The sequence below is a fragment of the Meleagris gallopavo genome, chromosome 7, assembly GCF_905368555.1.
Source record: "Meleagris gallopavo chromosome 7, MGAL_WU_HG_1.1, whole genome shotgun sequence".
In the NCBI taxonomy this organism is placed as follows: Eukaryota; Metazoa; Chordata; class Aves; order Galliformes; family Phasianidae; genus Meleagris; species Meleagris gallopavo.
This window is the reverse complement of record NC_139410.1, coordinates 7,796,887-7,918,782: the sequence shown is the minus strand read 5'-3', so window position 1 is coordinate 7,918,782 and position 121,896 is coordinate 7,796,887. Positions and strand designations below refer to the sequence as shown.

The following is a 121,896-nucleotide window of genomic DNA, read 5'->3' as shown; positions in this document are numbered from 1 at the left end:
CAAGGAAAGCGTGCTGGGGGAGGGTAGGACAGGAATGTACAAGCACAGCATTTTCTGGAAAGTGGTATCTTGAAGTAAAGACCTGTTCTTGTAAAAATATCATGAGAAGGAGATTTGCAGGCTCATTGCACTGCCTTCCTCCAGCCAATGTGCTGTCCTTGCTGGTGGTGCCATGAGGCTGCTCCTGTCAGGTCCCTGTGCATTTTCTGGGCCAGAGGACTGCTGCATTCATCGGACAGCTCTCCCTCCCTACTATGTTTTTACAGCTTGCTGAGTCCTGCAGTGAGAGGACTGCTTGCATGACCTGAAGTCATTATGCCATCTTGGATGGGGGACCATGGAGACCTGCCACCTGACTAAAACCAAAGTTGACTACAGCGAAGTAATGAATAAATTCATCACCATCCATGCATCTGCAGAGAAATCCTTCAACCAGCTCTCTGTGATCTATTTGCAGCACTGGTTTCTGGAGCCTGTGATCATGGAACAACGTAAGTCCAGTTTGGGTTTCATCATCCAGCTTTGTTCACCTTCCCTCAGTAGCCACTTCTGCGTATTGCTGTTGACCCAAAGATGGCCTGTGAGGTATAGTAGTTTTACACAATAGGTTTTGGTGCTTGGTTTGAATGTTATTGCTGCCAGTGAAGATTTATCACAAGAGTACACAGCTGGGAGCACAGTCCTGTTGTGCTGGCTTCAGGCCAGGAATGTGGCATGCAACAACCCATGCTCCAAAGGAACCAGAAGAGAGGAGGAAGACAAGGGAATGAATGCAAGCCCTTTTCATATTGAATATTAGGAAGTCTTCTCCAAAAGTGTGGTCAGCACTGGAACGGGCTGCCCAGGGAGGTAGTGGAGTCACAGCCCCTGGAGGTGTTCAAGACACGTTTAGATGTTAAACTGAGGGACATGGTTTAGTGGGAAATATTTGTGATAGGTGATAAGTTGGGCTGGATGATCTTGGAGGTCTTCTCCAACCTTGGTGATTCCAGGATTCTATGATTCTATGTACAATGACAGTGTTAGTAGAGTTTGGGTCAGACACCGAAGTCATGGGCTCCTGTGTTCCCTCTTGAAACAAGATGTTCTGGGAGCTAAAGAAATGCCATAGGGAGCAGGGCACGGTCTCTCACCCCAGAGCAAAAGGCTCAGTACTCACACATACCAGAGTCACCTGTACTCACTCTCACAGAATCATAGATTTGCTTGAGTTGGAAGGGACCATTAAAGGCCATCTAGTTCAACTGCCCTGCAATGAATGGGGACACCTACAGCTGGGCCAGGTTGCTCAGAGCCCAGTCCAGCATACTTATGGTTGAGTCGAACCTGACTCAACAGCCACCAGAGAAAACATCAGTGTCCTTGCTCTGGTAACTCAAACTAACTGCTGGATATAGTTCTGTCTCATCAGCACTGCACCACAGCTGCAATAGCAAGGAAGGAAGCCAGGATTGGGCAGGAAAAAGGGAGGCAGAGCAAAGACTATCTCCAAGAGCCTGGAGGGGCTATGACCTGCAGACTGTGACTTCCAGCCAGCGTTTAACTGGATATGACCATGCCCTGTGAGTGTCAGCAGCTGTTTGTAGGGTTGTAGTGGTGACCTCTGGCCCATGCCTGTGCTCTGTGGATGCTGTTAGGTGTGACCAGACCAGGTGGGGGACATAGGGAGGTAGAGCTGGCCTCCCATAGCTCTTTAGTAACGCTTGCCCTGCTATGGCAATTAGGAAGGCTCATCTGGACCTTTGCAGGGGTTGTGATTTGAAAGAAACCTAAAGGGGTTTCTTTCCCCAGTTGTTACTACTGTGGTATCTAAGCTGAAAAGCCAGCACCACATCACTCTTCTCTAGAGAACAGGCTCGATGGCCCACATGGCTCCTCCTTCAGCACTGTACTGATGTTGTGGGTGATGGGGAAATCCTTATGTGAATGCTGTGATGCACTATGCACTGCAGTAACCTGAGCCTGGCCTGTCTGGAGGCCTACCCAAGCACCAGGCAGACACAGAGCTCCCCAGTGCTCTGATGTCCATGGTTCCCAGGAGAACACAAAAGAGGAAATCGGTTATGAAGCCAAGTGGGGCTGTGGTAGTGTTCAGGTGTGGAAAAGCACGTTGTAATGGCTCACTAATACCTCATTTCATCATTAATACCATCCGAAGGCCACAAGTGGGGCACCTGATTGGTCTGAGAGGAATGTACTCACATGCAGCATTGCTGAGCTGCACTCTAAGCTGTGGGCCAGCAGAGTGTATGTGGGGAGTCACGACCTGCTGCTTCCTTTCTTGTCTTCTGAAAACCAACACTTTGCCTTCTATTTTATCCCTTAGATTCTATGATTGGCTATTAGGCCTTAAACATGCCTTGCCCTTGCCCCTGGTCCCCATCTCTGTCTCAAGCCTGTAAGACTGTGGGGTTTCATAGGCTGAACAAATTCAGATATGTGGCCGAAAGCCTGGAGAAGAAACATGCTGTTAATCTGATGATCTGGCTTCAGCTTCTGATGCTGTCAACTGCTCGGAGACTTAAAAATGAGTGGATGAGAATGGAGCTGAGATGGGATAATAAATATCAGGCCAGTATCTGGCCTGGCCTTAGTTTCTCTCCTGTCACCCAGAGAGATGTTTTAGAGTTGATGGGAATCATTGCTAAGCAAACATCTCTGTGCGTGTGCCTATAGATACAACCATCACACGAACAAAAGGGAGGGAGCTCCCCGCCATTCAGGAGCTGTATGGACAGTCTAGGTCGTAACATGGGGTTTGTGGCTTTGTTTTCCCATTGGTAACCTTTTAGACCAGTCCTTGAAATTTCTGCTTATCCAGACTGTGTCAGAGCCTTTCAGCCTTCACAAGGACATGGTGGTTTTGTTTTATAACTCTGGGAGAAAGCAAGAAGGGAGACTGTAAGCCTCACCTCTGCCAGTCTTTGTGCCCATGGGAATCAGACATGCAAAAAAGAAGATTGTAGCACACTAGAAATGGGGTTGGACTGAAGAAGCCCCAGCTGTGCTCCCCATGCATCCTTGCACATTTCAGCCACTGAAGCAAGTCCCAATGCCTAATGTCCATGCACCTATCCAGATCACCCACAGCTTATTTCTTATGTATGACACAGAAGGAAACTACAAAGGGCTGACAAATGGAGCCTCGAGAGCCCCAGCCTCTCCACGTCGTCCCTTTGAAGTCACCCAGTCCTTGGTGGCTGCTATGCCAGCCCTTCTTGGGAACATCCTGAGCTCCTTCCTGATGGCCACACGAGCTCTGACCTTTCTCCCAGCACTGCACACAGATCTGGGGACAGTCTTGGTTGCCTGAGATTCTTCTCTCTCTTTTTTTTTTTTTCCCCTTGGAAGTTGGGTAGTTTCCAACATGAGTCACTGTCCGCCTCTTCTCCATAATTAGTGCACTGGGAGTTGCAAGTATGACTTTGGTGTAGTCTACAAGAATTAATCAAAGTGCATCTTACACATTTAAATGCAGTAAAACCATCATCCGGCCAAATCCCTCCTGACTGACACAGCCCCTAGCCCCCGTCCTCTCTCACTCTACTCTTTCCTCTTTTTTTCTTTCTTCTTTATCCTTCCCTTTTAGCACTGTTTCCCACAAATGCTTACAACCTCTTTTCCCTTAACTTTAGCAATGTCCTTCTCACAGCAGTTTGTTTTTTTGCAATTGTTGCAGCCCATTTCCTTGTGTCATGAACATCTCACTAAGGTCGGGCATTGGGAAGTTGGTGCTTGGGGCTTTGTTTGTTTGCTTCACAGGCTTTTGACACCTTAAATATGAGAACAATATTACCATTTGACAATAGGAATAAAAGCAAGTGACTCCCCTACCACTTCTTTCAAATCCTCATTAAAGGCTCTTCATTTCTAATTGATTTCAGGAGTGACCGAACTTTTTAGGGATCAAAAAAAAATGCTGTGATTTGGGATTTTTCCCCCTTCAGCCATCTTGTTGTATAATAGTCATATGGGTGGAAGAGCTCCATTGCTCTACTGATGTAAGCTTTGTGCGTGGTCAAGACCTCCAAAGCACTGGCAATGAGTGTTGATAGAGAAGTCCACTCCCCAGTCTGCTCACACTGGGCTCAGAAGTGGGATTCCCCATGTTTCATGTGGTCCATCCTTTAATCCAATCTTGCAGCCATGTTCTTGGGCTGGTCTTGGTGGGGGAGATGACACTGCACCCTGATGGCCTTTCCTAGCAGTGGAGAAAGTCATGAATAGATCTTAACCAACCACTCTTCTCTCCCTGCTCTCTACAGCTGGAGAGGTAAGGCAAAACGTTACTTACTATGTTGTCTGCTGTCTTGGGCTGGGACCTCACCGTGAAAAGGCAGAAAACTGCTAGTCAGAGGGAAGCCCCAGTCACCCACTCCTCATCTGTAAGAACTGCACTCCTTGGGTTAAGGCAATGACTATGTTAGAAATATGTCAAAACAGAATATGTGTTTTATTTCATGCCAAGAGTCGTGCTGCTCGGATAAAAGGCACTCTGCAAGAGGTTCACCATCAGGCTTTAGAACTACAGGTAGGAAAGCTGAGAGCTCATAGTGGGCTGGTTTCCATCCAGTACTTTCCTTGAAACTAAGAAATGTTTCTTTCCTGGAAGTGGGGTAGAGATTCCCATGTCCTTTAATACCCATCTATGCCATCGTTTGAATTCCTCCAAGGTGACTTGCAAGTTCTTAAAGACAAACATGAAACCTCCCTTTGCTAGGAGTGTGGGATTGTGTTGCATTCTCTCTCTTCATTTACCTACCTCTTTTTACAGTTCTCAAGATAAATATGAAAAAAATGTATGAGAAACAGCTGACTTGCTGGATCGTGAAATTTCAAAATGTTGAAATATTGATTTGGAGAGAACTGAAAAAGGAAATGGAAATTTCTGGCCAACCAAAGAGAAAAAAGGTATAACTTTTGGTCATGCATGATATGTAAGCCTCAAATTAAATACCTTGCTTGGACACCGAATGCTCTGTATTGTAAAATTAAAAAAAAAAAAATAGTAATGAAAATCCTTTCAGAGCTTTAATTTAGAAAGGCTTGAAGTTTGCTGACTTTATTCGCCAAATTTTGTTGTTAACACCAACCACTCAGCTAAAGCACTGCAAACTGCTTTTCTTTTAAATATCCATTTGAAAAATATCACCCAGCTCTACTGAATCTGGCTTTTTACGGCCTCCCCAAGCTCCAGCCAGCAATCCCAGAACAATTATCTTCTAGCTGCAATCTGGGAGCTCTACATCTGCAAGCCAAATTTCACCTGTAGGTGACTGTCAATAAAGCTGGGAACTGAATTTGAGAATCTAGGAGTTAATGAAGAGGAAGATTTTTTTGGCACCCATTTGGGAAAAAAAGTTCAGCACAGGCCCATAGCATGTACAGAGATGCAAGTGTACGCATAACTCCTATTTGGCACATGTTTGAAGTGCTTTCCTGAGTCGAGGCCTTCAATTTCAACCTCCTAAAAAGTTCTGGCAAACCTTGAAATGTGCTTAAAGATGAGAAATGAAAACACGTCGTCGTTGGCAATAACCTTTCAGTTTTGAGGGATGTTCATTTTATAGGTCAAAGACATATGGGAAAAATTCGTACATTTCCCAAATAACAGCGCATAGCGTAGGGAACAATTTAATATGAAACAGCAACATGGGGTTGGGTCGTTAATGAATCTTGGATGCAGTCATCTGCACACTGTGAAATCCGGCTGAAACGAAGCACCAGTTCAGGATGGATGCCACACACCCTGGTGTGCTCTGATCAACAGATAAGCTCCCACTTGCACCCACGGGCTGGTGGTCCAACTTGTGACCACCAGCACCGTGCAAACATGGGATATCCATGTGCTGGGGCTGAGTGCTGGCCACCTGCGTGACCCTCACATCATGTCCAAGGAGGCCCCCAGTGGCCAACTCTTCCTGGTCCAAGATCTAGAGCTCTTCCAGAACCATCCTGGCAGCGTCTGTGAGTGGGATGTCACACTGCTACAAGGGCTTTGCAAAGGCCTTGGCAGCACGAACTTGGGGAAAGCCAAAAACATGATAAGGGTGGACAGGCGTAGCGTGTGTGTGGGAGGTGCAAGGTTGGCACGGAGACATGGCTGCCTCCTCTGAGGAGAGGGAGGCTGAGCAGCACCTGGACAGGGCCTTAGCAGCCTTCCTCCCCCTCCCTGTGAGAACCAGGCTCATCCCCCTTCTCATCCAGGAAGGAGATGGGGCACGTTTCTCTTCATCACAGCGGATGGGGTTTTGGAAGGAGCCCATTGGAGTTCAGCACTCTATTCCAAAAGATAACAGGAACATCCCAGCCAGCGGGACTTGGCTTGGAATTTTGACTGTACAAAGGAAACCCCAGCCTCATGATTCGTTATCCCCTCGCTCGTCATTTGGCTCTGTTTCAGATTCAGCCTGTAAAAGGCAGAGGAAAGATTACATGAAGGAGCTTGATTGCACGTCCACTGCATCAGTTGACCCCAGAGTGGCAGGGCCCCATGGACCCTTTATTTTTATCCAGGCTCAGATTGCTTTTCAGTTTTGCAAGAGAGTTGGAGTCTGGGGACTGTGTGACTTCCAGGACAGGATGCAAGCTCAGAGCAAAGAACCCACCCTGTGCCATTAGCCAAAATCCACAGCTTGATTTTCCTTCAGGTTCACAAGTAAGTTTGTGCCATTATACCAGACAGTCCTGAAGATCCTGGAGGGGCTGATACATTCATCTGTGGATTCCAGCCCCATTTCCACATACGAAGGCTTGAGTTAAGCCACAGTGAGTATAACACACTCTGCTTCATTTTGGCTTCTGAGACTTCTGAGCATAGCAGAGATCTTAATCTCAACTGCTGTTGCTTTCATTAGAGCATCATATGGGAAAATTCCCTCTGAAGACCTGCTGTCAGCACCTGGAGATGTTGCAGGGTAGATAAGGTGCAGGTGACGTATGCTTTTGCTGTTATTATATTTATTCAACCTGCTGGAGGGAGCAGCATGGTCCCACTTAAGCCCATCAATATCATGAGGAGGGAAATAGGCTGAGATCCCGACTTGGACAATACCAAATTTGTTCTTTTCTGTCTCCTTCCTCCCACTTCTCACTGCAGCTGTATCCACACGATGGCACTAACCTGCAGGCACTATCCTCCATGGTGAGCTAGGCTGGGGAGATGAAGATGGGCTAGTCAGCAGAAAGTCTCCTCAACAGCCCTGAGCAGAACAAAGGCCAAGTGGGGTGGAAAAGCAGAGCCAGCTGAGCTGCGTATCACTCCCTCTGCTTCCACTGGTTGGTAGTTGCACACATTCATTCCTGGTCGAAGGGGAGCTACAAGTAACACCATTAGCAAATTCATCACATGTTGCAGTGGGCAAATATTCACATTGATTACATCTTACCAGGGCATAGTTAAAAATCTTGGGCTCCGCAGGAACTGCAGAACTGCTGAGCAGTCATCCACAGCAATATGCTCCCTGGCTGGGCTGATACAGAAAGATGTGTGCTCTTTGCTTGAAGCTATCAGGGGACTTCAGAGGATAATGACCCTATGGCTCAGAAATCACCCTCTGTTGATTTGTTTTAATGTGGCTGCTAGGAGCTGTGAGGAGAAGCAGCCTGGGCAGCAGGTTTTTCTTGGCCTGGAGTATATCTCCTTGGTTCTTCCAATGCTGCCAGGAGCAGCACAGCTCCATGTCCTGGCAAGAGCTGTGCCATGGGGATCCCTTCACCCCAGATCCAGCTTCGCTTGCAATAGGAAGGACACAGTTAGAACAGCAAGCACCGTAAAACGTCTCTGCTGGGATGTTTGAAAATATGCAGCAAGAGAGGCTGGTATCCTTGTAAAGCAGTAGGGTGGCTGAATGCTTTGGGAGACTCAAGTGCGTCCACAGGAGCACTTTTTTTCATAAAAGCCCCATTCCTCTCGTGGATGTGCCATTTCCCAAGGAGAAACTCTGCATGTTGGCACATGGGGGTTCGATTTGATCTGTGCTTTAGCTGGAGTTTGGGGATGACTGCAAGTAGAAAACCTGAAAGCCAGCTGCACATTCTGCTTTTCCCTTGTTTTCTCTTCAAAGTGAAGCAAGCACGATCATTTCTGACAGCAGCAGGTTTTGCTGGGGTTTGGTTTTGCACATTCCAGGCCCAAGGGTGTCAAGCAGGGGGATGATGCTATGGGAATATCGGTGGCAGAGCCATTAAAGCCAGGCAGCAGGACTGCTGATCAGGCAAGAGAGGTTACAAGGCTGGCCTGGGCCATGTGTCACATCTCTGCCACCTTCGTTCCTCCAGCAATGCTGACTGGTACTCTGTAAATGGAAGCATGGGGCAGGATGCTGAGAAATAGCCAGATCCCCAAATAGCTTGGGACATGGAGAAATAAGGATTTCCCCTTTGCTTTGGGGGGAGTCAAATATCCCTCTTGTTAAAGGCAATGTGAATGCAGAAAGTCCACTCAGGGGTACTAAATGAAAATTTATGAGCCGAGCTCTTTGAGGAGGAAGGTAGAGAGAGGCAATGGTTTTGTTTAGAAGTGAAACCACTGGCTTCAAGCCTGACCTTTGGCTCCTTCTGACCCCAATACTAATGAAGGAGAAAGGGCCTGGTCCTATAAACATGTCACAGCATGAGGTTCACTGGGGTGAGATCTGATTACAGCCCCGCAGAGCCATACCACAAGTAGCTGTTCCCATTATGTGATGTTGCACTGAGGCTGGATTCCCCAGTCTCTGCCTTGAGCATTACCCTGTGTGGGACAGAAACTCCTGCACTGCAAGCTGGAGGGTAGGGCAGGGACATATCTGCTGAGGATTTCACTCTTGGTGATCTCAGGTGTGAGGAGTGAGAGCTCTGCAGCTCTGGAGGACATTTTAGGGACTTCTTGCTTAGCCCATGAATGGCAGGAAAGAACAGTTTTTAATAGCATGTGATATCTTCTCAGTGCATGAGTGGGAAAGCATTGATCCTGTGGTGTTTGCAACAAAACTGCTGGCATTTGGATATTTTCTCTCTGAAAAATAAATAAAAACTCAGAAAAAAAGAAAAAAAAAAACACCAGGATTTAATTTTATTTTAATGTGAGGTTTAAAATCATAGTTTTGCAAAGGCATTGCTGAAGTCCCAATGTAAAAGAGCAATGAACTTAGTGTGAATGAAAGTCTAACCTGAAAACAGCACTCGATATACGGAAAATGGATCTGAGGCAAATGCCTATCCCTCTCCTCAATGATGCGTTCGTGTGCTGTCTATAAGAACAGGCATGTCTTTGCTTACCCTCCTTTCTACACTGCATGCTACCCCTGTTCTTCCTCTGCACCTCCTTCTTGCATAGTTCCTTTTCTTGTGGCTGAGGAAGGCAGTGCTCATCCAGCACTGATCAGATAGATATGGAGGAAAGGCTCAGCCCTCCTGGATCCTGGGGCTGCTGCCTCTTCCCTGTGAAGTGATGGATGGGCACCAGGCTGTGTTAGCCCAGGGGATCAGAGGCGGCTGTGGACAAAGGGCTGCTGATGAGACAAGGATGCCCCATTGCAATAGCAGGTCACCAAAGCACAAGACCAAACCCTGATGCAAGTGGGTCACGTTGGTTCTTTTGGCCACCACATGTCCCCAGCTGTGGTAGTGTGCCCAGCGCTGCACTGGGGCTGCACAATGGCCAGATGTGGCCGACCAGCAATGGGTTTAGATGGCTTGATGCAAACCCATCACTGCTGGGTAATGGGTTGTGGGGATACCTGTATGCGGGGACAGCAAGACAGGTGACTGCTCTCATGTCTTGCTCTCTAAACCCTTCATCACACATGTTGCCAATTTTTAGGTCATTTTCTAATAGTTGTGACTGTTAAGGTTGTATAGTTAAGGTTGTGACTGAAGAATGGCTGAGGTGGGCCATGACTCAGGCTTGTACCTGGATGCGGTGGGTGTGTGGCCAGCTCTATGAATGGGCTTTACAGCTCTCGTGAGAGCGTCACCAATGAGAAGAGTCGTACCTGTGGTGCTCCCTGCCCAGTGTTTTGGGTCCATCAGCCCACAAGGACTTGATGTCCTGACAGGCACTGCTGGGAGAGAGAGCGGGACACAGCCTCTGCTGAGAGCCCAGAGCAGGGAAGAACAGAAAGGAACACTCGGCCAGCTCCTCGTGCCAGCTGAGAAAGCAAAGGCCGTCAGAAGATGAGCAGCCAAGGTCATCATTATATATCTTGCGGCCATGTGCTAAGCAGGAATGGTTTTTCAAATAACTACCCGGACAACTCAAAAGACGTGATGAACTGCAAATGACCCACAAAGCCCATTGTTTGTACTAGCTGGTGAAAAAGCCACACTGAATGAGGCAGGGCTGTCAGACCATGTCTGAAAACAATGCTGCTTGAAGAGGTGGTGAGCAAAGGGGAGGAGGAGACCCTTGCACCCCATGACCTGCTGGGGTGTCTCAGGCAACAAGCTGAAAAGCAGAGCAAAGCCACAAAGTCCCCAGCCTCAAACTGCCTTCACGTGAGAGCAAGTTTGCACCGGTGCACCAAGCCTTCGAGCTCTGAGTGGGCATGCCAGCATCTCAGAGGCTCAACTGGAAGCACATGCTTCGGCCCCATTCATCACCCAGGCTGAAGTATGGGTGAGGGAGGCTAACCCTTCGGTAAGTGTCGGCCGTAGGAAATATGACTTATCTTAAAAAAATGAATCATGTTTCAGCAAATGCTTCCTGCAGAAATATTTTTCTCACAAGCTTTGTTTCGGGTTTTGGCAGATCTGGAGCTGCTGGCGTTAGCAAAAGCAGTCCCTCCCACCCACTGTTCCCTGATTTTGAATAGGAATTAAGGAATAAAGGCAGAAGGTACGTGGAAGGCTAAATGCATCACCACTTTTTCTCTCTGCAGCAGCAGGATATGCAGCTTAAAGGCAAATATCAAAGATCCCCAGGTAAAGTCAAGGGGAGTTGTATGCTTGGCTGTGCTGGGCACTCAGCTTGCAAATCTGCCTTTATGGCCTTGTAAAAATTCTTGTCAGGTGCTGATGTTTGTAGGAAATCAATTTCCAGCTCCCCTACTATCCTGAAAGCATTTTGGTAGGGGTGGCAGGGCAAATCTTCTGGTCTCATTTCATAAAAATGTGGTTTACATAAAAAAGAAAAGAAGAGAAGAGAAGAGAAGAGAAGAGAAGAGAAGAGAAGAGAAGAGAAGAGAAGAGAAGAGAAGAGAAGAGAAGAGAAGAGAAGAGAAGAGAAGAGAAGAGAAGAGAAGAGAAGAGAAGAGAAAAAAGAAAACTATTAAAGCTCTATATTTACTTGCACATAAATCGTTAGCGCTTCTTTCCTTCTGCAAAAGCTTTGACAATGTTCATGTCTGCCCGCAGGGAGAGAGCACAACTTACAAATGTCCTTTGGGACCACGGTTCAGGAGGGGAGGGAGGAAAAAGTCCCTCTTGGTTCTGGAGAACCTCAGACTTTTTCTTCTCAGTATCAGAGAATTTTTCATGGGAAGGCAATTTCATTGCCCTGCCTGGTAGGCTAACTCCACTCATTTTAAAATAGACCCATAGACCCACAAGGGAATAAGGACTTTAAAAGATCTATTTGCTCCCAGTCATTTTACACAATAACCCAAGCTGAAGTGAAAGATCTTTATTTAAATATGAATTAAGCTCCAACCTTACCCTTTACTGCGTTATTTTCCTTTGAGGTTTACTTTGATATTGTTTCAAAGTCTTGAAGCTAACAAAATGCTGGCCAATATTTAAAGTGACAGGAGAGTTCTGGAAAAAGATTTAGGAGGCAACTAAAGTCTCTCAGTGCAAGACTCTGCAACAAGACAGGAAATCATAAAAGGGCTCAGTGCACTTCACCATGCTCAAAACAAATTTTGAGACTACAAAGGCAAGTGGAATGGCATCGAAACCACAAAAAGCATCAAGATACAGCTGAAAACTCTACATCAGCTTGAATTATTGCATTAAAACATGGATGAAATGCTGATAGTGGGTGGTGCTTGCTTCTCATTGGGGTTTAGGAGAGCAGCTATAGTTACTGATTTGGGGTTTAGGAGAGCAGCTATAGTTACTAGTGGTGCTAGAAGTGGGAGAAAGTGTTAAAAGTCATCTCCAAAACCTCGTGATATTTAAGCACAATGTGAAGACAGCATGTCTATGTGATGAAGGTGAAGAAATGGGTTGTATGAGAGGGTCCTCTTCCGTGCTTGACCTCTCCTTTTGCCTTTCGTGGTTTCCAGCAGTCCATCTGATGCAGAAGCTTCTGGAAGGGTTTTTCTGCCTGAAGATGAAGAAGTTCCCCAAGGGAGGAGTTTCCTCCTCCAAATCATGAGTTATACCTCAATATGAGTTATACTGAATAGGGATTATGGAATCATAGAATCATGGAACCATAGAATGGCTTGGGTTGGAAGGGACTTTAAAGACGGCCCAGTATCAACCCTCCTATGGGCTGGTTGCCCCCCACCAGATCAGCCTGCCCAGGGCCCTGTGTAACCTGGCCTTGAAGATGGGATGACCAATTGTGATGCATTGCTCCCCATACCTGGCTGGGCTACGTTAGTGACAATGCTCTCCCATGGGGACACACCACTACCAGCATCATGGTGGCCTTTGCATTCCTATGTGGTCGATGAACTGCCAAAGGGACAACTGCCTATGGCACCTGGGGGTTGAAGAGTATCTTCTGAAGGTCAGATGTTTGGATGATGGAGATGAGCTGGGCAGGTCTCAAATCAATATTTGATTGCAGTGCGTGCGCACAGAGAGAGAATTGAAGGTCTTGAAGATTACTTCAGTTTTTCTCTTAATCAGGGATGCAGTGTGATTTCTCAGAGGTTAGAAAGTGAGTTTCTATGCCTGCAGAAGACACTGCCAAGTCCCAGTGGGAAGATAGCGAGTTCCTCCTTGGTGATATGCAATATTAGCTCCGGCAAAGTTCTACGGCACGTCACATTTCTTGTGATTTCTACATCCAAGTTTTATCTTCGTTTAACCCCAAAAAAGGCCCTGTCGCTGTGCTTCAACGCAGCCCTTCTTTTCTCTTGCAAAAGTGAACAGGAGCATATTTTTATCCTGATCTTACAGCTGGCTTTGTATGGATGCCTCTGAAACCTCATGGGCTCTCTCTTCTCCCAGTTCTGGTGTGTGTTGCTCTAGCTGATGTCTCTGCTAAGATGGTGCTAACCATCACAGACTGACTACCTCTTATAGCCATCATCTTTTAAGGGGAGTTGAATTCTCATCCCATAGATGGTGCCTGGGTGGTCCCAGCCAAGGGAGGACTCCCAAGTTTGCAAACTATCCCTGGGAAGAATTGCCAGCGCTTTTCTCTCCCTGGCTCCTCCTTGCTGTCAGCGGCTGCGTGAAAATGGGTGGGCAGGCCATGGAGAGGAGGGATCCCAAGGGGGAACTTTGAGCTTGGATTTGTTTTGAGTTTTTGTTGTTGTTGTTGTTCATTTGGCCTGGAGCTCTAACTGTTAAGTGGCTGTGAATGGCAGATGAAAACTTTTTCCCTTTTGCAAGTGGGAGCTTTGGCAACTCCTAGCTGATCTGGTACTGAGTTAAAGACCCCCACTCCTTGCATCAGGACCTCATGTGTGCCAAGATCAGTCAGGCCCTATAGGTTTGGAGGAGTCCCTGTTTCGAGTATCTGTTCTGTGTGGTTGAACCTGGTGCCTTAGGGGTTGTGGTTTCATTCCCTTTTGCACAGGAAAGTCTGTCCCTGCCCTCAGTCCCTCACAGAGCTGTGGGGTTTCATGGACAGATGGGATTGTGAAGGACAAATTCAGTCATGGTGTGCCCTATTGAAAAAGCTGCTACATATTCAAAATCAATCAAACAAACAAACAAAAAAAACAAACAACAAACAAACAAACAAAACTAAATAAGTCTTCATGTGCTGTACATGACAACACAGCTGCAGTTTTAGGATCTGGATTTTACCTTGTCTTTGGCTGCTTCCTAACAGCCCCATGGTGGGCTGCAGCTTGTAAAAGAGAAACTTGTCTTATCTGCAGTTGATTGAAACATGTGTCTGTTTATCCATCAATTCAAATGTCTCCTGTTGAAATGTGATATTCAGAGTTCACAGCTCTCAAATTAGCTTGACATCTTGGTGCTGAAACCTCTCATCTGAGCCTCACCGCACTGTTGTTTTTTTTGTCTGGCAAGAATCATAGAATCATTTATGTTGGGAAAGACCTCCTAGTTCATCTAGTTCAATTGTCCATCACCACCATGCCACCAAACCATGTCCCTAAGTGCCACGTCTCCAGGGGAGGTTGAGATTGGATATTAGGAGAAATTGTGAGAAGGAGTGGCAGTGCAGTAGGACAGGCTGCACAGGGACATGGTGGAGGAGTCACCACCATCCCTGGAGGTTTTCAAGAAATGTGGAGATGTGGCACTGAGGGATGTGGTCAGTGGGCATGGTGGGATGGGTTGGTGGTTGAACTAGATGATCTTAGAGATCTTTTCCAACCTTAATGATTCTGTGATTGTATGAGTCTATGATCTCCATGTTTCTTGAGCACCTCCAGATACATTGACTCTACCACTTCCCTGGGTACCGCATTCTAATGCTTCACCCCTCATTTGGACTTTAAATTTTTCCTGATATCCAATCTCAACCTCCCCTATTGCAAGTTAAGGCCATTACCTCTCATCCTATCACTAGTTACCTGGGAGAACAGATTTACATAACTACCTCTTTTTCTGCCTAAAAATAAAAGCATTGTATCCTAGTACTCTGAATTTATTTCTGGGCTGCACATTTACTTCTCCATGGTCGTTCAGCTGCAGAAACCTTGGTTAACTCCAGAATTCACTGAAGGAGGAACCAACTAATGCTTGTGAGCATTTATTGTCACTATTCACCTAGCATTGTCTGCTAGTGCACTTTACAGGGGTAAAGAGAGAGTGCAAATGCTTTTGTCTGCCATTACATGTCCTTGCATGCATGATGTTGGAGGACAAAATTCAGCAGCCCTGATCCTTGGTAAGCATTAAGGAAGGCACATGGCAACCACCGCGGCACTGCTGTGGTTGCGTACACCTCATCTGTGGCTTGGCAGTGTCTTAGGGACATGGTTAGTGGGCATGGTGGTGATGGGCTGACAGTTGGACTTGGAGATCTTAGAGGTCTTTTCTAATCTGAATGATTCTATGGTTCTGTAATTAGCAGATTTGACCTGCTAGCTCTCTGCTGGTCATGACTTGGGAAAGCAAAGCAGCACAACAGCTGACAAACTGAATGGGGCTGAAGCGAGATTTAGGTGTCTGTACTTTGATGGTGCCTCACCTTGTGGTGAAATAAGTTTGGCACAATTTGCAGCATCATTAAAGATTCACAAAAATGCAAAAACTAACACATACCCACAGGAAAAAATACTGCTTGCCATATGACATGCAGTGTCAGATGACATCTGTTAAATTCACCTAAACAGCACTTTTGGCTCTGCTGGGACAAAATACTCAGACTGAGATGTCACTTCAGCATGTATGCCCAAGAGTCTTATGGGGCTCTGGGAGACAGAAAAGGAAGGCTGATGAGCACCAGCAGAGCCCATTGGTGATCCCAGGGTGGAAGGTGAGGGGGGAGGAGGAGCAGAGCAGCAATCCCGGGTGACCACTGTTGTGGTGCAGCTGTGATATTTTACACATTATGAATCTCTTCTGGATACAATATGTAGTCCAAATGAATAGGAGTTCCAAGGCTGAGCAGCTGAACTACATCCCATCTATATAAAATTCAAAGAATCATGGAATAGCCTGGGTTGGAAAGGACCTCAGAGATCATCTAGTTCCAATCCCTGCCACAGGCAAGGTTACCAACCAGCAGATCATGCACTACATAAGGTTGGCCAGGGCTCCATCCAGCTTGGCCTTGAACACCTCCAGGGATGGAGCATCCACAATTCATCTATTGCCAAGAGTTCTGTGGAAAGGCTGAAAGTTTTATTTGAAAATGTGCAGTTTGCAATAAGCAGTGTGTCAAGGTGTGAGCCCCTCCCACAGTTCTTGCAGCTGCCGTGCTACAGGGGTTGCGGGATGCATGCTGTGCCCAGTGCCTGCTACCTGAGAAATGGACGTTAGCCGAACTGGTGAGTGCTGAAACACTGGTGGGGTGCAAGGAAGTGGCTCAGCTCCTCGGCTTCTGCTGGGAGCTGTGCAGTCAGAACATAAATCAAATACCCTCAGTAGCTGCATGACATCTTTATTTTTACTGGCAAGAGAAGCAGTATACACAGCGACATTGCAGTCTCTTAGCTCGTTAAAAATATCTCAATAAATAAAACAAATAAGCAACATATACACTGGAACAGAAAATGAAAAAAAAAAAAAAGTGGGGGGGTCAGGAGTGGTAGCAAGTCATGGAGCAATAAGGAAGAGGCAGTAGAGTGTGGAGGGCAGTCTGTAATCCAGGCTGTATTTAAAACAAATCATGCAGGGAGCTGGGGGACATTGTGGCCTTTTTAATTCCTTTTTTTTTTTTTTCTATTTTTTTCTTTTTTTTTTTCTTTTTCTGAGAGCCTTGGTCCAGTTTTGACATTACTGTACAAGAAATCAGGTTTTGAGCTTTAAAAAATAGACGCACACACAGAAAGAATACAGCTAAGGGGAAGTAAAATCCGAACCCAAAGATTTCTCATAAATGTGTTCCTGAATTAAAATTTTTTTCAGCAAATGAGAAAGAAAAAAAAAAAAAAAAAACTAAAACCAAACACCCAGACGGACACACACACAAAACCCAGCAACGATGAACAGATGAACAGTCAGGAATGTTGCTTCTCGCTTCTCTGTGATCAGTCACTTGGAGAGATGGTGCGAAGGTTCAGACCCATAGCTTTGGTGCTGGCTCCTGCTCAGTCTAAGTGCTCTGCAAGAGTTCAGAGTGAGGGAGGTCAAGAAGGGTCTTTTGGACCAATTTACTTGAGGTTGTTAAGGTTTCAGAAGCTACAAACTTGGATACATCCCAATTCCACTTCAGTCTCAGACACAGGACAGTCTAGAGAGAGAGGGGGGAAAAGAAGGGAAAATGAATACACTGAATACAGGATGTGAGATGCACATTGCTGCGTAAGTTCTTTTCCTTTGCAAATCAAAGAAGTGCTTCTGAAGAACCATAATCCAGGCCTGGTGCAGGTGGTGTAGGGCACATGGTTAATCTGGCAGCAGATCCAGTGCACCAGGAATAGCCCTCGTGGCCTCTCAGACAAGCAAAACAGAGAGCCTGAATGCACAGCACGAGTGCTGCTTCCAATTGTTGCTGCATTTAGCACTGTGCTCCCACCCGAGGCGTGCTTCAGCAATCCCACCCATGGTGTCTCTCAGCTCCTCCTGCAAAAACAGGCAGGCCGTGTTGGAAGCAAATGTGTTTTCTTTCCATCCTGGGGTAACACACTTATGTAAGAGCCAGAAACATCCACAGAAAGAAAGAAGTCAACATAAACCTAACTATTCCTTTGGCTTATGGTTATAATGCAGGAGTATGTAGTCTGCTAAACCCATAGGCAGGAGTAATGCTTCTATGGAAAACCCCCTATGCTTACAGCAGCTCCTCCATCCCCAAGGGCTGTGATGCTCAGCCCCTTATCCACATGGCTCCTACTGACCTTACACATTGTCACTGCTCCGCTCAGCTCTCAGAGATGTGGCAAGATGCAGCTGCATGTCACAGAGCCATACTGCCTTCAGGGCTGGCTGTGGTCTGCAGCAACCTGCTGCTGCTTGCTTGCAGGCTGGTGGGACAAAGCCTGTGCCCATGGGATGTCCCATCTAACCTGGGGGAGGGATGGCTTCTCACGCAAGCTGCTGGCGCTGCCTCCAGAAAGCTGCCTCAGCTCATATATCAAAAAGCAGATATAATTATTTCCTCATTGAGGAAAGCTTCCATTTAGCTTATTTCCTCTCCTTTCCTTCTCAAAATTATTAATTATCTAATTACAACCACATTCTGCAGCCGAGCTCAGGACTTGACAGGCTTCCCAGGACCACTTAGGAAAGCTGAACTGCTTGGGGTGTGTGAGCAGCAGTGGTTTGCATGTGTGCGTGTCCTGTGGATGGCAGACCAGCCCCTTCCTAATGCTCACACTGCTGCAGCCCCAGCTAGAGGGCACGTAGGGGCTCTGAAAGAGATATAAAACAAAGAGAGGAGAAGGACACCTTGTCTCCTTTGGCTCTGATTCACAGAATGGACATGGTCACATATTCCTGGACAGCCAATGCCAAAAGAACTCACAGCCCACGTATCTCTTGGGAGCAACCCTCCCATGCTGTTGTTTTGGGTTATTTTTTCTGCAATGTAAAGTTAGCAGATCAGACCAAGCAGCAGGCCATCTCTTATCTTCTGTACAGCATGATCTCCAACACTTGAGGTTTGTAGGAATGGGTCAAACAAGCTGTAGTGGCAATGCTAAGTCACAGCCTGAAGCAGTGACTGAGCACCTCGGAAGGCAGGGCCAACCCAGGGGAGCTCAGCTGCATGCAATGCACTTGAGTGACTAGAAGGGATGGAGCCAGGATCCACCCCTTCCCAGCCCTCATTTAACGGTTGGGAGTAGAGGTGAAGGCATCACTTGTTGGACATCACTGTGTACCTGAGGCCTTCCAAAAGTAAGCAGTTCTTTTTCCTTCATTTCTGTACCTGTGGCTGCTGTATTTGGGCTCATTCTCATTTGCTGTAGCCAGAGACTTTGCTATGCTGCTATTATCATCCCATTATAGCATTACACAAGTCAAGTGCTATCTGGTGTTGCAGTGGATCCAGCTGAAGGACGGGAGCACAGGCCATCTTGTTTTATTTTTAATCCTAGGACTAGTCCTAGAAAAAAAATAGCAGGCCATCTCATGTGGCAGTGCTATCATGGAACACTTTCACAAGAAAGTAACAAGTCAAATGCAGCCTATTCCTGTGTTCATTTTGCTGTCCCCCCCATCTTGTGTGTGAGTCTGTAATTTGGATTTGGGTTTGTATGTGTGAGTCCCTTTCTGAAGTCTTACATCTCACTAATGCTTCGTAGACCCCCATGATGGGAAACACAAGACCAGGTGATCAAGCAAGTTTGAAAGCATGGGAATGGTAACAGGAGGGGGTGGTCATCCACTTGCAGCATGAGGGACTTGCTTTGGTGGTGGGGTGAGTGGAAACATTCATGGCAGGCAGAGAAGCAATGAGATGAGTCATGTCTCCTCCCAGGCTGTGCCTTGTGCCTTTGTACCCATCAACTGGCTCTGGCCTCCCATAGCAGATTTCATAGGGATGGGACAGATTTTTTTTTTTCCTGGCGTGGCACTAAGATGATGGGGTAGGGGAGCTGGACCTTGCAGAGCTCAGTTTTAATCCCAGCTCACTCAGTTTGCCTATGTAATTGCTTTCTCTTCATGTGCCTTGGTTTCTTTGAATGGGAAACTGCTGTACATCCCCACTTCTCTTACACATGGTCATGTGGGTTAGAACTAACTAGTGCCCATAAAGCAGCTTGTGATCCTTCAGCTGAAGGGCATAACATTACACAACAGCATATGTGGTTACAGTGTCTGGTCTGAGATAGTACACAATGAAGCCCTCTGCTGAACATAACTTCCTAGAATTCTGTTTTCCCACAGCGTATAACACAAAATATAGCTGTTGTGCACTGCAGACCCAGTGCAGTTTTTGTTATGACACAGGCTGCCATTCTGTCAACTGAGGACTTGCTGCTTTTTTTTTTTTTTTTTTTTATTTCCTTTAACCCATTCCCTAGCTCAGGAATACAGGATGGAAACCACAGCAGCTGAGAACTGCAGACTTGATGTAAGGTAGCATGAACAGGGCCTTGGCTGGAGGAAATTTTTGCTACAGGTCCCTGAGGTGTTAAATTATAGAGCATTAGGGTTGGGTTTGATTACAAGGGATTGAAATCATTTCCATAACACAGCCAAGAATGCAATAGCAATAGGAAATCACTGGAAAAACTTTTAAGTATTTGTGTACATACATACATACGGATGATTTTTGAGCTGGTTTTAAAGTTGGAAATGCCCAAAGTGACTCTGCACCCAGGACCTGCCTTCTCTCCTTCCATGTGACTTTCAGCCAGCTAAAACTCCACTAGGAAGGTCCCAGCCCAGCCTGGGGCCATGTATGCCCTATCCCTTTCTTTGTGCTTCTAGCCATGCTGGGAGTGGGCAGTGAGGGGCAGATGAGAGGCATAAATAGTGGCATGGTGGAGGAAATGCCAGCTGCTTGTCCTGCACCACCTGGTACTGGTTTTGGCAGTCACTGAGAAGTTTATAGACTATTTCATTCCCCGTTCTTTTTCATCTCAAGAAAGTGAAAAGCAGTATGGGTCAAAGCTGAGACCTCAGCACTGTTTAGTGTGCTGGTGCAAGGCATAATGCCTGTGCCCCTGGGTGGGTGTTGCTGCCTCTGGAGGGGATGCAGCTCCTGGCTGAGCATCCTTGCTGCTGAATGGGGCTTGAATTGCAATTGTGGGTTTCTTACGAGTTATATCAGCAGGCACACATCTAACTGGCCCTGCATGCAGCTGCACAAGTCTTGACTAACCAGGTTACATGGCATGGTGTCCCAGCTGCAATACCTATTCAGTAGAGCCTCCACCGCTGTGTTTTTGCCTCCTTTGAAGTCTCCCTGCCCAGAGCGTGCCTGCACTTCAAGCATCCTCAGACGTTTATTTTTAATGGGATGTTAACTTGAAAGTTTGTTTTCTGATAGATTCTGGTGGTTTAGAGCAGGAAGTGATTTTTTTTTTCCTGCTAGGTGACTGGTGAGCAAGAGGGCTGCCTGCAGTCATGAGGTAGGGCATGAGGAAAGCATGCAGTGATGCTGGACACAAGTGACAAATGAAATCTGCAGTCTTCCTCCATAGAACACGTGCCAAGGAAGCAAATGTTGAACAAGCCCAAACAAACCCTGATGGAGTTCCCCATAATCTCAAAACTCATCCTCCCAACATGAAAGTTAATGAAAGAGATAAATACGGGGAAACCTACAACAAAAGCCTGTTCACCTGCCCAAGGAAAGGCTGCAGGGCGCCCTTCCCCATGGGAGATGTGTTCCTTCCTTTCTCCGCCTTCTGTTGGCAGTAAGATTTCATGGGATGAATGGGGAGTAAGAAATCCCCTTCTGGATTGCCTGGAGATAACATCTGAGCAAGACTGGGCAAGCATTTTAGACAGTGACCTCTCCAGTCATTGTTACCCAGGTGTGCATTTTCAGGGTTGGAGACTCTGTACATTCATAAAGAGAAGGGAAAATATGATGTAGCCAAATTATTCTGGAGAAGTTCTACCACTGGGTTCAAACGGTGCTTGGTTACAGCGCAAAAGGAGATGCTCTTGCAGATCAGCAAAATGTTTCCATCAGCACTAAATAGCAGCTGCCCTTAATAATTTTTCAAAACAAATAAATGTGGCTGGATGGGTTAATTGCATTATTTCATAGCCCCAGTTTGCCCACCTGCTACAGAAGCACTGTGTGCACATTGCCCCATAAGCACACTGGGGATGGGGAGAACAACAGCAAACAATGCAAATCGTGACATGGGATGCATGTGTCCATGCCTGTGCCTTTGGAGAGAAAAGGTCAGCATGAGCTGATTTGAATGTTTGAAATGCCAAAGCAGGCTGCTCCAGAAATCGGGCTGGAGGGGTAGACAGATCTCAATACCTTGACTTTCAGGCCGGAAAACCTAAATTTTTACTACTTTTAGCCATAAAAACAGGTATTAAAGCCTACATGGCAGCTTGAAGTGCAGAGGTCAGAGATACCCAGGAGGGTCCTGCTGGGGACACAGCAATCACCTAACCTAGCAGGGATTGCCATCAGCAAGTGCAGTGAGTAAGAGTGATCTCAAACACCCATCCTGACCCTTATCCTTGCTCATCCCTGGGCTTTGTGAACTATGGGCCACCACTTCTAGGGAATAATAGTTTCAAAAAAGCATACTGCAAACATCAGTGACATATGCATGGTCAGGTCTGTAAGCTTTGCCTTCCAGCCTCCTGTTTTTTATCTGTTCATATCTTTCTGAAGCTTGTGCTGATTGAACTGAAACTATTCCATGCCTGAAGGTGATTCTTCTTCTTCTTGTTTTTGTTGTCTGGAGACTAGTCCAGCTGTTTCACAGCAAAGGGAAAGTGGAAAATAGCCGTGCTCCAAAATGCTAAGAGCTTCCTTGTGAGTGCTGTGCTGGCGATGGGTGGGAGGCTGGCAGGCAGCATGCCAATTGCCCAGTGTATGGGAACTCCTGAATCCTGAACCTCTGATTGACCACCTGAGGCGAGCAATGAGTCAGCCCTGGGAGCACAGGTGAAGGCAATGGGGTGGAGCCTTGCTCCACCTCTTCTAGACTCCATTTATGTCATGGTTTTATATTTTTTTTTTGTTTTGGTTTGGTTCTCAGTATTCCGCATCAATACATCATGTAGTATACTGGGAGTTAAAGTGTTAATGCTCCAATTCCAGGCACCTATCCCCATACGTTACAGAAGTCATGGGATCTGACCCTTCCGGGTGGGGCGGTCTCTTACTGCCTGGCAGTGGGTGCTGGAGGGTGCTTTCCTGGCCGTTCCAAGCTTTTCAGGTTTGAATCGGTATCGGGAACTCTCCCTCTCTCTCTCTCTCCTGTTTTATTTGATTTATTAGTCTCAATTTCAATCAGATTGTATTATATTGTGTTATCTTGCATTCCGATATCATAATTAGTAAAATAAGTTTTCCTCCATAGATTGTTGCCGCTGTTTTTTTGTTTTCCTCCCTTCCTTCCCATTTTGTGGGCTGGGAAGGGGAGGGCAGGGGCCTACCGCCCCCTGTCACGGGTGTAGATTGATCTCGTTAACTCCGTGACAGATTTTGGTGGAGAATGCGGGCATAGTTCTATTTCTTAGCTTTTAGAACGAATCTCTCTCTCTGCTCTTAGAGAGCTTCGTTAGGGAGCATTATCAGTAGTTTAGGTTTCTGTGCTGGAAAACTTGACCTTGAAAGACTAGGCGTGCTGCCAGTGTTCTGGGATATTTGTAAACTTTGAGCACTGCTCAGTCTGGGTAGTGCCTTTTTCTTTTTTTTTCCCTTTTTCCTCCTTCTTCTTGTCAGTTTCAATTCATTAACCCCTGTTTTAATAGACACCAGCAATGAACCCACTTTTCATTGTGGGGGTGTTGAGTAAAGGCTTACAAACCGTCATGTTACTCTCAACCTATTGGCAAATTGTCAAGGCCATAATTACCTGTTGTGGAATTATGTTCATATATAACTACTTAAGGGCATTGACGGAGACACCTGCATGGTACCTGTATGCAATGTGGTATGGTCTGAATTTTGACATTCACATCCCAGATGGAATGGCTAATTTTACAAACAGCACAACGTTCAGACCAGTCTCCAGGCTTCCTTATCGGTTTGTCAGACGGTTTTCGAATTCTGAATTAATACTCATGGGCGCGCTATTGCTTTCCTGGATTGTGATTATATTCCTTTACAAAGGGAAGGAGTCTCCTCCAGAACCAGAGAGTGCTGACTGGCAGGGAATATGGAGAGGTTTAGGAAAGATCTTAAAAGCAAGGGGACCCGCAGTGTCATGGGATTTTACACTTGAACATCTGTGGGATCCTGAGAAACTAAGTCAGTATTTGAGTCAGGGACAGCGCGGCTTACATAACTCTAAGGAGGTACAACTTATTTGGGGTTTGGCTTGTGCTTACCGCGCCCTATATAATACTATTCTGGAGAGAGAGAGTTTCCGAGCTGAGGTTCAGGCCAAAGTGGAGAATCTCCAAGTCAAATCTGATCAGTTACAAGAGACACCAGTAACAATATCAGTTGCTCCTGTGGAAGGCAAGAAATGGAAACGAGTGTCCACGCGTCTAGAACGGAAAAAAGAAGAAGCGGAGGAGGAGGAGGAGGAAGATCCAGGCGAGGGGCCCTCCTCAGAACCACCACCATCGCGAAAAGCAAAAGGAAAAACTAAGAGACATGCAGAAGAGACTGATGATGAGGACATCCTTATTACTATTCGTCGGCCCCTGAAGATGACTGAAATCCAAGGTTCAAGAAAGGAGTTCACACGGGGCCCGAATGAAACTATTGTTTCCTGGTTGGTTCGTTGTTGGGACCGTGGGGCCAATAGCTTGTTTCTAGATGGTAATGAAGCTCGCCAACTAGGAGCCATTGCCAGAGACCCAGCTATTGACCGAGGAATTGGTCGATGTTTGGATGAGTCTGCCTCCCTTTGGGAACGAGTGTTAATAGCCGTGAAAGAAAGGTATCGCTTCAAAGACGGCTTGAAGCCTGTGATGAAAAGATGGGATACAGTTGAAAAGGGTATCCAGTACTTGAGGGAAATGGCTGTGGTGGAAATGCTGTTCGACCCTAACTTTGTTCCTAACCACCCACGACAAGAACGCGATCCTGAGAGAGTGAGGACGACGCCTGAGATATGGCAGAGACTCATAACAACAGCACCAGACAGATATGCCGGTACACTACTGTCAGCTAATGACAGATACCGGGAACAAGAGAGAATACCCTTAGTTTTTGAATTGATTCTTACGCTCCAAAACTACGAACAACAGCTACCCCCAACTCACGCTTCCATTGCTGCCATCTCACAAGTAACGAACCAACTGAATGAAATGCAGGAGCAAATATCTCAACTGATTAATCGTGACAAACCTGTGCCAGTATCAGAAGCGCCCAGTGAAGATCAGGATAATCAAAAGAGTCTACTGAAGGAGCTGATCAAACTAATGCGAATCCTAACTAACGACGATGAACCTCCCTACTCATGGGCACCATCAAAAATCTCAGCTATTAAAAGCAAACGCTTTCCGGCTCCAGTGAGGAACAATACATCGCGAATTGCCTTGTGGCGTTACCTACGTGACCATGGAGAAGACATGAGAAAATGGCACGACCAAGCTACTCCTGTACTACGAGCACGGGTGAAAGAATTACAAAGCAGATCAATCACCAGTGCAGTTGCTCCACTTATCACAGGTAATGAATAGAGAGGCCCTGCCTTCAGCCAGGGGGGGGAAAGGGATAATCGAGTATATTGGACTGTGTGGATTCGATGGCCTGGCACGTCAGAACCACTGAAATATAAGGCACTGGTGGATACTGGTGCACAGTGCACTCTGATGCCCTCGAGTCATGAAGGGACAGAATCAATCCATATTTCCGGGGTGACTGGAGGCTCTCAAGAATTGACTGTGTTGGAGGCTGAGATAAGCCTCACTGGTAAGGACTGGCAAAAACATCCTATTGTAACTGGCCCAGGGGCTCCATGTATACTAGGTATCGATTACCTCAGAAGGGGGCATTTCAAGGATCCTAAGGGGTATCGGTGGGCCTTTGGGATAGCTGCTGTGGACACAGACAACATTAAGCAGCTGTCTGTTTTACCTGGCCTATCAGAAGATCCGTCTGTTGTGGGGTTGCTGCAAGTAAAAGAGCAACAGGTACCGATTGCCACAAAAACGGTGCACAGACGGCAGTACCGCACCAATAGGGATTCCTTGCTCCCCATTCATAAGTTGATTCGTCAACTAGAGGATCAGGGAGTGATCAGCAAAACTCACTCACCCTTTAACAGCCCCATATGGCCAGTACGTAAAGCCAGTGGAGAATGGAGACTGACGGTGGACTACCGTGGCCTGAATGAAGTCACACCCCCACTGAGTGCTGCTGTGCCGGACATGTTAGAGCTCCAATATGAACTAGAGTCAAAGGCAGCCAAATGGTATGCCACCATTGACATTGCTAATGCCTTCTTTTCCATTCCTTTGGCCAAAGAATGTAGGCCACAGTTTGCTTTCACATGGAGGGGCGTTCAGTATACTTGGAACCGTTTGCCCCAGGGGTGGAAACACAGCCCAACCATTTGCCATGGGTTGATCCAAACTGTATTGGAACAAGGCAGTGCTCCTGAGCACCTGCAGTACATTGATGATATCGTTGTGTGGGGCGATACAGCAGAAGAAGTCTTCACGAAAGGAGAGCGAATAATCCAAATTCTTCTGTGTGCTGGTTTTGCTATTAAGCGGAGCAAAGTGAAAGGACCTGCTCAGGAGATTCAGTTCCTAGGTATAAAGTGGCAAGATGGCCGTCGTCACATCCCAACAGATGTGATTGACAAAATCAGTGCCATGTCTCCACCCACTAATAAGAAAGAGACACAATCGTTCCTGGGCGTAGTGGGTTTTTGGAGAATGCATGTTCCAAACTACAGCCTCATTGTAAGTCCCCTTTATCATGTGACGCGAATGAAGAATGAGTTTACGTGGGGCCCGGAGCAGCAGCAGGCTTTTGAACAGATTAAACAGGAAATAGCCCGTGCCGTGGCCCTAGGGCCAGTACGAATGGGACAGGGTATAAAGAACATCCTCTACACTGCTGCTGGAGAGAAAGGTCCCACTTGGAGTTTGTGGCAGAGAGCCTCAGGAGAGACCCGAGGCCGACCCCTGGGATTCTGGAGTCGAGCTTACAGGGGGTCAGAAGAGGGCTACACTCCAACTGAGAAGGAGATCTTAGCCGCGTATGAGGGGGTTCGGGCTGCTTCCGAAGTAATCGGTACTGAAACGCAGCTTCTTCTGGCACCTCGACTGCCAGTGCTGAACTGGATGTTTAAGGGAAAGGGTTCCTCCACCCATCATGCTACCGATGCCACTTGGAGTAAGTGGATTGCGCTGATTACGCAGCGAGCGCGGATGGGGAATCTCAACCGTCCAGGAATCCTAGAGGTGATCATGGACTGGCCTGAAGGCAAAAAGTTTGGAACATCACCAGGAGAAGAAGTAGCACGTGCAAAAGAGGCCCCACCATACAATGAACTACCAGAAAATGAAAAGAAATATGCTCTGTTCACAGATGGATCATGTCGTATTGTGGGAAAGCATCGCAGATGGAAAGCCGCTGTGTGGAGCCCCACACGACAAGTTGCAGAGGCCACTGAAGGAAAAGGAGAATCGAGCCAATTTGCAGAGGTAAAGGCTGTCCAGCTGGCCTTGGATGTTGCTGAACGGGAGAGGTGGCCAATGCTTTATCTTTACACTGACTCATGGATGGTGGCAAATGCTCTATGGGGATGGTTACAGCAGTGGGAGCAAAATAACTGGCAAAGAAAGAGTAAACCTATTTGGGCTGCTGAATTGTGGAAAGATATTGCCGCCCGAACAAAGAATATGGTTGTAAAGGTGCGCCATGTGGATGCTCATGTGCCCAAGAGTCGGGCTACAGAAGAACAGCAAAATAACCATCAGGTAGACCAAGCTGCCAGAATTGAGGTGGCCCAAATAGACCTGGACTGGCAGAACAAGGGTGAATTATTTTTAGCTCGATGGGCCCATGAGACCTCGGGTCACCAAGGGAGAGATGCGACACATAAATGGGCTAGAGACCGAGGGGTGGACTTAACTATGGACGCTATTGCACAGGTTATTCATGATTGTGAAACATGTGCCATAATCAAACAAGCCAAAAGGATGAAACCACACTGGGGGGAAGGGCGATGGCTAAAGTATAAATACGGAGAGGCATGGCAGGTTGATTATATCACCTTGCCACGATCTCGCAGTGGTAAATGTTATGTGCTTACTATGGTGGAGGCAACAACTGGGTGGCTTGAAACCTATGCAGTACCCCATGCTACCGCCCGAAATACCATATTAGGTCTTGAGAAACAAGTCCTGTGGCGACATGGTACCCCAGAAAGAATTGAGTCAGATAATGGGACTCATTTTAAAAATTCTCTTGTAAATACTTGGGCCAAAGATCATGGCATTGAGTGGATTTACCATATTCCCTACCATGCACCAGCCTCTGGTAAAATTGAACGATACAATGGGTTGTTAAAAACTATGCTGAAAGCAATGGGAGGCGGTACATTTAAACACTGGGAAAAGCATTTGGCAGAAGCCACCTGGTTAGTCAATACCAGAGGATCTATCAATCGTGATGGTCCTACCCAATCCAGCTCCCTACTTACTGTAGACGGAGATAAAGTCCCTGTTGTACATGTAAAGAACATGTTGGGAAAAGCAGTTTGGGTTCTTCCAGCTTCTGGAAAGGGCAACCCACTCCGTGGTACTGTTTTTGCCCAGGGACCTGGGACCACTTGGTGGGTAATGCAAAAAAACGGGGATGTTCAATGTGTACCACAAGGAAACTTGATGCTGGGGGAGTGCAGTCGATAATTCTATGTATATGTATATAGACGTGTGTGTAATGCATTTTAATCATTTTTTTCGCTTATATATGTATATAAATTAAGCATGATGTAGTGATGTAGAATAAGGGGTGGAATGTCATGGTTTTATATTTTTTTTTGTTTTGGTTTGGTTCTCAGTATTCCGCATCAATACATCATGTAGTATACTGGGAGTTAAAGTGTTAATGCTCCAATTCCAGGCACCTATCCCCATACGTTACAGAAGTCATGGGATCTGACCCTTCCGGGTGGGGCGGTCTCTTACTGCCTGGCAGTGGGTGCTGGAGGGTGCTTTCCTGGCCGTTCCAAGCTTTTCAGGTTTGAATCGGTATCGGGAACTCTCCCTCTCTCTCTCTCTCCTGTTTTATTTGATTTATTAGTCTCAATTTCAATCAGATTGTATTATATTGTGTTATCTTGCATTCCGATATCATAATTAGTAAAATAAGTTTTCCTCCATAGATTGTTGCCGCTGTTTTTTTGTTTTCCTCCCTTCCTTCCCATTTTGTGGGCTGGGAAGGGGAGGGCAGGGGCCTACCGCCCCCTGTCACGGGTGTAGATTGATCTCGTTAACTCCGTGACAATTTAAGAGCTGACTGCCACTAGGGAACGATCTCTTTTGGAGATTGCTCCTCTTGGAGACTTCTTAGTGAGCCTGGGAGAGGGATAAGCTTTGCATTCATTCTTCTTTAGCATGATAACCTGTTTAGCCTAACTTTCTTATATACTTCTTAATTATAACATCCATATATTCTTTGATTATAAACCCAGTTTGCAAAGCAGTGTCCCACCTGGAGGAAACACACAGTGTCACTGTCTTTGTGTGCCATATGAAGCAGACCTGAGGCAGAAGGAATGAGGATTTTTTTGGCTTAGATTTTATGGTATATTTGTTAAACTTGCAAGAGAGAGGTATTAGGGTGGAGGCAAGGTGCTGCCTGCCAGGAGCCTCGTGGCCAGCACACTGGAACATACACAGGCAAACCAAGTTATCTGATGCTCTTAGGATGAGGCAAAACACATAGCTGTCTCCTTGTTGCTATTGCTCCTGCAGATTCGGAAAGCTGGAAAGGAACAAAGGTGGGCTGCAAGCAGTGATTTACAGATGAAAACTTCTCTGATTTCCTGTTGTGTAGGGTGAAAGTAAGGGAGAAAAGCCTGTAAACAGCTCAAACTCTCAACGCAGGACTCATTTTCAAAGCAGGGGCTCTCTTCTAGCTTCCCTGATGCCAGCTCTACATCCTGCAGGTGGTGCCAGGCCTTTCTGAGCATTCCTCGCTGCCCACCACAGGCTGAACCTGCCCCGGGGGTGTGAGTGGGCTGCATAAATGCTCATGGTGGAACCTGTTAACTTAATGCTGTTAGCCTGATGCTGTCCTCCTTCATTCCAGGCAATTACTCCATAGTTGGTAGCCTATGGCCAGTGTTCAGAGCAGTCTAGGCCTCTTAACCCCTGTTACTCAGGGCCCATGCACCACTGAAGTGAGCCCTTCCCCTGTACACCTTGTGCACCATGGTCACTCCTAGGTGAAACAGAGGATTCCTAAGAACAGTTTTAATCACTGTTGACTGCTGAAGACCATATGCAACAGACATATGTCCTCTGGACTGGAAAGAGAGTGTTGGGGGGTTTTGGTTGTTCCCTACCTGGGTAAAGGGCAACCCCATACCATGAGATGCTGTTTTGATAGTGCTGACAGCTGGCTTAAGGGACATCAGAAGAATTTTCGAAGGCAATTATGAAAAGAATTTTCATCTGTGCAATTTCCGTGCTGACATTTCTACGTGTAACTTGGATGAAATAGGCTAAAACCAAAATCAAAACACACTGGATTTTTAAACTAAATTCTTCAGTTCTTGAGGTATCTTCATGAGTCTGTGTAGAGATTGGAAACCCATATCTGTACATATAGTGTCCATATTTATGCACAGTTTATATGCAAACTGGTATTGTTGTAGTAAAGTTTAAGGAAGAAAGGATCTACACAAACCTATGCCTCACATCATTAGATGTGTCTGTACCAAAGAGATATTCTCAAATCATCTTACGGAGCTGTCAGCAGCCTCTGGAGACAAAGTGGACAGTAGTTTATGTTTAAAACACTTTTTGTCATTTAGATGGTTCAAAAATGCAACCTTTCAGGAAAAATATCACAGCAGTGTCAAGACGTTTGTGAGCAGGCAATTGTGTGTTGTCCTTTGTGGGGAAAAACCAGCGTGTGCCAATCCCAGAGAAGGATCAAGAGTCTTATTTTGGGAGGCCAATTTGCCCATAGAATAATGTCCTCTTCTGCTCAACCACAGGGCTGCTGGGTGTGGAGAATGGGGCAACTGTTTGAGGTGGAAAAGCAATGTTTAGGCTGTGTCCTCAAGCATATCTACTTTACTGCCCACAGAGTTGTCCAGGAAACCATCCCAAAATGGTGTAATAGTCCTTGAGATGCCCCATTTGCAGTACAAGAGTTTGGGGCCCTCTTTCTGAGCACAGCCGGAGGCAAATAGCAGAATACAGGAACAAAGGGTAAACTAAGGTACAAAGGAATGGCACTTTTGAGCGGTTAGGTCATTAGACAGGCTGTTTCCCATCAGAAAAAGACTAAAAAATGGGGTTGGAGTATAAGTTCCCATCGCCCTGGTGGCTCTCTGCTCTCCAGAGAGCATGAGTCCTTGTAGATGCAGCGCTGTGGTGGCAAAAGTTGACCCTGAATGGACAGAGACCAATTGCATGGCCATCTCTAATGCAGTAAGCAAGTACAGCCCTCAGAGAAAAGGCACAAGGGCTGGCCTGCAAGACTTCAGAGGAGAGGAAGCAGTGGAGAAAGGAATTCAGATAATTGTGTACATGCAGTGAGGGGAGAAGGACAAAATCAGATCTAATGCTGCGGGTACGGACAGACTGAAACCAGATACCTTGGCTTGTGTTTTTCTGCCTTTGCTGGTATGAACTCTTATCAACCATCCGCTCTTGAAGTCTCCCAGATGAAGGAAAGCCACAATTATGTGCATCTTACAGCTGGGAAACCATTTAAAAACATATCCTTCGCAGTTGTTCATTCCTAAGCCGCAGGGCCCCCCTTGCTCTCTCCAAACGTATCCCCACCTCAAGAGCCTATCAATGTCTAGAGGAAAACCTCTAATCTAATTTACTCCAGACTTTCCAGACCTTGCAGGATTTGTCTGCCCATGGCTGGCCCAAGAGAAAATATCTTCCCTGTGTCCCGCAGCTCCCCGGTTTGGTATCAGGGGTGTGACTAACTGTTTGACAGGGAGGTGGAAAAAGCAAACATACGACCTGTCTGGAAGGAGATTTAATCCTTTCCATCCTCCTCTTCCCAAGCCTGCTTCTGTCTCACCAGCCCAGCTTGTCCATTATTAAGAAAAGCCAAAGCCTTGCTCACACGTCACTGTTCGTGGTGAAAGATCCTAAAGATGCAACACTGAAAAGCAAGCCCACAACCCTGGGTCCCCCAGCCCCCCTAAATAACCTTCATTAATTCTTTTTTTTTTTTTTTTTTTTTGTACTCTCCTGCAGAATGGCTCTTTTGTACCTGTGATTACCTACCTCAATAGGCATTATCTACACCAGGGCTTGTGGTCCCTGTAGAGCTGCCAGCACCGTAATTCCAGTTTTACAGTGCTGCAAAGTATTTGTCTCTGTTTGTCTTTCTGGTTTGAGAATAGTTTCAATTAAATGAAGAGGAAAAAAGAATTGAACAAAATACGGAAAATACTTTAATAGGTAACAAGATACCACTGGTTTGCACAGATCTAGTGAAGTTCATGCTGTAGTTTTTACTAGAACAAGCTGCATTTAATATTTGTATATTAATGTGTAAGCTATAGGTTTATCTATTAATGTGTCATTTGGCTGTCTTTTGAATGCCCCATAATTTACAGTTTTGGCGTCCATCATGCAGTTGTCCTTCTTGCACCCAGTTCTTACTTAAAGGCAGAAAGTGAGATTTCCTGTTCTTCTGTGTTCAGGTGCACTGCTGCTAGGCTGAGCTCTCTGGGGTAAAAGAAACATCTCCATCTCTCACAAACAAGCATAACACCTCTGCATACTCTGATCTCAAAGTTCCCTTAGCTCCTGTTAAGCTTCCATTTATCACTTAAGTACACTCTATCTTTACCACTTAAAATCACACAAATTCATGCATTCAACCACTTCCAGCAGAAAAATCTTTCCCTTTGGGGTCTCAGAGCACTTAGAGAAAGGCTCATCTTCAGCATTTTGGCCAGTGGCTGATTTTTTTAGCCCATATAAAACGCATTGCCTGGGACTGGCCTCTCAACAGGGAGGACAAGTGAGGGCTCTGCAATGAAGTGTTTTGCTGCTGGGGCTCTCAGGATTTCTGTGTTATGTCCTGCCTCTCTGCAGCAACCTCCTGGCAGTCTGTATGTTTGCTCCAAGGTGCTGCATCCCTCCGTTGCCAGAAAAAAAAAGAAGGAAAAATAAAAGCTTTAAACAGGAAAGAGTCCCCCAAAGGAACAGTTCTCCCAGCCCTGCACTCCTCCACAGTCCAAGCCTTGGCCTCTCCGGGGCAGTGGGGTACATTGCAGCTGGAGGAGGAGGTAGGTTTGTGGGAGCCCCTTGTTAAAATCTTGGCAGTACATCACTGAAAGCGCTGCTAGAAATTGCCAAAAGCCGGAAGCTGTTAATGAGCAGTTGGAGCAGGAAAAAGCAGAGCTGTTTCGAAATTTGAAAGGACCGTGTAAGCTCTGTCCTCAGCTCTGCCCAGCTGCCTCGTGGGTGGCTCTGAAGAGCGAGTGCTTGGGGACACCACCAGCATCTCCTGACTCACACAAGGACCCATGGTGCAAGGAGCAAGGGATAGCCAGGGGCCACCTCCAGCCCTCCTGAATGATGCTGCAGCAATGCCTGTGTCTGCACTGCTTCCCTGGCTTCTCTCTGCTCCCCTCCCTGTGGGCACTCAGAGACAAGCCTGGCTTTGCATCAGAAAGGTGTGGAATAGAGAGAGAAACAGGGAGAGGGAGAAGGCAGGAAATGAGATTTTCTTCTTGAGCAGCTCCACTAAAACAAATAGGGATGGGGAGGGGAGGTAGCGTAGATGCACACGTCCTTAAACAATGGCTTTGAAGCTGATGAAGCTTGTGCAGATGAGTGCAGTTTTTTTTTGCTCCTTCTGCCGTTTGAGCCTCTCTGATTCTCCAGCCTCGAGGCATCCCGTATCAATATGGGTTTCAACTGCCAGCCCATAAGCAGTTGTAGGAAGGCGTTCTGTTCTCCCTGCCTGAAACACACACCTACTGCATGCTTGGACCAGCCAGATCAGTGCTGAGGTGATGGAAATACACTGCACAGAAATCAGATAAGGAAGGTGAAGTGGTCAGGCATGAGCCATACGTTTCTATTGAGATTCTCACAGCAACAGACTCGTGCGATGCCTATCCCATCCAGCTTGCAAACTAGGGCTTAGTATGCTTTAGGACACAGCTGCATGACCTGTTGTTACAGTTTATTGACTCAGCTATGATGACTGACCACATATATGTGCTAAGCTGTCTGCAAAATAAAATATATCGTGTTCTGGTAGGCTGGTTGAGAATATCCAGGTGGAAAATACCAGTAGTTGCAATGTCCTTCCTTGCTTTTGGAAATATGTGGAGCTGTGGCTTGGGCTTCATGCAGCACGATATGCAACATGCTCTGACAGTGCTGGTGGTCAGAGTGAATGTCTCTGGTCCCTCTCTATACAACATGGGATGTAAAAACACCTGCCTCCATCCCATTTTGGAAAAGCAAAGAATATTGGACAAAGGGAAGCATTTTCTCCTCCCCTCTCCACTCCTGCCAAAATAACAGAAATTCTAGGAAAAACACCTACTCCAAGAATAAATATATACATCTGCAGCTTTATTATTCTTCCAAGGGAGCTCTTTCGGGGCTCAGCCAGCACCTTCCTTGCTCTCCTCCTCTTTTTTGTGTGCAGTATATATTCCGCTGCAGTCTGCAAACTTCCTCAGTGGCAGCATCTCCATGTTTTTTTGTGGCTCAGGGACACTGGAGCAAGCCTTGCAGTGTCCATAGGTAGGCAAGCACAAAGGGTACTGCTGGCTGCTTTTTATTCATCAGTGCAGCACAAAGGCCATGTAAGGGTACTTAACAACGCTGCCTCCTAAGAGTAAATCAGCAAGTAGATGACAGCAGTTATCCATTACAACTAACTCAACTAATTCCACTGGTGGCTTAATGCCAGTGGTATTAACAGTGAAAACCCCACTTTACAGGAATATCTCTGGTTCAAACTCCTTATTAAATATAAAAAATAGAAACTTGGGCCACCCACTAAAATGCAGCAAGAGTTTGCACAGAACCAATGGCATTTTGCATGCTCCTGTGAACAATCTGCAGGACAGGTAAGATTTCCTTATGAACTCGAGATGCTTTTTAATATTTGATATAGCTCCTGACAGATAGCAGCCGAAACACCTGTATGCCAGATGTGCACAGCTGTTCGTGTGCTGTTGCTGATCAATTTTCAGATTACATCACGTTCCAGATGCCTGACTTCAGAAACGCTTGTAAGGCAGAGCTGGAGTAAGCAAACTGCAAGCTTAGGCATTTCTTCTTCCTGATTGTGATGCCGTGCCTTCTCTGCACGCGATGCTGAGCCCTTTTTTGTCACCTTGACCTATGTGATATTGTCTCAGAGTGAATGAGGGGCACCTCCAGCCAGCCAGTTGGGAAGGGATTTAGCCGTGGGTAACATCTGTGCATAGGTAATGTGCTGGGAAGGTGTGCTACATATTGCTCACCCTGTGTTTCTACCACCTGAGACTAAAAAAACCCATCAATATCAGTCTCTGAAGAGGTTTATTTTGGTGTTTCTCCACACAAGGCACAGCTTCAGTGTCTCCCCGCACGTGTCTGTATGGGAATGTATGCATGTTGCTGTGAAAGTAAAGTCCTTTTGGTTTTCAGTGGATCCGTTCCTCATTAGGACAGCACTTTTTCCTGGAACACCAGGAAGCAAAACTGCCTGCCCTGAGGGAAACTTGGGGATGATTGCTGCAAAAAGATGTGCTTTCTTGAGTGTTTCTTTTCCTGCATTTGAAGTGGGGATTTGAAGTGCAGCAAAATCTCCCCTTTGCTGCCTGGAGCTGCATTCACAACTGGCGCTTCAGTCTGATGCCAGGACAGATTCACTGAAGCTGAGGGGATTTCATTCTCAGCTTTTATACTGAGGATCTTTACAGAGCATCGCAGAAAACCTGCAGTGAGAAGGAGCAGGATTTCTCCATTTCCTTGCCCAGCAAGCTCCCTGCCACCATACCTGGGTTTTATCAGAGCCAGGACTTACATCCCAGACCACATTCCCAAATATTTGCAGAGGAAAGCATGCTGCTCTGGCATCTCCTCCCTTGCATGAGGCAGTGTTTGAAGAATGTGCCCTCGCTCACCACACCCTGGTCCCTGAAGTCAGCAATCGCAGTTGCAGTGTTTCCCTCTGCAGCAGGTGCAGGTTTTTGATAACCACCCAGACTCTGAGTAACGGTGGTGATTCAGTGTGTGTGTGTTACTAATCTGCCAGGATTTTTGGATGGGATTGTACCAGGCCAGGTCTCCATCTGGGATTAATCAGCGCAGCTTCATTGAAGTCAAGGGGCCAAATTCTCACTTGGAATAAACCAGTTTAACTCCACTGCAGTCAATAAAGCCACTCTGATCTTTTTTATGGCAAGAATAGTCCAACTCTTTAAAATATGTGGGGTTACTGGGTGTTGCCCTCATGCAGAGGGAGTTGCACTTTATATACCAAACAATCCTGCTGTGGTAAAAAGTTCTTGACATCGAATGAGGCACTCCTGCAGTGATGCTAACCATGACAGGCAGCCATCAGGTCACGTGTAGGGTAGGGGTGAGCAAAGCTCACTGAATGCCACCATCAGCCTCAGGGTAGGAGCCCCACTGCAGAACAGATCCGCTGCACTCCCTTATGGACACCCCATAAATGGCTGTCCCCATGCTTGGGGAGTGATTGTCATGACTTTGAATGCATATCCTGGTAGGGCACAGCTTGCTTTGCACTCATGATTTGCTGGTGCTATTTCTTACTGCCTTCCGGGATCCAACAGCTACATTAACACGCTCGTAAGCCTGGCAAGAGCCCTCATCTGTTGTGCATAACTACTACATCAATTCTTACAGTATTTGCTGCATGTAGAACCCTTTCCATCACCTCTACAGTTGCTGTCAAAGCTTAAAACCAGCCCTCTAGATCTCATTCTTCAACCTTGTCCCCAGATGCCACTCTTCTTTCTCTCTACCTCACTCTCCTTTCTTCTACCTTTCCTCCTTGCCAACCTCTTAATGCTCACGTATCAGTGAGCTGGGAGTAAACACCGAAGGTGGTATATTCTGATTGCCATCTACCAGCTTTCTATGTTGCTGTTTCAAGTTTGCATAGAAAAGCTATCCTGCAGAAACTTTAAAGCTCTTTTTACAATTTTCCACCACACATCTAAACTTTCTGGCTTGGAGAAGAGAAATAAGAAGCCAATCGTTCACTTACTGCTTTTTAAGAAGGCGGTCAAACATTCTCACTCCAAGTTCAAACTTCTGGAAGAAGAAACATGCAGAGAGGAAACCTCTCTGCTTAAGAAGCAATTTGATTGTTAAAAAAAAAAAGAAAAAAGAAAAAAAAAAAAAGAAAGCCAGCTTGTCCTTAGCTTGCCTTCATTTAGTAAAGCATTCAATCACATGCCTGATTTCTAACCGAGTGCCTCTAGCCCCCATGACTTCAGCGGGATTTAGCACATGCACTGAGGATGTGTCATGTGCTTTGCTGAATCAGAGCAGCCTAACAAATGACTACCAAAAATTTGAATTGTACGTAACACGAACATAAAAGTCTATAAAAAGCCCTAGAAAATTGGTTTACATGATCTTTTCCAGTCTGTCATTGTGCAGAAGGCAGATGTACATTTCCTTGACTCTACTTGCCAGGGTTTTTGGATTTGGATAATTATATGAATGGGTTAAGTCAACATTTTCTACCAAATTGCTGTGTGGATGACTCAGCTCAACGCCAGCTGGCTGGTCTTGTTTAGGTTTGCCAGCTGCAAGCTGGACTTGTCTGAGCCTTTGAATCTGAACCCTGCTAGTTTCCTACTGAGCTAATAACCCATATTACAGTGGCACTGATGCAGTCTCCTTTCTGGGGGAGGGAGAGGAGCTCTCTGCATCTGTTCAAAAGAAAGGCTTTGTGCTTTGACTTTGGCAATGTTGTTCCTCTCTGCATTTCACAAGCTGCCCTAGGATATGCAGACTGTGAGTCCTAGGGCAGGCAGACCTGAGCTAAGCCTATTCTCCCTTAAATCAGGGACTTTCCCTGAAAATGCTGCTCACATGTTTCTCATCTGACTTGCCTATGTTTGCAACATGTGCTGAAAAGCTTTTCCACTCTATACAATCAAGTTTTACACACAGCTTGTGCTTTCAATGCAGGAAAATGTTTCCTTCAGCTTCTTACTTACAGATTGGTTTGTGAAGGGTGGGGGGAGGCTGCACATTCAATTCAGCAGCAGAAGTGAGAAATCAGATTGTATGCAGGGATGGTATGAGGAAATAATGGTCAATCTGTATATAGAGAAATGTTTAGGCATGCTCCTACACATCTGTGATACTGTAGATGTGGAGGAGCACAAGGTGTTTGTAGTAACTTCACTCCTCTGCACTTCTTGTGTTAAAGATGCTGTTGCAGCTATGGTGGAGTGCAGCCATAGGGATACCACAGAGGTCTGTGTGTTCAGCAGGACCCTTGGTATAACCATAAATAGAATGGGAAGGAGTTCAAAAGTTTCCCCTACCCATAATGTATGCTTCAGCTGGGAAGGATAAAGACGTTTACCCAGAGAAGCACGCCTGTCTGAGAAGTAGCATCTGAAGCCATAGCCAGCTTGAACTGCAGCTGGAAATCTTGCAGCAATGTGACGTGCTCCGTTTCCTGCAGGACTAGCAAGACGTATTTGGAAACCAGCACTTCAGAAATGAAAATGGTAACTCATTACTTGTGCCATATCTACTGACTGGGGAGGTGTCCTCAGATTAGGGGAGCTGTCAGGCCACACTCGTGTCCAGGAAGCACATGCATGCACCCTACAGGAAGCTTAACCTGACATCCCACACAAATTGGCTGAGCAAAGTGATCTCTGCCCTCTCTTTACTTATTTATATTTTTAGTTGACTGCATAATCTGGCCCTCTAGAAAGTCCCTTCAGGAGGTCACACAGCTGAAATAATAGCTAATGATTTTTAAAAAATGATTTGGGAGTTTTTAAATACCTTCTTCTTCCTTTTCTTCCCCCCTCCTCGGTCCCTCTTTAGCAAACGCTCCTGAGTCATTCCATTGGAGTGCTGGAAAAGCATCCTGATGGATGTGAAGGAAGATACTCCTCTTCACGTGTTTGCATGTTGCCCCCAAAATGCTTACTACTGAGATAAGAACACTAGCTGAAATGAGCACTATCACAGCAACCCCAGGCACTATACAGAATTGCTGTCTTTACTTTTCTTTCCAACAGTATATCTATCTCCCTGCTCCGACCACTTCACTTGTCTTCTTTGTTTCTGGCTGTGGGATGTGCTTAAGTCCAGGAAATAGGGCTGTCAGGTTTCTCCAGTACAAACCACTTCCATTTATTAAGCAAAGGAGTTGGCTTTATTGCTTTCACTGGAGCTGTGCCTGGTTACATGAGCTAGATGGTGACTGTAGCAACTGGTGGTCTGTATCTGTCTGGGGAAAATGCATGCACTCAGCTATGGGGACTCCCTGAGTGACCAGGGGATCACCTCTGATACAATCAGCACAATTCTACTTCTAGGAGACCAGAGTGGGGTTGAGGCCCAGGTAAGCTGTCTTGTTGGCTGAGGATCCCTTCTAGGCACGAGAGAGCCAAGGGAGAAGCTTGTGGGCTGCCTTTCTAGGAAAGGGAGCTATGATCTGGCCTAGGCACCAGAGGATTGCTTGCTCACTGCAGTAAAGGTGGTAGATGAAGCAGCTTTGCTGTTCTGGTCTATGGCATCTCCATGTACTAGGTTCCACTCTCTAGGACAGGAGTAATAATGCTGCCCTGCCCATGTGGAGCAAAGGTTTGTGTTCACGCAGCAAAGCATTCCAGTATTTGTACAATCACAGAATGGCCTGGGTTGAAAAGGACCACAATGCTCATCTAGTTTCAACCCCCTGCTGTGTGCAGGTTCACCAGCCACCAGACCAGGCTGTCCAGAGCCACATCCAGCCTGGCCTTGAATGCCTGCAGGGATGGGGCATCCACAACCTCCTTGGGCAAGGAGCCTCCTACTACAGGGAGCTATTCTGGTGGGAAGTCTTTGGTTACAGGTGCAGGGAAGTGGTGGTTGATGTCTGTGGAGATGGCCTGAGGATGCTGCAGTAACAGGACATACACAGGGTCTGCTCTGCACCAGCTTGTGACTTTTCCTGGACTTCCAGTTGCACACCTAAGAACATGCAAATGTTGCTTAATCCCTCTTCATCTTGGTCTTGCACATTACAGCTTAAAGAAGGTTTTCAAAGTTATTGAAAAAGCTATGAAATATCAAGAATCTCAGGCGTGGACATAGGGTGGTATTTTCTAAAGGGCTGAGGAAATTCAGTGCTCTTCAAACAAAAAACATCAACTCTAAAGGGTCCCTACACTTCTTAACCTCACCTTCCAGTTCTAGTCTGTCCAACACAGAGTGTGTTACTTTCCTAATAACAGGCCAGAGGAAAGTGATAGTGACAGTCTGAAGGCCGAGTTCTATTGGGTGCTCTGGTGCAGAGTGGGCACCTGCACACAGTGAGGATGAAATAATTTTTTCATGCTCCAGCTTGTGTTTGGCCATGTTAGTCCTTTCCTTTGCTGACAAGACACTACAGCCTATGTAGCGAGGCAGCAATCTGCTCTGGGAGCAGTCTCTTCATGTTAGCTTGCTGTCTGCTCAGTCTCAGCCTCCCTCTGTGACACAGCCCAGTCCAAGCTGCTCTTTTTTCCTCTCAGCTCATTCTTGGTCCCCAGGGTCCTCTGCTTCCTCTGCTCATGGCCTCCCAGGCTCCTCCTGCCCTGCTGCTCCCTTGGCTCTCCTTGCTCCATCACTTGCTGTGGCCAAGATAAGAGCAGAGGAGATGAGAGCAGAGGAGATGAGCCCCATTCTCATTTCATGTTCCCCCAGCTTTGCTTCATGTTGTTCCTTTACCCAGTTTTGGGCTCTTCGCTGGTGCTTAGGTTCAATACCAGCAACAGATATGTGAGCACACAGGCTCCAGCAGCTCTCTGTAACCTCACTGATTGCACTTCCTAATGATCTTCCCTCCCAAAAGCAGCATGAAATCCTCCCCCTTTTGTGGTGGTTCCCACCTCAGAGGAAGCTGACAACAGCTCACTGGAACTAATGCCCTGGGAATGGCTCCCATCCCACCACCACTGTCACCTGCTCTGGTTACCTGCAAAAAGGTGAAGGTCTTTCCTGAGATCTCATTGCATTTTTCAAGAAGGGCTGCAGCAAGAAAGAGAATCCCACAAGTTTTATGTCTTCTTGTTGCAGACAAATACCAGTGTCTGAGGATCTACATCAAAAGGTAGAAAAGGAAAAAGATAGGGAAGGGAGGGTACAGAAATGCATCTCTGAAAATGCCCACAGTTTAGGAACACTCCTGGCTCAATAACATCTGGTATGCAACCTACTTTCCTTACTGCACCAGAAACCTCTCTTGCTGTTACATCAAACCTTAGCTTTTCCTTATTGGCATTTTCTTGAAGTTCTCTGCTGACCAAAATGGTCCTTTTTGAATGCATCTCCATTTCCACACAATCTTAGGTGATTTGCAAACCACAGCACAGCATCCTCTGACTTACAACACATCTCAATATTTAAGGAAAGTCTGATTTATGCTTATGATAAATGCTTGCTCATCAGTTTTCATTTAGATCACCGCAACTGTTGGGACTATAAAGCCCTCTTAGTTCCCCTGGTGACTCTGCATGGTTTTGCAGCAATTCTGATTTAACTGAGTCCTCGGGATGGCTCTGGCCCAAATGAACTCCTCAATATCTTTGTGTAGAATTCTCCTGATGGTACCCTGAGATCAGCAGATGCTGGCCTTTCTCTTAACTCCCACTCAGTGCCTCAAATCCCAGGGAATGCTCTCCTTCCGCTGATACACCCTGTGCTTTGAAGGCAGAAATAGAGACATTCAGCAAGATTGCAGGGGTTTGCATGGTTCAGCTGTCTTCAGTATTTTTGCAAGGCTTCCCATAGCTGAGGTAAGGGCACCACAATGCACGCATGGCCCTCTGCAGAGCTTCATCAACACCAGTGCAGACACATCCTGCATGCACAGTAAGACCTCTGCTCTGCCTGCCGTGCAGCTAATTCTCTGGTAGGTCGGTCAGCCTGCATGCTACGCCTGTTTGCAATTATGCAGCAAGCTTTTTTCTTGAATTACACACCTCAGACATGTTTTACATTCAACCTAGGCTTCCAGACCCCCGGAAAGAAACAACTAAACTGCCAGTGGGCAGATAATTTGAGACTGCACTGGATGTCCAGGCAGCTTCAGGTGCGAACTGCTCTCCCCTACAGAGTGGGTGCCCTTGCCTCTTGGACTGAAGTTTTATGACTGTCTTCAGCAGAAGCATAGTTTGGACTGTATTTCCTTTTCTTTTGTTCCCTGTTGTGCCCTAAACTCCAAGCCCAGCAGTCTCCTTACGCTCATTTGGGACATGGCTGCTTGTGTCCGCTGCTCTCTGCGGCCTGGAACCATTCCCAGGGAGCAGCACAGCCTTCATGCATTGTGTTCTTCATTATCACTCATTCAGGTCGCTTTCTTTTTGCTACTAACCCCACCAAAGATTGCTGCTATTCTGACTCTGGTGAGGGTATTTTTGTTCTTGTTTATTTGTTTGGCTGGCCAGAATGCAAAAGGTTAAACATTTTGGAGAACTTTGTTCTGTATTTACTGCTGAGGTAGGTTTCTAAATCAACAGTAGGTCCTTATTGGAGTGACTCACAGCACTGCTTAACCTCTTTACTTCCGTTTTGTCCCTTTCTAAATCTGAAGACACATCTGCAATTTAGATCTCTGAGCAAGGAGCTGTGAAATGCATACAAATTGCTGTAGATAGGCTTCTCAAAACGGCCTCAGTGCAGAGCCATTTTCCATTTGGCAGCAGTTGGATCCCCCTGGGAAAAAGCACCAAAAAATACAAGGGAGTGGATGGATAATCCATGCCGAGAGGAGGACGGGCTGCTGGGGGCATGGGGCGGGCAGCAGTGCTGAACCCAGGGCTTGGCTCCAATGGAACCAGAGTGTTGCTTTGTGCAGGTCCCTTCCCTCCCTACACACTGCATGCAGAGCTCCGGTCTTGTAGGGGGGGTTAACAAGGCTGGCAGGCAACAGAGGCACTAAAAGCATTGGCATTGCTTTGCAGAGGGGGAAATGCAGGCATCAAGCATTAACAAAAATTACACAGGCAAATTGTATCTGAACCAAGAGTAGGTTCGACTTTTACTCTTGATGACCAGAGCCCAACCACCTTGTGGCACTTGGGGCACAGATGTGCACAGCTCACATCAAAAGCTGCATCACAAAATGGGCTATAGCCAGAGCAGATGGGTGAGAGGGCTCCTTCACCTACTTGCATCTCTGTAATCCACTGTCAAGTGGGACATCCCCTCTACCTGCAGCTGAGCATAGGATTACAGGGAGCTGCAAGGCTCCAGAGGAGTTTTCCTGGTGTTCAGACCACAGATTGCAACATCTAGCATGCTACAGATTTTTACTTGCACAGCAGGGCCAGTCCAGAGCGATCTTTCAAAATATTGGTTATTTATTGATGCGGATGTCTGTAATAAAGAACTGAAATAAACTCATAGTTGTTTTGTCTGGAGCTGGTCTTAAGTCTCCTATTGAGATGAGAGGATGGTGCAGACTTTATTGCATACATGGAAAAACATACCAGTGCTATGGAAATAATGAGGTTTTTAACAACACCAACAGAAATGCAGATTTTCTATATAGGAAGAGTGCATTAAAGAGCCTGAGTGCTAGCTAGTTGGTACACAACAAAAATGTTACTTCCAAGAGTGTGAGCTACAGCATTTGCAGCACAGCTTGTCTGCGCCTGCTGCGCTGATCCACCAAATGCCTTTGAACAGAAGCTTCTATGAAGTGTCAGCAAACACTTCTCAGAGCATCCCCTTGCAAGGCAAAATGTTTCACCCTGAGTTGCATGGCTGAGAAAGCAGCAAACAGCTTCTGGTGCCATTTGGTACCGTGACCCTGAGCTAAACAACCTATAGGACTGCACTGATGCCTGCTGCAGAGTGTCCTCATTGCTTTGCACAGTGAGGATGCCTCTGGTTTGCTCTCTGTTAGGTGTGCCCTTGGAATGCAATCTGTGGCCCACCTTGCTCTTTCATGCAGTGCATCCTGCCCTCTAGTGCCAGCAGATGCTGAGCCAGCAAGGGACCGGGGGCTGCGCTGTTCACCTGTGCTATCACACACCTTTCTGAGCCTGAGAAGCTGCTGCCTATGCAGCAGGTAGCTGGTTGGTTTCTTTGTGCATCACCGAATTTGTGTAACCAATTGGGCACCCTGTGTCCCTCTTCCCGTTCCCAACACAGCAGGGAGGATGCTTGGCATGGCACGGTGTGGGTAGGGCTGTGGGCACAGATTCTGGAGATGTTTTCAAGGAAAATGGGTTTTTAATGGCACACAAAAGCACACGTAGCAGGCTCCTGTGAAAGGCAGCTTTGGAAGCCAGGATGTTGTTTGACCATGACCTAAAAATCTTAAACGCCACATTGTGAATGTATAGAGCAGGGATACCTTGAAATAGGTCTCTTGGTTTTGCCCTGAAGGAAGAACAACTTTCTGTTTCTGTTTGAAAAGAAATCTGAGAGTGCTCCATTACATTACAGTGTAGAGGTTTCACCCACAACGATGATCCGTATACTCTCCCAAGTCACCTTCCATCGCATTAACTTCAACACCCCGTCCAGGAAACACTTCAAGATTTGTAATGCATCAAAACCACCAGCTAAGAACCTGTGCTGAGGCACCTGCTCCCTACACAGAGCCATGCAGCACAGGGTGGAACCCTCTGGGTTTTCGCTCCATTTCCTGGGTTATTTTGAGCCATTAAGACGGCCTCCCCTGGTGAGGGAGCACTGCTGCAGCCATGTGGAGTTTTTGTGCACAAGCAGAAAGCAGAAAAAGTTTGGCATAAGCGTCTCTCCTCCTCCCCTGTCCCCATTGCCTTGGAGCAGACACTCACCCTCGGATGCTGGGTTTTGGGGGAAGGAAAAAAAGAGAAGAAAACAAAGCAGCACGCCTAAGAGGTCACCCATAGTTTTCCTCTGATGCACGGCGAGGCGCGAGTGCTCGCGTAGCTGTTAGGGTGGGTTTGTTTCTTTAAGGTGTCTCCCAAAGGGAGGATCAGTGCAATGCAATGTGGCAGCTATGGTAACTCCTCTTGGCTTTCAGCACAGCCCGAGCTGATCGCACAACTTGCTAGGGAAGAAGGTACAGCTGTCCAGGCCTTGGCAGTGATCCTTACCCTCTGCTCGCTGCCAAATATTGTTTTTCTTTCTTTCTTTTTTTTTTCCTTTCTTTTCTTTTGGTTAATTTTCTGTTTCCTAAAAAAATGGAAATCAGAGGGGCAGCTTCATCTGCCTCTCAGCCCCCTCTAATGTCTTCTGGACCCAGATGACTGCGGGAAGGGTTGTGTGGTGATGCTCTTGGGAAGGTCTCTGGGTGTCTCTTCAGTCTGAACCTGTGGTGTGGAGTGTCAGAAACAGCCAAAAAACCCTCATTCTGAAACATTTAACCATGTGTATAATTTTAAGACCATGCCCAAAATACATAACAGCTGATGGGCAAAGTGGTCAGTGTAACCTAAGAGTAATTCCAGGGGGCAGGCTCTCTAAAAAAGAGGAATTTTTTAAATTTAAAACAATACAAAACAGCCAAGTGTTGCTAAAGCTGCGTGTGAGAAGTCATATGGCAGCATCTAAACAAAAGATTAAGGTCAAACTGCGCTGGGAAGCAAACGGACCACAGCCGGCTCACACAAATGGGTGAAGTTATGGGGCTGGGAAACAGCACAGTGTGCACACATGTTAAATTATCACAAGAAATGTTGGTCTCTAGGTTGTGTTTAGCATTTCCAATGGGAACACTGGATAGGATCATCCTGAGAATCTTTTCTCTTGAGGCTCCAAACCGGCTGTTCCGAGCCACCTCTATGCTCCAAAACTTAGTGATGATCCTGTGTCTTCTCTATGGGGAAGGTGGTTGGAAAGCAAATGCTCAGCTGTGCTCCAGCAATGAATGTTTCAGATATAAACAGTGTAAAAGAGGTTATTTACTGCTGGTAGTATCAGGCACTTAATAGACAGCCCTTCTAGTGGTGAAGGATGAAAATCCTCTCACAAAACATCTGCTTGTTCAGCACAGAAAACCCCACCGAGTGGGATGAGCACAGAGATCGCAGGCTGGTGCCTGAAGCATCACACTCCCAATGACAGATAGCATAATGGACTCGGCAGAATGCTCCTGTTATCTATTGTGTCAAAATAGACATGAATGTATTGTATGAGTACTTTGTTTTTTGTTACGATGGTTGCACTCAGTCGGGAGCCATTGCAGAGGATGCCTGCTCTTCCCAAAGCATCTCCAAGCGCCTTGGCAAGAAGTGGCAATACTCTCTCGAGCTGGCCCTCTGCTTTTCAATAGCATTCCTACCATTTTCCAATCTTCAGTCTCCTATGCGTGTGCTTGTGGTTGATGCCGATCTCGCTGCCAGATTAATTTCATTAAGGAGCTAATCAGCATGGGAGAAAACAAGCCAGGTGCAGAAAATGGCCACGCTGGGCAGCAGGGATGCTGAGGAGCCCTGACCCACAGTGAGTCCTGCTTCCTGCACAACAACCTCCCCCCGCTCCCTCCAACCCCCCAAATTCTGAGCTTTATTTAAGCTTGAGCACCAAAGTGTGATTTTTAAGGCAGCCCACACAGCTTAAACCAAAGGTATAATCACATAAATTACTTCCTGTGGGTTTTTTTTGATGGCTGAATTCATCCCAGAACTAATTTGTATGTTCTAAAGCCCACACTTGGCGTGTCTGGTATCTCCTAAAGGAAATGGCAAAGCTGCTTCTTGCGGGTGACAGTTAACAAAGCAAAACTATCTTATTAGGAATTCAATTAAAGCTAACACAGGCTTACTGGATCTCTTCCAGCAAATATATATCATGCTGAACCAGCCGACATCTGTCTCTTTTTTCACCTCTTTTTCTGTTTTCCAAGCTGTGGTTAAAAGATGGAAAGGAAAAGAAGATGGGAGGAGAAGGAAAGGGGAGGGAGAAGAGGGACGGTCGTTCATTTCCAGCTCACCCTATGGCATTCTGCAAAGGGGTTGTTTTCTTTTCGATGTCTGATGGCTTTGCAAGCAGTGCGGGACACGGTCTGCCTCGCTGCTGCCTTCCTGAACAAAATGTGAGCGCATTCCAAGATGCCAAAGTGTAGAAGCCAAAAAGTAATCCCAAATTATGCGATGTGATGGCTGTAAACCTCTTTGAAACCCAGATTTAACAGTAGGACTTCAAGAGTTGTTGCTTGTTAATATTTCTATTAGGAGACTGTATAGGTGGTACTGCCTTCCTGCAGGGAAGGAGTCCCATTCACACCCTCCTGAGCACTCGCATTCACCTGGTGCTGCTCCCTATGATGTGACAGCTCAGGGTGACATATTGTGGAAAAAAATCACCGAGAGTTCCCTGTTTTAACCAGTCTCCATGCAATGAAAGCCCTGCTTTAGCACAAGAAGAAAGCTCATCTCAGAGAGCCAGCACTGCACCCACTGCTTACAGTGAAAATGTGACCCAGCAGTGACTGGGAGACTGGGCAGAGCCCAGCAAAGCCAGGGCTGTGTGAGGGAGGCAGTGGAATAAGAGTTTATCCAGGTTGGGTTAGCATGGAAGTGGTTACAGGGACGAGGATGGGGTAAGGGCTGCCATGCTGTGATTTATTGGCTGGCTGAGTTAATTTGTTGTTTGTGTACGATTAGTTGTTGCTGCTGAGTGGTCATCTTCTACAGCTACAAATCTAATTAAATGCCAGGGTGCCTAGGGTATTTTTTTTAATTTTTTTTTTTCCCCAGCAAATATTTCTACTGTTTTAATCCTCAAGAACTAATCATTAATTAGAATGATGGTGCTGGCATCCAGCTGGAAGATTTGATGGTTTTCCTCACTTCCAGATCTGCCGAAGAAGTAAACCATGAGTGCTGGTGCATAGAGCCCCTTGGAGTGACACTGAGATGTCTGATGGCATCACCCGCTGTGCACAGCAGCGAGGTTGCTTGGAGCCAGCTCAGAACCTGGCCCAGCGTGGTTTTCATGGCACAGAAAGGTTTGGATCAGCTTTCTCCCCCTAATCTTCTGCAAAGACTGGAAAAACAGTGCCCAAATTGTGTGCTCCCCCCGAGCGGCGGCAGTAATTTCCTGGCTGTGTGTAGAGCTTGCTCTGTGCTCTGCTTTGTGGTGGTGCTCCCCAACATGCTCCCCAACCAGGCTATTCCTACTGCTTCACAGCACGACATAAATGCGGGAGATTTCAGGCTCGGAGATGTACTGAATCACGTGGAAATGTTTCCCAGGCTGAAGCTATAAAAATAATTACATTGCTAGCAGGAAGAAGTGACAAGAAATGCCCCCGAAAGAGATTTAATCTGGGGCCACAGGATCTGTCTCATCGCTGCTGCGATCTGCAAGTCCAATGTATTACTGCTACCTCTAACTATGAAACAAGCCCAGCAAACACCAAAAGGGGAATGCAAAGCGAGGTATTCAGAAAGCATTGCAGTCCCTTCCCCTTTGTTTTAACGATGAAGCTCTGTCTGCTCTTAACATCAGAGATACTCTGCGCAAAAGTGAGGACAACTGATTTGGAGACAAATGAGGACCACTTAGCAGCAATGCGTGCCTTTGCTGCTTCCTCAGCGACTCTTCAAGGCACATCTCTCCTGATAAGACGGACAGCACCACACTGGTTCAAATGGATTAAATTAAAATATGCCTTTACTGCTCCTCGTAGCAATCCTTCAGTTTTAATCCAATGCATCACTCCGCTATGCCTATTTCTAACTCCTTATGATCAATAATTAGTTTATGTGGCTGGTTTGCAATTTGCGTGTCTGCTCAATGGAGGATTTTCCTCACATCCTCTCTTTCCTGGGGCTCTGAATTCGAGTGCTTTCTGGCTGACTGCTGTGTGTTTGCTGTTCGCTGCCCGACAGATTTATTCTTTCCCAAGAAATGACACGAACGTAAACAGAAGACCCAAAATGCATTTTGCTGAGCTTTTAAATGTACTGAGATAAAAAAAAAAAGACCCAGACCACTTTAAACCTATCAATGTAAATACCAAACTTTACAATCTTTCCCGTCAAGGAAATATATTTACATTTTCTAAGGATGCTTATAAAAAAAAATAGGGCTTTTGGGACAAAAAGGGCTTAGCTCCAGTGTCACAGCACCCCCAGCTAACTGTCCTGCTCTCATAAACCGTAGAATGAGCTTGTTCCCAAGGCCAGCAGAGATAACATCTGTTTGCTTCTTTAAGGACGAAACAAAATAGGATGCTTGCGTTTTATACATTTTATAAACAGCAGTGGAAATCTGCAAGAGCACCAGTACCAGGCATGTGCTATCCGTGGATTCTCCAAAGCAGACTGATGGCAAAGGAGCTGTGGCTGCAAGTGTCAGCCCAGGGATGGCAAAGTGCTCACAGGCTCTGAGGGGAAGGGAGGGCTGCTGCCAGGGTCCCCTTACCCACAAATGTGTGGGCTCTGCACTTAGCTGATGCTCCCCGACATCCGACTGGACATGATTTTTCCTACCATGTGGAATAACGGGAAAACCTACTTTCTTTTCTCCCTTTTTTTTTTTTTTTCTTTTCTTTTTTTTTCTTTTTTTTTGGTGGTTTATAGCACTGTAGGCTTTCCAAGGGCAAAGGAAAAGTTGGCTGCAAGGGAAGGGACACAGGTGCTGGCAGTGAGGAGGGGAGGTGGGAAGGAAGGCTCACCGAGTCCCAAGCTTTGAACATCTGCTGAAACATCCAACTGCCTATACAGTGATTGAAGCGCAGAGCTGCGCCTGCTTCTCTTGGAACTACCAGAGTGAGCTGCCTGTAATTAGGGCCAGCAAGCAGGAAAACCTCTCTGGTCCAGCAGTGAGCAGCAAGGACCCACTGGCACTGACAGCGGCCAGGTGGCATTATACCAGTTCCCAAGACTCTGATTTTCTAATAAAAAATCTCCTCTGATCTTTGCAGCTGGATGACCACCTCTTCCAGGACAGAGCCTTTCCTCTCCTACATCTCTCAAACCCATCGAGATGGAGGATGGCAGAATGGGGCTCACTAATGGATGCCACACTCTTCAGTCCCAGGAGAGGCTCCCAAACTCAGATAGCCATTTCTTACACTTTCTGCCATCCCCTGTTGTCCCTAAAAATACCTCTGCTCAGGACGGGCACATGCAACAGACTATGCCACGCCACCCGGCTTTCTGAAGCGTTTCTTGAGGATCTCATCAGGGCTTTTTATGCTGGCGGACATAATTTTTTGTCACCATAGAGGACAGAATTTGACACCGCACCGTGTTACACCAGGCCATTTGTCAACAATGTTTTCAACAGTTCAACCGCACGCGTGTGCACGCATACACAGACACAGGGAGGAAGGCTCACGGGGAGCTGGGGGGTTCGGGGTGGCCATGACCCACCCCCCCCCCCAAGCATCCAAGTGCTGAGCAAAATCAACTGCTCACCACCAAGATGGGAGTGGGGAAGGCATCGAGTGTGAATTGACCCCAAAGAAAGCAAAAATGCGGTGGGATTTGGGTTGACATCATAGGTTTTCACGCAGCCCAGAAATGTCTCTCCCCATTTCTTTTATCCAGGGACAATCTCTGAGCATCTGCATACAAAGCCTGCCTTGTCGGAGCGTTGTTAACAACATTTTCACTGACAAGGAGTCTGAAGTGGGGGTAGAAAAACTCCGGGTTTGCCACTAATGCATTGAACGATGGAGAGGAATGGATATATATTAGATAATAGGTTTAAAAAAAGCCATTGGCTAATGGCAGCACATCGTTTAGGAAACAACAGAATTAATGCATTGTTCCATCACAGCACTTTAGTATTCAGCCAATCTAAACTGCTGAAGAAATATGTGTTTGGGACATTTTACATCTGTTTTTGACAAGGAGCCTGGGTTTTGCGTATGTTTTGTTAATCTATTTGCTGAAGCCCTTTTAGCCAGATTAGGATGGGAAAAGACACTCAGTTTTACAAACAGAGAGCTTGCACTTCTTAAAAGTGACTCGGCTTAGGCTTCTCGCAGCTGAAATCGGGGCACAGCCATGCAAAAATAGCAACACTTGTAATAAAACCACGACAGCAGCATTACCTGCTTCAGCAAAGCCAAACAACAGGCAGGGCAAAATGTGCAATGGGCAGAGCAACTCATTTTCAGCCTGACATTTTGGAGGTCTCTATGTGAGCGAGGAGGAACTTTAATTACAGCCCCAAAACACAGGCTGCATTAGGGCGCGAGGGAAGCGCCTGCTTGAAGTGGTTTTTAAAATGGTTTCAACCCTTTTGCACCACCCGTAAGCCCTGCTTGAGCCCTTTTTCAAATAACATCCCATGGCTGCGTCAGGATTTTAAGTCAGCCACTGATCACCGCTAAAACAAAATGGGTTTGCCTTGAAAACCTTGTCCAGTGGGCTGGTGGGGTAAAGCTTTCCTCCCGTCTTCGAGGAGCTGCTCCTCCAAAGGGTGAAATTATTGTATTTCACATCACCACGTTGCAAGGGGTAAATTTCCCTTTGGAGCTGCTTGCATCCTGCAGAAGCAAGCAGCGTGTGCTGGGCAGAGGGGGATAGCAGCTCTGCTTCATGTACCGAGCCCTGGGCAGCGTCGGCCCCGCGCAGAGCGATTGACACAACGCAGAGCTGCTCGCCTTAATTAGCTTGGGATGAGAGCGTAATTAAGAGCTGTTTGGTTTTGCTTTACTTTCTGTTCATTCCTCCCCAGATATTACAAAGGCGACATAAAGAGGAAGCAGTTTTCTTGTCGTGGAAAACGATGAGGAAGAGTTTAGTTCCGAGAGTAAATCAGAAACTATGCTCCAGCCAACAAAAGCCCAACACCAACCTCTGTTTGACCGGCACTTTGAGGAAGGGAAACTGAACCAGATGAAAATTTCCCCAGGACTCCTCTATCTTTGTTTGCGTTTATTGAGGGAGGGGGAAGGGGCCCGGGGGCAGCCGACATCTGCAGCTCGTTTCTCTTAAGAAAAACCCAACCTGGGCTGCAGCGGGACGAACTCGTCGCCCAGCCGCAGCAGGGTCCTGCGGAACACCTTGTGCCTCCAACATGGGGAGGATGCAACCAACCCAGGGTGCCTGGGGCGCAGCCACCCTTGGTGTGCTGCAGCAGCTGGTTCGGATCCCCTTGTCAGCCTGTCTTCCAACTCTTCCCCAAAGCAGCCGCATTCCGGCAAACCTCATGCAGCGATGCTTCCCCCCTTCCTTGCCCCCCATCCTCACGGAGCAGCGAGACAACGGTTTTCCCAACAACAACTTGCCATGTATTTGATAGTTTGCCCGCACGGGACCTTCTCTTCTTAAATTCCCACAGGTTTGGCCCCTCCATCCTCACGTTCCCATCCCGGTGTCCCCTCGCCTGCTCGCCCCACGGTTCCTTACCCTTTGGCGGCTGTGCTGGCCTCGTTCCGGCGGTGGCTAGTGTGAGGCTGACATGGACCATGCACCCTCCATCCTCCAGACTGAGAAGGCATAACTCAGCCTCTCGTGAGCCACGTAACTACAGCTCGTCATCTTACTGTCCATCTCGTCGCTCTGTAGCACCTGGTAGAGGAAGTCTATATACCGTGCTGCAAGCTTGAGGGTCTGGATTTTACTGAGTTTGTCAGAGGGCAACGTGGGGATGATTTTCCTCAGGGCGGCAAAAGCTTCGTTGAGCGACTGAGTCCTCTGCCTCTCTCTGACATTGGCCAGGATCCTCTGGCTCTGCAGTTCTTCATAAGACTGGGAGCTGGGACTGGACTTTTTTCCCCTCTTCCCTGGGTTGGGGCTGCCATCTTCGCTGGACTTCTTACTGTATCTTCTCTTCCTGCCAAATCTCTTTGGCTGCCTTTCCAGCTCCTCTTCACTGGTCCCCAAGCTATCCACAGGGGAAACAGGAGAACTGGAGCTTTCTTCCATGCTTTCTGCAAGAAGGGGAGGGGAAGAGCCTTTCCCCCCCTCCTTATGTTATGTGAGTGTGTGTGTCTTAAATGTGCTTTAAATTCCTGAGACAGATCCTTTGGAAAAACAGGAGGATTTTTTTTTTTTTTTTTTTTTTTTTTTTTTTTTTTTTGCTGACCAAACGTTTTCCAGGTTGCTTGAAGGGCTCTTATTTCAAGGACGGAGTTGTGCAAAAAATTGAGGTCTTGGAGAGAGGAAGTTATTCTAACTTTTTGGAAACTTTAGCTGAGCTCAGTTGCTAAATAGTTGTCAGAAGTGAGGGAGGTGCGGGGCTCCCTTCTGATTGGCCAGCCAGGTCAGTGGGAGGAAAGCTTTTCCCCTGCTAAACTTTCACAGTTTTATGTTACACTTAACTAAAATCTTGGGAAAGCACCTCGAATAAAAGATAACTTGCGACCACCCCCACCCCTGCCCCGGGAGGTACTCACTGTGCCGCAGGGTTGGGGAGCACCCCACAAATATGGGGATTTGGGGAGGATCCCCTGTCCCACTGCACTGTGCTTTGTTCAAGTTCCTCTGCTCCCTTCCCTGTGTGCTCCCCAGGGTCCCACACAGAGCAAGGACCCCCAGTTTTGCTCCCTGTGCTGTGGGGACAACCTTTATGTGCCAACATATGGGGGGATCTGTCCGCATGCCCCATGGGTGACTCCAGAGGGACATTGGGAGGGGAGGGGGTTGGGTGCAATGCCTACACTTTGGGGGACTTGGAAAGACCATTCTGCACCATCCATGGATCATCGAGAAGCAGGCACTGGCTTGTGGAACACCCTGCAATCGCATGCCCTGGACAGGCAGCCGCCCGCCTGCCATGGCTCTCCCCACATTTCTCCCCATTCCTCTACTCATAGCCCTTTTTGGGAAGCGAGTGCTGCAGAAGCTCGGAGGACATCTTTTCCTACAGCCTACCCCACAGCTGAAATTGTGGCATCCAGGATATATACATCATGGCAGGGGGGGTCTGTCTTTCTGATGCATCGAACAGAAGATGATCTATTTTTTCTCTCCTGCACACCGGGGAAAATGTGGGAAAACTCCACTTGCTTCTGTGGAGGCACATTCAGATTTGGACCTCTGATTTCAGCTAAAGCCCAGATTGCAGGAACAGATGCATTCCTGAGCAGCAAAAATCGTGTGTTCGATACGGCACAGAAAAATAAAATAAATTCGGAAAAAAAAAAAAGAAGAGAAAAACAAAAGAAACTCGTAAAATGTAGATGTTGTATCAGAAGAATTAGTTTGGAGTAGATTTCTTTGCGGAGTTTTCCAGTAGGTATCAACACTCATTAATGGAAAAAATAATGTCTGGTTTGATTGGAAAGTGTTCTTTGGTCGGAGAAGGAATTTTGGCTTGCCTGGGGCTGACTCCACTACTGGTAGGTAATGTTTATAGTGGAAAGACTTCCCCAGGCAGCCCCTGGGGAGAGCCTGTGTTTGCTTTCAAAAGGAAAGGTTTTCAGGTGCAGCACAGAAGTCGGAAAGCAAGGCAGTTCAGCAAATAGATTTTTAATCCAATTTAAGACTCTGCTGGGTCAGGCAGGATGGTGCCTCCACTCACACCCTAAAGCCAGACTTTGAGAAGGGCTCGGTGCTTGTAGACGTGTCCAAGGGTTGGTCACCTCTCTGCAGTCGTGACCTGGAGGTCTGTGGGCAGACACAGCTCTCAGCTGAGTCAGGGCAAATGGCATTTGTTCTGGGAAAGCTGAGCAGCAGCCCCGTGTGTGAAATAAACTACAGTCGATACCGTGGTCCCAATAAGAACGTCCTGATGATAACTGTGCCTTGAAGGGCAAAGAACTGCTAGTAAGCGGTGCTCAGTTTGGAGGTATTTAGAAGTCTTCTGAGTGCTTGGGATCATTTCCAAATATTAAGAGTATCATCACACAATGAGCCAGGGAGATCGTCACCAAAGTATGGAGGGGCACCTCCGCCTTCCAACACAAAAAGCGGGGTTTTCTGAGCAAGTAGGTTCCTTACCAGTGAGTCTTAATTCCTCTGGGGACGGGAGACAGAAAGGTTTTGGGGCAGACTGCGGGGTTGCACCCCAAAATGCACACCTCGTAGCTTGCATCACCATTTCACTGTGGTGACAGCCAGCTCCTGGGAACCACACTTTGGGCTTCAGGCTGCAGTATTGCTCCTTCTGCTCTCATTTGTGCCCCTCCAGGCTGCTTCCAGTGCAGAGCGAGCAAAAGAGGCCCCATGCTCCTCCGCATCCTGCACGCCACGGCTGCATTAAATAAATACACAGCAGCCCCAGCCCCCTGCCTGGCTCCTGTGAACAACCCAAAGGACTGCTTGCATGAGAAAGCAAGGCAGGATTTCTCCCTAAGGGGGCAAAGCCTCTAAATGTGCAAAGCTTTTTAGTATCCAAAGGGCTTCACTAGGACAAATTAATGGTGAAATGGTGTTGTGTTGTAGTTATAGATCTACAAGCCTGGCTCCAGCTAGCATTACTCCAGAACTGCTGTGGATGTGTGTTTTCTTTATGGCTGTCCTGTAGCAGCACTTAGTGCCAGAGCTAGGAGTGGTGTTGACAACACAGCAAAGATCTTTCCTTGGAGCAGACCAAAGCCATGGTCTGCATGGTCACAGAGCTGGGGGAAGAGTGAGGAAGGAGGAATCTGAGGGACTTGTGGCAGAGTTCCATGGTATGAGGGTATCTCTGGGGGAAGAGGATGGTGGATGCTTCAACACTGAAGAAAAGAGTTACAGAATTAAAACTACGTTCTAAGAAGTAGACAGCTTTGGTGAAAGTTTAACACTTTGTTTAAACAGAGAGACATCCACTGTGATGCTGCTATAGCTGCACTAGCTTGCTCCTAAAGGAGATCTGTGAACAGACTGGGCTTTAGGAAAAGTGCTCATTCTCCATACAAAGGCTGTGGTCCAGGTTATCCCAACAGCAGGGCTTGGTCAGCAAATCACCCTTCATCCCCTCTGCACAGCAAAGAGAGTACCTGGATTTTCTTGCTGCTCCTACCTGCAAATTGGAAGCAGCATTGTATGGCCCCTGCTGCAGCCAGGCCTAGTTAAGCTGTTTTTTTTCTCTCTTCTTGGATGTGACTTAGAAATGGTGTAATTCCTTGATGCTTGTGCAGCAGCCAGTAAATGTGACCTGGGGCAGGCATCTTCCCCGTGCTGTCATTGCACAAGGGCAGCCATGTTTCATCTTGTACTTCTGCTTCTTGACTTAGTTTCCATATTGTTGTGCTGCAACACTGGCTAGGTACAGTGGATGGATGTTTCCCAAAGCACAAACACCGCAGTGACAAGTTTATAATCAAAAGCAAAGAAACGAGCGAACAGCAGAGATAAGAGGCAGGAGGTAAGGAGTGTGAGGCTTTAGGGATAAGGCTGTGGAGCAGAGCACAGTTTCAAAGTAATTGGATCCGCTAATGTTGGAGTTTTGTGCAGGAATGTACATCTGTTTCTGAACTGTTACCAGCTGATGTGCCCGTTCTTTCTTTCTTCTTTCTCAGATACAAAACCCCTAAGCAGCAGATCGGCATACAGGGGTGAAAGAGAGGCTGACCTGGGTCCAGAAAATAGAAGGAGATGGACATGCACATGTACCAAGGGGTTGTACATCTCCTAGTTTCCATCCCCTTATGAAGCCAGTAGCTCTGCCCAAGCTTTGGTCAAGCACATGGATCACAAGAGCCCCCCATCATGCTTCCTCAAGAGCGATGCTTCCAAAAGCATAACTTAGCTCTCACATTCCTCCTGCCACACTCCGAAGAACAACCAGCCCCAAATGCTGGGACAGATGTGCATTATCCATGGCTACCCAGCCCTGCATCTCCCAAATACTCGCCTTTTGTCTTTCTTTCTCTCAGATTATAAAGAGCTTGCTTTATTTGCTGTTCACAGTCCCAGGACAGACAGTCTGCAGTGTAATAATGATGCATGCAAATCATAAACAACTTTCAGAAAATGTGATGGCACTGTAATTCGTAGCTTTTCAATTTGGGGCCTGGTTTCTGCAAAGCACTACAGTGTGCTTTGGAAAAGAGGGTTGCATCTGAGTCAGCTCCTGTGGAACACAAGCAGGTGTGTACAGTTACATATATACTAAATTTCTGATCTGAATACCTTCTGAAATAAGAAAAGAGATATTCAGTGGATTCAACAGGCTTTGGGTGAGGGACTGACACACTGCACTGTCAGAGGGCAATTTCACAGCTCCTGGTAGTCCACGCTCCATTGTCAGTGGGATAGGGATAATTCAGACCAGATCCAGTTCTGCCTTGAACACTTGGTTCGTTGTCTCAAGTCTGATTGCCGTTTGCGGGCAAGATTAGAAATCTGCATAATTTCTTATGACAGTAGTGTTGCAAAGATAGTGTGTGTCCTGCTGTAGGAAGAAACCGAAACGCAGTGGCAATGCAATTGTGGATTCTATTTTTAATGACAGTGCAGAGCAAAAAAGAACCAGCATTTGGGTGAGTAAAAAGCAGTAGCTATCACAATTCCAAAAATAACATTTCTATTTTAGATCATTTACCCGAGGCTACCACTAATTGCAGATCAGAGCGGAACGTCTCTCTGGGAATCCACAGGGAAGACAGTTTTTTTTCCCTCTTTTTGGAAGGTGGAATATTAATTGTGGCTGCTGCAGCAATAACTGTAGCTTAAAACGTGGGCTAGGAAAAATGAAAATATTTTTTTTCATGAAGTGGAAAATCAAAGCACGTTAAGCATTTTGTTCACTTGGCCTTTTCTTCCCACATCTCCAGGCTCATTAAAACGGGGAGAAAGGACTTCCCACCAAAAGAGAATCCAAAACCAATCTGGCTGTTCCAACAGCATTCAGGCGCTGCTGAAGGGGTCAGGCTTTGTTCATTCTTTGGGTTGTAACACCCTCTTTGAGGCAGGTAAATTCATAAAAAGATCGATGTTGGCTTCTGGTATTATTGATATTGCTTGATGGCTTCTCTAGCTCCAGAACGTGGAGTCAGGGTTTGCTCCTGAGATGAAACTTGACTTGAGCAATTCAAAATGCAGGTTATTATCTGGGAAAAGTCTAGCCAGGCTGGTGCTAGTGTAGGGAGACTGACCCCATCTCCCTTTCCAGGCCATGGAGTGAGGGACTGTCCTCTGGACTACAAATGATGTCTGCAGAAGCTGACTGCATCAGGCCAGCCCTTTGCTGTCTTCTTTGATCTGTGAAATCCCAGAAACAGTGCAAGGAAGGCGCTGATCCCATAAAGAGGATTTAAGGCTTACTTTTTTAGCCATCTTCCACAGGCCTCACAGACCTCTCTGAACAGGTCAGCAGGTTTCACACATCCCAGTGTGAAAACCAAGTCCAAAGTATTATTGCTGGTACCCCTGAACTTCAGTATTTTTGAGGATTAACCACAGTCTTTGAAGGCTGCCTCATGGGGATGTGTGACATGCCTCCTTGTTGCTGAGAAATGCCTTTTAACTGCACAGTTGTGCCCCAAAAAACTACATGACATGCGGAAAGGCAGATCCAGAAGTAGCTTTGTTTGCCTGGATGTATCACTTTATAGATATGCACACAGCGAGGAGGGATTAATAGCCCTGAGCTTTAGCCAAACAAATTTTAACTGTTGAAGCTACCTCTAGAATTTAACCACCATCATCTAGCAGTTCAGATTTTGGGTAGAAGGGAAGCCAAAACAATGGACTTGGACACAGATAGATACTAGAAATCTCTGCCTGGAAGAGGTGAACCACTCCCAGGATGCTAGATGCATCTGCTGGTGGCCTTAGCACAGCCCCAGAAACAGCTGGGCTGGAGCCCACTAGGACTTGGGGAATTTTCAGAATTTAGAAAATTCCAATTTTGAGTGTAAGGGTGAAACAAGAGGAAACTTTTTAATATTTCTGAAGTGTAGAAAGCCAAATTTTTCTGAAGAGAATAGGGTCAGTGAAGCCATTTGTAGTCTCTTGGCCAGCTCTGAACTCTACCTTGGCTTTGCTAATATGTGAGCTTATAAGCCCTCAAGTCTTCCTCTGCCCAGATAAAAACAGGCAACATCTGTCCTCACTCCTCATCCCCCTACACTATAATTCTCCAATCATTTCTTCCAGGGTTTAAGCCATAATCGAGTTCGTGTATCACATTTCATGTGTCTTCTGGCTAAGGGAGACTGGACAGCTCATTAGCAGCAATCGCTGGTGGGTTGGATGGGTCACTGCTGAGTGGCAGGTCATTCATCACAGATCCCAATAGTGAAAAGTCCCACCTTCAAAGCATTCCCACTCCCAGTCAACATGGTAGTGGTATACTAGAGATGGGATTTTGGTTTCGTGTACCAGAAAGGAAGATTTCTACCCATTGGGTCTTTGCCATCACTGGACCAACTCAAGAAATTGGGCTGAACCTCCCATAAATATTCATCCACTTTAAAGAGAAACTTAGACCTTCTGCCTCAGTGGCTATAGAGATTGCTGTGAGCCAAAACACAGCTGTTCTTCCATGCTTTGATGGAAAAAACAAATGCCTAACTTCTTCCCTATCCTGGAAACTCTGCTCAAAAATCACAATCATTCTTCCTTTCTTATTCATCTCTTTCAACCACATTTTAATTTTTTATTTCATTCTCTCCCAACAGTATTTCTCCATGTTCTCTGTGCAGCTTTAGGTATTAGTGACATTCCCACAGTAGGAGGACAAAATACATGTTTATTACCTTCGGTCTGAAGAATATGAGCCTAACCCATAACCTCAGAAGAGCCACAGCTCACACTCTGAGGGGGTTGATGCTGTTGAACGTCTTCTGTGGTTTACTGTCTGGTAAGGATACTTCAATAACCAATTAAAAATTCAATTAAACTGGAACGAGCCTCTTTTTTTCCTTGCTTTTATATATTTAAATGGCCAAGAAGAGGGAAGGGGTTTTACCTTGGAAAACCCCGTGGATGACTGGTGAATTTCTCACCAACTAAATTAAATAAAAATGTGACAGCATTAGTCACAGAGGAAAAAAAAATGTTTGACTTTTAAAAAGAGCATTTCATGAAGCATTCCTTAGAAAGTACAATTTATTTTGGAAAACCAAGCACCCTGACTCTGACCCCCTTACATCTATGTGCTTCAGTCTAGTAACCTTGTGTCTCCATGCACTAACAAACAACAGCAGCTGAGCAGCAAGAGAATTGCTGTGTCCACGGTTGCATGTCCACAAATGGAATGGAGATAAAAAGCCACAGTCTTACTTTTAATCCTACAAGCCCGTTGGACTGCTGTATCCTGATGAAATTGCTTAGCTATCAGTTGATTTGTCTTCCCTTCAGTAATTCATTTACTGCTGAAAAGTTGAAATCTTCTACTGGGAAAAGAAACAAAAAGAAACATGTCTCAGTGAGTAACTATACTTAGAACATCAGACAGGACATTCAACCAAAACTGCTCATCTGAGGGGGAACATTATTTTTCGTAGACTGATTAAAACTTCTTTCTCTCTACTAACACCTGTTTGTCTCAAGCACCTGAATAAACTTTGAGGAGGAAAGAGAACTTTTTAAAAACTCAAGTGGACCTCAAAAGATCAGATTACACCTCTGGAATCCTCTGCATATCCATGGGAAACCAAGCTTGGCATTCCTATTGAGATCTGTTGAGAAAAAGCAGGAAAGCCCAATCATTTCTTTCAAAAACAATTAGATGACAAACTCCCAACCTAAACAAATAAAATCTCAGAAGGCTTGTAGAATTTAAAATAAGCAATCATAAAAATATATGAACTAGTAGCATTGGTTTGTTTTCTCAAGAGTTAACAACCTCTATCTGGGTAGACCATGTTGCCTGTTGGAGTATCCTGAATGACAGACCAAGTCCTATTGATCTAGATCAGGTTGTATATACTTGCTGTGTTGGGATCAGCAGGTGGAATGTGGTGCTCCAGTAGTACTCCAAGAAGTTGAATTCTGATTTTTCCATTGCAGCTGTGCATAACCTACCTTGAGCATCTCAGATGAGAAGGAACTTTGGGCAACGTTCCTTTTGGTGAAGCTGTGGTGCACTGCAGGGCTGGATGCACCACTACGCTCTAGAGGATTGGTCACGTTTCAGTCCCTGAGCATGAGAACAACATCCTCTATGGCTCTACAGTCAGCTTCAAGCATGTAAGGCATTATGTTGAAGTCAAGTAGGTGATGCATGTGCTCAGACTCACTCCAGGAGCAGCCCCTGTTTAGGTGACATGGGCAGCACTGCAGCCTTATGGATGTCATCTAACTTCCACGGTATCTAATCACAGAATCACAGAATTGTAGGGGTTGGAAGGGACTTCCAGAGATCATCGAGTCTACCCACCTGGAATACTTCAATTAAAAAAATAGCACTGCAAGGTAGCTCTCTTTGCCACAGGGAAGAGTTACACAGCCTGTTGTGAGTTGCAAAGTATTACATTTTCCTGCATTTTTCCTCAAGACTTCTTTTAACTTGCATTTAATTGTTGAAGGAGGAGAGCTATAAAATATACCTGTCTTCAGCCTGCACCTCCCCCAGCTTTTTCATTATCAATTGAGTATTGTGACTTTTTTTTTTCCCCCTGGCATCAATACTACTGTGATGTTTCATTTCCTTCTATTTTGCACTTTTGGCAAAGATAAAGTTTACTGTCGGTTCCACTATATTATCTATCAGGTGACCTGGAGTCTGATTCACAACTTGCAAAGTCAGCAGAAAATTTTATGTTGCTCTCAGCAGGCTTTACAGTGACCTTTAATAATTCTGGCTTCCCAAGGGAGCTGGAGTACGAATTCAGTAGGCATTTGTCGTATCTCAGTTTCCTAAAAGGCCAATAATATCTCGCAATATTTTTGTAGGCCTTTGATCCATCACTGTTGCCTGATTGTGCTTTGAAGACTTAATAGTCCCCCATATCCCGCACTTATTAAATTCAAATTCTCCAGTTGCACTTCCCTGGATGATACATAAAAACAACACATGGAGGAAATATAACTGGAAGATCCTTTCTATAAGATGGCTTACATTTCATTTGGGGAAGACATTGAAACCATTGCTTTTGCACTCGTGACAGAACCCATCTGTAGAATTTAGATATAGTGGAGTATATCTGAAAAAGCAATAATAGGCCAGGGAGTTGTGTGTTGGCATCAAAGCTTTAATTTTCAGCGTGCCGGTAGGCAGTCTTTCATTTAGAAAGAATTAGCAGTAGAGGGACCTAGCTGAGCTGCAGACGTTACCACTGGCTCCAAGAATAGATGGGTCTAGTGGGATTTTAGGGTAGTTTTATCATAACTGGGACATAGTTATTTCAGGGCTCTGATAAGAATTCCACTGACGACTCCCAGAATTGCTCAGTTGGCTAAGTGGAATGGATGAAGCTGTGAGATAAGTCATTTTGTTGAGGATGACAGAGAATAGAATGGGAGATGCAGCCAACTGGAGGTAGAGCCAATCTCAACCAAGCAGGAGGACAGCTGGCTAGTCAACTGCTGAAAGGATTGGGCAGTCCCTTGGAGAACCTCCAGTCTCCTAGGACCCTTTATCAGCAGGAGGTGAGGAGCTTCTTCAAGGGGTTTTGATCTGTGAGCCTGCTCTGGCTCTCCATTTGCTCTGGTTTTATGTCTTGACTTGGCACATATGGGTTGTGGATGCCATTACAGGGCTGCCCTTGAGGACTGCACCTGGGGACATGGCTACCAGGAAGGGATGAAATCACTCATTCAGACTGCTCAAGTGATTGTGAATTTGCTTAATGATTCTGCAAGGGTTTATTTTCCCCATCAGTCACCCCACAATGGCTCACTCTGTTTCTCCAGATCTTCTTGCTTGTCTTCTGTCTTCCTTCTGCAGTAGGGACAGCACAGATCCACAGTAAGACTGGGGAAATACTATTAGTCACACTTTATTTTTTGGCACCACACCAGGAGGCAGGTCAGACATTTATAATAAATTCCAGTGAAGTCACCTCATTTCCATACAAAGTCCCTTGCAAGCAAAAAGCTACACACAGACATGTGAACAGTCATCAGACCTCATGTCCACTAAACCATGTTCTCCTTCAGAAAGCTCTTCTCTCAGCCTAAGCCTGAAGAGAACCAAGAGCGTGGCTGCTCCAGAAATGAGACAGAAGAAGAGCACTGACCCTGGTTCAGCCTCACTTCAATAACAAGACCTGGGGAGCTAACAAAGAGACAGAATTGCCCCATCAACAGAAGCAGCACTTTTTCAACGTGTGGTGGAGTGGTGGGACACGTACCTTCTAGCTTATGAGGCAAAGATAGAGAAGTCAGCATTTTGCTACATGTTTTACAACCTGAGCTCAGTGATATTTTTAGTGGAATCTGATTTTTTGGATGATAGCATATGCAGCTGTTTTGATGAAAAATGATTAAGAGTGCAAAAAGGAAAAAAAAAGAAAGGTTGAAAATTAAATAACTTGTTTGCAGGGAAGTTAAGAACTATCCAAGGGAAGTTTTCACAAGCATGAGAAATTTGATTTGCGGGAAAGCAGGAGGCCACAGGCATCAGTGTTCACTGCTGTTATTGCAAAAGATGAATCCTCAGTCTGACCTCACAGATAGATGGAATAATTTTTAAAACCTCAAAGTGTGACTGCTTTTATATATATATATAGTCTTCTTTCTCTGTGCTTTTGTGGAGAGGATGGGATGAAATTTTGAAGTGAGATCTTTGTAGGGTGGGGTTTGCTACAATGAAGGTGCATAGAAACATAACACACAATGACCGTCTATTAGCCCTGAGGTCCTTCCCTAAATCCCTTGCTCACCAGATGAAGGCATTTAATGCAGGAACTTTCTCGAGGGATGTTGATGCCATAGTGGTCAATCCAACTGCATTTCTCCAAGCACATATGGGGTAAAACTCCCCATGAATGCAGTGGGAGCAATGTGAGTCCAGAGCAGACTGATTTAGAAATTCGCAAGCCAACATCTGTCAGGCACTCAACAGAGATGAATAACAAAGTCAGACTGGAGCAGACATATGACGAAATCCTTCCACGTGGAGGGAAGGAGAAGGGGGAGGGAGATGGCAATCCAACGTGTACTAATATTTTCATTATAATGTGAAGCGTATCAGTAACGCACACACGTGAAGCTATGGAAATGTGCAGAATATTGTCATGCCATATGTTTTAAATATCATTAAGTAGGCCAGTTTTGTCGTATATTTGATATTTTGGCTGTTGTCACTAGAAATGGACCCACTAATTCATATGGAATATGAATTGGCCCTAAACGCTGCCTAATCGCTGACCCAAAGAGAGTTTGCAAAATGCATTTCTAACCTGAGAAATGATAGGCTGAATCTTGTGCCGTGGGAGGAGGCCAGTTTGTCGGACACTTGACCCAGATACAAATCTCTTGGGTTACAAATAAAGAGACAGTTGGATAGCGGGGATCAAAACATGTCGCTGATAAGATTTGTTTAGCCTTATTTTGGTTTTGCTGGAAAATACATCTCAGACAAAAATTTAGATAGATTTTCACAAGTTCCAGTTTTCTGTGTTTTCCCATCAGTGTTTCAAAGCAAAGAGGAAGTAGTGAAATGCTGATACATTTTTTAGTTTGGTAATTGAAATAAAATTTATACTTTCTTTTAGTTTCCCAACAAAGGGAACGATGAAATTTGAAATGTGGAGGAGGTCTTCCTTCTTGTTTTTTTCTTTCTTACTTCGTAAAAGGGGGGAACCCTACCTGAATCCTCAGCCTTTTTCATAAGGAGCATCATCCCCACTTTCGAAATAGCTACATAAAAGCCTCCCAAGCTTAGAATAAAACAAGAGGAATAACAAATTATTTCAGACCTTTGCTTTACTCCTGTTTGGTTTTTGTTCAGAAGGGTCTGCCTGTCAGCAGAAGAGGGATGGAGCAGAGGGAATCAGCAAGAGGCTGTGGAGAGCACTCATGCATGACAGATCTTTTCCCCTCTCATCCCCACCTCTTGGAAATGAAATTGAATTTATGAAGAGTTTCAAATGAAAGCACCACACAAGGGTTTTTTGAGGGGGTGGGGAGATCTGCTCGCTGGTCTGGCCAGCCCCAGTTTTTCTTTGCAGAATGTGAGCTGAGACCTGAATATCTCACAGGACTCCTTCCTGTTCCCACATCTGTGCCAGCAATTGGACTCTGCAGGAAGATTTTGGTTAGCATGGGAAGGCGGGAGCCAGAGGGTGATGCAGCTCCCTGTCTCAAAGTGATCCCAAATCTGCAGCTCCAGAACACGCATCCGCATAGGAGTTGGCAGCTCCTATGACTCAGAAGGTGCTGTTTTTACAGACAATTTGCTGGCTACAAAGTCACTGTGAGAGTTTGCAAAACAGATATGTGAGAAGAGCTGCCTTTTCCCAAGAGAAGTCTGCTTGCTGAGAATCAGGCTATCACTAGTTTACTTTCAGATTTGCTCTTCTTTAGTGTCATCAGATCATTTCTGCAGTCTAAGACTCAAAGAAGCAAAGAGAGGAAGCTGGTGTGGTTTGCCCTCTATCCCCCCATACTCATGTCTAGATCCCTGCTTCTTTTTGTGTCACCAGCTTCTGTTCATGGGCACCATTGTAAGGTAGGATCATAAAGGCTAGAAAAGTCCTCTATAATCCCCAAGTCCAGCCCCAGCCCAACTCCACTATGCCCACTAACCATGTCACTTAGTGCCACATTCCCACAGTTCTTGAACACTTCCAGGGACAGTGACCCCACCATCTCCACGGGCAGCCTGTTAGAATGCCTCTTTCTGAGAAGAAATCTTTCCTAATATGCTGTTGTGCATACAGTGGGATTGAGGTCTGCAAAACATGTATCGCTCATGGTGGGACTTCACTCATCCTCATCTTTAGGCTCTGGATTGATCAGTTGGGCTGATCAATAATAAAATTCTCTGCCAGTCGTTTGTTTTGCCTGCTTATGTTTCACTTTAGAGGGAAGGGAGAGGTGCAGGAATTACCAAGAAACCAAAATTGGGGATACACAACAACCCTTCTGAGGGCAAAACCAAGGTTCAAAACCTGGGATTGGCCAAAGAACTTTGACATGATGAGAAGTCAGGCAGGCCTCCTGGGAGCCGTTAGTATTTTTCATTGCTTTAAGTAGACGTTTAAAGGCTTAAGGCCAACCATCGTGGTCTGATCACTTTGACCTCCTGTTTATGGTAAGCTCTCGCACTATAGCTCTTATATGTGTCTAGGGCTCACTGATGTTTACCTAATATTTTGCAGTTCCCATCTGTTTCTTCTACTTCTTTCAAACTTTACACATTTCCCTGTGCCATTTTTCATTTGATCCTTTAAACAATTCTCCTCTCATCCTCCAGCAAAAAGAAAGCAGGATAAAAGCCAAAATCACCATCTCTGAATTAGGTTCTACCCATCCCTTTTGCAGCAGGAAGAGAGGGAGAAGTGGTTGAGGAGTGTAGCATGTCTTGGTTCAGAGATTTTGAAAGATCCTGAGTCTGCAACTTCTTCTCATAGTCTGGTTACTCTTGGAAAAAGTACATTTTATTCCCCTTTCATGGACATCAGGTCTAGGGGGTACGTTTGCTTTATGAAGCTGCTTGTACAGGACTCCTGGCTGTCCAAGGGTCATGAGTTGTCCCATTACCACTGGGTGCCATGGTCAGGAATGGGGCCAGAACAGCCAGGTTGTTATCGTGGTGTTGCTTCAGTCTGTAGATCATCTGCCAACACTTCTTCACAAGGTGGTTTCAAGTTGACAAATCTGTGGTGATGGTTCAGTTGCATTTTGATGTCCCTGCGAGGTCCCTAGTGGATGCCGGCACTTCCATTGTGATGGAGATGTTCCATCCAGCTCCATTTCAAGTCACTGTACAGTCCATGACTGCATTTCAGGCCACTTACCAAATGTGACAAAAGCAATTCTGGCTCCTTTGCTGCACTGACTCATATGGACGAGGTTTTTAGGATATTAAGTCCCAGGAGTGGGGCCAAGAGAGTTCAGATGCTGCCTGCATCACAGTTGCTGTCTCTGTCCTTCTCCATGATGTGTTTACATATCAGCTGGAAATTTCCTAAATAAGTTGACTCGAACCATCAACAAATACCGTTCAGATAATGCACATTTCATGGTATTTTCCACTACTCTGCCTACAGGAGGATATAAAAACTTTTTTTGTTATAGTATAGCCTCCTTGGCAGCTTGTAACTCAGTGGGAAAGACTCTGGATTCCTGGAGGAGCTTACTGTGTCAGCAATTTTGAGTATTTCAGGGAGCATGAGGCCTCACTGGAGAGAAAGGAAAGCCCGAGCAAAACACTTATTTCCTTTAAGACAAACCAGTAATCAAATTAGATAAAAAATCACAGTGTGCTAGTAAAGGGTGCGAAAAGACGGTCTCTATCCACAGAACTGGTGGGATTCTATAGGAAATAGGAACTTTGCCAATTGCCTACTGAGCGTGTCTCTGTGTTGTATTTCATTTCAAAATGAAAGCTCAAGGAAGAGAAAGCTTCTCCCAAAACTTTTGTTAGTGTAGCAAGGTGAATGCAGCGGTAACATCCACCGCTGGCTGTGCACAGTGCAGGAGAGGATGTCCTTGTTGGGGACACTTTGGTCCGTGTGGTACAGCCATACTATGGTCTGTCTCCTCTCTGAGACAGGCCTAAAGTTATCCTCACCCAGGATTTCTTCCATCCCAAGGGCTTTCCATGCTTGGTTTTCCTGAAGAACCTTAATATTTTCAAGGGGGATTTTTCTTTGAAAGCAGGTGATCCAAGCAAAAGGTTTAAATGATTTAAAGGTTTAAACAGATTTTTTGCACTGACAAGTTTTTCTGAAAATGATCTGCTTTCCTTAGAAATTAGAGTTCATCTTCAGAAGTGTATCTAAGGGCTGGGAGGGAGGTCAATTTTTTAAAAAATTAAAATCATTGCAAACATAACTGCCACTGAAAATCTAATCCTAAAGTAACTATGGATTTTCCCCATTTTTTAAATAGTAAAACTATGCAGAACCTAATTCTCTGCTTTATATGTTTTGACCATCTCTGTAAAACACAGTACAGAGTTCATGTGCTCAGTCATGAAATGCATCACACGGCTTTGCTACTGATTATTCAACAGAATGGCTTAAATTTTGGTTCCTCATTGAAAAAAATATATATATCAACGACATTTCCACTTTCCTTCTCCCTCTCCATACTGCTTTGCACAGGAAAAGTGTCTTTTCAGACCAAGGCTTGGATGCTGTGCTCTTTTGCTCTCAGACATGTAGCATTTCTGCATAATGCTTGTAAGTAGGAAAGTGCCACATGGCTCCAGCTCTGATTATCAAGGTGAAAAGCAAAGCAACATCCACGTGGCCAGGTGGATGGCTCTGCTGAAGGAGCTGGCCTCAGGCAGAAATATCAGGGAGAGTTTGGGAAAACAACCTGAAATGGCTTTAAAATGTTGAAGCAGAATCTGGAGCTGAATTTAGGACGGAACTCCCAATTGCCTTTCCAGCCCCCTAATCTTAGAAATAATGTAAATCTAAACTTCTTTGGGAAAATGCACTTATGAGTTGCTGTTGTTGTTGTTTTAGCTAACATATTAAAAATGAAGGGAAAAAAATGTCTGAAATATTTATTTTCAAAAAAGGGCCTTCTTTCAACTACAAAAAGACAATTCAAAGCAGCGTTTCAAGCGGCTGTTTTTAATTAACTCACGTGATCAGCTGGTGGAAGAATTAAATTAGAGTTGCCTGATTTTATTATGGCTTCGTTTTATCCACAGACCTACGAAGGTAAGAGGCAAAACTTCTGCAAAGGGCCTGGCCCAGAGAATGGAAAAGCTCCCTCCACTCCCAGCGCCTTTCGATGGGGTTCATCGGTAATTCAAAAGCTGCCTCTAAATCTAACAGTTCAGTATCTTTAACCAAGTGTATTTTACTTGAATTTATTTTTAACCATGTGCTGCGGTGCAATGGGCTGCTTGGCGAAGAGGCTTTATAGACCCAACGTGTGCACTTTTTGGGGAAGATAATTACATGAGTTCAAAGTCTCGTCAGCCAATCGTATTTTGGTATTCATGCAAGCTGTTTCATAATGTCGTTTTGAACCCTGTTGGTGGCATAATTAAGATTTAATTAAATACAGGAATAGAAACATGTTGTTCATTTGACCATCTGTGAGTCAATGACTACAGCGGTTTTCTAAGGTTCTACGCTACATGCTGTTAGTGAGTGTTTCATATTATTTTCCATCTCCCCAAACATACTTGCACGTTTTCAGAGTCACTGAAGAGCCGGAGCAGATATTATAATCTGATGATCATCTCTTTCTGCTGTTCTCGGATATTGACAGTATCGGGCAAAGTTAAACCTTTCAAATGTAATATGAGCTGCTAAGAAATGCCAGGAAGAAATGATAGTTTAATCCAAAAACAAAAATGAAATGGAGGGGTGCATTCTGTTGCCTTCATTTTTGATAGAGGAGTGTACAAACCAGCAGCACCCAAGCTATAGTAACAGATAATAGGAATAATAAAAGCAATGATAATAATAATGCAGATTCAAGTATTTTTAATCTGAGTCTTCCTAGAGCACCCAGCACAAAGCAGCATTGTTCTCAGCTGCAGGATAGATATGCCAGAGATGTTCAAACTGCAGCAATAGTCAGGAGCCCAGGAGAACATCGGGGCTCCACAGCACCAGTTTCTACACAATCCCAAACTCAGAAGATGTTCAGCTGCTGTGCGAAATATTGTCTTTTGGGGGTTGACAAAAGCAATTTGCGAGCTGGTGTTGAAATATAAGTTAGATCTCACTGAAAAGAAAGGCTTTTTTTTTTTTTTTCCTAATTAAAAAAGAGCATTTTTGAAGAGTTTTTAGAAGATAAATGTTTTGATTTCAACAAGATACTATGAGACTAAATTTCAGTGTTCACTGTTGTGTTTTTAAATAGTGCAAAGTTCACCCCAAGCCAAAACTAAAACATTTTGTTTCAGATACAGTGAATGTCATGTTTGATCTGAACATATTTTCCCTACTGTTTTCTGGTTTAGAGGATAAAAGAAAAAAAATAAAAATGTTTGAATTAATTCAAACAACATTCATTCTTTCTGCAGTATTTTTTTTTCATAGGGGGAGAGAGATGGGAGGGTTGTCCACCAACCGCAAAATAAAGGCTTTAGAAAGCTTTCACTGAAGCACCTAGAAAAGCACAGGAGAGAGATTTGCCTTTGTTCCTGTTGATTTCCTATTTTGCATTCTACCACAGTAGGTTGTGTATTTTCCTTTCTCTCGGTATAGCTTTGAAAATCAGAATTTTCACAAGCATATTTTATTAACTATTTTAAAATATATATAAATTTAAACACTTTTTCGTTCTTGTTTTCACTTTCTCTTTTCATTTTTTGCTTCGAGGCACAGATGACAGTGACCAATCAGGTCAGAAACAAAGGGCACTTTCAAACATTTCTGAAAGAAGTTTCAGAAAGCGAATATGTTCCAGAAGGGGAGGAAATATGTGGATAAAAAGGTTGGTGGCTTATTTCAACCATAGCGGGAACGAATCCATGAGCTCTTGCAGTTGTGGTCCTGACGCAAGTACGCATCTGATTCAGTGCTTTACGGTGATATTCTTGCTAATGACTCTCTCCTGGGAGCATGTGAAGGACACGACTCCACTGTCTCCATGGTTTTCATGAATTTTCAGAGCTCAGAAATGATTATATATTGCCACATTCTTCCACCTGATCCCAACTACTTACTAAATGGATTAGAGGCAAGAATGATCCTAGTGCTTAGCAGTGGCCACTCTGGCTCCTGCCAGTGTGAACTGGGGACAGCAGCCTCACGATCCCAATTTCCAAACCAACCATGTGAATGCTGCTGTAATACATCCCAGCCATCTCTAGCTCTGCTGCCGTTCCTCCCTTCTTTATCATCGTGCATCTCACTTCTTGGATTGCTGCAGGCTCCCATTTGGCAGCAAGGAACGGCACCGCACAAGTGGGTGCTGCAGGACAGGGGCTATTGGCAGTTGTCTGCTTTTGAGATTCAAGGATGTTGCTGAAAGAAGGATCTCATGTCGCTTTCATTTTTATGTCCATCCCCTCTTTTAAAGACGTTTGGAAGTCCCCGCTAGTTTCGGTTCCACTCTGGGTGAGACCATGGGATTTTGCAGGTGTTCAGACAGCAAGAATTATAGAATGTTTTGCACTGGGCTGTTTCTGCTCATTTTGAGACCACTGGTTAAAATCTTGCTCACACTGCCATTCTCGGTGCTTCGAAAAATCCCACCTTTATTTCAACAAGTACTGGGTTTGCTAAAAAGGAGCAGGAAAAGCCCATTTTACAGCTGTGCTCTGCTGAGTAGTGCTGCATGCTTGCTTTGCAACTGACAGCTGGATGGCATGTTCCTGGCCCTCAGCACATCAGAGGTGCCAGCTCCTATTGAAAGCATTGCACTCAACAAAATGTCGGCAATTTGGGACCTGCCCCCGAGCAGGATTTCTGTGTCAGGGGATTGCTCCAATCAAAGCTGCTTTACACGCAATTAGGACTTATCCTGTGCAAAAAAAAAAAAAAAAAAAAGAAAAAGAGAAAAAAGAAAAAAAAGAGGATGTTCAGATCACTGTTGTGGATACCACCAGAAACAAGCAGAACTATGTGAAATGTAGAGCAAACCTGTGAACACCTGTGGTCATTTTCAAAGTCAGATATGTAAGCAGATCTATTGCTGTTGCACAGTGATATTTGTAATTTATTCCAAGTTATCGGCCTTTAATATTCAGAAGATATTTCTTTAAAGAAAAAAAAAAACACAAAAGAATATTTCTTCTCAAAGCAAATCATAACTATTTCTCATTGTTTGAGCATTCACAATGGAAGATCTACACAGCGTGTATTGCCATGACTGTGAAATAGAATTTCCTGCAGTAGGATTTGCTTTTGGACAGAGGTTGTAAAGTCACCTTTCTGTCTGTCAGAGCAGATGGGCTCCTGCAGCTCCTCGAGGCAACGTAAGGAATGATAAGAAAGGCAGAATGCACGGTTAAACTGTGCATTGCCTCCCAGACAATGTTGGAAATGGTTTATCAGTTCGAAAGATTTTTTTCTCTTTAAGAGGATGAAGTATTCCACGGGAAAAGGTGGTTGTTTTTTTCTTTTTTTTTTTTTTTTTTTCATCCGTTTTGGCTCCAAAATGAGGAATGTAGGAGCAGAAAATATCTTCTGTTACAGACTAAAGTAACCCCTGTTTTTATTCAACATTCTCAGCGTTCGGCTTCTGGAAACACGGGTATAACAAAGGAAAACACTGCATTAATTTTGGTTTTTAGTAAGGATAGCAGAGACCTGGCCACTGCTGGTGCTGCTATGCCCATGCCCAAGGATTTGGGCTCAGGAGAGCAACTTAGAGTAACTGAAACAGAGCACACAAAGCGCTTGCTGCAGAACTGGGATCGCCGTGCCTGAAGGACGGCTCTAATGCTTTCCAGGCTCAGGCACTCAGCGAGCTGCCGCTCTCCACCGAACATCTTTCTAACCTGCTTTGATTCCGGCAGCACTGGCAAGGTTGCTTCTAAAACATAGTTTGAGCAGAATATTTCCTTCCAATGTTTTTCCCCTTCTCACAGTTTTGAAATGGGAAGGACGGGTGTTTATTCGCAAAGCAGCGAAGAGTACTGTGGTGTTTCCCTGTTTCCTTTTTTTTTTTTTTTTTTTCCCTGTTTAGATGTTTGTGGCACAGATGTGAATTCAAATAATAATAATAACAGTGGCAAATGCTTCCAGTTCTGGTGGTGCTGTGTTTCCTGGAGGGACCTCTCCACGTTGCAACCTCCACATGCTGTTTGTTATCACGCCGTTTTCCTTCAAACTTCAGCATGCCGCATTCCATGGAATTTGCACAAAAAGTGTCTTTATTGTAAGCAAAATCTTGACAGCCAGGTATGTAACATCCTGCATCAATAACCGTGTTGGTGGAGCTGGCTTTTTCCTACCAGGGAAAACTGGAGGAGTTTTACAAAACATATCTGTGGAAGATCCTGACGGCTGTTTTACAGTGGAAGCAGGAAAAGAAGGAGAGTGTGTGTCAGAGAAGATGAGAGAATTCAATAGTTATTTGTTGTCTCTGCAATGGGACGAAGAATATATACCCATCCAGACAGACCTATATCCACATTCCTGCATTTATCTGCATTTCCTCTTGTGAGCACGAAGCTTCAACGTCTCCGTGGTCTATGAGCTTTGCATTAATGTGATAAGAGCGTTTCCTCTATCTAGGCATTCTTTACATTGAGCTTTGTGCATGAAATAAATGGTTATTTCAGAGGGGTATCTTGTGTCATGATAAAACTCATTTGCAAAGTACCTCAACCTGTTTTTCCAAACAGAACCAAATGCTCAGATGCTGAAAAAGCACAGCCACAGGAATCACTGCACTGCAGTGATCAGAGTACCTGGGACCTCAACCCTGATAAAAAAAATGGGTATTTCTTTATGACATTCTGCCTTGGAGAAAGCAGCAGTTAGATGATTCAAATATTATCCTTCATCTGATGTATAGCAAAATACTTTAAAGCACTGGATTATCTTCTAGGGAGAGATGCTATGAAAGTGCAAGCTGTTGCTGTTATACCTCTTTCTTAGAGGGGACAGGGAGAAGTCTTCTCCAATACAAGTATTTTTACACTAAAAATCATTTGTAATTCAAAAATAAAGAAATGCTCTCTAGCAGCACAACAAAACAGAACTCCTTCCAGCTTTCCCAGTAGAATACATATCCTTTTAACACAATTGAGTTAATCCTCATTTGTTTACCTTCTTGATTACTTTAACCAGCAAGGTATTGATTAAACACAGGAGTGCAGCTCACGCTAATTATCCGTAACCCCCCTGGAACCTGTTTCTTTTTAGTGAGGGAGGATTACAATAAACACACCTGTGCTATTTTACAAGCATCCATGTTGATATCCCCAGACCCAAAGCTCAGCCTTAGCTGACTCAGGACTCACATTGGTGTTACCCTTAACCCAGCAGGACCCGGTGGCTCTGCTGGTTTGTACTCAGTCAGGACCTGCTGCCTTATCTCCGAGCACACAAATCTTCCCATAGAAACTGATTTCTCCTTCTGCGTGCTGAGTTTAGGCTGATAGGTGCAGGATTTCAAAGCATACAAGCTAATGGTAATTTGGTGCAGCAGAATGGCTGGCGAGATACCATCTTGTACTCCTGCTGTTTAATTAAAAGCAGGTTTTTATTTGTCATACCTTTTAATTAAAGAGGAACAAGATATTCGCTCTTTTAAAGCATATGGTTGAGTTTATGAAATCTATATATTTTTTCTTCTTAGCTTGAGGTTCAAATGCACTGATTGTCTCTACCACAACTTTTATCAAAGGAAAGCTGAATCGCTTTCTTCTCTGCTTTCAAGGCAGAGAGAGCCAGGACCATGAAATCTCCTCCTGGACTCAAGCAGGAAAGCAGGAAAAAAGCCTTCCCTGCATTTGTGAGCTTCAGCTAGAAATAAGTAGCAAGGTAACAGAAATCCCAAAGAAAAGGGGAGGAAAAAAGGAGTCTGAATAAGCCAGGAATCATTTCCATCACTGTTTACTTGTGATCTTTGATTTATTTAAGCCATGAGAGAGAGTAGTTTAAAAAATACTTATTCTGCATTCATACGTTAGTGAAGAAGAAAAACAAAATTCCCTGAATACTTTTTCAATGCGGTTCTTTAGCTACTTTTTACTACTTTGAAAAGCTCAGTATTTCTATCAGTTAGGAGTCTGCTCTCACTCCTTAATATTTGTGCTAAACTCTCTCAGATGAGAGAGTACAGGATTCTTTAGATAACATTTGATTTTATGAACTCTTTCAGTAGACAAAAGCAATGCATTTTAACCTCAAAATAGCCACGGTTAAGGTTGCTATCCATTTCACCTGAACATTTCAAGAGAAAATTATTTTGATTGCATGCAAATCTTCCTCTGCTGTATTTAAGATACCTTGAGAGACTGTCATTTCTATTTTCTTTTTTTGTCAGCTAAACTTTGAAGTGCTTGCCAGCTCCTTCCACTGATTTAACTTCGCAGCTTTATGCAGCTGTGAACTTACTACTGATTTTAACATTATTAATTCAATTTAGCAGAAAGATACCAATCGCATATTACTTTCATTTTGTGAAGCAGTTCAGCTTCAGTGTTGGCTCAGGGTTGTGTGTTTTGCTGATGGTTTACCCCATCGAGAATAACTTGGCTATTGAAGAGCTGTGCTGGAATCAGTTCGTGGAGATGTAAGAGTCGGTAGAAGAGTTCGACATGGAGAAGGAAAACAATGTTATTAAAAGGTCTTGTTTGGGTTTTGTTTGGTTTGATGATTTTTTTCCCCCCTCTGGAAGTAGATCCGTCATTCTGCCAGGGCAGTGTGATATTTCTAAGCTTGAAATTTTTGTACTGTCATTACGCTGCAGAAATCCTAGCTGCAATGATAGAAGGAGAATTAGATGGTTCCTACTGGAAACTTGTTGATAACATGGAATGACTTTCATGGAAACTGTTAATTTAAGAGTGTTCTGTGCATTTCAGTAGCTGATGGGGAGATTTAGTAACTACCCAGTATAAAGGTGTCAATCCACCAAAATCCACCTTCTTTCTAAGGGTAGGCTCATCGTGCTGAAGCCAGTTTAGCTCAAGCACACATCATGTTAATTTAAGCATGCACTTCACCACTTCTCCTAGTCTGATGGAATGGAATTAAAGAGCAGGAGCCAGTCTGTGAAATCTGTGCAATGATTTCCACAAGCTGGGGAAGTCTACGTTGCTACACTTTATACTGCAAAGTCTTGTTGTGGTATCGCCCAAGAGTTGTAAATAAAGTGGTGATTTTGCTGGCTTGGTTTGCACCTCCACAGAAGGAGAAAAAGTGGGATAGGAGGAAATGAATGCACTGTGAGAAGTATCTCCTGTGATTTAGACAGCGTGAGGAGAGAGGTGCTCATAACAGGGAGTGAGCAGAGTGTTGTGTAAGGCAAAAACCTTGGGAACCACAGGGCTGAAATACAGGTATCCGAATAACGAGAGAATTTGATGTTTGTTGAAAACCAGGTCTCAGATTAGCTCACTGGCTAGGTCTACTGCTATAACATCCAATAATTGTGGCTACAGTTCATATAACTTTATTGTCCTCCAGAGAACTGTGTAAATGTTAGCTTGAGAAACCTCTCTTGCACGCTCAAGCAGGATGTGTGTGTGCATGCATGCCTGCACGCAGCTCAGTGCAGAGGCTATCAGGATCAGATTCCTCTCAGAGGAGCTTTGTGGCAATTTAGCAAATGTCCTTCTTTGAAAGTCCCAACTTCAGTCTCACTCTGTGACCTAGGAAATGGGTTTTTGATAAGCTTCATCTGTGAGTGTTGCTCGTTGCTGGAGGGGTGGGCGAGAGGAAAGCCTGCTGGGCACTGGAACGCTGGGAAAACACTTGTCATGAGGACGGGACCAGGCTCGTGGTCTCTTATGACCAGTGCTAATTGCTGACCTCTGTACCTGAAGCTTTTTATTTCCCACTTATCCGAGATAGGGAGGCATACACTCACACTTGTGTGCACTCCAAATAATTCAACCTGAGATTGCTGTTCCCATTCCTTTGCTCCATTGTGTACACCACAATGTCTGGGCTAAAATTTTCCATGTCTGCCCCAGGTTGATTATTTTTGGGAAGTGTTTTTGGGGATGTACAAGATCAGCAGATGCTCTGCCTGTAAGATTTGTGCCATGTCACCTCACCTCCCTGGGGGGCTGTACTACACCATGTTTCTGAATGCTTAGACACTGCAGCACTGAATAACATTTCAGGATCTTTCTGTATGCAAAAAAGGGCTTGGAAAGGGAACAGAAAGATGCACAAATATAACATCAGAAAGATAAACCACATGGGGTGTGGTTGAGTTGAGCAAGTGAAAATATAATCTGATTGCAGAAATAAATATCTATGCATACACTTGTCTATCTTCATTTTTCTGCTCGCTGAGCTGGAGAGACGGCGCTCACTGAAATTATCCTCTGCTTTTCCTGGAAACTCGAGATTTTAAGCCTCTGCCACGAGAGGGCAGTGTCTGCAGCTGATTTCCCTCTGCTCGAACATCTTCCAGGATGCAGGATTCGATTGCTATTGCAAAATTAAATCTGATTTTATTTCCCCGCGTGTGGCAAGAAGCTACCTTTGAGATTGGAATCATTTTGGCTCTGGTGTCTCTATTGGTGTCTCTAGAATCCAAGTTCTAATGTGCTTGGACTTAAGCAAATAGACTGGGAGTCATCTAAAATTAGACATGGTGATTGTAATTGCACTTTGTTCCCACAAAATGAGCTGTGGAGGCCTAGAAGACTCTTCCTGAAGATTAAGACATTCTCACAGCCCCTACAGCAATATTCTGGGTCCCTATGGATAGATTTATAGAAGATGCCTTGTTAGGAAGGGAGAGCAATGTGATGGTGACCAGCATCCCAAGTCTTTCTCCGTAGAAGTGACCTCAACCAGTTCATCTCCCAGTGGCAGTTTGAATTGGAAGAGGTCTTTAAAGAACATCTCTTGAACGTCTCTCATGCTATGGACAAGGACTTCCTTCACTGTCCATTCTGATTTTGACAGTTCCAATGAGGAGGCATCCATATATCTGGGCAACGCATTCCGGTGTCTCACCACCCTCATAGGGAAGAATTTCTTCCTTATATCCAATATAAATCTATCTCTTGCTGTTTAGAACTGTTGACTCTTGTCTTATTGCTACAGACAATCCTTTGGGTACTGTAAGGTGACAATGGGGTCTCCCCTAAGTCTTCTCCAAGCTAAACAAGCCCAGCTCCCTCAGCCTTTCTTCACAAGAGAGGCACACCGGTTTCCTGAGCAGCTTTGTGGCCCTTCTCTGGACCCATTCCAACAGCTCCATGTCTTTCTTGTGCTGGGGACTCCGGAGCTGAACACGGCACTGCAAGTGGGGTCTCACAAGAGTATAGTAGAGGGGGGAAATCACCTCCCTCAACCTGTTGGCCACTCTTTTTTTGATACAGTCCAGGATAGAATTGGCTTTCCGGCTGCAAGAACACATCACTAGTTCATGTCCAATTTCTCTTCCCCCAGAACTCCAAGTCCTTCTCTGTAGGACTGCTCTCAATCAATTCAACCCCCAGTCTGTATTGGTATTGGGTACTGCTCCAATGAAGGTATAAGAACTTGCACTTGGCCTTGTTGAATTTCATGTTGTATGGTAACTGTTGAGTCACAGCCAGAACCACTGACTGAGCACCTGGGGAAAGGACCCTGTCAGCCCTGAGAGCACAGGTGATGGCAATTCACCTGTGTGACTGGAATGGATGGGTCCTGGCTCTACCCTTCTTAAACCTCATTTAAGGGCTGACTGCCACCCAGAGAAGGATCTCTGGTTGGATATCCTTCCCTTGTGGAGTTTCTTTTGTGAGCCTCAGTCTTCAGAGAAGGGTGAGTGCTTTTCTTTTTTCTTTGTAGCACCTTTCTATTATACTTGTCTATTCCCTTGTCCACCTGATAATCCATCAAATTCACGTCTTAAATTTAGAGGTAAGAAAATACTGTGAAGGGCTATATCAAAGACCTTCTAGAACTCTAAGTAGATAAATATAGCAGCTCTTCCCTTGTTCATTTTTACAGTCATTCCTTGTGTAATAATGCTTCATTAGCCAAATGCAATTTGCTTTTGATGAAGTCTTGATAGCTGCCACCATGTCTGATGAAGACATGAATGTGATGAAGAGACAGTGATGTGAATAACATATCAGCTGTTGAACCAAGAAAGTGGTCCGTGGAATCAGGTAAGAAATGTGAACTGCTAGTACTAGGCCTGGCTGCCCAGGAAAAAAGGGCTTAAATTCTTTTCTCCTGGTTCCTCAAGCTGCTTCTCCTCAACAGCTGGTCTTACTTGGACTTAGATCCAAATGCAAGGACCTGAAAATCTTTATGAGGATAATGGAGGAATCACCAGCAGCTGTCATGTTGCATCAGCTCTGGCTGCCAAACCATCTGCAAATTTGTCTATGTTGTTAGTTAGCACTCTCAGGAGTAGGGATTTTCAGCACGAGTGGTACAGAAAAGCTTTATTATCCTTTATAACAGGGAGGTGGTGAAGAGAGCTCCTTTGTCAATTGCCTTGCACCTAAGGGACTACACAAATCCCCATATTAGAGGAAAAACAATGAGTTTATCTTACAAATGTGCTCAGCATCCAAGAAGGTATTGGAGTGAAGACACTGTGGTTGGTGTTTTGCTTAAGGCAGAGTTTAACACATCCATTCCCTGCAGTTCAGCCTCCTCCTAAACAAATCTAGCATGTTCTGTAATGTTGTTTGGATAGAGACAGTTACAGTCTAGAGTAACCTGCCTATCAGGACCATGTACTTCTTTATAACAGGTCTCTTGGTTATGAAACTTGTTGCTGCAAGTCTGTGCTGTAAAGAAAGAAAGGGGAAAAAAAACAAAAACAACCACAATTGTCCATTCACCTCTAGGTCAGTCCATTGAAGAAGTTGCCAGTGCCTTCTCAAAAGAATAGATCTTCCTTCAGAATGGAGAAGTAATTCTTTCCAGAGCTTCCAAGTTGATAAAGGAGAACAATATTGTATTGTTTCAGAAAGAATCACTCATTCAATTCGGGAGGAAGGAAAGTGTAACAAATTACTCACATTTTTCTTTCTAAGGACCTAGATGACCTGAAAAGACCAGGAAGGTGGAGCCTTATTCAACCTAGGGAGGTGATTGAGAGCTCTTTTGAAAGTCAATGCACTCCTTTGAGAAAAAGCTGATGGACTGAGGAGCCTCAGGTAGGCCTCCATCTTCATAAAGCTATCTTAAAATCTTGACCTACACGATGATCTATCCTGGTATGATTTTGTGTGTGTGTGTGTGTGTGTGTGTGCGTGCGCGAGAGATAAGATTTGTATCATTTATGGGAACACTGTAGTTGTTTATGGGAAGAAATTCCAGGGTCTAGAAGAAACTGAAAGGTAAAGAGTGAGTAGGAGAGGTGCTCCAGCCCTCTAATTTGCTTTTATTTGTTTTGGTTAAAGGGAAGTGACTTAAACAGTGATATATCAGAGACTATGATGCTTTCATCTGCTTAGCAATTGATTGTGTTCATATAGTTTAATAGGACTTCACCCAAGAACAGTCTTTTGACTGGTGTGTTATCAGTAACAACCTGTCAGAGTCCAGGAAGCTCAAAGTGGGTAGTGAGTAAACCAAATGTGGCAATGAAGCAATGGAATGATACAGGTGTCAAACCAGAGCATGTGTGAGAAGAAACAGCTTCATCAGCTCCAATGGGGGGCAATAAATGTATTGACTTCTACTTACTGGCTGAAGAGCAAAGGATTAGAGTTTGAACTCTCGAAGGGAACATTTTTATTTCTGGTTTTGTCTTCCACCCAAACCCCAATCTTTACATATCCTGTCTCAGGATTTACTGGCTCCATTTTTTTTCCTAGCTTAGAATCATCATCAAATTCCAGCAGCCTGTTCCTCAAAGCCATGCCCTGTGCAAGGTTTCCTTGACAGCAGCAGTGATAGGTGGGACTGCCTTTATAGTTAGGTGTTTCTCAGAGCTTGCCAGCATGCACACCACAGGCCAGCTGCACTCAAATGACTGGCAGCTCCCATAGGAACTCTGTGGTGTTGTTGATGGAACTGTGCTGCGTGAAACTCAGCAGATATTTCTGTCTTTCCTGACATTGTTGTTGGAGCATGGGGCATTGAGGTGAGAGTCTGCATGTCAAAGGAGGACTTCAGCTTTAGCTGACACCTAGAGCTAAAGCCTTCCTTAGCTGGCATCCTCACATTGAGGAAAATCCCTTTGTTACAGGACAGCTCTTTCTGCTTTTGTCAGTAGGATGCTTTTGGTACTAACGTCATCTCTAGGTTAGTTGTCCATCCACAGCAAGCAGATCACAAACCTGAGAAACTGCACAATGTTACCTTCACAGGAGTGTGATTGCTCGATGCTGCTGTACCTGCCCAGTCTGTTTCAGGAGGGTTTCCAGGCTGGAGACAAAGACAGAGAGATTTTCACTTGTATTCAAGTGACTGCAGCAAATGTATACCTCTTTTGTAGCATGGCATTATAACCTTGCATCCACCACAAACTTCTGAGTGGGGCGGTATTAAAAAACAGCCACTCAGTGATTTCAGTTTGATACTGCTGAAATGGGGGATAACTGGAAACTGAGATTTTGGATACTCAAATTAATCTTGGTGTGAAGGACCCTGCACAGTGGATGCATTCCCATCTGAAGACCATAATGCCATCAGCCACGACAACATTAGAGCAGTAGTTACTGCTCCCTACTGACTGTGATGTTTAACCTGGGAGGTCCTCAATAATCCTGTTTGAAAGCGTCTTAGATGGATGAGTAACAGGTCTCCATTACCATCAGTAAAGATCTTGGAGAAACATGCATTCTAATGAAGACTTAAAGAAAGCCTTGTTGATCTCTGGCCAAAGTCTGTGGCCCAGGACAGCCTGCTCTCATTGGACAGCTGTGGAAAGGTTTGTCTATCTTTGGGAGAAAGACATGTGCCTGTTTCTTTCTGCCCCTGCATGCTGCAGTGAGAGCGTGAGTCCTGGGTTACTGAATATGACTCCAAGAGAGTTATGGAGGTTTCTAAGCATTGAGCAGGTTGTTGTAGTCCTGAGAGAGAGCCTTCCTTAGCCTAGCCATGAAGGTGGTGATGTGATGACAGCTCCTGAGCACACTGCAGTGCTAAGAGGAGGGATACCCAGGTGAGAGGCTGGATGCTTTCATTTCTTTCAGGCTCCTGGAGATTCTTGACACAAGGGCCAAGCAATCACTGACCATTTAAACTATGACAGTTGTCAACTTCTGAGACTTTAATGTCCCAAGAGGATCAACATTGCTGGAGCAGGTGAGGAGGGAGGGTGTTGGAGCAGCTGGTGTGCAATGCTCCTTTACAATCAGACAGTCCCCCTGGGAAGAGATGGAGATGTTTTCCACCATCTAAGCTTCTTAAGAGTTAATTCACAGCTGCAATAGAATTCACACCCTAAAAAACTCCACTGTTTGAGATAAGGACTAAGACTGACTTTCCTCAGAGTAATGATCTGCTCTGGGTCCCATCACATTTACTTTCCTAGGAGAGAAACAGCCTTGTGCTTTAGTCTGCCTGACAAGCAACCATGAACAGTATTGTTAATCCCATGATTACTTTCCCCACTGGTCTTGTATGGGACCCCTCAAAAAACTTTCTCAGGCACTAATATCTGTATTTTTAAAAAATAATAATGTTCCCTAAATAAGTGAAAAAGTAAAGAAGGTCAAGAGCTTGAGAAGAAATTTCAATCTAAGTTTATTGAAATATATTGCCGCATCCGTGTAGTGGTTTTGCTCTGATGGACAGCTAAACTATACTGCTCTCTCAGCTCCCACCATGACAGAACTGGGGAGAAAATACAATGAAAGAGGGCTCAGTTGTTGAGATAAGTGCAGGAAAATCGCTCATCAATTACTATCAAGGGCAAAACAGACTCAGTGTTGGGAGATAAATGTAATTTATTGCCTATTGCTATCAGGTGAGAGCTAAAGGCAAACTAAAACATCTTCACACCATACACCTTCTCTTACTTTCTCCTTCTGAGTGGTACAGGAGAATGGGGCTGTAGGCAGCCCATAGTGATCCATCTCTGCCGCTCCTCCGTGGTCACTCTTTTCCCCTGCTCCACGTGGGTCCCTCCCATGGATGCCATCTTTCCCCAGCTGATCCTGTATGGGCCTCCCACAGGCTGCAGCTCTCCAAGTATGGCTCCAACACAGCTCCATACCTCGGGGCCATCCCTCAGACACTGCTCCAGCGCAGCTCCCAAGGGCACCAGTTCTTGCATGCCTCAGGCATCAGCTCCCAGGGCTGCTCCTGCAGGGGCTCCATAGCCTGCAGCCTCCGTCAAGCCACATCCACTGCTGCACCACGGGCTCCTCTACAGCTGCACAGGGAGATGGGCACCACCTGCAACACATGGGCTGCAAGGGAGACAGCATCCTCCACCCTGGGTCACAGAGAACTGCTGCTGCGTGCCTGAAACACCTCCTTCCCTTCTTCTGCACTGACCTTGTTGGCTGCAGAGTTGTTTTAGAGTTGTTTTTATTTCTGCTAATACGAAAACCTTTATTGTACCCACGGGCTGCAGAATGAGATGGCTCTTCTGTGTAAGCAACTCTTTAGTAATCATTTGCCAAGTGTGAGCATATTGTTTTGCCCCCCTCCGATCTGTTTCAGCAGGAAAGTGTGGGAAAACTTGGTGTTGGAAGTACTTAGCAGAGCCTTTCTAATTGTTCCTGGAGCAACATGAAGTAACTAGCACATCCCTAAGAAAATTCACAAACCAGAAGGAAGGAGTATTTTGTAGAAAACATCATAAGCTGGGTACTGTCTCTGCATGAACAGTCAGGATGAAATGTACAAGGAGAGTGAAGGAGGTGCATGTGCAACAACCGTTGTTTTTTTGTTTGTTTGTTTGTTTTTTTTTCAGATTTGTAGCCAAAGTTGTTCGGGTTTGGAACTCCAGAAGTTCTCATATAAGAAGGAAGGTATGGGAAGCTTGGCAAAGATAAACAGAAATGTCTGGAAATCGGGCCTTTTGTCTTCTGTGCACTGAATAACTGGCAACTTTTAGAGCTATTGCCCTGGGCATCTTAAGCCAAGCAATGGCTTACAATGAGAATTGCTTAGCTTATTCTTGTGGGCAGGGATATGTTCTCCCATGCACTTCAAATGTGATTTGGACATTATTCTCACTGAAAAGGACAGCAATTTCCAAGTGTTTATATTGATTGTGATTGTAATGGCACTGATTTTTAATGTTTTTTGTTGGCAGAGAGTGTTTTTCTTTCTTTTCATGTAAGAGCAGTCTATAAATGTGTGAGAAAGTAGAAGAAAGAAAGCAGAAGGTCCTAAACAGTAGTGAATTAACACCAAAAGAGTCTGGATGTTGGATATGCAGAAAGAAAGTGATCAGTAACCATTAGTAAAGCTGCAAGTGCCATGCTTTTGCTTGTGGTACTGAGAATTTAACAGCTGGTACCTAGCAGTCAGGTCATCAGGTTAGCAATATGTTGCCTTTAGAGATATTTCTTTTGGATATTTCTTAATCCCACTTCATCCAAGACAGGCGGGCTGTCAGATCTGCACCAAACAGAAGGAAGAAAGGAAAACAAAGTAAGCACACAGCACAGTACTTTAAAAACATTTACATTAGAGTTTAACGCATTCAGCCACTCCAGAAAATTGGCCTCGTTCATTTAAATGTTTCCAAGTGGAGCTCTTCAGGAATACTAGCTGACCTGAAGCCTGACAAGACTTGATACCTATGAGAGAAGTTGATTTTGTTTTAAATCAACTTACTTGTCTGTTAGAGGTGGAGGCAGCTGGAAAACAAAATAAAAAGTTCTCAACATTTGGGAGAGTTGTAATGAAGACTGAATTAACTTATATCGCTTTTCCTAATCAGGCTCTGTCCCTTTGACACTTCCCTGTGACGTTCTTTCACAATGATTTTTCTCTAATTATGTTGCACTTCTTGGAGGCTGATATGTTTCCAAGCCCATTTTCTAAATGTGACAAAATCCTAAGGAGCTTGAACTACGAAGGGCCGAAATTAGAAATGAGATCAATTATCTTACAGTGCAAAGTACCAAGAACTACTGAAAATCCACCTTGTCTCCTCCCTGCACTGGTTTAGAACCAAAAGTCATTTAAAGATCTGTTGCTTTCACTCTGATTCATGGGGCCTTGTTTTACTCGGGCGCTTAAGAAATTTATTGTCTTCAACATACAGTGGACAGGTGATGTATTCTGATGGAAGCAAGTACAAAACTATAACCTTGCAAGCTAAATAGAAAACAGAATATCAACTTTTCACTCTATATTCTTACGTAATTATTTATATTTTAATTGCAAACAGGTTTTCACTCCATTATACTTAAAATCAAATCTGAAAATAGAGTGCAAATTCTTGTGCAACCTAGTTCTTAATGTCAAACTGTAACATGTCTGAGAAACTGTATTTTAAGAAATTAGATTATGTTTACGCTCAAAGCCAGGTGTCTTAGTCAGGCAAAAGCTAAAGAAAACATTTAAAGAAACTGGACAAGGTCTTTAAATTGTCACGGTTGGCTGAAAGTTGGTGACAAGTGATATTCAAAAGCAATTTAGGATCATAGAATCACTCACGTTGGAAAAGAACATTATCATCAAGTCCAACCACAATCTGTCCATACTATCCTAATTCTAACAACCCTCTGCTAAATCGTGTTTGTGAGCACCACATCCAAACAGGTTTTTAAACACATTCAGGGATGGTGGCTCCCTGGAAGCCTATTCCAGTGCTTAACAACCCTTCCCTGTAAAGAAGTGTTTCCCGATATCCACCTCAACTTATCCTGGTACAACTTAAGACAATTTCCCCTCATCCTGTCACCAGTGAGAAGAGACCAACCCTGCTTTGCAGTAAGCATCTTTCAGATATTGGAAGAGAGCTATAAGGTCTCCCCTCAACCTCCTTTACCCCAGACTAAACAGCCTCAGTTCCTACTTCAATTTGGCAGATTCCCTCTCACTGGCAACCCAAAGGATTCAGCAATCTCTGAAAATAAAATCACTGTTTTGCTCACCGCTTGTATTCCAGGTTGCCTGGCAGTGGCTTTGCAAGCTGCTCTTCAGGCACTGCTCCACGTAGGACTTGGGTTCGCAGCCGGAGAGCAGGATCTCTCCAAGGAGAGCAATGTATGCGATGGCCAGACGGAGCGTGTCGATTTTGGAGAGCCGCTTCTCGTACGGGAAAGTGGGAACGTGACACCTGAGCTGATCGAAGGCCGAGTTGATGCTCAGCATCCTCTTCCTCTCACGGACATTGGCGGCCCGGCGGTGGGCGCTGCCGGAGCGCGGCGCGGAGGGGCCGGGCGGAGGGGAGCTGTCCACTTCAGCACCCCGCGTCCGCTCCGGAGCTCCGTCCAACAGGCTCGGTGGTGCTACCGGGCTAGTGGGGGCTGCGGGCGGGCACGCAGAGGAAGGCCAAGGATACAAGTGGTCTGCCGGGGAGGAATAGTCCAGAAGGAGGTTGTCCAGATGGAGCTCGTCATTGGGATCTTGGTCCCAGAAGAGAAATTCAGAAGTGGGGTCTTCCTGCTCAAAACTATAAAAAGATTCTTCCATTCTCTGATCCACCAGTCTGAATCAAGTTAGTGGAAATATTTCAGACTTCAAACTAACAGTTATTAGGAAAATGATGTTCCATTTTCATTTATGCCCCCTTAATACCTGTCCTGGTTGTGTCCTAGAGGAAGATTATTGCAAAAGTTCTCCAGTTACAAATCCAAGTGAGACTCATGATTTAAATACTTCTTGGCTCCTCAGCAGGGGAAGGATCCTATTATTCTACACTCAAAAGTAATTAGCACATGTGCTTCTCTTTTTATTAGCTATTCACTACAAAAGAATACGAATGAGTGTAACAAATGAGAACAATTTTTCTATTACCTTTCTGCTGGAATACCCATTGAAGCAATTACTGAGTTCATCCACAAGTTCAGTCTCTCTGCCTACTGTTTAGAGTGGGGTTCACACTGAGACTTTATTGTTATTGCTGTTGGTTTCAGTAAGCTGTAACTGGATGAGGAAACAAACTACAGTTCTTTATCTTTCTAGTTAAGTGTTAATAGCCCCTCATTCTCCTATAACTGGACAAACAAAACCCTATTATAATGCTGTCAGAAACATATGACTGTCCTTTTTGGCTGCAGAAGCCAGTTTGCATCTTCTGCACTTCTATTGGGAGGATGGTTGGGATAAAGATATGTGATTTACTGCTGTGTTAAAATGGAAAATAGTGGTACCTCACACAGAGTAAACCAACACCAATACATTTGCTGCATTTTCTGATTCATACATAATCAGAATTCATACATTCACACATCTTCTGGATGCTGTAGGTATTTTGTAGTTCTTCTCAGACCATGCTAAGCACTTGGAAATTGCAGCTACTGTAACAGTCACAAGTGTAATCCTAAAATGATTAACAGGTGGGTCACGTCTTCAGAAATGCTGGAAAGCAGGATGGTGGGAATTATCCAGTATGACAACTTGTGACTTTTCTCCCTGTGATAATTAACAAACGGGATCAAAGTTGTTAAGCACCACCAGATCTTTAAATCAAGCTTACAATGCAAGTGGACTATTCAGTCTCCTTGATTTCTGCAATACTTAAGTCGATATTTAAATTCCTTCAGAAGTAGCTTAAGTGATATCTTAAGAACTTTAATGGAAAAGAAACATATTTTAAGTTAGAGAAAGCCTAGGTGATTTCCCCGAAGCATGGCATTAAGCACTTCTATCAACACACTCTATCAAATGCTTGACTTTGTGCCAAGACTTATGTCCTTTTTCTTTGTGAGGGGTCAGTGTTAAATTAAGAACACAAGCCTTGTTAAGATACCTAAGAAATTTATTCAGCATTAATATAGCTAGTAAATTTATCAGCGGCAATTTCAAATCTGTTATATTTACCTCAGTAAACAATCTATTTTTGATTTTGTGAAAGTGTTTCAACAAAAGTATTTGAGAGGCCAGACTTTGATTCTGCTAAGTAACTACACACATCATCCTTTAGACATAAAATATAGTCTAAGTCTGGAGCGAAATCTAGACCTAGCCACACCTAGTTTCCTCTCTGAGAAGGAACTTAGAAAGCAAGGGGATCCTTTCTGAATCTTTTGACTCAATGTGAGGTCTTCCCCAACTAGCTGTGCTTAAGACTCATACCCCTAACATGACACTCTCAAACTCCATAGAGACAGACAGTGTCTACTATGAATCACAAGAGACAAAGCACTCACAGTGTCTGGGAGAAGTGAAAACAATGGCCACAGTTTCAGGTGACAGAATTGAGAGTTGAACTTGGGCCACTCAACACAGAGGTCATTCTACAACATTTTCTTTTAAACTGTGTAACCGTATTTTCCAGTGTTATGTGCAAGCAGTGATCTCAAAAGAAATGACTTACTACAGTTCCCCGTTCCCCATTCGTATCACTGGAACTACGTATCTGATCCCAGGAGTCCTTTGTATACACTACTAAGTAGATTTGGGTGCTGCTATGCAGAAGACAAGGAATGGAAAAGTCTTCTTTCTTCAGCTCATCACCTTTGTGCATTGCACCAACTCTACTCAAAATATCTCTGCAGAATTGCTGCTGTTGTTGACTTCTCGTAGGTGCTTTGCAGTTCCCAGATTTCAGATTCCCTTTTGAATACTTCTACTTTTCAACAGTCACTTTTTAATTGAGCACTTGGTAGTTCTCATTTGATCACCTGAGGCACAAATGTAAGACACTTGAAAATACTTAAATCAGCAAGAAAACAGCAGGTCTTCTCCTGAATAGGAATTTGGAGGAGATGGTTGTCCACTGGGAGCAATGGGTAGAAACAAGGATACTTGGCAAATAATATGGTTAGCTTTATGTGCTGGGTTCCTCTTTCTCATCAGATGCTTCTTCAGCACTTAATGTTCCCTTCCAGATCCATCAATGCTAATAGTGTTGCCTGGGGATATGTCTGGCTCTACAGATGGAAAGCAGATGTTCTTGCAAGCTTTCTTTTAGCATGTTCAGGGGAATTTGGCTTTCTTAGAAAGGCTCTGGACAAAGCAGAGGTGGGGGAAGGGAAATGGAAGAGGGAGAGAAAAATAAGAAAAGTTCTTCCCTTAGAAAGCCAACTGTAAAAGAGATCAGGCCTCAGAAGAGAAATAGAGGTTCCCATGCCTCACAAAAACAAACTTTACCACAACTTTAGACTTGCTGAACTCCTGATGTTTTTGACAGAGTTTGCCAGATGGGGACTAATTGGATCATTTTTGCACTTCTTATATCTGGAAGATATGGTAAAGGAGTCTCAAATAATGAACAAAGTGGCACCAAAGTTTCAGGGAGAATGCTGCTAGTTATGAAGTGTAAATTCAAGATCTGTTCAACAGTCTTTTCCCCCAAAGCATCCTTAGATGGAGGGGATCTAGAGACAAAATTTGGCTACTGGCCAATTTTATCAGTAGTGCCTAATGACAGCAAGTTCCATGAGTCAGTATATGTTATGTCTATGTTAGACAATGGAGCAATGACCACTTGGATTTTGATTTGAATTCTGAAGGTCTAGGTATCCATGTCACCCTGAATAATTTTCCCAATTCGTAGAATCATAGAGCCATAAAATCATAGAATCATAGAATAACTTAAGTTGGAAGAAACCATAAAGATCTTCTAGTTCCAATCCCCAGCTAAGAGCTGGTTACCCTCACAAGATCAGGCTGCCCAGGGCCCCATCCAGCCTGGCCATGAATGCCTCCACAACCTCTCTGGGCAATCTGTTCCAGTGCCTCACCACCCTCTGAGTAAAGAATTTATGTATAACAAATAATCTAATTTTCCCCTCTTTTAGTTTAAAGCCATTCTTCCTTGTACTATCACTATCAGACTGTGTAAAAAGTTGGTCTCCCTCATGTTTACAATCTCCCCTTATGTAATGGAAAGCCACAAGGAGATCTCTCCAGAGTCATCCTCAAGCTAAAAAAGACTAACTCCCTCCTTCATAGAAGAGGTGCTTCAGCCATCTGAGCGTATTTGTGGCCCTCCTTTGGACCTGCTCCAACAGCTCCATGCCTTTCTTGTGTGGGGACCCCCAGACTTGGATGCAGTACTCCAGATAGGACCTCAACAAGGGCAGAGTAGAGTGGGACAGTTACCTCCCTCACCCTGCTGGCCACCCCTCTTTTGAGGCAGCCCAGGATACTCTTGGCCTTCTGGCCTGCAAGAGTGTACTGCTGGCTCATGTTCAGCTTCTCATCCACTCATCCTTCAAGTCCTTGTAGGATATTCTCACTAAGACATTATCCCAGCCTGTACACATATCTGGGACTTCCTCGATACGAATGCAACACCTAGCATTTGGCCTTGTTGAACCTCATTAGGTTCTCACTGGTTCACTTTTCAAACCTGTCCAGGTTCCTCTGGCTGGCATTCCTTCCAGAGAAGGAATAGAAATTGTATCAACTGCACCACTCAGCTTAGTATCGTTGGCAAACTTGACGATGGTGCACTCTATCTCACTGTCTATATTGTTGATAAATATATTGAAAAGAACTTGTCCCAAGGCAGGCCACCAGGGGACACCAATCATAACAGGCTTCCACCTGGACTGACCGCAACTCTCTGTCTGTGACCATCCAATGAATTCTTTATCCAGTTAATAGTTTAGCATTCAAATCCATGTTTCTCCAATTTAGAGATAAGGATGTGGTGCAGGACCATGTCAAAGTCTCTGCACATTCCAATAGATGATATCTGTTGCCCTTCTTTTGTCCACCAATGTTGTTACTCCATCATAGAAGGCCACCAAGTTGGTCAGGCACAATCTGTCCTTGGTCAAGCTGTGCTGACTGTCTTAATTCCTCACCTTGCTTGTGCACTAACAGGAGGCTCTGCTCCATGATCTTCCCAGACACAGACATGAAGCTCATCAGCCCGTAGTTCCCCAGGTCTTTCTTTCTACCTTTTTGAAAATGGGAGTGATGTTTTCCTTTCTCCAAACACCAGGGACTTTGCCTGACAGGAATTACTTTTCAGTGAAAAGTGGATTGACAACCACGTCAGCCAGCTCCTTCACAACCCTGGGATGCATGTCATCCAGCCCCATAAACTTGTACACATTAAGTCACATGAAGCAGTCTTGGATATACTCGACTCTTATGAGAGGGATATTCATTCTGGGAGCTACTTTCTTACATTCTATTTGCCCTCTCCATCACTTAAACAAATCTATCCATGACAGATTCTTGAGCTGGAGTATAAGCCTGCTTTCAGAGAATATTCCTACTGAAGACATTGATAGTTTTCTGAGTTTGTTTGGGAATTTATTTATTCATTATTTATATTTACACTGTGTTTATCAGCAGGGCTGGGAATTGGATCCCAAATGAACAGAGAAAATTAAATGAAAGAGGCCAGAAATTTGGGTTAATGCATTATTCAAGTGAGAGAGTGCAGCTCTCAGTGGTATAACTTATTCAACAAAAATTAGTAATGATAATGCTCAACTACAGCTGCTCAGAGGGATTTGCAGATCTGAACTGACCTGGTAGTTGGTTGGTTGATCTCTCTGCATCAAAGAGGTGGACCATTGAGTTCCTATGCCTTCTTTTGAGCCATATGCTATGCCTGGTGTTCCTGAAGTACTGGACACATTGTGAAGTGCTGGAGGGTAAAAAAAAAGTGCAAGTATTATCATTTAACAATGGAATGTGCTTCTTTTTAACCTAAAAGGAGAACAACTGTAACAGTGTAATGAAAAGCAGAAGGAGGATTTCCAGAGCAAGAGAATTTCAAAGAAGTAATGTCTATTTCTGAGATGCTCAAATAATTGTGAAATGAAACTATCATAGCATACACAGGATGTTGATTTTCAGTGAAAAAAGGTAACAGGACCTTTATTATTCACAGGGTAGAAACATCAGATATCAGAGTTTGTGGGGAAAGGCACTGGTGAATGATTGTTCATATAACTTTGATTTATTTCTTTATTAACGTAAACTAGTCAAAATACTCTTTGCTTTCAAAGTCTTTGGTGTTTAAAAGTGATAGCAGTCACTTTAAACTTTCTGCAGGGTGTTTGCAAAGCTATGGAAAATTAATCCCAGTCTCCTTAGGAGAAGGAAGGTATTTTCTCTAATAAAAACAGTCACTCGTGGTTTCCCCTTTTTCACAGAGCATTTTATGAGTCAGGGGATGACCTCTGGACTCTTGCTGCTAAATAGTTCCTCATCCAAGTCTGGGGTTTGTGGCTGCTCGTTTAAGTGAATGGCTGTCTTTGGGACACAACACGTACATCAGCCTATTCATAATTGTACACTTTGGATCTCAAGGGAGGTGAAGTGCTCATGGAAACTTCAGAATGAAAGTTCCTGCCTTAGGAGGACTGCTTGTCCTGCATTGCACGGTGTCTTCCTCAGCCTCCTGAGAGGTAACACAGGAAAGTTAACATAAGACATCCTCCAGAGATTGCAGATAAATATCTGAGTGCCCATAAATATACATACCTCTGTAATCAGTGAGAAATACCTCTGGGGAGAGGAAGCATTTCAACTCATGTTATAGCTAGTGTAGTTATTAATGGCTTTCTTTAGATGGATCATAGCAAAAAATTGAGTGTCCCTCTCTTGTTCGTGACCAATTGCCTTAAAATCAATTTTTGTCAGTGAGTTCAGTTAGCATTCAAGCAGTCAGAATCTAAGAAAATCATTCTGCCTCTTTCTTCTTGAAGAAAACAGTTCATTCTCTTTGCAAGACCACTGTCAAGAAAGTTGTCTTCTGGATTATGCATGAACAGTTTTTAAAGAGGTGAGTTATCCATTCCTGGAAGCCTGACACCTTTTCTTCAGATGCATCCTGCATATCTGCCTTCTTTATGGTCTTTTTAAATAGAAAAAAAGAAGTCATTAGAAAAAGAAACATGCCCACAGATTCTGTCTCTGGTTAATTTATTAGTCTTCTAGCTTTTCCTAAGTAGAGAACTGATGAGGAGAAATACCATAGTCCAACAAAAGGCTAGGACAGAGAGGAGACTCATGCTCATGCATCTCTAGATTACACCTCTATCAGAAACTCTGTGATATTTCCCATTAATGTGTAAAATCTGTGGGACTTCGGAGCCTAAGGCCCTCACCAGACCAGTGAGCAGGGCCTGAAGTCCAGGCTGGATGGCTGAGTCCTGCTCCCAGCTCCCCCTAGCCCTGCTCCCGCCTGCTCACTGCACCTGCTTTGCAATCCTCTGCACTAGTTAATCGTGCAGGCCGCACCTCGTAAACCTGCCTGGAGACCCAGGGTTTGGAAACAGAGTTGCTGGGGCAGATTTACAGAGTGATGTCTGTTTGACTGACAGCTGTTGTTGCTTTATGGGAAGCCAGCACATGTTCACACTATAAGGTGGGAACAATTGCTTCGGAAAGCCTCCACGTGCGTGAGATGCTTCAGCTCTGCTCTCCAGCCAGGAGCTGTTTCTCCCTGGCTGTTACCAGCCATCTCAAACGTGTGGACACAGAGGGCAGAATGAATACACCCAGAACCTGCTCTTCTTGCAGAGCTATCACATAATGTTACCATAACACTGCAGTAGGGGAGAGAAGAGCCTTAGTTGCGTATTTACTTATCACCCAGGGGGTTGTTTTGTGTTGAGGAGGCGTCTCTATGAAATCAGGAGGGGGAAATCAGAAATGAAAAAACAAGATCAGTTTCCAAATGCACAGCCATGCCATGAAACAGGTCTGGAAGAGGAAATGGTCTTCCAGATCTGCGTGGGGACAAAGAGATGAGCATATGGGGACGACCAAAGGACTGTGGGCAGCCTGCTGTGCTGCTGGGCATGTGCACACACACAGATGTATTTAGACTCTCTGCTTTCTGTGAAAAGGACTTGAACCAAGCTCTGCTAGGATGAAGTAGAAGACACCAGCTGGCATCACTGGGGTTTCCTCAACTCCATCACAAATGCAAAGATTAAGTTCTAAAAAGCAGTTTTGGTACTGTGTGGATGGGCTGTTTGCTGAGCCTAGCTGATGAGGACACAGCTCTGCAGTCAGACTCCACAAGTGCGCCCTACCTGAGAGGCTAGCAGGCCACAACCAGGGTGTCTCTTTCAGGGATGCTCAGCTGATGGTGACTTCACTCTGTGTTTTGGTGTTTTCTCCTTTTTTCTACCAGAAGGTCATGGCTGGGAAAAATAGAAGAGCCAGCAGTGTAGGGAATAGTCATTCTGTTCGTGAAAGGCAAGTGTCTCATACCAATGAAGAGTGAGCTCGAGTCTTGGGAAGATTTGGATCAGATGAATCACCGTGTCAAAAATAAGTTTAATGTTTCCATCTCCAACACTTCCCTCCTTGCACTGAACCAGAGATGATTAACAGGGCACTATTTTCTGGGGCAGCTCTGCAGACCAGGAAGGTTATGATTCCTTGACTGTCTGCGAGAAAAAGGCAGTGGCAAAAAATGAGCATCAAAGTAAAAGATCTGAGAGCCATTCCCAGCAGCACAAACGTAGCCTCCCACTGTAAAAGCAGTGAAGTGTTCAGATCTGCTGTGTTGGCTGCCAGTTTTCTTGGGTAGGATCCCAAGTGTGAATTCCTGCTCTATGAATTAAGCATTAACAAGAAGTGAGTTTTCATAGGATTTAAGCCCAGAAGGGAATCATTATGATCCTCTATTCTGATTGCCATGATAGCACACTCCTTAAGTTGTTACCCAGCAACTTTGGCCTTAAGCCCAGTGAGATTTTCTTGTTGCAAAAGGATATTTTTACAAAGATATATCCAGTCTTGACTAAAAGTCTTCAAGACCACTAAATGATCTGCAAAGGCTGATAAGCCTTTACTGAAGGTTTGCATCTGATTTCCTAGCTGAAGACCTGACGATGTCTGCATTTACTGATGAGTACCATAGTCTGAAAAGTCAGATTTAAAAAATGATTTGGCACTGGGAACTAATCAGTGTGTCCTGTGGAGGTAGAGTACACCCTTCTCAATAGCTAAACCACCGGGAAGAACTAGACCACAGGCAGGACTTATGCCAGCAGCTAGGCTGCACAGCATCAGCTGTGAAATGGACCAGTAGAGACAAACCAACAAGCAAAGATCAGTGAGGCATATATCAAGCACTGCCCGTTGGCTAGGGACAGCATGGGAACCTGGATCACAAAGTCATCTTGCCTAATTGGAGCTGCCTACAAAGCAGATGTTGACACTGGAACTGAGTGAGACAGCTCCTGAGACCAATGCTGGCAGCAAATCAGAAGAGGGCATTGAGATGAATTGTTTTCCAGTAGCCTTATTTTTTTTTTTCACATACAAATGAGGGGATGAATGTCACTTGGAGTGACATAGAGCCTTTCTAGTAGCCTGAAACTCAGCATTCAGAGAAGTCTCTCAAGCACAGTTAGCCTTGCATCAAAATTTGAGTTGGTGGCAGCCTGAAGGAATTTATTCTCTGAGGAACTCTCTGGGGAGTTCTGCTGCTTCACAGTTCAGGGCAGCCAGCGAATTATGATGAAAGCAGTATATGCAAACTCTGTCAGCTAGAACTGTTTCACCAGCCACTAACATGAATAATAATGCATGGGAGATGTTACACAGCACTTAAAGCCCCAAAGGCTCTTCAGTTCATGCCACTCGTGGGCAAAGGTTGGCTCTACTTCTTATTTTAGCTGGGAAGGTGCATTTAACTGTGGCTATTGCAGAAAAGCAAAAGCATGTGGCTGTGGTGTCTTTGGGAGATAAGCTGTAAACCTGTGTAGCTGGTGAATGGGGTGCTGCAGCTCTCAGAAGGAGAGGTGGCACCATGTAGCTCCTCCAGAGAGCTTGTCTGTACGCAGTGTTGGCTGTATGACAAATACCAGAAGGTACTTGCTGGTCTGTGTCTTGTTGCTGTGGTGCTCTCTCTATAACACATCCTCCCAGAAAAAAAAAAAAAAAATGCCATTCATTTAAAATACTGAGCTCCCTTTTAAAAATGTGTTTTATATTGTGAGTGCAGGTCAAATAGCAGACAGTTTTGATTAATGAAACACTAAGATACTGCAAAAAAATCACATGCCTCAGTGGGAAAAGGTATAAAGGACAAACATGTAGTGTTATTCAACATTTTGAAGGGGGGTGGGGAATGAGCAGGAATGATCATACTTAAACAGAAAGCCAGAGCCAATGCTTGCACTTGCCAAGGCATCAGCCAAAAGGAAAACACAACTCTGATCGCAGTAAATTCATGTATGAGTCATGATGAGCCAAGAACAAGTTTGCTTTCTTTTCCCCCTCATTGAACGGATGATGATTAAAAGATAAATCATGCTTGGAGTCAAATCAAGTGATTGGATTAAAGTTTAGTTGAGTATTTAGAGACTGTTTGGGACATAATGGAAAGCTAATTGAAAACTTACATTTGTGAGACCCTTGAACTCTCCAGCTCTTAATAAAATACTACTGCAAAGTACACCAGGGTTTCCTGTGGGAGAGATTCCTCTCCACGAGTGCTTTTATTCCTCAGGTATGTGAAAAAATGGTGTTCATTTTCTCTGCAAGTTCACCAAAGAAAAGTATGTTCATGGTTGTAATTCAACTATTGCTCACGGTGCAGTAACTTCATCTATTCGGGTTACTGGAAACCAGTGAAGCAAGACAAAGAAAAGTTATTTCTTAAAAAAAAAAAAAAAAAAAAAAAAAAAAAAAAAAAAAAAAAAGAAATGAAGTTTTAAACACTTCATTCGTTTAACTAGTCCTTGCTCTTCTGAGCAGCTGGTATTCCAGCGTGACTGGCTGCCTGTACTGGACTGAAGTGACTCTGGGGTCTTAAAAACTATGTAAAAATTCCTTCTGGATGTGCTGTAGTAGGAAATGTCATGCTTTATTTGTACTAATAATATAATTGCGTTCTGGAATCACCCCCAGTTCCTAGGGAACATACCCAGCCTCCAGCTTCAAAGCACTGTCCTTCTTGGTGGAAATACCAGTGAAACCCACAATGAAAGAGAACAAACTTTCTCATGTCCACACAGACAAACATGCAGAAGTGAAAAAAATAGTGCTGGTTCTTCATTTGGCCATTTTTGTATAACTCCTAGCATTAAAGCAAAGCTGCAGAAACTCTAGTCAGATGCATTTGTCCCCTTGCACTTTCTGGCTCTTGTAGGTTATTTATCTGACTTTTTATGGTCTCAGAGGAGTGGAGGTCTTAGGTGTCAACAAAATATTTTGCAGCCAGAGCCTGTGTGCTGCAGGGCATTATCAGAGAGCAGTCAAGCTTTCATTACAGCCAGCCCTGTTTAAGCTCCAACCAGTGGAACTGAGAAGCCGTGTTATTAAACAAATATACTTGCAGGTCATGTCTGAACTCCCATCATCCAGGTTGGCTTTTAGGTGAAGGAATTATGGTCTGTATAACCCCAGGTCTGTATAACTCTGGGCTGTAGGCAGGCTGTTGAGTTTCGTGGCCCCACTGGCCCCAAAAATGGCTGATAGATGAGTCCTGAGAGGAGCACAGTAGGACTGTCTTCTCCATGTGAAAGCATATATATGATATATATTTCTCCAAATAGCTTAACCTTTAGGACAGCTTTTCTGCAAAACTATACATGAGCAGAGACCATAGGTGAAAAGTTTACGTATAGAAGCTTTGAGGGGAAATGGGAATAAGTTATGATTGTTTCAGTTGACGAATGTAAATTACCTTTCAGATAGGCTTTTCAGATCATCACAGCTAAACTTAACATGAACTTGGCCAGGTGGTTTAGTAGGTGTGATCCCAGTGTAATCAGCATGATGCTTCAAGGCATAACCCCTGCACCTGTCCAGCTGCATTAAAAGAGGTAAAAAGCAGTTCTTACCTGTGGCTGCCTCACTGAATTTTGACTCGATGGCTGAAGATTTAGTAACCATAGTCTAAAATAACCATGACTGAAATCACTCTGTGTTTGTATTCTTTAGATGGAGTAATGCACTGATGAACACAGGAATTAGTATTGGTCATAGGCATACAGCTCAGTCAGAAGCAGTGCAGCAGCACTAGAGAATTAAGTATATTGCACAAATGAAAATATTTTTAAAAATAAAATTAAAAACTCCCCAGATCCGAGAAATATATTTGGCTGTTTGTCTGCTGGACAGTGATGCTGTAGAGGATTCCAGGAAGCCATGCAACCCCTCTTTTTTCTCTAATGTGTGACAATGGCGCTTTCTCAGTCCTAACAGACTTGTCTTACCTGTTCTTAGAGGATGGCAGTGACTGCAGCTTCACTTAGTGTTTCCTGATCCTTTACTAGTAAAAAATGCTTCCTAATGTTCAACTCTATTTTTCCCTTGATTCCACTGATATCTGTTACCCCTGTCCCTATGTTCTGCCTCTTCATTTTTACCACGTCGTTTTACTTAATTGATGGCCAAAGCGTGGCTCCCTTCCACTTTTCCACATAGGTCAAACACATTTGACTTCCTTTCATTTTCCCAGGATACATTTCAGACAGAAGGTCATGTAGTCACAGCTGAGAAAGTTGATACCAAATCTAATCTCAGTTACTCCAATCTCTATATGAACTTGTTTGCATTTATCAAGGTATGTATGCGTGTTTCTACAGTATGTGGCTTTGTGCAGCTTGGCCATGCAGAGATCTGAGACTGACATGGAGGTGGTGAAAAGATACGTGGGGCTAATGGTTTGGGAACAATTCAAGTTACCAACCTGGGTAAAGATCTAGTCTGTTGAAGATTTTACCTCATTGCCTAACCGTTGCCTCCCATTTATTCCAAAGGAGCATTTACTGAATGCATTGTTCTTTAGTATCTACAAGTGTCTCCTATATGTCTAATTAGATGAAAACGCTCTAAGAGTCATAAAGCTAACCTTCTGCTTGTGTTAATTAATGTCATTTGCACGCATCAAAATGGGAAGTTCACTAAGTAGCACTGTTAAGTAATACGCCTACAAAAGCTTGCCTAGCATTTGCCTTTTCTTAACAGCTGTAGCTTATTCCTCATTAGAAAACATTATTATGACTTAAAATGATTAATGCATTCTGGGAATACTGAGTCAGCAGTCATAGACTATAGGACACTCCTTGAGAGATTAGAAGAAGACAGAGCAGGAAGATGAATATGTTTCTATTCATTGTTGTAGATTATGAGATGCTACATCTCAGTGCAGAAGAATGTGCACTGGACAAAGCGCTGGAGGTGGCATTGTTGCTCAAGGTCAGTTGTCTGCATGTGACCTCTCTGTGTGGAGTTGGCAAGAACGTTCTGGAGATGGAAAATGTTGGCTGATTTGAGGATGATGGGTTTTGCATATCATTGGGAAGAAGCGGGAAGGCTATGTTTTGCAATGTCTGCGATGACATCTATGTGAATAAACATCCTCTTATTTGAGGAACATGTGGTTTATGCTGATTTCTTGTCTGAATATGATTAGAAGGTACAACGTAAATATATATGAGATCACTTAGTTTGCACTTGACTGTCCTAGGAATCAGGGATGCTTTGTACCTATGTTAGCCAAGAGATGTGACAGACTTAATTAGAACTCATTGGAATCAATATTGCAACAGTCCAAGAAATGCAGTGCCTTTCTTGAAGTGTGAGAGGTTTTGGCTTTGCTGTGCTTGCTTCAGCCATGGACAGGTGTTCACTCCTCTGCCTACCCTGACTCATCTTGCTGCCAAAGATCTCCTTAGTTCTGCCAGCAAGAAACCGAGTCACTGTTCTCAATCCTGCATCCCTGCAAAATCAGGAGGGGCTTGGTGTGCAGTCTCTTTCATTTCAACAGCCATGGGGTTTATCTAGTGTGATAGATATTCCAACTGAAAACATAGTCTCAGGGTGAAATACTTGTATTGATTGAGCTCATGGTGTTAAAGCACTGCCTTGCATGGAGAAAGAGCCCTCCTTAGGGGGAAATGGAAAGGATTTTCTGTTTAATCTGTTTTTGAAAAAAAGGAAACTTACATACTTTCCTCAGAAGGGACAGCATTTTTTTCACTTTGGAGGAAAACTCTACATGCTCCAAAACAGCAAGCTGAGCATGGACTGAGATGCAGCAACTCCATGTAATAACTGTAGCCAGCCTGGGTATAGCTGTTAAGTCCAGTGTGAGGCCACAATATCTCATAATGGGGCATTTTATCAAGTAACTTGTAGGTCTTTTTTCACTATTACTGCTGATTGCGATGAGATAGTCTGCCTGGGTGCTTTGGCTAGGAGCATGGGTTGCATTGGGTGTCATAAAAAAAGTATGCATGATTTCAGGCTCTCCGCCCCTTGCAGGTCTCTCATCTCCTCCATTTTAATGAAAGCAATAATAATTATAACAGTAAGATGATATACGTTATCCTATGGGCTGTACTGAGTGGTAAGCCAGGAGCCTCTGTGTCCCACTGAGAGCTCTTCTGTCAACTGCTGTTAATATTTCTGCACTCTTTGCAGCTCTTATAACCAAAAGCAAACCCCCATGAGGGGAAAAAGGAACTCCAGCTACATGCAGAAAATACAATGAAGAAGCTGAAAGAGATCAAATTAGGCAGAGCTTCAGGATGTGGGGTCCTGGATGGATGTTACGAGGACAGCACGAAACTCTCCTTTCTTGTCTTTTAGAACTGTGTTCGATTACATGTTGTGCAAATTCATTCTGTGTTTGTTTGTTTTTCCCTCTAAAACATAGGGTAGATGCTGTCTTATGAGACTGTAGTGGCCTTCAGCAAACATCCCTGGGCTGTGCCTCAGGTCTAAATCTCACATTTTGTGACACTCTTGTGGTGGCAGGCAAGCAGCTGAAGAAAAAGCAACCAAAAGCATTAAACATCTTTGCGACCTAACAAATACCCTATGCTTTGGTCAGTGAGGTTCAAATTCTGCAGAAGAAAAGGTGGTTTGAGAGAAATGGGATATAGGATCAAGGGACATCAGATGTCCAAATTAGCTATGAGAAAGAGAACACGGAAACTAAGGGAGGTCTGTCTATTGAGCTCAGTGGCAGCTGTGGGAAATGCAACAGAATAGGAAAGAGAGTTTTGAAGGGTACTAATATATGTTTGTCTTTGGGGGAAAAAAGAGTACTCCAGCTACAGGAGTACAGAGTTTATGCTGTATTCATGGGAGTCTTCAGAGAAGGCAAAGCACGTGTGCTGGCCATTTCCTCAAAGAAAATATTCTTTGTGAAAGCTAATAATTTTAGCAGGGATTCTGGTCTTCCTCTTGAGGAGAGTTAAATGAAGTTATGGGTCAGTGAGAGGACACCTGTGCAAAACCAAAGCAGAATTTCCAATCTTTGAACGTAGCTCCTTCATATGGAGAAGACCTGGTCAAAATGGCTTTCCAAAACTTTTTCTTCTATAAAGATGTTATGAGTGTGCTTTTGCTGGTTTGAAGAGGCTGTTAAACTACTCTGAATTGCTAAGACTCCAAAGATGGGACTAATAGAAAATGTAGGAAAGTTTTAACAGCTTTTCTTTCACAGAACACAGTAGCTTGTACCTGACTATCTTTCTTGACAAGCTATTGTGTAATTTCCAGATGTGAGCACCACTGTTCACCCCTCAAGATCATAAAAGAGCATTGCTCATGAAATACCAACACAAGTCTATTATGCCAACGTCCTTCTGCATTTATATTCTCAAGCTCTACCAAAATTGTTTTCTTCTTCTTTGGGATTATCATCTCTCCAAGACAGTTCACCGATGTTGTTCGGACCTCTTGTGTGTAGGAACTCAGCAGCCAATATATCTCTTTTGGGCTGTATTTTCCTTACTCAGAAGTCACTTAAAATTGGAAATTACACAAGGATGGCACAATCACAAGTCAAAGTTCCTGAGTCTGTAGTTTCTTTGAATAAGGCAACACTTGGAAATGTCTTATGTAAAAAACTGATGGTAGAGTATAGCCTGAAAGCTGAAAATGGTCTTCGTGTTTGTGTATACAATGCTTGAGTGTAGAACACAAATAAGAATGTCCAGTGAGTGACTGAAGGACAATATAGTCTGCCTGCTCAAATCTCCACCAGACTATGCTTCTTTGCATCATCATTTCAAAAGTCCAGTTTTTCTGAGAGATTGCAAGATTATTATTTTTTAATCTAAAATGTATGGCTAAAAGAAAGGCATTAAAAAAAAAAAAAAGAACTTGCAATTCAAATGAGGTCACTGAGCAGTTTGCTGGAAATGCCGTACATTGTGTTGCCCAAAACTTGGCATTTATGGAAGTGACCAGTTGGAAGAAAATAGAATTTTTCTCATGACTGGTGTCAACATGGATCACAAAGCCACACCGCAGATTTGGCATCTCTGATGGAAACGAGCAGCTTTCCAGTCTGGTACAATCCTGCTTACAGCGTCAGTCAGTGCGTAGATTGGGGTCGGTAAGGATTGACAGCTGGGTGGGATAGCATTGCATAAGTCTGCCTGGATTTTTGTCTCAGATTAATGATCTTCAAATCTGGTTTTCAGGGACACAGACTCGCTCACATGTAAATAAAAAACAGAGGGAAGCTTTTAAAATACTCAGATTCTTGGTATTCCAAGCAACAGCTAATGCAATGCCCCACTAAGACATCTCATTGATGGAGAACGCAGCAGCCCTTTTGGGCCTTACCTTTTCCCTGTGACTACTCTCCGAAAGTAATCAGTGGTGCTTTTCACACTGAGCTCTTGTGTCTGGTTTCCTGGCCTCAACTGAAAATTTGACCTCAATTTAGCATGCTCCTTCAAAAGACAGCTGTCTCTGGAAGATAATACAGCCTGTCCTAGGTCTAAATCAGGCCACAGAGCATCTGTCTATCAACAGGTGAAACCTAAGGCAGTTCCTTTCCTTAACTTAGCAGCTTAGAGAGTTGATCATATCTGAGCAGTGTGAACCAAGGGCTGAATTCATCCAGTTTTGAGCAGTTATGTTCAAGAGAAGATGCTTCCATGTGGAGATGCAGCAGGCTAGATCTTGTACCGCAAAGGTAGAGAAGGTGAAGCTGTGTTCGTGAGTTTGATATTTCACGAGCTTTTGTTGGAACAGTCCCACTTGCTCTGTCAGGCAGTGCCAGCACCTCAGGCCAAGATTCAATAAAATCATTGTTTCCGACTAAAAACCATTACAGCGATAGAAACTGAGAACTCCACATCTTGGCAGGGGGTGGACTTGAACACCGTTTCAGAGGAGTAACAATATTAAAGCCTCATCCTGTTCCCAATGAAGCCAGTGGCAAATCTCCCATTGACCTCAGAGGGAGTGGGATGAGGTCTCTACGCATAAACACACTTGAGATAGATTCATCAGGGCACAATTCCTACTTTTGGCCTTTTGGGGGCTGTGGATGTCAGTGGTGCTTCCACTGAGTCAATGCTGGTGGAGCGGTGGCGTGGGTCAGAGCTGGAATTTCATCTAATCAGTGCCCTGTGGCTCCCTGCACGTTTATCAAATGGAATTTCAAGCAAAAAACAAACGGATTGAAAGGTTGAAAAACAATGAAGGAATGTGCACTTGGCAGCTCTGCTAACCAGATGTTTGTTTCTTTTTCCTTGTTCTTAACAATGACTGAAAAACTCGTGAACATTCTCAAGACCAGTGCAAGGTCAGTCTGAAAGTAGGTAAGAGGTGTTGCAACAAGGCGGAACGAACATCTGGGAATGGACAAATGTTAATTTATACCAGCATCCAATTCTGTGGCTCCAAAAACGTGGCCGAACCTTCAGAAGGCTGGGTACATATGTGCTTTCCCTTCCCACGGCAAGCCCCATCGATCGTGCGAAACTCGTGCGGAAGTTTGCAATATTCCCTTTGTGATGTTGTGTGAACTGCTTCCAAGAGCAGCACAGAGAAAGGCAGTGGAGCTGTTGTGCTGGAGGGAGAGCAGAAATAAGCAATGTTGAAGTAAATATATACGTACGTATAAATATATGTATCCATTTCCTGGAAAACTTCAAGAGTTGATCAGCAAGATCAATGTTGTACTTTGTGCAGCTTTCAAGGGAGAGAATAACACCTTCTCTTGTGGAGTTAGTCTTATTAAATAAGTAAGTGTAATTCATTAAAATAGAAGAGGAGAGGAGAGGAGAGGAGAGGAGAGGAGAGGAGAGGAGAGGAGAGGAGAGGAGAGGAGAGGAGAGAAAATAGAGGAAAAGAGAGAAGAGAAGAGAAGAGAAGAGAAGAGAAGAGGAGAAGAGAGGAGAGGAGAGAGAGAAGAGAGAGAAGAGAAGAGAAGAGAAGAGAAGAGAAGAGAAAAGAGAAGAAGAAAGAGAAGAGAAGAGAAGAGAAGAGAAGAGAAGAGAAGAGAAGAGAAGAGAAGAGAAGAGAAGAGAAGAGAAGAGAAGAAAAGAGAAAGAAAGAAAAGAAAAGAAAAGAAAAGAAAAGAAAAGAAAAGAAAAGAAAAGAAAAGAAAAGAAAAGAAGAAAGAAAAGAAAAGAAAAGAAAAGAAAAGAAAAGAAAAGAAAAGAAAAGAAAAGAAAAGAAAAGAACTATTATTCATTTTCATTTTTATTAGCATGAAAACTAAGCCAGAGAGGTAGGAATGAGTCATTCATGACTTACTCATTCATTAATGGTGGGATTAGGAGCTGAGTACTTGTTATCTAACCAACTGGCTTTTTTCAGATCACATCTGTATAATAGAAGACTCCACAGCCAAATAGCATGCTCAGCCAGGAGGCAATAATTTACTAATATGGTGTGTTTCAGATTGTGGTCACTCAACCTTACTCTCTCTTAAATCAATGTGGTAAACATCATCTTTTAATGACTGTTTCTATTTGAATATGTCCATTTCCAAGAAAGAAATAATTTGGATATATTTAAGTTCAGTTTATGTAGTAGCACTTCCTTGGGTTGTTTGGGCAGTATGTGATAGTGAATCAGTTCGTTTGGTTTAGATTTGTAAGAAAATAGTCCTATCAACAGTGTTAGGACTTAAGGTTAGAGCCAGCAGGTTTTCATCAATACAGCTCACATAAGTAACATATCTCAATGCTCATGATTATAACAGCATTAATGTCTTGGTTTGGGTGTTCAGATATAATTATCTGTTTCTTCTGGCACCATACCCCCTGTAACAGCCTCAAGTGCAGACTTGATTGCTGTGAGGGCTCTGAGAACGGCTGCTATTAACCCAACCACCTCTATATACAAAGAGAAAATTGAAGAAAACTACTTCTGGAAGAGCTACCGTGAAAGTTACTTCACTTTTATCTGTGACCAGCAGTTCATGACCAAGGTTGCTGGACATGCCTCCATGTCTGGAAAAGCACTTGCCTTGTATGCCTTGCCCAGGAACATGAGTTAAAAATGTCCTCAGGCTCTCTTAGGAGGTCTAGCAGAGCCTGAATTTAACATTTCACCAGAGTTTCCTTTCAAAATGTGTTAGCATTCCCTCTGGAGATGTGAAGCCCAGACAAAACCACTCAGCACCGCAGTGCACTAGCCTAGAATGGAATTGCCTTCCTGAGGCCTGTTCTGTTGTGATGTTCCCAAGCCTGTCCCTCATTTTTGTGGCCTAAGAAGCATGTTTTCTCAGCCTGCCAGCCCTATTCAGTGCCCCTCTGGCAAGGCAGACCCTCAAGCAAGCACATTTTTTGCAGTTCTCAAGGGATCTCTCCCTCACAGTTAGAACACCTTTCTGTCTGGATGTCACTGTGGTAAAATGTGCTGGAGAGGTGCAAGCTCTGATTTGTGCTGTGTTTAGGAGAAACATTTAGTGATGTTGACACTATAATTCTCCCTCCGTCTTCTGCTTCCCAGATCTCTGGCCATCTTCAGCCACACTGAAAAGAAATCTTTGTTTGTTTATGGAATTTTTGGAAGACTCAGGTTTGTTTTCCTCTCCTCTGCCTCCTGCCAACACTAGAAGTGCCAAAACATAAAAGAGAGGCATTTCTCTCGGAGCTGCTGGCCATGGTTGGAAGGAAAAGTGCCAGAAATCTCAGGATAAATCTGCTCCTGATCCTTCCAGCACAGTCTTACAGATTGGAGGGATTTGGAGACTTCAAGTAAAGCATCTGGGCTGCTGGATACTAACACTGCCTGTGTTCCAGCTGGGGATGTGTCATTACTCATTTCGATAAGGACAGTGGCACGCGAAGTCAAGGACAGAGGAAGGACTTCATGCTCCAGAGGTGGTAGCCATCTGCTTACATAATTTCTATATGTGAAAGAATTGGTTTACTGTGTGTTTAGTGCAGATGTTAAAGTCAAAACCTAAAGATCCACATTTCAGGCTGTTTCAGTGGCACTGGGAGCTTCGGTGACGAGCTGCCATTTTGTTGCCATATGTAGTCTGAACCAAACTTCTTCTGTCACTTGACTAACATGTTTCATCACATCCAAAACCTGCTCTGAAAACAAAGCCTATCTACCCCTTTGAACATCTGAGGAATAGAAGTGACCTGGACAAGTCTGACTCTGCTTCATCAGCTTCCAAGATGGAGGAGCTAAGGCTCCTTTTTCTTGTTCAGATGTTGGTGGGACCAGTGGGACATCCAAGGAAAGAGCTGTGTCTGAGTGAATCTTGTGGTACGATGACAAAGCTAACATCAGAGAGCAGTGGCATAATATAGGGACAAGTCAAATTTTCTTGCAGTGCAATGTAAATGTCCACAGAAGGCCTTGGATTTAAATCTATATCTGCTAGGTAGGACTAGTTTGAAGTAAACAAATCAAAAAGCAGGCGTTGTTGGGTGTATTACTTCAGTGGGTGAGAAGAGTGCTTGCTGTGCACGTAAAGAAGCTTCCTCCTCCAGGATCAAGGTCATCTGTGAGTACAGAAAAAAATCCTGTATGGGAAAAATTCTCCCTCAGGCCACCAAGAACATAAAAGCATTAATAAGAGATGAGATTTTGTTGTTATGTTGCTTGCATATTGTATTCAAGAAGAAAGACATTGGTGAGGTTCTGCAAGCTGGTGGCACTACTGGACAGCAAGGACTTCTATAGTCCACTGGTTGCTGCAACCTATTGTTCAGGGCAGATGAGCACTGAACAGATTTCTGACAGTTATGAATCTTTACTGGATCTCATGCAATTTCCTGTTACAATCACCTCTGTTAGGGTTGGACTTTCTTCCTCCTCTATTCATCACTACTGGTATCTGCTCCACCAGGGGAGGGGACTGTTATTTTCAAGCCATCTTTCAGAAGAGTCATGAAGTCATGAGTGAAAATCTAGATTGTCTTCTTTTCCTACCTAGTACACAAGTAACATAATTATGTTGTCGTCCTGTGTGCTTCCAACCTCATGGAAGAAGTAGGGTGAAAAGTTCAGCAAGTCACAAACTGTTTTATAGCAGACCTGCAGAGCACAAATATTAATACCAATAAAATAAGGAGGAGGTGGTGGTGAAATTCGTCTGCTGATAGAACTTCAACTATTTAAGCTGTGAGCAGAGTTTTTAATCCACATGTAATAAAGTGTTCTACCTCCAGCATCAGAGGAATGCTACTTTTCTGAATCTGGATTGTCCACAAAACAAAACAACAAACAAACTAACACACACACATAAAAATACCCTGGACAGTGCAGACTTTCTTGTAAACAATCAGTCTGGGTATCACACCTTTTATGATGTGATTTATGGAGAGTTTGTTTCATAAGACTCAAAGCAACAGTCCTATAAAAGCATAAAAAAATGCATGTTTTGGTAGTGGATGAATGCCATTGCCTTTTTTTCCTAACTTGGAACCTGCTCAGTGGGTGACACTACTTGGAAAGATTAATTCTTCATGTGTGGGCATCATCAGTAGCTTTGAATCACTGCTGACTGCAATTCTATCATTCTTCTGATCAAGAGCATCATTACAGCACCTACTCAAGCTAGAAGATAATTAGTGACTTTCAAGTCAAGTGGAATGTGCTTCTTTGGACTTCCAACATCAGCTCTGTTCATTCTTTCTTCTGCAGGCATTTTTGCATCACTTACGCAGCACAGTCTCAGTGTTCTCTGTTCAAGTCATGGAATAGATTAGATAATCCCCAGGCCTTTTCCACCTCTAACACTTGTGGTTCTAGTTAAATAGCTGTCAAGTCCTGAATTTAAAAGAGAAGAAGAAGCCAAGGGTTTTGAGGTTCTGCTGGGAGGATTACAACTTGTAACACATTCCATAGCCTTCCAAAAGTGTCTGCCCTTTTGGATTTCTGGACAAAAATTGTTATTCAGCTTTCTGCAGGCCTTCTTTGTCGATTACCACATAATCCAACTTTTCCTTCTGCATGGAGATACTGGTTATCTACCATGGCCAGCTTCGGTGGAAAACTACCCTCCCTTTCATTGTTTATGACTGAAGATGTTTGTCTGTTGTTTAAGCAAAACAAATTTCCTTACAATAAAAAACACATCTGCCAATTCACTTTTAAATGTGGCTCTTGGAATTTATAGGAAAATAAAAGATCCCAGGGAAATGAATTGCTGTCTTGTAACCTTGCCAAGGACACGTAAAAGAGTTGATAGGTCTTTGGCCTATTGTTTTTATCGTGATCTATAAGCTGCACATAAAAATTGGATCTCAGATGGCACAGTTCAGAACCGTGGAGTTTTCAAAAGAGGTTAAGGAGCTTTTCACCTACAAATCACTTCTCTGAACCTGACTGTCTGCTTCATTTTGCAGTGGGTTATCCCAGAAGAGAAGCAATGGATTTGTGGTCTTAATGGGCATGCCAGAGAATTAACAGGGCCTTGCAGTGGTGAATCTGAAATGCACATCAGCACTGGATTCAGCAGTCACACCAGTATAGCTGATCTTTCACCTGGAGAGGCTCTCCCAGTGGAAATAGGGTGTGTGGGGGTGTAAGTTTGTGTTGCCCGAGTTCCCTTCCCTTGGACTACAGATGGCCTATTTCAGTCTCTGTTCTGCTCGGGCACATGTAATAGCTAACAGAGCACTGTAACACAACAATAATCCATTCTGTAGTAGTACTCTTTGGCATTGCAACTCAGGCATTCTTCTTGGAGGTCTAATCATCAGACCTGACAGCATTTTTGTCTTGAGATACTTGCTTATCCCATTGAAGTCATGATCTAGATCAAAAGTTGCCTCTGTTTCATTGAGACCTGTGATGCTAGCCTGCTTTGTGACCTTGGGCACTTCAGTTTGGCTGGAATTGAAATCACCTTGTTTTAGTCACATATAATTTGGGCATCTAGTTAAAGTTGGCCATTTAGTTTTGCCTAGGGACATGGTTTAGTGATTGGACTCAAAATGTCAGTTTGATGGCTTTTCCAGCCTAGATGATTCCATGATTCTATAGTGATTTGCATGTGGAGGTTGTGTCCTTCAGCTATGACTGGTGGCCACAAATGCAGGAATGTATGCAAGATGCTCTTTACCTCTGCAGCAGGAATTAGCTTTTACCACATATACCACTATAACAGGTGTCTCATTCTCTGTACTGCTGTAGTGTAAGTGTGAAAAGGCTTTGACACAAAAATCTCTTTCCCTATCATATGTTTAAAGCCTTATTATTGCCGTGACACCATTTTTGCCATTATGATGGTAGGACAGTGTTATTTTCCATCTCTGTGTATTTTCATCTGTTAATAAAGAATCAGATTAGACCAGTTGCATTCTCCATATGGAACCAAAGGCAGAATGCTTTCTATTCAGGACTGATAAGTAGGTGTTGTGATTGCTTTTCTCACAAAAATTCAGATCTGTTGCATTCTTTGCCATTAGCCAAATGCTGACGTTTTTCTGAGTCTGGGCCTGTCTATCTCTCCTGGTGCTGTTTGTTTACAATGCAGGCATTTTGGCTTTGGGCTTTTCAGAGCATGCTCTGGGTGATTAGATTTTTGCCCAGCTTCCATATCAATCAAGAAGGTGCACTTAAGCTCTTCTACTGTGCTGTGGTGTACTGCGCCAACACTCTGCCAAACTTTCCTGTCTTGATTGCTACATGATATATATTAATGGTCATATTTCACAAGTGTTGTCCCAGTTTTGGCAGCACTTAGATAAGGAATTGCTGGAAGAACAAGGGGTGTAAATCTACTATTGACCACACTTCTTTGTCTTCTCTCCATCACTTAGTTATAATGACTAACATTCTGATTCTATATTTCCAGCAGACCTGAATTTCTTGAAGTAACAAGTTGCCCTCCTAATTTTGTGCAAAATCCCAGAATTTTTACTCAAACTAAAATCTTTAAAACAGAGTGAGTATCCCAGCTAATTCAATAAGTACATCTGTGTTTTACAAATTGGACCCTCTCTGAAGATGGGACCTTCTTTTGAGCCCCAAAATATCCAAAGACTGGAGTACACAGACTTTCCAAACATTTGGAACATTTGCACCGGAGCAGAAATTCTTTGCAGCCCATGCAGAGGCCCATGGTGGAGCAATGTTCCCCTGCAGCTCGTGGGGCACCACATGGAGTAGATCTCCATGTTCAGCTCTTTGAGGTGCAAGTTTAAACATCTCTTTTGTTTAGGTTTATTAAAGACTAGATACCACAACATTTATTACAGATCACTGAAACAGATGTAATGCTGAACTTTTTCTTAGAGCAGGCAGAAAATTCATACCATGCTTCTCAGCAATGTTCTGTCATGCATCCTCATATTCAGAAATGTTTGGCATCAGCTTTATCGTTTTCCTGCTGAAATCACTGGCAGGATAAATCTGCTTCTACCTTGCATTTCCTTGCTTGTATTTTGATAATGTCTTTTTCACTGACTTTAAGAAATGCTGTTGATTTGTTGCTTGAACAAAAAAATTTGGCTTCTTCCTTCAGAATTTTTCTGCAACCCCCATGCATCACAGGGGTGGAAGAGAAATAATTGGCTATAACTTTGCACAGCTCAGAGAAAACATACAATTAGCATTGCTGCAAATTGCTCCCGGGTGAAATTGGTGAGATGAAAAGTAAAAAAAGCCAAAGAGTCCTTGAAGTTCGAATACTTCCCTGTTTGCCGTAGGATGTTTATGATCTTAAAACATCAGCTTTATCTTTGGGCCTTGTTTTCACAATGAAGCATCTCTTGAGATTTCTTCTACCAGTGTTGTCAGTGTTAGCGTGGGAGACATCAAAGTAAAACTAAGTAACTGGCAACTGGCATGGCAGCGTGGGGTAAAAGGTGAATATTTCGTGAAATGATGCCTGCAGGCTGTATGTTACACATCAAATACAGGCTCTCCAGAGCTTTAAAACCAGAGCACCATAAAACTCTAGGTGACTCCCTTAATGGGTTTTAAAATAATTCTCCCAAGCTTGTTCCCTGTTGTTCACATAGTCTCTCACCTGTGATAGAGAGCAGTGGCAGGCTGCGGTGAAGGAATGAGAGGGTAGAGAAGATGAAGAACAGGAAGGAGCCAGAGGCAGCTGGGAGTCTCACATAACTGGTCCTGCACTCCCCAGGGCTGGGGGCCAGGTGCAAGGATGCCTGTCCAAGGGAGAATGAGGAGATATGTGCCCAATCTTATGTAAAGTCGTTGCAAAATGGGCAATTATTTGCCTTAAATTCTGTGTTTTGCAGCAATATCTGTGTGTGGAGAAAAGGATCACATGTATCTTAGGCATTAATGCGTAAGGTGGGATTTTGGTAATTTTCACTCTCCTTCACATGCAGTTTGGTGTTCCTAGCTCTTTTCTTTACAATCCTGTTTTTATTCCACATGTTAAGTCTGAAGTTCAGCAGGCAAGGATTATGCAAGTTGGGAGCAATTCATTGAGCCATGGAGCCAATCTGTACAGCTTTCTATGGGTTTCTTGAGGTCAAAGAGTTTAGGAAGAAGCAATCCCAAAGGATCCAATATATTTTTTCACTCAGCTCTCCATTTATAAGCCAACATGTTGGGAAGAAGTGAGCCTTGATGCACCAATGTCAAGGAATAAACCATTCCTTAATCTTGATTTGTTATGTTGTGTCGCTAGAATGCACCCAAGAAATGATTAAAACATCCCTTGCTCTCACAGAATGCTACTGAATGTCTCCCAACAACAGTCATGGGGAGGTTAGTTGTAGTGCTTCTAATAGAAATAGTCCTGGGAAAACTCAAATTCTTGGGAAGACATCTTCATTTGTCAGCCCAGGTGAAACAGAATCTTTACACCAGTGGAAAGATCCCAAGGAAATGCAAGTCCTCATTAAAAGGATTTATGACCAGGACAGCTTGGGGGTGCAAGCAAAGAAAACCCACTTGTGGCTGTTTAAAATAGCATGTAGCAGCACCTGTATCCTTGATGATGCCAATGGCAAGCAGCCTGAGCCAGGGTCACCTGTAATTACAGCAGGAAGGTGCCTTTAATTCATGGCTCTGCCAAAAAAGAAAAAAAAGAAAAAGAAAAGAAAAAGAAGGCAATTTATAGGTACTAGGGAGCAGGTGTGAAAACCCCAGAGACATTGTCTGAAAACAACCATGGCCACTTAAATAATCAAATCCTAACCACTGCTGCAGCTCTAGCAATGGCTTACTCAAGGGGAAACAGCACTGCCGTTCCATCCCTGCATGGATATCTAATTGGGACTCTTCAGATCAGCCAGACCATGAAGAAGCAGTTTACTGCTGACTCTGTGTAGGAAATGAGAACCATGCCCCTGTCAAATGGATCCAGCCTGCCCTGGTAATGGAGGTAGAAGAGGAAGGAACTCTTGCTAAAGCATGTAAAAATGGTCATCTGGAAAAGGCAGCCACTGTGGGAGTTAATGTCTTTAAAAAAAAAAAACAAAAAAACACTGAGAGAAAGTGGGGTTTTGTGGTTCTTTTATCGTGTTTTATTTATTTATTTATTTCATTATTTTCCTGCTGTGGGGGTTGTTAAGCTGAAAGTCATGCACAAGCAGTATGCCACTGTCTTGAAGCAGGCAGATAAGATCTTTTAGGGAGCAGCAGCTTATTTGTAAGGCCAGGAACAAATCCCCCAAAAGAAAGTAAAGCACTTTTTTTTTTTTTTTTTTTTTTTTTTTTTTTTTTTTTTTCCTGAGAGGATGGGATTAATATCTTCTTCATTCATAACTCTATCTCTTTTTAAGAATTTGTGTTATGGAAGCTAATCCATTGCAGATTCCAGCACCAGCAGCCTGTGTGCAATTTTTAGTCAAGACAAGCAAGCCATTAATGTGCATCCTGCATGGGAAAACAGTGGATTGGGAAATGGAGCAGCTGGCTGGGTAGTTCCACCTGAGTTTTATTTCCAATTGTAGGATAACAGTGAAACTTGTGCATGTCTCCATGTTTCTGGTGTGTGGTGAATGATGCAAGCAAGTAGCATGGTTATAACAGTAATATTCTAGAACTCTGTCTTACTGCAGACTGGGATGCTGGGGTTCAGTGGTGTCCATCTATCAACCTCAATGTTGTGCTGAAAGTATGAATGGATTAGGGTTAGAAAAAGAGCTGCAAGATCCACATCCACACATGTACTGAGGTGATGGGTTGCCTTGGAGTTTGTACTCAGACCTTAGGACATGCATACCAGCATCAGGAATCCAGCCTAAGTCTCCTCAGGCTTAACCTTGCTGGCTTTTCAGCTAATTTCGATTTCAATTTTAGGAATAGTGTTTTTCTTTGGCCGTGGGGCAGTGTACTCAGCACTTGACCTGATGGCTGCTAATGGGTCTCAAAGTGGGAAACAAATTCCATCCCAGGAGCTGGCAGGGCTCCTTGAGAAGGCTTTAAACCAGGTATGAAGGAGGAAGGGTTGATGTGAGGCTTGCTAGAGATGTGCCCAAGGGAACAATATCAGAGCGTGGTGATGAGGCCAATGGCTCAGCTGAAGTGCATTGTGTAGATGTGCATGCAGCATGGGCAACAAACAGGAGGAGCTGGAAGCTGTAATACAGCATGCAAACCATTAGTTGCCATTACTGAAACGTGGTGGGATCACTGTCATAATTGGAGTGGTGCACTGAATGACTATAAGCTCTTCAAACGGATAGTCATGAAAGGCAAGGCAGTGGCATGGCTCTCTATGCTAGGCAGTGTTACAATGTTGTAGAGTTTAGGGATGGCAATGATAAGGTTGAGTTCCTATTGGTAAGGATGAGGGGGAAGGCCAATAAGGTGGGCATCCTGGTGAGGGTCTGTTATAGACCACCAAACCAAGATGAAGAGACGGACGAGGCATTCTATGAGCAGCTGGCAGAAGTCATGCAATTCTCATCCCTTGTTCTCATGGGAGACTTCAGCATCCCTGATATATATTGGAAAGACAATGCAGCACAGAGAAAGCCGTCTAGGAGTACTACAAACATTTCCTCTTCTGTATGTCCACAGGAGATTCTGACTAGAAAATTCAAGAAATTGTGTTACAAGATTAAAGGTGGCAGGAGAGGGCTCTGCTTTAATTTCTCCGCATTGTTTATGGTGTGGGTATCTCCTGTTCATGGATCACAAATATCTTTTTACAGGTGCTGCCCCAGAACAGCAGATGTCTAGAAGCACAGAAATGGCCCTGCAAACAGCTTCATGCCATCTACACCTTTCTGAAAAGGCTTTAGAAAGGAACAGATCCCTTGGTTTGGAAACTTTGAACCACTTAAAATAATTTAAATGGTAAAGGCTTTAAACAATACCTTTGGGTGCCAAAGTAGCAGTACCTCTCATGGAGTAGACTGAAGATTGATTTGATGCCTCCTCATTATGCAGCAGCGTCTCTGTTACTTTAAACTGAGCAATAATCCAAATCTGAACTGACCTACTTTTTTTAGCTACGTGCATGCATTATATTAATTAGCAACAGAAGATATAATTTTGATAAGCTGAGCCGAATCATATCCTTTGAAAGGAAGAATGACACATTTATTTGTTGAGAGGTAGAATGTATCACAGCAGTATAAGGAAAAGGACAGGGGAGTGAATCAGATGGCTGAATCATAAATCATCCACAGAGATGTCAAAATACATCCCAGTTTCCTACAAAAGCTGCCTATTTTGAACAAGTTGCTGGAAGACCGACTGAAACTGATTTGAATCTATTCTTGCTTCAGATCTGAAGGCTAAATAATTATGTATTTACCTAATCACAAAAATATGTTAACGTTAATGATTACTAGAAATTCCCCACTTAAAGAAAACATCTGCATGGTAGAAAATCCAAATGTTTGGAGATTCCCAGTTAACACTGTCACTTAAAAACAATTTCCCTCAATTTAGAAATTTCTTGATATGTGACAGGACTTTATATTGCAGCTGCTTTTTAGCTAACTCCACTTCCTTTTCAGTTCTCTGATGGGATTCCAGTCAAGCTACACTGGAGGATTTCAGTCTATCCCAATCTGTCATTTAAAAGTGGCTCCCTTTACTAATTCTTTCATATAAGACTAACAGTAAGATTCCATCCTTAACTGGAGATATAATAAAAAGGAGAGGTTATGCAAATAAGAAAAGCAAGAATTGACTCACTCTCAGTCTATAAATACCTCACTGGGGAAACAATTTTGGATGTGAGAGAACTTTATCCAGAAGGTGAAGACACAGGGATGTGTAACCTCAGGAAAAGACTGTCAAAGGAAGTCTACTGATTTTTTACAGCCAGGAAGGTAAGGGCTCTTACAGTTCCCATGCACTAAAATAAAATTGCTTCATTTGAATGTGAGATGAAATCTACCTCATTCCTTTTCACATTAATCTTAGTGCATTTTAGCACTAGTTGAGATTTCAATGGGTAGAGAAAAGAGAGAGTACTACTCAAGTGAAAAAGGAAGTTCTTGACTACAGAATTGAAAACAATTACAGGGAAAAGCTAGAATCAGGAAAACAAAAACTTCAAAATATATCTGATATGGCTCCTTGCCAGTCAGAGAGACTAAAGCCACAGGAGCCTTCAGTGGAGCTCTGCTGTGTCTTAGGGGTTGGTCTCTTTCTCCCTTCCATTTGTGCTTAGTACAGTGGTCTTTGCTGAGCTGTAGCTTTGGATGAGCTGCTTGGCCTCTGTTCAGTAGCTCTTGGCACATGCATAATGCAATTTAAGAATGATTACACTGTTGGTGCCTTGATTAAATTCCCCGTGTGCTGATCCTCTCACTCATCTGTCTTTTCTCTTGAGGAGTCTGTAACATCGTGGTTAGAAACATCCACTGCAGTATTTTCATATCATTTATCATTAGTTTTTTTTTTTTTCACCAAGTGGCAGTTCTGTTTGCCTTTACATTTCTAGTATCATTCAGAGAGCACATATGATGAAGCTTGCTCTGTTTGGACTGGTGTTGTCAAATCTCCAACTCTTCCTGGGTTGTATGCTGTAGTCAGATGTAAATTACTGTGCCTGATCCAAGGGTTATGGCTGAAGTCCTCTGGTTTATGTGCCACATGAACCCAAGGTAGGTTGCCACACTGGTCTGTTTGGCTATGAGCCATGAAAAAAAAGAAATTATCTACATGAAAGGCTGAAAGTGGAAGGTTTTGGCCCATTGGGCAGATAGCAGCAGTCCTCGCCCCCTGGCACTTCTGAGACCTTGTTGACAGCAGATGTGGTGGACAAAGTGTAAAAGCATGAAAGTGAAGAGTAAGCACTCCGTCAGAATACATTTTGAGCCTGGAAGAAAAGTGTACAAGTTGAACCTGTCTGGAGTTGGAAAAAAAGGAGATTTTGGTGTAGTAGGAAGTGCAGTTTACCTGAAGCATGGGAGTCAGAATAGCCAGGGGCAGGACTGGTGCCACAGGCAAGTATGGCCAGGATGAGCAGAAAAAGACAAACTTGGTGCATGGAACCAGAGCACTTGATCCTAGCATCATAGAATCATTAAGACTGGAAAAGACCACTAAGATCATCCAGTCCAACCATCTGCCCATCACCAATATTGCCTGTTAGACCATGTCTCTAAAAACCACATCTCCACAGTTCTTGAACACCCCCAGGGACAGTGACTCCACCACCTTCCTGGGCAGCCTCTTTCAGAGCCTGACTGCACTTTCAGAGAAGTTCTTCCTAATATACAACCTGAAATAGGCTTCAGGTATTAGCCACTTGTGGGAATCCAGATTCTGCACTTTGGTTCGTGGTTGTTTTGACATGCCCCAAACTCTGCACAATAAATTACAAGGAATTGAGTTTCAGAGTGCTGTGCACAATTGGAGTGCTAAGAAGATATATAGCAAAAAGAGCAGTACTGCTGCTACAGCCTGTCTACAACATGTGAAAGAAGAGGTTCAACAAATTCAAACGCAAATTACAGACCATATCTGAGCAAAGAGGCTAAACCAATCATATGTACTCTGGTGCTAATTATTTACTTAATTCCTCTGCTGTGAGGAAGGACAAGCTGTATCAAATGAGAGATCCAAGACTTTGGAAATGGTTGGACACCCTGGAACAAATTGGAATCAGGAAATACAAGGACAACCTGTGGATCAAAGGGTATGAATCCAGGTTCCCAAATAAAAGGGTGATTATGTGAGCAGTTAAGGAGGGATTAGAATTGTAGGTGATAATAGTAAGCAGCTGGAAAGGGAGACCATAAAGAGCCAGAAATAAAATAAAAGGCAGGTGGAAAAAAGAAAAGAACAGATGAGGGAGGCGTGATGGGAATCTTACCCCAATTAAGGATAACAAACATGAAGTGAGATGCTTGGTAGCTCCTCATGTTCATGAAAAAGATATGGAATAGGGCACTCGGAGAGGTGCTCTAACTCCATTTGATACCCCAGCTAGTTCTGCATCTTCCTGGGTTCTGATCTGGGCAGGAGACTGCATATCCTCTGAAGGAGGGATCCTCTTAAGTGTCTTTAAAGTCTTACTGAAACGCTACTCTTGTTGGATAGGATTGTGGTCAAGCAGACAACTATTCTAGATGCCTTCAGCATTTCTTTTGTAGTAGATGCTTCTTTCTTAAGCAGCTGCTGGAGGCTTAGGGTGGCCTGCTGGGACTTCAGGAAATTAGAACCCTTCAGCTGTGTTGAGCTGAAGGGAAAAAGCCTCACAGATTTGTTAGCAGCACTGAACATTTTGTGCCAGGAACTGTTTTTCTTTTTTACTACAGGCTTGTAGCTGGGATTGAACCAGAGTATTTTACAGCTGATACTAAGAGCCATGGTTGCTTGAGCTACAGCACATAGTTGTTCTTCAATGTGTTTGAGGCCCGCAAGAGCCATGTCTATGTCCTGTGGCTGACTTGCCTATAGATCAATTGCAAAGGGTTAGTCTTAGAGGAAAATTGAGCTATTCTGCCTTTTCAGCAAGTTTTTACTTTCTTATGTGGCTAGACTATACTTAAGGTTCAAGTAAATGTCTTTTACATGCAGGTTGGAATCATCTTTGACTGAAAAACTAAGATTCCATTATTTTCAGTTCTTGTTCTTCATAACTTCATATTTCCTTTTCACTGCTTAGGGAACTGTTGAAGCTAAAGACAGCACCACATGACAGAAAGGAAGGAGTAAAGCCAAGTTAACTTGAATTCATTCTTGTTCTTCATTTCAGAATAAGAAGCTATCCCAAACCCTTCATACTGGGGCACAACCTAATCTCTTTGTTGTAGCTCTCCTCTTTTTTTCTTCCTCTTGAAAGAACCATCAGGTTCACGTTTGAAAAACTTACAGAAGTTAAAGAAATCTCTTGGCACTTCCAAACCAAGTTTGGGAGTTTTCAATGCTGTTACACCCATCAGGAGTCAGGTGAAGAGGAAGGTGCAAGCTTGTAGAGGGAGGTGCACCAGCCATCTCCCCCTAGAGACACAAGTTGGATTGTCTACCACCAGCAAGTATTTGGGAAGCGGGGATGAGGTTTGGAGGATTTTATGAATGCTTTGTACAGCAGAGCTGCTTGTCTTTGTTGCCAGCAGAGGTGGGCTGAACAGAAGTTTCCAGATTTTATCACCCATTTTAATGGAAACTGGCATTAAAAATATGCCAGGCTGTGGGGTCAGGATCTCAGATGGCATGGGCTGAAGTTCCTGCACTGTCTCCTGCTGTACCATGGCACTGCATAGCTGATTTGGTGGTAGTACCTTTAGAACATCACATGCCAGAAAGATCAGAGCACTTCTCTCTGGTCTTAGACCATTAATGCCAAGTTCTTCCAATCACACTGAGCACAGACTGGTTTGCAGGAGCAAACTAGTCTCGTGGAAAAACATGAAAACATATAATTCGTTTGGTCACCTCCAGCACCTCAGTGCACTCAAACTAGTCTCTTGTTCTGCACAGGTTCCTGATTTGTCTTGTCCTCTGCATGACTTCTAGTGGAAAGGTTGCCAAACAGACCATGAAATACCAGCAAGTTTGATGCTTTTCTTGCTATTCACTCATGTGCAGGGCTGATGGGTTGTTTGTTAACATTTTCCCAGTCGCATCTTCCCTTGCTTATCCCTAGCCAATGGCTACCTGCCAGAAATATCTTTCTCATATCTAAATAATAAAATTATTGCAGTTGGAGCTGCCTCAAAATCTGAATGAATTTTAAAGGAGAAATCTCTTATGACAGTGGGGGAATAATAATATATACTTTGAGGTCAGATGAAGTTCTGTGGAATTCTGAAGTTATTTCTTCTCTTTCCTTCAACTAGTTCCTAAAATGTTCCCTTAAACCAAAATAAATCCCACATTTGTAACCAAAGTTATTGTCTCTGTGAATGCCCATGACAGAAAAGGAAATTGTGTAGTAAATATCAAGTTTCTGCTTTGAAAGAGACTAATATAAACAGTGGAGGAGAACTTGAATTTGGAGAGAGTGTCTCCCAGGTCAGGTCTCTACAAACTTCTACTGGATGCCTGATGGGTTGGGGAGGGAGCAGGAAGGTTGGACAGTTTTCTTTACATGCCATAAATGAACATGAGCTTCAAATATTATGAATGGTCCAGTGATGCTGGGTTGGGATTTGAGAAGAGCTGATCATTTTGTCCTTCTTCCAGAGACTCCCCATTGTGAATTTAGGCTAGCATCCATGATGTGCCAATTCAGCTAAATACACTATTTATGTGACTAACTTGCATCCGGTGGAATGGGGTCACCCACTGCTCATGAAAGGAGTTTGTTCTATTGGGTCCTTTCCATTCCTTTTGAAGAAAAGAAAAAAGAGAAAACAGAAATGCAGCAGAGATATTGAAAGTTCAGACTTCTTGTCTCTTGTGACTTTCAAGATGGTTCTTACTGCTTTGCCTCCCTTAATATGTTTCAAGGAGCTCTAGGAGGTTGTGGCTGAAAGGATCCAGCAGAAGATACTGGAGTGATTCACTGTTGCATTTTTCAGGTATGATGCAAAATAATCTTTAACTTTTTAAGAGAATTCATCTACATATCCAGCTTATTGCAAGGGGCCTGTACCAGGACTCCAGGCTAGCTTTCCTCAGGTTTTTGTGCCATTGCTAATGTAGATTCAATTAACCTTGTCTGCCGTCAGTTTTATCTGTCCAGAGTTATACTGAAATCAGTGTTGTTCTACTTATTTTAAGTTCAGCCTAACACTTAACTCCAGCAGGAGTATTTGGCTTGTACTGGGTGATGCTTAGGTATGTTTTGGACACTTCCATTGTAGATTATATCAAGAAGAAAATGTGAAGTATGGAAGCATCTGTCTTCTCCACCAGCTTCCTAGATACTTTCAAAGTTTTGTAAGCAGAATAGGAATGGAAAACGTTGCAGCATGTCAGAAGGAGCTTTCCTTGTTTTCTTTCAATTCTTCGTTCTTTCAGCCACAGAAGTGAGAAAAGGTCAGATCATCTGGATCATCACAGCTGTCTTTGAGGGTAGAAGCACTGGTCTCCCCTTGTGCTTCCTCTTCTCCACACTGAACAATCCCAGCTCCCTCAGCTGCTTCCCATAAGATTCGTGCTCCAGACTCCTCACAGCTTCACTGCTCTTCTCTGGACACACTCCAGGGTCTCAATGTCTTTCTTACAGTGAGGGGCCCAACACTGAATACAGCACTCAAGGTGTGGCCTCACCAGAGCTGAGTACAGAGGGATGATCACTTCCCTGCTCCTGCTGGCTGCACTATTTCTGATACAAACCGGGATGCCACTGGCCTTCTTGGCCGCCTGTGCACACTGCTGCCTTATGTCCAGCCAAAAGTCTACCAACATCCCCAGATCATTTTCCTACACTCAGCTTTGCAGCCACTCTGCCCCAAGCCTGTAGCATTGCCTGGGGTTGTTGTGGCCAAAGTGCACGACCTGATTCTTATCTTGTTGGACTTCATCCTATTGGCCTCAGTCCCTTGATGCAGCCTGCCCAGATCCCTCTGTAGGGCCTTCCTATCCCCAGGCAGGTCAACATTTCCTCCCAACTTGGTGTCGTCTGCAAACTTACTGAGGGTACACTCAATTCCCTCATTTGGGTCATCAATTAAGATACTAAACAGGGACAGCCTGTCCCTGGGAAATCCCTGGGAAAACAACTCGTGACTGGACACCAGCTGGATGTAATTCCATTCTCTGGGCCCAGCCCTCCAGCCAGTTCTTTATCCAGGAACGAGTGTACCCATCCAAGCCATTGGCTGCCAGCTTCTCCAGGAGAATAAGGCTTTGCTGAAGTCTAAGGTAGACTACAGAGAAGGAGCATGGGAGGATGATTTGGAGCCAGTGACTGTGAAAAATGATAGTGGGATCTATCGTAAGAGTGAAACTTATCCCCTGTCTTTCTCATGCTGTTCATATCACAGATCATCCATATGGTCCCAGTCTGACTCTCTGATGTATTTAATGCAATTCTCACATTGCAGCTCCAGCTCTGCCAGTCCCTTCCAATGGCAGCAGCAAGTGAACCAACTGTCAGCATACACTCAGACATGTTAAAATGAATAAAAACAGGTACATCCTTTTTTTTGGTGGTTGAAAGGAGAAGGAGGGAGGGTAGCTTGGGGGGAAGGCACTTATTACAAGCTCTGAGATCTTGGGAACAAGCAGCTTCATATCTATCACACATACTAAAGCCATTTTCCACAGGCAATGAGGTAGATAGCATCTGATGGACTGCAGCTTGCTCTGTTGGTGTGTTTTATGCTCAGTATTTAAAAGTGTGGTGGCTAACTGTGTGCATGCATTCAGATAGGACACCTGGTTTCTCTGCTGAGGAACTCCTGGATGCAAACAGATGGAGAAGTTGTCAGAGAGAGTCTTGCTGCAGGGTAAAATTCTACTATGGTTTAGGTACATGGAACAAATGACATTTAGACATCTGCTGATCTAATTGCTTCACTTTCCTGCCTCCCCTCCCTGTCCCCTGAACCTGCAGTTGGTCTGGGAGACGTATGAAGTATACTGCTGTGAGATTTTTAAGTACTTGGCAATGAGGGAGGTGTTGGGTGAAAGATAAAGCAAGAGGTACCTTTTCTTGTGGTGTAAACCAAAGAGTACTGCAAGTTTGGAGTTCATGGGCAAGGATTTTGCAAGAGAATCTGTTTTGTAACTTTTTTTTTTTTTTTTTTTACTGTTTCCCATGTAGACAACATGCTTAGCTGGCTCATTACAGCATTTACCAAGAATTTGTTCTAGGACAGGATTAATTCATTTGACTGTCAACGTGTCAGTTTTCTACCACTGCTCAGTTTCTTGGTCTTCCTTGGGAAAGAGACGTCAGGGGCAAAAGCTTATGGTGATGGGCATGTTGCTGTCTTTTTTTCAGAAGCTACATTTATTTTAGGAATGGAAAGATGTTTCCAGGCATTTACAAAGGCTTTAACCTTGAATTTTTTGGAACTGCTTGCAGTTTGGCACACTTTTGTATATTGGCAGCAAATATCTTTTTGGCTACATTTTGCTCAGACTTGAGAGAGGATCCAAGGAAGTGATGCAAGAAACTGTTGGTCCTTCAGCCTTGATCATCTTTTCAAGTGAGATGGACGACAGCAATCTAAGGCACATTGGAAAGCAACAATCAGACTCTGAGAGAGAGGAGAACTGGGTCTGCTGGCAAGGCTTGGACAGCACCTACCAAGGAACCATGAGAAAGACAGGAGCTT

General features: G+C 44.2%; 2 protein-coding genes across 4 annotated transcripts; one reads left to right on the top strand and one right to left on the bottom strand.

Moving 5' to 3' along the window:
* The first annotated feature begins 337 nt into the window (after window positions 1-337).
* Window positions 338-24,978, top strand: LOC146543944 (uncharacterized). Its single transcript, XM_085228216.1, has 3 exons — window positions 338-491; window positions 22,479-22,556; window positions 23,456-24,978. Exons 1-3 carry the CDS (start codon window positions 338-340, stop codon window positions 24,976-24,978), a joined length of 1,755 nt encoding a protein of 584 aa, XP_085084342.1.
* On the bottom strand, window positions 16,170-52,784 carry TWIST2 (twist family bHLH transcription factor 2). Of its 3 annotated transcripts, XR_014884284.1 has the most exons (3): window positions 51,984-52,784; window positions 40,649-40,771; window positions 16,170-16,849 (listed from the first exon to the last, which is right to left on the bottom strand). XR_014884284.1 is itself a non-coding variant. In XM_003207357.3 (2 exons), the coding sequence occupies exon 1, from the start codon at window positions 52,500-52,502 to the stop codon at window positions 52,020-52,022; it is 483 nt and encodes a 160-aa protein (XP_003207405.1). In that variant the 5' UTR covers window positions 52,503-52,784; the 3' UTR covers window positions 16,170-16,978; window positions 51,984-52,019. The 3 variants fall into 3 exon arrangements, 2 of the variants coding, with proteins under 2 accessions (XP_003207405.1, XP_010711512.1); XM_003207357.3 differs by lacking the exon at window positions 40,649-40,771 and having other exon boundaries at window positions 16,170-16,978; XM_010713210.2 differs by lacking the exon at window positions 40,649-40,771.
* Window positions 52,785-121,896: the final 69,112 nt, after the last annotated feature.

Coding starts and splice junctions, on each gene's coding strand:
- LOC146543944 (XM_085228216.1), top strand. CDS start 338: ATGGAGACCTGCCACCTGACTAAAACCAAAGTTGACTACAGCGAAGTA. Junction 492..22,478: donor GCCTGTGATCATGGAACAAC/GTAAGTCCAGTT, acceptor ATGGGATCTGAC/CCTTCCGGGTGGGGCGGTCT. Junction 22,557..23,455: donor GGCCGTTCCAAGCTTTTCAG/GTTTGAATCGGT, acceptor TCCTTTACAAAG/GGAAGGAGTCTCCTCCAGAA.
- TWIST2 (XM_003207357.3), bottom strand. CDS start 52,502: ATGGAAGAAAGCTCCAGTTCTCCTGTTTCCCCTGTGGATAGCTTGGGG.